At 44.5% G+C, this 144,179-nt stretch overlaps 1 protein-coding gene across 2 annotated transcripts; it reads left to right on the forward strand.

Moving 5' to 3' along the window:
• The first annotated feature begins 25,524 nt into the window (after positions 1 to 25,524).
• Positions 25,525 to 118,270, forward strand: PDZD7 (PDZ domain containing 7). 2 transcript variants are annotated; one of them, XM_073685293.1, is made up of 17 exons: positions 25,525 to 25,627; positions 31,327 to 31,735; positions 35,968 to 36,108; positions 50,338 to 50,512; positions 53,210 to 53,386; positions 55,197 to 55,344; positions 61,752 to 61,812; positions 68,003 to 68,500; positions 69,826 to 70,017; positions 91,455 to 91,496; positions 92,761 to 92,924; positions 95,007 to 95,098; positions 97,671 to 97,762; positions 103,208 to 103,279; positions 104,184 to 104,804; positions 114,311 to 114,411; positions 117,876 to 118,270. In XM_073685293.1, the coding sequence occupies exons 2-17, from the start codon at positions 31,543 to 31,545 to the stop codon at positions 118,023 to 118,025; spliced, it is 2,919 nt and encodes a 972-aa protein (XP_073541394.1). In that variant the 5' UTR covers positions 25,525 to 25,627; positions 31,327 to 31,542; the 3' UTR covers positions 118,026 to 118,270. The 2 variants fall into 2 exon arrangements, with proteins under 2 accessions (XP_073541394.1, XP_073541395.1); XM_073685294.1 differs by lacking the exon at positions 91,455 to 91,496.
• Positions 118,271 to 144,179: the final 25,909 nt, after the last annotated feature.

Genomic DNA, 144,179 nt, shown 5'->3' on the forward strand with positions numbered 1-144,179 from the left:
CACACTTTCTCCTTCATCATCCTCAGCATCAGCATCATTTTCATCAACTTCTTCTTCACCTTCTTCATCTTCTTCTTCTTCACCTTCTTCGTATTATTCTTTTTTTTACATTCTTCATATTTTTCTTATTCAACTATTATTCTTCTTCATATTCTACTTCTTCATCTTCTTCATATTCTTCTTCATATTCTTATTTGTGACAGGCATTCCTGTAGTTATCTATAGAAGTTTGAACATTACACCTTTCGTTCTGCCCGTCACAAAAGATTTACAACAGGATTTGTCCGCGTTCAGTTTGGCCTGCAGCAGCAGGTCTTTTCCAGGGGCACCACGCGGAGGAACGGACTCACCCCCATACACTGCTTAGTCTTCTTCTGCTTATAATTAAGATAATATCTTTTGCTCTGATTTTTAGTCATATGCTTAATGTTCTTCCGCTTTTTGTTCTGCAGCTTCTTGTTCTTCTGCTTCTTGGTTTTCTGTCTCTTGTTCTTCTGTATCTTGGTCGTTGTCTTCTTGTTCTTTGTCCTCTTGGTCATCTTCTTCAGGGTCATCTTCTTGGTCTTCTTCGGGGTGGTCTTCAGGGTTATCATCTTCAGGGTCGTCGTCTTTGGGGTCCTCGTCTTCTTCGGGGTGGTCTTCAGGGTCGTCAGGGAGATCCAGAATGATTACCAAGAACCATTTCAAAAAGCTTGAACTTGGAAATGTAGCAGAAGGTACAAGAAGGCTGAGGAACTGCCGAGAACCAGCTGACGGTACTGGAACCCGGATGGGTAGCAGAAGGTACAAGAGCCAATGGAACTACCGAGGACCAACTGACGGTACTGGAACCCGGTTACTAAGCAGGAGGTACCTGTGCCAGAAAGCACTACCAAGGACCAGCAGACGTTGGTGGAACTTGGATACCGACAAGGAGGCACCTAAGCCAAAGGCACTGCCGAGAACCAGCTGACGGTACTGGAACCCGGATGGGTAGCAGAAGGTACAAGAGCCAATGGAAGTACCGAGGACCAGCTGACGGTACTGGAACTCGGTTACTAAGCAGGAGGTACCTGTGCCAGAAAGCACTACCAAGGACCAGCAGACATTGGTGGAACTTGAATACCGAGAAGGAGGCACCTAAGCCAAAGGCACTGCCGAGAACCAGCAGACGGTACTGGAACCCGGATGGGTAGCAGAAGGTACGAGAGCCAATGGAACTACCGAGGACCAGCTGACGGTACTGGAACTCGGTTACTAAGCAGGAGGTACCTGTGCCAGAAAGCACTACCAAGGACCAGCAGACGTTGGTGGAACTTGGATACCGAGAAGGAGGCACCTAAGCCAAAGGCACTGCCGAGAACCAGCTGACGGTACTGGAACCCGGATGGGTAGCAGAAGGTACAAGAGCCAATGGAACTACCGAGGACCAGCTGACGGTACTGGAACTCGGTTACTAAGCAGGAGGTACCTGTGCCAGAAAGGACTACCAAGGACCAGCAGACGTTGGTGGAACTTGGATACCGAGAAGGAGGCACCTAAACCAAAGGCACTGCCGAGAACCAGCTGACGGTACTGGAACCTGGATGGGTAGCAGAAGGTACAAGAGCCAATGGAACTACCGAGGACCAGCTGACAGTACTGGAACCCGGTTACTAAGCAGGAGGTACCTGTGCCAGAAAGCACTACCAAGGACCAGCAGACGTTGGTGGAACTTGGATACCGAGAAGGAGGCACCTAAGCCAAAGGCACTGCCGAGAACCAGCTGACTATACTGGAACCCGGATGGGTAGCAGAAGGTACAAGAGCCAATGGAACTACCGAGGACCAGCTGACGGTACTGGAACTCGGTTACTAAGCAGGAGGTACCTGTGCCAGAAAACACTACCAAGGACCAGCAGACGTTGGTGGAACTTGGATACCGAGAAGGAGGCATCTAAGCCAAAGGCACTGCCGAGAACCAGCTGATGGTACTGGAACTCGGATGGGTAGCAGAAGGTACCCATGAAAAAAAAAGTTGCAAGGCCGCGAGCCGGCCGCAGTTACCTAAACCCACAGTCCTACAGGGGGTGCTTGTCCTATTGGCACTATGGAACCAGCCTTCATTGCCAGATCCCGCAGCCCACATAGGATTCACCTAAACTGCAGGCACCATAGAGTCGGCTAACCCAACCACAACACGACAGGACAACGTATTGGAGGCAAAGTGACGTTGACACTACCTGGAAACAGCTGGCGTGCTGGAACCAGGCTGGGCAGGAGGGAGTACCCATGCCAAAGACACTGCCGGGAAACAGCTGACAGTACTGGAACCCGGATGGGTAGCAGAAGGTACCCATGAAAAAAAAAGTTGCAAGGCCGCGAGCCGGCCGCAGTTACCGAAACCCACAGTCCTACAGGGGGTGCTTGTCCTATTGGCACTATGGAACCAGCCTTCATTGCCGGATCCCGCAGCCCACATAGGAGTCACCTAAACTGCAGGCACCATAGAGTCGGCTAACCCGACCACAACATGACAGGACAACGTATTGGAGGCAAAGTGACGTTGACACTACCCGGAAACAGCTGGCGTGCTGGAACCAGGCTGGGCAGGAGGGAGTACCCGTGCCAAAGAAACTGCCGAGAACCAGCTGACGGTACTGGAACCCGGATGGGTAGCAGAAGGTACAAGAGCCAATGGAACTACCGAGGACCAGCTGACGGTACTGGAACCCGGTTACTAAGCAGGAGGTACCTGTGCCAGAAAGCACTACCAAGGACCAGCAGACGTTGGTGGAACTCGGATACCGAGAAGGAGGCACCTAAGCCAAAGGCACTGCCGAGGATCAGCTGACATTACTGAACCCCAATAACACTGGACCAAGTGTTAACTGTGCAGACAGCACTTCTGAGCAGCAACTGGCGGTGTTGGAGCTCAGGGTAAATACTGAAAAAAGAGTGGAGCCAGAGGTGTAATTGGAGCAAGTTTTAAATCTGTAGTACAGTGGATGTGGACAGAGCAGGAGAATTTGCCATACACACAGCAGGGGATCAGCTGACGTTACTGAACCCCAATAACACGGCAGCAAGTGTTGACTGTGCAGACGGCACTTCTGAGCAGCCATTAGCGGTGTTGGAGCCCAGGGTAAATACTGAAAACAGAGGAGCCAGAGGTCTAATTGGAGCAACTTTAAAATCTGTAGTAGTGAGAATGTGGACAGAGCAGGAGAAATTGCCGTACACACAGCAGGGGAACAGCTGACGTTACTGAACCCCAATAACACTGGAGCAAGCGTTGACTGTGCAGACAGCACTTCTGAGCAGCAACTAGCGGTGTTGGAGCCCAGGGTAAATACTGAAAACAGAGGAGCCAGAGGTGTAATTGGAGCAAGTTTTAAATTAGTAGTAGAGTGGATGTGGACAGAGCAGGAGAATTTGCCGGACACACAGCAGGGGATCAGCTGACGCTACTGAACCCCAATAACACGGCAGCAAGTGTTGATTGTGCAGACGGCACTTCTGAGCAGCAACTAGCGGTGTTGGAGCCCAGGGTAAATACTGAAAACAGAGGAGCCAGAGGTCTAATTGGAGCAACTTTAAAATCTGTAGTAGTGAGAATGTGGACAGAGCAGGAGAAATTGCCGTACACACAGCAGGGAACAGCTGACGTTACTGAACCACAATAACACGGCAGCAAGTGTTGACTGGGCCGACAGCACTTCTGAGCAGGAACTAGCGGTGTTGGAGCCCAGGGTAAATACTGAAAACAGAGGAGCCAGAGGTCTAATTGGAGCAACTTTAAAATCTGTAGTAGTGAGAAGGTGGACAGAGCAGGAGAAATTGCCGCACACACAGCAGGGGAACAGCTGACGTTACTGAACCCCAATAACACGGCAGCAAGTGTTGACTGTGCAGATGGCACTTCTGAGCAGCAACTGGCGGTGTTGGAGCCCAGGGTAAATGCTGAAAACTGAGGAGCCAGAGGCCTAATTGGAGCAACTTTAAAATCTGTAGTAGTGTGAATGTGGACAGAGCAGGAGAAATTGCCGTACACACAGCAGGGGAACAGCTGACATTACTGAACCCCAATAACACTGGAGCAAGCATTGACTGTGCAGACGGAACTTCTGAGCAGCAACTAGCAGTGTTGGAGCTCAGGGTAAATACTGAAAACAGAGGAGACAGAGGCCTAATTGGAGCAACTTTAAAATCTGTAGTAGTGTGAATGTGGACAGAGCAGGAGAAATTGCCGTACACACAGCAGGGGAACAGCTGACGTTACTGAACCCCAATAACACGGCAGCAAGCGTTGACTGTGCAGACGGCACTTCTGAGCAGCAACTAGCAGTGTTGGAGCTCAGGGTAAATACTGAAAACAGAGGAGCCAAAGGCCTAATTGGAGCAACTTTAAAATCTGTAGTAGTGTGAATGTGGACAGAGAAGGAGAAATTGCCGTACACACAGCAGGGGAACAGCTGACGTTACTGAACCCCAATAATGCTGGAGCAAGCATTGACTGTGCAGACGGCACTTCTGAGCAGCAACTAGCAGTGTTGGAGCTCAGGGTAAATACTGAAAACAGAGGAGCCAAAGGCCTAATTGGACCAACTTTACAATCTGTAGTAGTGTGAATGTGGACAGAGCAGGAGAAATTGCCGTACACACAGCAGGGGAACAGCTGACGTTACTGAACCCCAATAACACTGGAGCAAGCGTTGACTGTGCAGACGGCACTTCTGAGCAGCAACTAGCTGTGTTGGAGCCCAGGGTACATACTGAAAACAGAGGAGCCAGAGGTGTAATTGGAGCAAGTTTAAAATCTGTAGTAGTGAGAATGTGGACAGAGCAGGAGATATTGCCGTACACACAGCAGGGGAACAGCTGACGTTACTGAACCCCAATAGCACGGCAGCAAGTGTTGACTGTGCAGACGGCACTTCTGAGCAGCAACTAGCAGTGTTGGAGCTCAGGGTAAATACTGAAAACAGAGGAGCCAGAGGCCTAATTGGAGCAACTTTAAAATCTGTAGTAGTGAGAATGTGGACAGAGCAGGAGAAATTGCCGTACACACAGCAGGGGAACAGCTGATGTTACTGAACCCCAATAATGCTGGAGCAAGCGTTGACTGTGCAGACGGCACTTCTGAGCAGCAGCTAGCAGTGTTGGAGCTCAGGGTAAATACTGAAAACAGTGGAGCCAGAGGCCTAATTGGAGCAACTTTAAAATCTGTAGTAGTGTGAATGTGGACAGAGCAGGAGAAATTGCCGTACACACAGCAGGGGAACAGCTGACGTTACTGAACCCCAATAACACTGGAGCAAGCGTTGACTGTGCAGATGGCACTTCTGAGCAGCAACTAGCAGTGATGGAGCCCAGGGTAAATACTGAAAACAGAGGAGCCAGAGGTGTAATTGGAGCAAGTTTTAAATTAGTAGTAAAGTGGATGTGGACAGAGCAGGAGAATTTGCCGGACACACAGCAGGGGATCAGCTGACGTTACTGAACCCCAATAACACGGCAGCAAGTGTTGACTGTGCAGACGGCACTTCTGAGCAGCAACTAGCGGTGTTGGAGCCCAGGGTAAATACTGAAAACAGAGGAGCCAGAGGTCTAATTGGAGCAACTTTAAAATCTGTAGTAGTGAGAATGTGGACAGAGCAGGAGAAATTGCCGTACACACAGCAGGGGAACAGCTGATGTTACTGAACCCCAATAACACTGGAGCAAGCGTTGACTGTGCAGACAGGAACTTCTGAGCAGCAACTAGCAGTGTTGGAGCTCAGGGTAAATACTGAAAACAGAGGAGCCAGAGGCCTAATTGGAGCAACTTTAAAATCTGTAGTAGTGTGAATGTGGACAGAGCAGGAGAAATTGCCGTTCACACAGCAGGGGAACTGCTGACGTTACTGAACCCCAATAACACTGGAGCAAGCGTTGACTGTGCAGACGGCACTTCTGAGCAGCAACTAGCAGTGTTGGAGCTCAGGGTAAATACTGAAAACAGAGGAGCCAGAGGTCTAACTGGAGCAACTTTAAAATCTGTAGTAGTGAGAATGTGGACAGAGCAGGAGAAATTCCCGTACACACAGCAGGGGAACAGCGGACGTTACTGAACCCCAATAACACGGCAGCAAGCGTTGACTGTGCAGACGGCACTTCTGAGCAGCAACTAGCAGTGTTGGAGCTCAAGATAAATACTGAAAACAGAGGAGCCAGAGGCCTAATTGGAGCAACTTTAAAATCTGTAGTAGTGTGAATGTGGACAGAGCAGGAGAAATTGCCTTACACACAGCAGGGGAACAGCTGACGTTACTGAACCCCAATAACACTGGAGCAAGCGTTGACTGTGCAGACAGCACTTCGGAGCAGCAAATAGCAGTGTTGGAGCTCAGGGTAAATACTGAAAACAGAGGAGCCAGAGGCCTAATTGGAGCAACTTTAAAATCTGTAGTAGTGAGAATGTGGACAGAGCAGGAGAAATTGCCGTACACACAGCAGGGGAACAGCTGACGTTACTGAACCCCAATAACACTGGAGCAAGCATTGACTGTGCAGACGGCACTTCTGAGCAGCAACTAGCTGTGTTGGAGCTCAGGGTAAATACTGAAAACAGAGGAGCCAGAGGTCTAATTGGAGCAACTTTAAAATCTGTAGTAGTGAGAATGTGGACAGAGCATGAGAAATTGCCGTACACACAGCAGGGGAACAGCTGACGTTACTGAACCCCAATAACATGGCAGCAAGCATTGACTGTGCAGACGGCACTTCTGAGCAGCAACTGGCGGTGTTGGAGCTCAGGGATTACAGTTCAGGTGGTAGAAACATGAACACAACAGGAGACCTGGATACTGTTGCCAACCAATTATTTATTCTGGAAGAGGACTGGCAAATTCATGCGAGATCCAGGCCTTGTTCATTTTCAGAAAAGTAAGCCAGTCAACGTTATCGGAGGATAGGCGCATGCGACGGTCTGTTAGTACACCACCTGTGGCACTAAAGACGTGTTAAATAGTTACATAGTTTATAAGGCCGAAAAAAGACAAGCGTCCATCCAGTTCAGCCTATTTCTTGTGCACTGCAGCTATTCCGCAGCGTTGATCCAGGGGAAGGCAACAAAAAACCATGCGGTATAGGCCAATTTACATCATTGAGGAAAAATTCACTTCCCGACACCAACCTGGCAGTCAGATTAAATCCCTGGATTAATTAACTAAGCATAAGATGTAATTTTATTGTTCTCAAGAAAGGCGTCCAGGCCTCTCTTGAACTCTTTAAGTGAGTTGGACATCACCACTTCCTCTCCCAGAGAGTTCCAGAGTCTCACGGCTCTGACCGTAAAGAATCCCCTTCTATGCTGGTGCAGGAACCTCCTTTCCTCCAGACGCATAGTGTGCCCCCTCGTCTTTGTCACCATCCTTGGTATAAACAGGTCATGGGAGAGATCTCTGTACTGCCCCCTGATGTATTTATACATGTTTATGAGGTCTCCCCTAAGCCTTCTCTTTTCCAACGTAAATAGGCCTAATTTTGACAACCTCTCTGGGTATTCTAGTCCCTCCATTCCCTTTATTACCTTAGTCGCCCTCCTTTGTACCCTCTCTAGCTCCAATATGTCTTTCCTGAGCACCGGAGCCCAGAACTGTGCACAATATTCTAAGTGCGGCCTTACCAGCGCTTTATACAGAGGAAGAACAATGTTCTCATCATATGCCCCTATTCCTCTTCTGATGCATGCCATGACTCTATTTGCCTTCGCAGCTGCTGCCTGACACTGGGCACTCCAATTTAATTTGCTATTAACCATGACGCCCAGGTCCTTCTCCATGTCAGATTTCCCCAACGGTTTCCCATTTAATATGTATGGGTGACTGCTGTTTTTCTTTCCCATGTGCATGACCTTACATTTATCGGCATTGAACCCCATTTGCCATTTTTTGGCCCAACTCCCCAATTTATCTAAATCCTCCTGTAGCTGTGCCCTATCCTCATCTGTATTAACTACTTTACAAAGTTTAGTATCATCTGCAAATATTGCTATTTTACTATGCAACCCTTCCACTAGATCATTAATAAATATATTAAATAATATAGGGCCCAAGACAGACCCTTGAGGCACCCCGCTAGTAACCCTGACACCCCCTGAGCTTACTCCATTGATAACCACCCTCTGCTTTCTATCACTCAGCCAGCTATTTACCCACTTGCACACATTATCCCCCAGACCAAGCATTCTCATTTTATATACCAACCTTTTGTGTGGCACGGTATCAAACGCTTTGGAGAAGTCAAGGTATACAACATCCACTGACTCTTCCCGGTCCAGCTGTGAGCTCACCTCCTCGTAGAAGGCGATCAGGTTTGTTTGGCAGGAGCGATCCCTCATGAATCCATGTTGATATGGAGTTAGACAGTTATTATCATTAAGATATTCTACAATAGCATCTCTAAGAAATCCTTCAAACAATTTACCCACAACAGACGTTAAGCTGACTGGTCTATAGTTCCCAGGGTCACTTTTAGACCCCTTTTTGAATATTGGTGGTACATTTGCTTGGCCCCAGTCTAGTGGGACAGTCCCTGTCCATAAAGAGTGCTTGAATATAAGATACAGCGGTCTGTCTATCACATTACTTAATTCTTTTAGTACCCGGGGGTGTATGTCATCTGGGCCTGGTGACTTGTCTATTTTGATATTATTTAGGCGTTTCTGAACTTCCTCCTGGGTTAGGTGGGTGATATTTAGCGGAGGGTTTACTTTATCACTCTGCATTTCCTCCGATAAATAGTTTTCTTTTGTGAAAACAGTGGAGAAGAAGCTATTGAGTAGGTTTGCTTTACCCTCATCGCCCTCTATGATTTTACCCAGGTTATTTTTCAATGGGCCAACTCCATCAGTTTTAATCCTTTTACTGTTTATATAGTTAAAGAACAGTTTGGGATTCATTTTACTTTCCTTGGCGATTAGTCTCTCTGTCTCCTCTTTTGCTATTCTTATTTGTTTCTTACAGATTTTGTTTTTTTTCCCTATAAGATATTAGCGCTTCCTCGCTGCCTTCTTGTTTAAGTTTACCGAAAGCCCTTTTTTTGTTTTTCATTGCCCTCTTGACTTCCTTATTTAGCCACATTGGCTTCCTCCTATTCCTAGCCCTTTTATTCCCATAAGGTATGTACCTTCTACAGTGACTATGTAGGACTGTTTTGAAAATTTCCCATTTTCTATCCGTGCTCCTATTACTAAAGATACTATCCCAGTCTATAAGGAGAAGGGCATCTCTTAACTGATCAAACTTTGCCCTCCTTAAGTTCAGTGTTTTTGTGACTCCCTTGCTGGGCACCCTACTGAAGCACATGTGGAATTGTATAATGTTGTGGTCACTATTTCCCAGGTGCCCCCCGACCTGCACCTCAGTAATTCTGTCTGGCCTGTTAGTTAATATTAAGTCTAAAAGGGCCGTCCCTCTAGTTGGTTCCTGCACAAGTTGTGACAAATAATTGTCTTTGATAATTGACAGAAACCTGTTTCCTTTCTGAGATCTACAGCTTTCGGCTTCCCAGTCTATATCGGGGTAGTTGAAGTCCCCCATAATAATCACCTCGTTATTTTTTGCTACTTCGTCTATTTGTCTCATTAATAGACTTTCCGTGGCTTCTGCTATATTTGGTGGTTTATAACAGACTCCTATGATAATTTTATTATTGTTTTTTGCCCCATGTATCTCCACCCATAAGGACTCGACCTCCTCATTGCCCTCCCATACATCCTCCCGTATTGTAGGCTTTAGACACGTCTTTACATATAGACAGACTCCACCCCCTTTCCGACTTCTTCGATCCCTTCTAAACAGACTGTAACCCTGTAAGTTAACCGCCCAGTCATAGCTTTCATCTAACCATGTCTCGGTTATTCCCACTATGTCATAGTTACCTGTAGATATTTCTGCTTCCAGTTCATCCATCTTGTTTGTCAGGCTCCTGGCATTTGCTAGCACGCAGTTTACACGATTTTGTTTTGTTCCAATCTTCTCCCTGTGGATTGTATTAGAAATTTTCTTACCTCCCTTCCAAGTATCTTGTCTTGGACCTTCTTTGTCGCACTTCATATCTTTCATTAGTATGTTCTCTGGTTGCATGTTCGTGTCCGGCGTTTTTCTTCCCATCCCCTCTTCTTCTAGTTTAACGCCCTCCTGATGAGTGTTGCGAGTCTCCTGGCGAATGTGTGTTTCCCGGGTTTGTTGAGGTGTAGTCCGTCTCTGGCAAGGAGTCCGTCATAGAGGTAATTAACACCGTGGTCCAGGAATCCAAATCCTTGTTGTCTGCACCATCGTCTCAGCCAGTTGTTCACATCAAGGATCCTGTTCCATCTCCTGACGCCATGCCCGTCTACTGGAAGGATAGAAGAAAAAACTACCTGCTCTGATAATACACTAGCAGCAGGGCAAGCCAGCACCTCCAATGCATACTGGCTAAGCTCTGGCCATGTATACAGCTTAGAGACCCAAAACTTGAAGGGGGAAGAGCCGTCTGGGAGTACACTGAGAGGGCAAGACATGCAGTCTGTCACCATCTGACGGAAACGTTGCCTCCTGCTGACTGGAGCCATCTGTGATGGTGTAGACATTTGTGGCAGCGGGAACACAAAACTTTGCCACATTTGGGCCATACTGGTCTTGCCTTGTGCTGAGGCGCTGCTTCTGCTCCCTCTTTGTGCAGAGCTTCCTCCACTGCCTCGACGCACTTAGCTGCTTTGTAAAGCACTAGCAGCACTGCTCTCGGTTGGAATGCAGAACATGATGGAATGCACCAGTGCGTCTTGGGACTCCCGCATTTTACGCTCCCGGTTCAACGGTGTTATGAGGCTTTGTAAGTTGTCCCGGTAGTGAGGATCTAGGAGGGTGTACACCCAATAATCAGCCGTGTTGAGAATGTGGGCGATGCGGCGGTCGTTTCTCAGGCACTGCAGCATGAAATCAACCATGTGCTGCAGACTGCCAACTGGCCAAGAAACGCTGTCCCCTGCTTGAGGCGTGATCTCTGTCTGCTCTGCATCACCCCACCCTCGCTCTAGATACTGACTACTAGAGCATTGTGTAGCTCCCTCCTCTGGACAGATGTCTTCCTCGTCCATTGACTCCTCCTCATCCTCCTCACAAAGTGTCCCCTGCCTAGGCCTTTGTGAGGAACCACGTTGCGCAGACTGTACAGAAGCAGATGGCATTTGTGACTCCTCATCCTCCACCTCTTCCAAAACCTCCTCCCTTAGTGCTTGCAGTGTTTTTTCAAGCAGGCACATAAGGGGGATAGTCATGCTGACTAGTGCATCATCTGCACTCGCCATCCGCGTGGAATAATCGAAGGCACGCAAAACGTGGCAAATGTCCTTCATAGAGGCCCACTCAGTGGTGGTGAAGTGTGAACGGCACGCACTGCGACTTGTTTGCGCCTGCTGCAGCTGGTACTCCATTACTGCTGCCTGCTGCTCACACAACCATCCAACATGTGTAACGTTGAATTCCACCTGGTGGGTAGGTCACATATGATGCGATGTTCCGGAAGACGTAATCGGAGCTGCAGAGCTGCAATGCGCGACCTTGCGTTGCTGGAACGCCGCAAGTGAGCGCACTCTATGCGGACCTTGTGCAGCAGTGCATCAAGATCAGGATAGTCCCTCAAAAAACTCTGCACGACCAAGTTGAGCACATGTGCCAGAGATGGGATGTGAGTGAGGTTGCCTAGGCCCAGAGCTGCCACCAGATTTCGGCCATTGTCACACACTACCATACCTGGCTGGAGATTCGCTGGCACAAACCACACGTCGCTCTGCTGCTTGATGACATTCCAGAGCTCCTGCGCTGTGTGGCTTCGATTCTCCAAAGAAATTAATTTTAATATGGCCTGTTGACGTTTGGCAATGGCTGTGCTAATATCGGTCATCATAACAGGTAACCCGTTCACGGGTCGATGTGGAGGTAGACCGTGACGGCTCCTGCAGCGCTGATTCAGAGGAACTGGAGTATGAGGAGAAGTCAATGTGTACAGACTGGATTCCTGCAATCCTTGGAGTTGGCAGGACACGTACAGCGCCACTTTCAAGATCTGTACCCGGCTCCACAACATTTACCCAATGGGCAGTGAGGGAAAGGTATCGTCCCTGTCCATGCTTACAGGTCCACGCATCGGTGGTCAGGTGGACCTTACTACTGCATTTTGTAGCGCATGTTTAATTTTTCCCTCCACATGCTGTTGCAGGGCAGGGATGGCTTGCCTGCTGAAATAAAAGCGGCTGGGCACGTTGTATTGTGGGACTGCCAATGCCATAAAGTTACGGAAGGTGTCAGTCTCCACCAGCCTGAATGATAGCATTTCAAGGGCCAGTAGTTTTGCAATGCCAGCATTCAGAGCCTGTGCTCGGGGGTGGTTTGCCGAGTATGGGCGCCTTTTCTCCCATGCCTGTGCTAAAGATGGCTGTAGACTGGCCTGGGAGTGTGAGGATGACAGGGAACGTGGTGCTGTGGGTGGAATTACAGTGTGTCTTTGTACAACAGTGCCAGAGGTTCTTCCATGGCGATCCTGTGAGGAAGCCGAACCAGTTGTGTGTGAGCTGGAGGAAGAGGCTACAACATGAGCTGAAGAGGTGGTAGGTGGCGCTGTAGGTTGGCCTAGGTCTTCAGTTTGTTTTTGTAACTCCACCACGTGCTTGGTCCGCACATGTTTCCACATATTTGTTGTATTGAGGTTGCTGACACTTTTCCCTCTTTTCGCCTTCTGATTACACAGCTTGCATTTGACAAAGCAAATGTCATCTGCAACTGTGTCAAAAAAGGACCAGGCACTGCAAGTCTTGGGAACACCCGCTTTGGATTTTGGAAGAGCCATGCTCCTAATTGGTGCCGAAGTGGAGGCTACAGGCAACCAAGTCTGCCCCCTCCTTCTCCCTCCTTTTTGGGCCGTTCGGGGAATCTCTTCCTCAGAGCTTCTCCCACCACCTTCCTGTCCCTAACGCCATGATGGGTCAAGGACCTCATCATGTACACCACCCTCTTCAAACAACTGCTTCTCCTGGGTAGTCTCGACAGCACAGTACGCACCAGAAAGTGGCACCTGAGTCTCATCATCAGATGCGTACTGAGGTGTGCTGCTGGCCATAGGCACTGGCCCACCCGCCTCTTCAGATTCAGAGAGACAAAACGGTTGCGCATCACTGCATACTACCTCTTCTTCAAATTCTCGAATTCTGCTTGGCTGGCCCCCTCTTTCCAAGCCAAGAGATTCAGAGAACAGAAGTAGAGATGGCTCCTGTCCAGGGCTCTCTGACTGCCTGGGCAATTTGGCAGGTGGTGAAGAGACAGATGGGTGCTCTTCAGTGCTCAGGACCTGAGAGGATCTGGAACTAATTGAAGTTGATGCGTTAGCTGCCATCCATCCGACAACGGCTTCAATTTGCTCCTCCCGCAGCAGTGGGGTACAGCTAGCTTCTACAAAGCTGCGCATAAAGGACTGTTCCCTGGTAAAACTGGGGGATGCTGAGTCACTGGTGCCCGCAGCAGGCACAGAATCCCCACGTCCTCTCCCTGCAGGCACAGAATCCTCACGTCCTCTCCCTGCAGAAACTCCACACCCACGCCCATGACCACGACCACATGCCTTACTCCCTGCCTTCTTCATCTTGGTAGACTGATAAAGATAGGCAGAAAAGTACTAAGGGCTTAGTGTGCTTATTCCTGAACAGCTGCTAACAGGTATAAGAAACACTAATTTTATAAAGTGTGGACTAGACTTTAATATGAGCTAATGTGGCCTACACAACTGTAAAGTGGAGTGTTCGGTGAACTTTATTTAGGTTTTTTTTGTCACAAAAAGACACTGGATGTGCCCAAAGATGTAATACCGATAGTGTCACAAACTTTTTGTAGCTATTACAATGTAGGAAGGTAACCTACAATGCAATAGATGAGGCTACAAAAAATAGGCTAATACTAATCTGGCTGGGGCTGCAGGGCACAAGGCTGCAGAAAGGCTCCTCTATCTACTCCTATATAGTGTGTTTGGAACCAATTTAGCTGAATACGGATGGAACCACCACACTAATAGGAGAAATCAGGAAAAATGATCAATTAGCAAAAAAGGACAATGTATGAGGCAGTGACGCACGCTGAGCGCACTACAACCAGACGTGGCTGAAGCACACACTACAGCGTGAGCTGCACTCACACACAGAGACCTTGTAGACAGCCATGAACAGTGCAGATGCAGAGCACTGTGCACTAGTGCTGCAAGACAAAATAAAACTTCTCTATATACTCCTATATAGTGTGTTTGGAACCAATGTAGCTGGATACGGATGGAACCACCACACTAATAGGAGAAATCAGTAAAAATGATCAATTATCAAAAAAGGACAATGTATGAGGCAGTGACGCACGCTGAGCGCACTACGACCAGACTTGGCTGAAGCACACACTACAGCGTGAGCTTCACTCACACACAGAGACCTTGCAGACAGCGGTGAACAGCGCAGAGAACTGTGCACTAGCGCTGCAAGGCACAGCTATTTATAAAGTAGCTTGGGTAAAGCAGAATAGAGCAAATAGGTAGCTAAAACTGTCCCTCAGAACAACAGCGTCCTATCCCTAACTGAATTCACAGCAGAGTGAGCTCAAAATGGCGGCAGCAGCTTTTATAGTGCATCATGACATCATTTCAGCAGCCAATCACAGCCATGCCATTAGTTAACATGCCTACATGCCTAACAGGATGTGCCCACACTTCTAAGGATCCTCATTGGCTGAATAAAATGAAACTGGCTCATTGCATTATGGGAACTTCCGATTCCAGTATCCGATATTCTAAAAGTATCGGAATTAAGTATCGGAATTCCGATACCACGAATATCGGCCGATACCCGATATTTCAGTATCGGAATGCTCAACACTAGTGCACTTCCATTAGGGTTCCATAAAAAGAGAGTTTTGACTGGTGGGCACATACGAATTGGACAATATGTGAGATAAGTACTTACTATAAGTATAGTCTATGAAGCAGTAATGCAGTTGAAAATTCATATATTAGATGTATGGAGCCAGTGGCGTAACTAGAGTCTGATGGGCCCCAGTGCAAGATTTGGACTGGGGTCCCGGTATCCTCAATAAATTTATATATATATATATATATATATATATATATATATATATATATATTAGTATACCCATATATGCGCCCTACATCCTGGTATTTATGCGTCCTCCATTCTGGTATATACAGTATGTCCCTTATCCTGGGTCCCATCCTGGTATATATATCCCCCATCCTTATATACATGTCCCTTATCCTGGGCCCCATCCTGGTATATACAGTACAGACCAAAAGTTTGGACACACCTTCTCATTTAAAGATTTTTCTGTATTTTCATGACTATGAAAATTGTATATTCACACTGAAGGCATCAAAACTATGAATTAACACATGTGGAATTATATACTTAACAAAAAAGTGTGAAACAACTGAAAATATGTCTCATATTCTAGGTTCTTCAAAGTAGCCACCTTTTGCTTTAATGACTGCTTTGCGCACTCTTGGCATTCACTTGATGAGCTTCAAGTGGTAGTCACCGGAAATGGTTTTCACTTCACAGGTGTGCCCTGTCAGGTTTAATAAGTGGGATTTCTTGCCTTATAAATGGGGTTGAGACCATCAGTTGTGTTGTGCAGAAGTCTGGTGGATACACAGCTGATAGTCCTACTGAATAGACTGTTAGAATTTGTATTATGGCAAGAAAAAAGCAGCTAAGTAAAGAAAAACGAGTGGCCATCATTACTTTAAGAAATGAAGGTCAGTCAGTCCGAAAAATGGGGAAAACTTTGAAAGTGTCCCCAAGTGCAGTTGCAAAAACCATCAAGCACTACAAAGAAACTGGCTCACATGAGGACCGCCCCAGGAAAGGAAGACTGAGAGTCACCTCTGCTTCTGAGGATAAGTTTATCCGAGTCACCAGCGTCAGAAATCGCAGGTTAACCACAGCTCAGATTAGAGACCAGGTCAATGCCACACAGAGTTCTACCAGCAGACACATCTCTTCAACAACTGTTAAGAGGAGACTTTGTGCAGCAGGCCTTCATGGTAAAATAGCTGCTAGGAAACCACTGCTAAGGACAGGCAACAAGCAGAAGAGACTTGTTTGGGCTAAAGAACACAAGGAATGGACGTTAGACCAGTGGAAATCTGTGCTTTGGTCTGATGAGTCCAAATTTGAGATCTTTGGTTCCAAACACCGTGTCTTTGTGCGACGCAGAAAAGGTGAACGGATGGACTCTACATGCCTGGTTCCCACCGTGAAGCATGGAGGAGGAGGTGTGATGGTGTGGGGGTGCCTTGCTGGTGACACTGTTGGGGATTTATTCAAAATTGAAGGCATACTGAACCAGCATGGCTACCACAGCATCTTGCAGCGGCATGCTATTCCATCCGGTTTGCGTTTAGTTGGACCATCATTTATTTTTCAACAGGACAATGACCCCAAACACACTTCCAGGCTGTGTAAGGTCTATTTGACCAAGAGGGAGAGTGATGGGGTGCTACGTCAGATGACCTGACCTCCACAGTCACCAGAACTGAACCCAATCGAGATGGTTTGGAGTGAGCTGGACCGCAGAGAGAAAGCAAAAGGGCCAACAAGTGCTAAGCATCTCTGGGAACTCCTTCAAGATGGTTGGAAGACCATTTCCGGTGACTACCTCTTGAAGCTCATCAAGAGAATGCCAAGAGTGTGCAAAGCAGTCATCAAAGCAAAAGGTGGCTACTTTGAAGAACCTAGAATATAAGACATATTTTCAGTTGTTTCACACTTTTTTGTTAAGTATATAATTCCACATGTGTTAATTCATAGTTTTGATGCCTTCAGTGTGAATGTACAATTTTCATAGTCATGAAAATACAGAAAAATGTTTAAATGAGAAGGTGTGTCCAAACTTTTGGTCTGTACTGTATCCCATTCTGGTATATGTCCCCGGTTTTGCCGCTGTTCTTTAATGTATAGAAAATAATAAACCATTATACTCACCAGGGCCGTACATTGAAGTCATGGTGCTCCATAGCAGAAGTATAATGCACCCCCTCCCCATAGTCCTCCATATAGTATAATGCACAGCCAATATCCTTCATATAATATAATGCACAGCCTATTGTCCTCCATATAGTATAATGCACAGTCCATAGTCATCCATGTACTATAAAACACCCCCATAATCATCTATAAATTATAATGCACCTCATAGTCATTCATAAAGAATAATGCACAACCCATAGTCAGCCATGTACTAGTATGGCCACTGATTTAGAAAAAATACTCACCTTCCCTTCACTCCCACTCCGCGCGCGTCCTCCTGTGAAGCCGGCTGCTGACTTTGGTGTGCGACGGAAGCTTATGACGTCACAGGCCTCTGAGGATGTACATCCAGTTGAAGTCTCCCCTGGCGTCTGTGGGCCCCTAATCCGCCGGGCATGGTCACAGAGGAGACCGCAGTCGTTACGCCCCTGTATACAGCTATCTCGGCACACACAGTGCCAGCTGCACTTTTCATAGTCATATTACAGTATCAGCAAAGTGAATCTTGACAGAATTCAAGAGAAAATATGTATGTGTGTTTTAAATCTGCAACCTATCTATTTATGCTGCTGATATTCACTGCACATTTTATATTTTTCAATATATTGGATAAAATATGCTGCAAATCTGCTACAAGTCAAAAAAGTCAAATCAGTACAATTTTTGCAAATTTTTTTTATCTCAATTTATGTTCTTCTGTATGGGCATACCCAAAGGCCTCCTTCATTCATACCTTATTTTTTAGCAATTTAACAATCTTGCAATAAACACCATTCATTTTACAATTTTTTTGTATGTAAATTTAGTTCCATTTTTTTATTTTTAATGTGTTGCATTTTTACACCTGCAATTTCCAGATGTTTCTTAAAGGGAACCTCACAGGTTCAATAACATTGTTAACCTGCAGGTTTATTTATTACTAGATGGTGGCCCGATTCTAACGCATCGGGTATTCTAGAATATGTATGCTGCTGACCGGGCGCAATCAGCAGAGCGTTGTTTAAATTTGGCGGCAAAATCGCTGATTGGTCGCTGCCGGCGACCGCGACCAATCAGCGAACCGTGTTAGTGAGGACCGGAGAGCGTGTTTAAATTTGGCTCAACAATCGCTGATTGGTTGCGGCCGGCGACCGCGACCAAACAGCAAAGCGGTGTTTAAATTTGGCAGCAATATCGCTGATTGGTCGCATCCGGCGGCCGCGACCAATCAGCGAACCGTGTTAGTGACGACCGGAGAGCGTGTTTAAATTTGGCGCCAAAATCGCTGATTAGTCGCGGCCGGTGACCGCGACCAATCAGCAAAGCAGTGTTTAAATTTGGCGCCAATATCGCTGATTGGTCGCGGCCGGCGGCCGCGACCAATCAGCGAATCGTATTAGTGAGGACCGGGGAGCGGCGCTGCCTGTGCGGGTACTTCCGCTGCGAGCAGCTGGGAGATGACCGGCTGCTCGCAGCAGAAGTATCCCGACCGGCGGCGCTGCTTCCCGGTCCTCCCTTCACACTTGCCGTCGAGAGATCAGTGGCCCTAGCCACTGATCTCCCGACGGTAGCCGCATGGAGGGCAGCAGCGCCGCCGGTCGGGGTCCATCTGCTGCGAGCAGCCGGGAGATGACCGGCTAGCGCCGGTCATCTCCTGGCTGCATCGCCGCTGACCTCCATGCGGCAGATGAGCCGTTAACGGCCGCCATCTTTTTCTGAAATCCCGCGTCGCTGATTGGCCGCGACCGGACCAATCAGCGGCGCGGGATTTCCTGGACAGAAGGACAGACAGACGGGATAAGACGATTATATATATTAGATGATTATTTATATACAGTTGCTTCTCACTAAATTAGAATATCATCAAATAGTTAATTTATTTCAGTTCTTCAATTAAAAAAGTGAAACTCATATATTATATAGAGTCATTACAAACAAAGTGATCTATTTCAAGTGTTTATTTCTGTTAATGTTGATGATTATGGCTTACAGCCAATGAAAACGCAACAGTCATTATTCCTGATCCTAAACAGAGCTACGTCTAGATGCTCTCAATCTGCAAGGTGGTGTCACCTGGTACAGTATAGCCCTGATGTAGCAGTACAACAAAATAAGTACAACCCAATCCTGTTAAGAAGGTAGAGGAAAAGAAATCAGTGTAAACAAAATAATCACTAATTTGTTGAATTGCTACGTCAGGGCTATACGGTACCAGGCATAGGCGGATTATAATGAGGGCAATCAGGGCTACCGCCCAGGGCCTCAGGCCTCCAGGGGGCCCGGGGCTCTGGGGTGTCTATGGCTAGATTGCCCTCATTATATGTGTGGTGCTGCGGCACCTACTGGCAGACAGTGGCGGGGGGGCCCCCGGACCTCTCCCCCAGCAGCGGCGCACGGACACTGCTTCTTCTCCGGCCGGGCCAGCACTGCAGCTGTTAACTTCCCTGTGCAGGCCCGCCCGCGTCACTGCTAGGAGACACGGCCCTGTGCGCGGCCGTGTCTCCTAGCTGTGACATCACGCAGTGCGCGCCCGGCCTGCAGTGCTGCACCAGAGAGGAGCAAGAGGGCTAGAGCCGAGCCGGGGGATGGTGAGTCTGTGTGTGTCTGTGTGTGAGAGTGTGTGTGTGTGTGAGAGTGTGTGTGTGTGTGAGAGAGTGTGTGTGTGAGAGAGTGTGTGTATGAGAGAGTGTGTGTATGAGAGAGTGTGTGTATGAGAGAGTGTGTGTATGAGAGAGTGTGTGTGTGTGAGAGAGAGTGTGTATGTGTGAGAGTGAGTGTGTGCATGTGTGATTGAGTGAGTGTGTGTGTGTGTGTGTGTGTGCAGGCAGATATCATTGTGTGATGTCTGTTTATATGTATTTTTGTGTTTCAAATGTGTTTATGCGTGTATGTACTGTATATGTCTGTATATGTTTGTGTGTGCGTGACTGCGTGCGGCCTCCCGCTGTCTCTGAGGGGGCGCCGTGCGGCCTCCCACTGTGTATAGATGGCGCTGTGCGGCCTCCTGCTGTGTATAGATGGTGCTGTGCGGCCTCCTGCTGTGTATAGATGGCTCTGTGCGGCCTCCTGCTGTGTATAGATGGCGCTGTGCGGCCTCCCGCTGTATATAGATGGCGCTGTGCGGCCTCCTGCTGTGTATAGATGGCGCTGTGCAGCATCCTGCTGTGTATAGATGGCGCTGTGCGCCTCCTGCTGTGTATAGATGGCTACGTGCAGCCTCCCGCTGTGCATAGATGGCACCGTGCGGCCTCCTGCTGTGTATAGATGGCTACATGCGGCCTCCTGCTGTGTATAGATGGCTACATGCGGCCTCCCGCTGTGTGTAGATGGCGCCGTGCGGCCTCCCGCTGTGTATAGATGGCTACGTGCGGCCTCCCGCTGTATATAGATGGCTACGTGCGGCCTCCCGCTGTGTATAGATGGCGCCGTGCGGCCTCCTGCTGTATATAGATGGTGCCGTGCGGCCTCCTGCTGTGTATAGATGGTGCCGTGCGGCCTTCCGCTGTGTATAGATGGCACCGTGTGGCCTCCCGCTGGGTATAGATAGCGCCGTTCGCCCTCCCGCTGTGTATAGATGGCTATGTGCGGCCTCCCGCTGTGTATACATGGCTACGTGCGGCCTCCCGCTGTGTATACATGGCTACGTGCGGCCTCCTGCTGTGTATAGATGGCTACGTGCGGCATCCCGCTGTGTATAGATGGCGCCGTGCGGCCTCCTGCTGTGTATAGATGGCTACGTGTGGCCTCCTGCTGTGTATAGATGGCTAAGTGCGGCCTCCTGCTGTGTATAGATGGCTACGTGCGGCCTCCTGCTGTGTATAGATGGTCACGTCCGGCCTCCCGCTGTGTATAGATGGCTACGTGCGGCGTCCCACTGTATATAGATGGCTACGTGCGGCCTCCCGCTGTGTATAGATGGCTGCGTGCGGCCTCCTGCTGTGTATAGATGGCTACGTGTGGCCTCCTGCTGTGTATAGATGGCTACGTGTGGCCTCCTGCTGTGTATAGATGGCGTGCGGCCTCCTGCTGTGTATAGATGGCTACGTGCGGCCTCCCGCTGTATATAGATGGCTACGTGTGGCCTCCTGCTGTGTGTAGATGGCGCCGTGCGGCCTCCTGCTGTGTATAGATGGCGCCGTGCGGCCTCCCGCTGTGTATAAATGGCGCCGTGCGGCCTCCCGCTCTGTATAGATGGCGCCGTGTGGCCTCCCGCCGTGTATAGATGGCTACGTGTGCTCAATATTGAGTCATACAATTAATGTAAGGCTATGTGCCCACGATGCAGAAATGCTCCGGATTTTTTTTGAGCGTTTCTGCATCTCCCTGGCAGAAAAAACGCATGCGTTTTTCTTTCCAGGGACAAGCAGAATTGAAGCGTTCTTCACGTGCATTTCTGCATGCGGGTTGACAAGCGCTTTTCCAAGCGATTTTAGCATCACTTGGAAAGTGCTTGACAACTTGGTCACACTATATAAATCCATGCAACCGGCATGGATTTATATAGTGTGACCGTAAAAGAATGGTAAAAAATAAAAAATAAATATATAATTACCTTCTGATGGCCTGCCAACGTCAGAGGTCGCGTGACCCGTCACATGACTAAATAACGTCACGGCAGGTCCTTTTCAGACCATTGGGGGCCATCAGAAGGTAAGTATGATATTTATTTTTTATTTTATTCTTTTTTTTTACAGGTACTATGGTACCCGGGTCCGGGGGAGAGTCTCCTCTTCTCCAAACCCGGGTACCATCCACACATTGAAACACATGGAATCCGCATGTACAGATCCAGTGATGCGGATTACATGTGTTCCAATGTAAGTCAATGGCGGCGAAAACGCCGAGCTTCCGCAAAATAATTGGTAGTGCTGCGTTTTTTTCCACAATGATAATACGCAGTGGAAATTTCCGCATCATGTGCACAGCACATGCGGATTATCATTGGGGACCATGGCAGACCTTCTACCATGCGTTTTTTAAGCGTTTCTGCAGCGGAATTGCTTAAAAAACGCATAGTGGGCACACAGCCTAAAAAAAATTATTATAATTAATATTGTGTCAAATTAATTTCACGTGAACTATCACATGATCTATCACAGGGGATCATGTGACATGTGATACATCAGGTGTGTGTGTGGGTGTGTGTGGGGGGGGGGGGCGCCTTCTAAACTGCCCGGGGCCCTTGCTACTCTTAATCCACCCCTGGTACCAGGTGACACCACCTTGCAGATTGAGAGCATCTAGACGTAGCTCTGTTTACTATTTCTGTGTTTATGCATGTTTGTCCTATGCACTTTAGTCCATTACATTGGATTTTTATATTCTGTGACATTTTTAAGAATATTTATTAAAAGCTAGATTTTAATTTACCACATTTGCTATTACCAGTTGAACTTGGTGGTAATTATTCTTGACCCGTTGCTATTGAAAATTCACAGCATCAAAAACTCAACAAAATCTCACTGTGGGCTCACAACCTCAGACCACATCCACATGTTCAGTATTTGGTCAGCTTTTCACATCAGTATTTGTAAGCCAAAATCAGTAGTGGAACAATCAGAGGAAAAGTACACTGCTCAAAAAAATAAAGGGAACACTCAAATAACACATCCTAGATCTGAATGAATGAAATATTCTCATTGAATACTTTGTTCTGTACAAAGTTGAATGAGCTGACAACAAAATCACACAAAAATCATCAATGGAAATCAAATTTATTAACCAATGGAGGCATGGATTTGGAGTCACCCCGAAAATTAAAGTGGAAAAACACACCACAGGCTGATCCAACTTTGATGTATTGTCCTTAAAACAAGTCAAAATGAGGCTCAGTATTGTGTGTGGCCTCCACGTGCCTGTATGACCTCCCTACAACGCCTGGGCATGCTACTGATGAGGTTGCGGATGGTCTCCTGTGGGATCTCCTCCCAGACCTACCTGGACTAAAGCATCCGCCAACTCCTGGACAGTCTGTGGTGCAACGTGATGTTGGTGGATGGAGCGAGACATGATGTCCCAGATGTGCTCAATCGGATTCAGGTCAGGGGTACGGGCGGGCCAGTCCATAGCTTCAATGCCTTCATCTTGCAGGAACTGCTGACACACTCCAGCCACATGAGGTCTGGCATTGTCCTGCATTAGGAGGAACCCAGGGCCAACCGCACCAGCATATGGTCTCACAAGGGGTCTGAGGATCTCATCTCGGTACCTAATGGCAGTCAGGCTACCTCTGTCGAGCACATGGAGGGCTGTGCGGCCCTCCAAAGAAATGCCACCCCACACCATTACTGACCCACTGCCAGACCGGTCATGCTGAAGGATGTTGCAGGCAGCAGATCACTCTCCATGGCGTCTCCAGACTCTGTCACGTCTGTCACATGTGCTCAGTGTGAACCTGCTTTCATCTGTGAAGAGCACAGGGCGCCAGTGGCGACTTTGCCAATCCTGGTGTTCTGTGGCAAATGCCAAGCGTCCTGCACAGTGTTGGGCTGTGAGCACAACCCCCATCTGTGGACGTCGGGCCCTCATACCACCCTCATGGAGTCGGTTTCTAACCGTTTGTGCAGACACATGCACATTTGTGGCCTGCTGGAGGTCATTTTGCAGGGCTCTGGCAGTGCTCCTCCTGTTCCTCCTTGCACAAAGGTGGAGGTAGCGGTCCTGCTGCTGGGATGTTACCCTCCTACGACCCCCTCCACGTCTCATGGTGTACTGGCCTGTCTCCTGGTAGCGCCTCCAGCCTCTGGACACTACGCTGACAGACACAGCAAACCTTCTTGCCACAGCTCGCACTGATGTGCCATCCTGGATGAGCTGCACTACCTGAGCAACTTCTGTGGGTTGTAGAGTCCATTTAATGCTACCATGAGTGTAAAAGCACAACCAACATTCAAAAGTGACCAAAACATCAGTCAGAAAGCATTGGTACTGAGATGTGGTCTGTGGTCCCCACCTGCAGAACCACTCCTATATTGAGGGTGTCTTGATAATTGCCAATAATTTCCATCTATTGTCTATTCCATTTGCACAACAGCATGTGAAATTGATTGTCAATTAGTGTTGCTTCCTAAGTGGACAGTTGGATTTCACAGAAGTCTGATTTACTTGGAGATATATTCTGTTGTTTAAGGCTATGTGCCCACGATGCAGAAATGAAGCAGAAAATTTCTGCAGCATTTCTGCATCTCCCTGGCAGAAAAAACGCATGCAGATTATGCATGCATTTTTCATGCAGAATGCATGCGGATTCACATGCATACCCACATGCATTAACGCATGTGTTTCTGCATGCGGCCTGACAAGCACTTTCCAAGCGATAGCATCACTTGGAAAGTGCTTGACAACTAGGTCACACTATATAAATCCATGCAAAAGGCAGTGTGACCGTAAAAATAAAAAAATAAAGCTATACTCACCCCCGATCCCCCGCCGCGTGTGCTGTCGTGCTCGTCCTGGCTTCTTCCGGGTTGCCGGCATCTCGCAAGACAGCCTGCGGTCACATGACCGCGACGTCATCTCAGGTCCTGGAAGATAAGCGCTGCAGGGGCCGCCGGACAGGTGAATATAAACTTTATTTGCTATTTTATTCTTTTTTTCACAGGTACAATGGTACCCAGGTCTGGATGAGAGTCTCCTCTCGTCCAGAACTGGGTACCATCTGCAAATGTACAGATACGGATTCTATGCGTCTCAATGCAAGTCAATGGCGGCCATTCCGCTGCGCTTCCGCAAAATTAATGAACATTCTGCAGATTTATTTGCGCTGCAGAAACGCTGCGGAAAAATCCGCAGCATGTGCATTGACATTGCGGAATGCCATTGGGGACCATGGGGTGCGGATTACCATGCGTTTTTGATGCCTTTCCACTGCGGAAATTCCGCAGCATAAACGCATGAAAAACGCATCGTGTGCACGCAGCCTAAGTGTTCCCTTTATTTTTTTGAGCAGTGTATAATAGAAACACGTCACCACTTCTGTATTTTTCACTCACTCCTGGTTTTGGCTTACAAATACTGATGTAAAATACTGACCAAATACTGAATGTGTGAACGAGGCCTTCAGGGTAGAACCAGAGTTACTTCAACTGAGCGCTGCTGTGACACCAGATACAACCCATCTGGAATAAATCAGCCATGCTTTTCTAAACCTTCGTTGCCCCCTTAACTTTTCCATTCATTTGATATGCTTTTCAGTACAACGTTATCTAATTTTTAGAGCATGCTTATTTCTACACAATATATAACTTTGTATTTTAAAGAAGTGCACATTGATGGGATATTTGTAACCAATTCTAAAATGATATCCAGACTCTAATAAACCTTGAGGGATTCACCTTCAACGCTACTAATTGATTTTTTCATTGCAAACTTGTCTGCAATAAAGTGCATTGTCTATATACAACTAGTGTATACAATGTGACTACATGTTACCCTGTTGGTAAAAAGCTCCTCCTATTGGTTGAGTAGAGCCACTAGAGGGCGCTGGAGCTGAGCTGTCTTGTTACACTTATACTGTGTAGGCTGGTGATGTAACACAACATTCAGAGGAAGCAGCACAGCATCAGATTATCCATCTGCAGCAACAAATATAAAGTAAGTAAATGCTCTGCATGTGATAACTTTGTCCTCTTCGAGGATTATTTGTAATTTGGCTGAGAAATAGTTCTTTGAGCTTCACAAGCTGCATGCCTTTTGCTGGTGCTACAAGCCTGTCCCCAGATCCCTAAAGGATAATGTTGTCCTTGAGCCTCTTTGTAAATGTCTTAACATGCAATAGTGAAAGTTTTGTAATGTACTTGCAACAGACATTACTACACTGAGCATGTTCACTTTAGTTATTGCTAAACATTATTTTATTTATGTGAATTTTGCATGTGATTAATGTACATTTTATTCTATTTATTGCACTTGTACAAAGTAAAAAAATAACATTCAGCATCATAAACAAGCCCAGAAAGGTCAAGAAGTGCTGTCAGATCTTAGTGCTTTGTTGCTTATTCTTTCCTGCAAAGAAAGTTCTCGCTCCTGATCTGGAAGATGACTCCAGGAGTTCATACAAGGATATACTATATATGAATCTAAAAATGCAAGAAATCATCTAAAAGTTTAGTTTTTCAAGAAATAAAGTCCAAATGCAGACTGAATGCATGCATAGTTCAAGACAATGGAAAAGGTATATTATTTCAATGGGGTAATTCATGCTGTTTTGATACAAAGACAGATGGTGTAGCCCAAGGCAATGTGTGTGAATAGATCTAGAATGAAGTATTGTGCCTCCTATTATCCAACTACAATTTTTCCTATTATCAAGGTGAAATACAGGTATTAAGATCAAGTAACGACACATAGTAAAACAGCTACGGACACTCACAGCTCAGATTTGATATTCCGTGCTTGGATAATTGTGAATTCTTATTTATTGAGATACCAATACAAAAAAAAAGATTGATAAAAGATGAATATATGCACAGTGCTCAGCATAAATGAGTACACCCCCTTTGAAAAGTAAGATTTCAATCAATATCCCACTGAACAAGACTGAGCTTTTTAGAACATTTTTGAGCATAACATGAAAGTAAGGTTAATAATATAACTTTCATTACAGAACCTTCAGTTTTAGTCAATGAAAATTGGACTGCTTTTGGATGGCATCTGAGAGCTGTCCGATTTTTTTCATGGACTCATAGACTAGCATTGCAGATTTTGATCCAAAATTCTGATCAAAATCAGACATGTTGCTGCAATTTTGCACAGACCACTCAGTCCACAAAAAAACATGTGTATGGCTCCATTCACTATTGTAGATATGAGTGCTATCTATTCATGGAAGGAACAAGTTGTCGACATATTCCAACAACTGTCTTTTTCCATTTTTCAAGAATGACCTCTTTTAGAGCCTGGACGCTGAATGGAGAGTGAAGCTCAAGTTGTCTCCCCATAGGTGTTCGATTGGGTTCCGATCAAGAGACACTGAGGCTGTGTGCCCACGTAGCATTTTTCAAGCGTTTTTGATGCGGAATTTCCGCAGCGTAAACGCTTGAAAAACGCTTGGTAACCCGCACCCCATGGTCCCCAATGGGATTCCGCAAGTTCTATGCACATGCTGCGGATTTTTCCGCAGCGTTTATGCTGCGTTCAAAAATCCGCAGCATGTCATTTAATTTTGCGTTTCCGCAAGCAGAATTGCCTTTGTTCAATGCATAAAAAACGCAAGGCAATTCCGCATGTGGAAAACGCGTGATAAACGCGCGAAAAAAGCGCGATAAACGCGTGCGGAATTCCGCATGCGTTTTTCCGGGAGAGGACTTGCATTTATGCAGCAGAAATTTTCTGCTTCATAAATGCAACGTGGGCACATAGCCTTAACCACTTTCACCCTTCTTCAGAAATGTAACACGTGTGTTTTGGATCATTATCATGTTGGGAAAGTGCATGTCTACCAAGGCCAAGGAGTGATGTATCATCTTCTCAGTTAATATAGGGCAATGCATCTGTGAATTCATGATCCCAGCAATGAAATGTAGCTCCCCGACACCAGCAGCGATCATGCAGCCCCAAATAAGGACACTGCCACCACCATGTTTCACTGTAGGCATCGTGCATTTAGAAAAATACATTTAGAAAAATTTTCAGTTTCCTGAAGGGGTTTGCTCTTGAAAAATTATTTGGTTTTGAACAACTTGAAAAACTCTTCTTCTCACTATGAACAGCTTACTTTGAAAATATCAGTGGAGTATTTTCATATCGACGAAATGGAGAGGAATAGGTTAAATAGCTTCCATCCTTTGTATTTGTTATACAGTGCTATGAAGTGTAACAGCAACCTGTCATATGATCCAGGGCTGTCGTCCTGCAGAGCTGGGGTTTTCGCAGCGCACAAAGCTGTTACTGCAACATATTCAGTTCTATGTAGGCACGTGTGTCATGCGCATTGCAATAAAATGCTATCTGAATTGTTTTATTCTACTAGAATAATTATATCATTAATCTATTTTGTGATTATTTTATGGATGGAGTTGTTTCTTTCCTTCTTCTATTTGTATCTTTTATATTACCCTTATTTGTTCGCATATGTTTATATGACGTTACGGTACAGATGAGTCACGATGATGCACATTTTGGAAACAAATAGGCATCTAATCCTCAGCTCTCCTTACTCTCGCAGCACAGAAGCCAGAATCTCCTGTTAATTATTCATGTAGCTAGGTATATCTTCCAGAAGTGCCGCATGTACAGGTGACCGGGGGTTACTTTCAGAGCTGCACTCTACTGCACCTCGCATCCAATACTTCCTGTGCCTACACTGATTAGATCATTTGCAAATTAAATGTTACTAGATAAAAAGGCAGTTTTGCTTTAGTTTTCACTTCACCCTATAAGTACGAGGCAGCAAGAGTCTCCATGCTAAGTACCTGCCAGGTAGTTCCCCAGTCGGAGGACCTCAGGGTGCCCAGTTCATCATCCAAAAAGTGTCCCCGTAGGCAGATCCCTAGTGACGACTTAACTCACCACATCCCTGCGGGATCTTGGAGAAAGTGATATTTGAACTATAGCCTGTGCAGGGGTAACAGTCGCACCCGGGTCCTGGCGCCTATGGGGGCCCAAAAAGGTCCCTATGGCACATATGCTATTAACTAGAGATGAGCGCATCCGGACTTAAAAGTTCGGGGTTCGTCCTGGACAGTTAGTATCTGGTGCTAAACACCGACCACACTTGCAATGGTCGAAGTCCCGGTGGAAGTTCATTAGAGAGAGAAAAAAAATATAAATATATTTTCCAGCTCAAAAGTTCGGGTCCTCATTGTTTTCAATGGGGTTCGGGGTCTGGTTGAAGTTCAGGTAAAGTTCTGGTACCAGAACCAAATTTTGGTATAAAGTTTGGGTAGGGCACCAGAACTTGAACTTCCATTTGTCCGCTCATCCCTACTATTAACCCTTTAAGAAAGCAGCCAGTTTTCATTTTTGCACTTTTTCATTTTTTTTCTTTCTTTTCTTCCAAAAGTCAGAACTTTTTTTTAATTTTTTGTCATAGTTACAGTACAGACCAAATGTTTGGACACACCTTCTCATTTAAAGATTTTTCTGTATTTTCATGACTATGAAAATTGTACATTCACACTGAAGGCATCAAAACTATGAATTAACACATGTGGAATTATATACTTAACAAAAAAGTGTGAAACAACTGAAAATATGTCTTATATTCTAGGTTCTTCAAAGTAGCCACCTTTTGCTTTGATGACTTCTTTGCACACTCTTGGCATTCTCTTGATGAGCTTCAAGAGGTAGTCACCGGAAATGGTCTTCCAACCATCTTGAAGGAGTTCCCAGAGATGCTTAGCACTTGTTGGCCCTTTTGCCTTCACTCTGCGGTCCAGCTCACCTCAAACCATCTCAATTGGGTTCAGGTCTGGTGACTGTGGAGGCCAGGTCATCTGGCGCAGCACCCCATCACTCTCCTTCTTGGTCAAATAGCCCTTACACAGCCTGGAGGTGTGTTTGGGGTCATTGTCCTGTTGAAAAATAAATGATGGTCCAACTAAACGCAAACCGGATAGAATAGCAAACCGCTGCAAGATACTGTGGTAGCCATGCTGGTTCAGTATGCCTTCAATTTTGAATAAATCCCCAACAGTGTCACCAGCAAAGCACCCCCACACCATCACACCTCCTCCTCCATGCTTCACGGTGGGAACCAGGCATGTAGAGTCCATCCGTTCACCTTTTTTGCGTCGCACAAAGACACGGTGGTTGGAACCAAAGATCTCAAATTTGGACTCATCAGACCAAAGCACAGATTTCCACTGGTCTAATGTCCATTCCTTGTGTTCTTTAGCCCAAACAAGTCTCTTCTGCTTGTTGCCTGTCCTTAGCAGTGGTTTCCTAGCAGCTATTTTACCATGAAGGCCTGCTGCACAAAGTCTCCTCTTAACAGTTGTTGTAGAGATGTGTCTGCTGCTAGAACTCTGTGTGGCATTGACCTGGTCTCTAATCTGAGCTGCTGTTAACCTGCGATTTCTGAGGTTGGTGACTCGGATAAACTTATCCTCAGAAGCAGAGGTGACTCTTGGTCTTCCTTTCCTGGGGCGGTCCTCATGTGAGCCAGTTTCTTTGTAGCGCTTGATGGTTTTTGCAACTGCACTTGGGGACACTTTCAAAGTTTTCCCAATTTTTCGCACTGACTGACCTTCATTTCTTAAAGTAATGATGGCCATTCGTTTTTCTTTACTTGGAATTTGTATTATGGCAAGAAAAAAGCAGCTAACAGTCTATTCAGTAGGACTATCAGCTGTGTATCCACCAGACTTCTGCACAACACAACTGATGGTCCCAACCCCATTTATAAGGCAAGAAATCCCACTTATTAAATCTGACAGGGCACACATGCAAAGTGAAAACCATTTCCGGTGACTACCTCTTGAAGCTCATCAAGAGAATGCCAAGAGTGTGCAAAGCAGTCATCAAAGCAAAAGGTGGCTACTTTGAAGAACCTAGAATATAAGACATATTTTCAGTTGTTTCACACTTTTTTGTTAAGTATATAATTCCACATAATTCATAGTTTTGATGCCTTCAGTGTGAATGTACAATTTTCAAAGTCATGAAAATACAGAAAAATCTTTAAATGAGAAGGTGTGTCCAAACTTTTGGTCTGTACTGTATATAAGGGCTAATTTTCAAGAAATGTGATTATTTGTTCAGGTCTATATTTTAAAATAGTAAAAAGGTGGATATTCCCAATTTTATAAAAAAAAATATGGACTTTTTTTAACTTTATTTTTAGTCCCCATTTTCGTCTTGAAGGAACGTGATCATTCAATCGCTTGTACTATATATTGCAATACTTTAGTATACTTTTTTATACTAAAGTAGTGCAGTACATAGGACAAATCACTATCTCACGTAAAGTACTGCTTGTGGAGAGTGTGGGTTGAGCTCATCATCTGAGCTCACCTCAAACGCCCGTACCCACTCCATAATGGATCTATAAGAAATGGAGCAAGAAGTGGTCAAAAACTTGTGATAATTTGGGGCACTGTTGGAGACTTTGCACAGGAGCCCCCAAGCTTCAGGTTACCCCAATGGCTGTCTCTGTGTATGAGCAGGGGAAGCAGGACTTGTTACATTAAAATAATGAATCAAATTGAACTAATATATCCCTGGGCTCAGCATCTCCCCCTGTATCTTATGCTGCACTCACACGTGGTGGACCAAGAGACATAACAGAGCTGCAATAATAAAATGTAAAATGCACCGAAATTAACAAAAATGTTTTCTGTTCTCCGCTTTAGGTCATGGTCATTTCTGGAATGGTATTTACAATGGCAAATACAGAACTTCCATTCATGGCCTGAAGACATGCTTCTTCTCACTATGTTCAGCATATATCTCTTCTGGTGGGAGATGACATGAGGGAATTTCTTATTTGCAAAAACACAGGAATTTCTTCACCCACAGCATCTTTCAGACTCTAGGATCCCTATGACTTGCCCTCACTTTCCGCCGCCATGGCACACGCTATTGAAATGGATGACAGTGAGATGACCAATGATGACTTCCCCAGTACCTCCAGGAGAGACTCCTCAATTAAGGCTCGGCATTTATTTCGAAAGTTGAACAGACCAGGAAATGGTCACCCTAAAGGCCTGCGAGCCACCTCTCCCATGGGAAGGGTGATTTTGATAAATTCTCCCTTAGAAGGTAAGTCATTGGTTCTTTTCATCTATGCCAGTTAGTGTCCTATCCATCATGTGCCTATTTCAAGAATATAATTTTGGAACATAGATGTTACCTAAAGTTAGTGACGATGTTAGCTATGGAGAGGTATACAAGATATATCTGATTTATAGACTCACTTATTGGAAACAACACGTTATAATACCCCATGTAGCTTGCTGCAGGGGAGATGTCATAGTGGAGAAAATTTCCCTTTGGAATTGCGGATGATTTCTGTGGGTGGGAGGGTCAGAAGTCACACCTCCATGACAGCTGTTATTAGCGAAAGGGTCTGTCTTCATGAGATACCCTAACAAATGTGAGACAGTTGGTTTAAAAAAAAACCAATATCACCAATTAGACGTTTGCTTTCTTATGGCATAAAGACATCACAGAGGGGGACATCTGATGGACCCAATGTCATATGTTTGTATTTGAATTTCAGCCATGTAATGCTACATTTCTCCATGCAGAAGTACTATAAGTCTGGTGAAGCTAATGGGTGAGACGAAACCACTTCAAGGCACTTGGTTCATATGGTTCATATGGAAGAAGGATAATCATACATGCTCTTCCCATTGACAATCATCTTGTGTACTAGGCTTCTTAGTGCCTTTTCCAGTAAATTTTTGGCATGACGACATCTTCCTCTACAGGGATCAAGGGGCTATTACCAACATTTAAAGTTATCCCTTATATTTATAAGTTATCTGTTGATATTTTGCTGATCAGTGTGGTTTTACTGGTCCTAAGACTGGGTGTTTGAAATGTCTTTGTGGAATCTTGTCACCAGTCCATTCATTGTCTGTGGGACTGCCAGAGATATCAAAGTACAGAGCTTGGCTATCTATGGCAGTCCTATAGAATGAATAGAGGGTCAGTTTTCTTGAGTGATGACCAGGCTTACTTGTGATCTAGACCTTGGACCTTCTCGGACCTCGGTGGCTTGACCAGGCTTTCTTGTGATCTAGACAGCAGACCTTCTCGGACCTCGGTGCCTTGACCAGGCTTTCTTGTAATCTAGACCTCAGACCTTCTCGGACCTCGGTGCCTTGACCAGGCTTTCTTGTGATCTAGACCTCAGACCTTCTCGGACCTCGGTGCCTTGACCAGGCTTTCTTGTGATCTAGACCTCAGACCTTCTCGGACCTCGGTGCCTTGACCAGGCTTTCTTGTGATCTAGACCTCAGACCTTCTCGGACCTCGGTGCCTTGACCAGACTTTCTTGTGATCTAGACCTCAGACCTTCTCGGACCTCGGTGCCTTGACCAGGCTTTCTTGTGATCTAGACCTCGGACCTTCTCTGCTCTTCCCTGTATACTACGGAGCATTTGTCTCCAAGTCTTGATACACCTAGGTTTTTGACAAGCTAAGACCTTATATTCTCTTGCAGTGCAGTCAAAACCTCATCCTGCTAATCAACAGTCCTGTACTGTCTATCTTGGCATGACCGCTGAGCCTAGTGATTGGCTACAGCCGTCATGTGCTGTAGAAGTGACATCAATGCTTCAGCCATATCTGCAAAGACTGGGGGAGCAATGGAGAGGCAGTGCTAGAGCGGCAGTATGTATTTAAGGCTAATTTTGGTATTTCAAAACTGGTCAGGCCAGGTAAGAGAAGGATATGCTTGGATAGATAGAATCATGCTCTGATTCATGTTGCTCTTAGTTTGGACAGCATGAATTTAATGACAGGTTCCCTTTGAAGGGGTTGTCTCTTCTGAATAGAAGGGCACCACACCTTAGCCTACTGGCTTGCTTTTTCCTGGGGCAATGTGCTCTTGTTGGGTTCTCACAGGACAGACAAGTAGTATTGTTGTGTGACTAGCCAAAACAGTGCTTACAAGCTTTTTACAGTGATATGAAAAAGTTTGGGCACCCCTATTAATCTTAAGCTTAATGTTTTATAAAAATTGGTGTTTTTGCAACAGCTATTTCAGTTTGATATATGTAATAACTGTTGGACACAGTAATGTTTCTGCCTTGAAATTAGGTTTATTGTACTAACAGAAAATGTGCAATCTGCATTCAAACAAAATTTGACAGGTGCATAAGTATGGGCACCTCACCAGAAAAGTGACATTAATATTCAGTAGATCCTCCTTTTGCAAAAATAACAGCCTCTAGTCGCTTCCTGTAGCTTTTAATGAGTTCCTGGATCCTGGATGAAGGTATTTTTGACCATTCCTCTTTACAAAACAATTACTGTTCAGTTAAGTTTGATTGTCGCCGAGCATGGACAGCCCTCTTCAAATGATCCCACAGATGTTCAATGATATTCAGGTCGGGGGACTGGGATGGCCATTCCAGAACATTGTAATTGTTCCTCTGCATGAATGCCTGAGTAGATTTGGAGCGGTGTTTTGGATCATTGTCTTGCTGAAAGATCCATCCCCTGCGTAACTTCAACTTTATCACTGATTCTTGAACATTATTGTCAAGAATCTGCTGATACTGAGTGGAATCCATGCGTCCCTCAACTTTAACAAGATTCCCGGTGCCAGCATTGGCCACACAGCCCCAAAGCATGATGGAACCTCCACCAAATTTTACTGTGGGTAGCAAGTGTTTTTCTTGGAATGCTGTGTTTTTTTGCCGCCATGCATAATGCCTTTTTGTATGACCAAACAACTCAATCTTGGTTTCATCAGTCCACAGGACCTTCTTCCAAAAAGAAATTGGCTTCTCCAAATGTGCTTTTGCATACCTCAGCCGACTCTGTTTGTGGCGTGCTTGCAGAAACGGCTTCTTTCGCATCACTCTCCCATACAGCTTCTCCTTGTACAAAGTGCGTTGTATAGTTGACCGATGCACAGTGACACCATCTGCAGCAAGTTGATGCTGCAGCTCTCTGGAGGTGGTCTGAGGATTGTCCTTGACTGATCTCACCATTCTTCTTCTCTGCCTTTCTGATGTTTTTCTTGGCCTGCCACTTCTGGCCTTAGCAAGAACTGTCCCTGTGTTCTTCCATTTCCTTACTATGTTCCTCACAGTGGAAACTGACAGGTTAAATCTCTGAGACAGCTTTTTGTATTCTTCCCCTGAACAACTATGTTGAATAATCTTTGTTTTCAGATCATTTGACAGTTGTTTTGAGGAGCCCATGATGCCACTCTTCAGAGGAGATTCAAACAGGAGAACAACTTGCAAGTGGCCACTTTAAGTAGCTTTTCTCATGATTGCATACACCTGGCTATGAAGTTCAAAGCTCAATGAGGTTACGAAACCAAAAAAAGTGCTTTAGTAAGTCAGTAAAAAGTAGGTAGGAGTATTTAAAACCAGAAAATGATAAGGGTGCCCATACTTATGCACCTGCCAAATTTTGTTTGAATGCAAATTGCACATTTTCTGTTAGTACAATAAACCTCATTTCAAGGCAGAAACATTACTGTGTCCAACAGTTATTACATATATCAAACTGAAATAGCTGTTGCAAAAACACCAATTTTTATAAAACATTTAGCTTAAGATTAATAGGGGTGCCCAAACTTTTTCATATAACTGTACATTAGATCTTGTAAGCGTTGCTCTGAAGCTGGCTGGATCGGGAACTAACAGTGCGATCCAGCCAGCTTGAGAGCAACGCTTACAAGATCTAATGTTAATAGCTTGTAAGCACTGTACATGTTAAGCTACCACTGCTTTAGTGTGGTGGCTGGTAATCTAGACAACAAGCTGCAATCAATAAAATTAAAAATTCTTGAACGAAGGAATGGAGAGGATTTTTAATAACAAGTAAATTGCAAAGAAATTTGTTTTTACAAGCACTTTGCAATTTTAGCTACTGAAGTTGATGAATCTAACCCTTTAAGCTAGCATACCTATTAAATGAAAGTCAATAGACCCACTGATTTTGGCAAAAGATCTTAGGGGAAAGAAGAATCATTGGAAGAAAATTGGATTACAACAGTCCTGATCCTTTTTTCCTGCAGGTGACAAGCCTGTGTAAGAGGGACCTCGAATTAGCTCATTCTCTCCCAATTTAGAAAAGCAAGCACTCAGCTGAGATGAGCAAGTTAATAGTGAAGCCTGACAGCTGTATCTTTGTATTGTCAGTTTTAGACTTTGTGTAGATTGCGATAATGGAAGCTTGTTTGCTTATATACTCCTTTTCGTTTTCTTTTTGTTTTTCTTCTATGCTTTTCTCGGCTGTGTAACATTATGCAAAAATCTTAACTTAAACAAGTAATCAAAATAACACTATCAATCTCTTTGCAGCCAACAGTGATGAAAGTGATGCAATCCTCGCTATCACAGTGGATAAAACTCCGGATGGAAGATTGGGCTTCAGCGTCCGAGGTGGTTCAGAGCACGGGCTGGGGATATTTGTCAGTAAAGTGGAAGAAGGAAGCAGTGCTGGTAAGATACATGTATACCCCATGTGCACATCGTACGTGTCTAATAGTGTTATAGGTTTTAAAGAGACTACTACCAGATTTGACATATATATATATATATATATATATATATATATATATATATATATATATGTGTGTATATATTTTTATATATATATAATCTTTAAATGAGAAGGTGTGTCCAAACTTTTGGTCTGTACTATATATATATATATATATATATATATATATATATATATATATATATATAGTACAGACCAAAAGTTTGGACACACCTTCTCATTTAAAGATTTTTCTGTATTTTCATGACTATGAAAATTGTACATTCACACAGAAGGCATCAAAACTATGAATTAACACATGTGGAATTATATACTTAACAAAAAAGTGTGAAACAACTGAAAATATGTCTTATATTCTAGGTTCTTCAAAGTAGCCACCTTTTGCTTTGATGACTGCTTTGCACACTCTTGGCATTCTCTTGATGAGAATCAAGAGGTTGTCACCGGAAATGGTTTTCACTTCACAGGTGTGCCCTGTCAGGTTTAATAAGTAGGATTTCTTGCCTTATAAATAGGGTTGGGACCATCAGTTGTGTTGTGCAGAAGTCAGGTGGATACACAGCTGATAGTCCTACTGAATAGACTGTTAGAATTTGTATTATGGCAAGAAAAAAGCAGCTAAGTAAAGAAAAACGAGTGGCCATCATTACTTTAAGAAATGAAGGTCAGTCAGTCCGAAAAATTGGGAAACTTTGAAAGTGTCCCCAAGTGCAGTTGCAAAAACCATCAAGCACTACAAAGAAACTGGCTCACATGAGGACCGCCCCAGGAAAGGAAGACCAAGAGTCACCTCTGCTTCTGAGGATAAGTTTATCCAAGTCACCAGCCTCAGAAATCGCAGGTTAACAGCAGCTCAGATTAGAGACCAGGTCAATGCCACACAGAGTTCTAGCAGCAGACACATCTCTTCAACAACTGTTAAGAGGAGACTTTGTGCAGCAGGCCTTCATGGTAAAATAGCTGCTAGGAAACCACTGCTAAGGACAGGCAACAAGCAGAAGAGACTTGTTTGGGCTAAAGAACACAAGGAATGGACATTAGACCAGTGGAAATCTGTGCTTTGGTCTGAAGGAGTCCAAATTTGAGATCTTTGGTTCCAACCACCGCAGAAAAGGTGAACGGATGGACTCTACATGCCTGGTTCCCACCGTGAAGCATGGAGGAGGAGGTGTGATGGTGTGGGGGTGCTTTGCTGATGACACTGTTGGGGATTTATTCAAAATTGAAGGCATACTGAACCAGCATGGCTACCACAGCATCTTGCAGCGGCATGCTATTCCATCCGGTTTGCGCTTAGTTGGACCATCATTTATTTTTCAACAGGACAATGACCCCAAACACACCTCCAGGCTGTGTAAGGGCTATTTGACCAAGAGGGAGAGTGATGGGGTGCTACGCCAGATGACCTGGCCTCCACAGTCACCAGACCTGAACCAAATCAAGATGGTTTGGGGTGAGCTGGACCGCAGAGTGAAGGTAAAAGGGCCATCAAGTGCTAAGCATCTCTGTAAACTCCTTCAAGATTGTTGGAAGACCATTTCCGGTGACTACCTCTTGAAGCTCATCAAGAGAATGCCAAGAGTGTGCAAAGCAGTCATCCAAGCAAAAGGTGGCTACTTTGAAGAACCTAGAATATAAGACATATTTTCAGTTGTTTCACACTTTTTTGTTAAGTATATAATTCCACATGTGTTAATTCATAGTTTTGATGCCTTCAGTGTGAATGTACAATTTTCATAGTCATGAAAATACAGAAAAATCTTTAAATGAGAAGGTGTGTCCAAACTTTTGCTCTGTACTGTATATATATCTATATATATATATAGATATCTAATATATATAATCGTCTTATCCCGTCTGTGTCTGTCCAGGAAATCCAGCGTCGCTGATTGGTCCGGCCGCGGCCAATCAGCGACGCTGGATTTCAGAAAAAGATGGCGGCCGTTAGCGGCTCATCTGCCGCACGAAGGTCAGCGGCGATGCAGCCGGGAGATGACCGGCGCTATCTGGTCATCTCCCGGCTGCTCGCAGCAGAAGGACCCCGACCGGCGGCGCCGCTGACCTCCATGCAGCTACCATCGGGAGATCAGCTGCCCGCTGATCTCCCGACGGCAAGTTTGAAGGGAGGACCGGGGAGCGGTGCCGCCGGTCGGGATACTTCTGCTGCGAGCAGCCGGTCATCTCTCGGCTGCTCGCAGCTGAAGTACCCGCACAGGCAGCGCCGCTCCCCGGTCCTCACTAATACGATTCGCTGATTGGTCGCGGTCGCCGGCCGCGACCAATCAGCGATTTTGGCGCCAAATTTAAACACGCTCTCCGGTCCTCACGAACACGGTTTGCTGATTGGTCGCGGTCGCCGGGTGGTCCAAAAGTAGGTGGACGGAAAATAGTAACATTTATTTTGATTTATATATAAAATTATATTTACGAACACAAGCTTAACATTGACAATTAAATTTTATTCTGAACAATAATACAAAAGCCCTTCAATTTTATCAGCGCAGGTGCTCAAACTGTTTTCCATTACAATTTGCACAGCTTTGAAGTCGCCTCTTACGCTTCGACAAACTTTTTTTGCACAAGTCTCTTTGGGTATTAATTTCTTGAAATGCATCTCTTTTGTAATTTTTCAAATCACTGACACTTTTTGATTTTCGACAATAAACTTTGTCCTTGAGTACTCCCCAAAAGAAAAAATCCATTGGGGTCAAGTCTGGTGAACGTGGCGGCCAATCAAGTAGGCCTCTTCGGCCAATCCATTTATTAGGAAATGTTTCATCAAGATACTCGTGGACTACTCTTGAATAATGTGGAGGGGCCCCACCTTGTTGGAAATAAAGGTCATTTGAATTAGGCTGTTGCTGTAAAGCCCCCGTCACACTAAGCGAGATCGCTGCTGAGTCACAAGTTCTGGGGAACAACTTGATTCATTAGAATTTCGAGATACTTATCTCCTGTGATTGTTCCATCAAAAAATATTCGTCCTAAAACACCAAAACTTGAAATACCACCCCAAACATTGACACCAGACTCATTTAGTTGTTGCTCTAATGTTAAAAGCATGTTCTCATTATACCAGTAAATACAATTATGTCTGTTAATATGGCCGGATAATTTGAAAGAAGCTTCATCACTCCACATAATGTTATCTGAAATTACTGGATTTTGTTTGATAAATCTTCCCCTTCATAACCTTATTACACTTTCTGTCCATCTACTTTTGGACCACCCTGTATATATATATATGTATATATATATAAAATCATGTTTATGTATATATAACAGTAAAATTGCAACACCAAGAAGGGAAATCATGGAATTCTGGAAATCACAGGATAAATAGACATGTTAATGTAGCACCCTGAGGATTCGGCTGCTACAGGGGTATTGCACCTCAACCCAGAGGTGTGATATTCCACTCCCGGGTAAGGAAGGAGTGTGGAACTGAGCTCGGTAGGCTGCATGCACTACACACATCCCATTTCCGAGGAGCAGACCGACGGTACTCCCACTTAGAAATGTGCAGGTACGACCGAGTCTGTTCCTGGCTGGAGTGGGAGGGGGGTGGTACATCCCAAGTAGTGTAGGGGCAGATAGGGGGAGCAGCCTGGGTAAAGATAGGAGCTCATTGGGTGCTGGTCACCTGAGCTCACACATAGAGGGTGTATATAAGGTGGGCACCAACTAAGATCAGGGTGAGATGCAGAGAACAAGTCAGATGCAGAGAACAAGTCAGATGCAGAGAGTCAGTCTGCTGCAGAGAACAAGTCAGGAGCAGAGGAGAGAAGAAAGACAAAGACCCAGAGTGAGAGAGGAGAAAAGAGAGAGACCCAGAGCACAGAAGAGAAGGACTCTGAGATCCCAACTAAAAGCACCGGGTGAAGAGTTGGCATCAGGGTACCGGAACCCAAGCTGGTGGGGGTAAAAACATTCCCCAGCCAGAGACCGGAGACCGTGGGCAGCGTTTGCCACGGTCACCCATCACATCCACCCCGAAGGCACACCACATGAAGGGTCAGGGAACCCAGGGCCAAGGGTGTCCCAACAGAAGGCCCGAGGGAGCTGGACCTAGGTGGATCACTGGTGGGGACGGCCAGAGAACGGGACAGAAAGAGAGCTCAGGGCCACGCTCCAGACTTGTTTGGGGGTTGGCTGGATCCAGGACCTGGTGGACGCAGCACGGCTCGGGTGGTCACTCGCAGCTGGAGTGACCAGTACAACATCTGCAGTAAGTAAACACCCTTAACTGCACAACCCGACTCTGTCTTCACTGCCGTCTGCACTACACCACCACAACCCCCATCCTCTGCACCTGTCCCCTCTGAGGCTATACCCCTCCCGTTGGGGGTTATCCCACCAAGCTGCGCATCCACCATCAGCCTCAGCGGAACCTGCTGCAGCGGCGGCCACAGTGACCGCATCACAACGGGTGGCGTAGTCGACACAAAAGAACTCTTAATAACATCTGTAGGACTGCCACATCACACCGAGCTTGACGCCCTGGGCACGGGCCGGGTCACAGCCGCTCGGAGACTACAACCCCCCATCTGATCCGGTGCCGGGTATTCCCCTCAAAAAGGAATATGTCCCAGGGGGCGCGTCAACTTTGGCGTAGTCGGCAGGATTACGTGCCCACAACAACTGGGTACTGCGTGCCTGAAGAAAAGTGCAAGTTTACCTCAGAAAGAAGTCTCCCGCCGGTTCCGGAGGGTCCACGCCATCGGACCCCATCACAGGTCGTTTCCCGCCGATTGTCCGCCATTTCCAGCTTGTTCCCGCCATCTGCAGAGTTTCCCGCCACTGGGCGACGCTTCCCGCCAAATCCGCAGATTTCCCGCCTTGGAAGAACAGCGGACGCCATTATGGGCGTGCCAAAGGAGGGCAAGAGGCCGCCTCCCATCGTGGGCCAGGACAGAAAATGGCGCCAAAAGTGGAAACCGCCCCCACCAACAGAGACTGTGATGCTGGAGGTGTCTGTCAGCGTGAAAGAACTACCCCTGGAGCTGACAGTCACCGAGTTGCCCCGGGACCGCCCTCGAAGTGGGAGGAGACGAAAGAAAAGAACGAAGATGGGTGCCGCCTGGAGCAGTCTGGAGCGAGCGCACCCGGAGGCAAGAAGACTAACAAGGAGTAGCAGAGAAGCTCACCCGGAGATGTCCAGAGAGCAGAGCAGCACCGGCCCGCTGGCCAGGAGCCTGCTGGAAGAAGAGCAGAGCAGCACCGACCCGTTGGTCAGGAGCCTGCTGGACACCACGACCCCACTAGGCCTAGTGGAGGTCCTTGCACAGCTCCCCCGAGACCGGGAGTGTGCACAGACTGCCCTGGAGGGCCTCGCACGGAGGATGGCCCGGGTACAGCGCGAGATATTGGCGGAATGGAGCCGGGAGATGGCCCAGCAAACTAAGACCCGGAGCACGCCAGCCGAGATGAGGAAGGAGTCCGCCTCTGAGGATGGCGCGGGAGGACCCAAGGCCGGAGACGGCGCCGAGGAGGGAGCCGAACGCATGGAGGCAGGTAAAGGGGACGCCTATACCCCAAGCCGTGACACCGCTTACCTGCCCCAGCTCCCCGTCGCAGAGCCCGAAAGTCCCCCTGCTGTGCCCGAAAACGCCATGTCACCGACGCAGACTAGGCCCCAACCGGAAGCCGCCGCCGCGACCCCTGTGACGTCACACGCCTCGACCCCGGGCGTGACCAAGCAGGAAGTACCACCAGCCTGGTCGCAGGGCCTAGAATTCCCGGGCGCCGCATCACCAACAGCGCCCCCTACCTCCGCGGAGCCTCCGGCCTGGTCGCAAGGCCAGGTAGCCCAGGGCGCCGCCGTATTAACGGTGCCCTTCACCTTCCAGGTGCCCCAGGCCTGGCCGCAAGGCCTGGGAAACCCGGGCGCCACCACCACCGCGCCCGCACCCGTAAAACCAAGGGTGCCGCGTCTGGGAGAGGACTTGTTTGCCCAGCACACGTGGCCGGACGGGCAGCCTTTCATCTGGCCCCAGAAGTATTACGAACTGGAGCACCAGAGGAGGGTTGGGGCCATGTGTGCACCCCTGATTCCGGCTCCGAAGCCCGTAATAAGGATCTCGCCCCCGCTAGCGGAAGCGCAGTTTGAGTGGGACCCCACCGGAGAAGATCTAATGGGGTTCACTCAGGAAACCAGGGCAGCTGCAGCGGAGCGTGCTGAGTGCTGCCGCCAACAGCTCGAGGAGTTTGCGAGGGAGCGGAGAGAGAGGCGGGTCCGGGAACAACAGGCCCAAATAAGGAGCGCCGAGCAAAAGAGCCGGACCAGGAGGGACCCCCGTGCAGCGCACAGTCCCCGTACCACCGGGACTGTAATAAAGTTCAACCAGCAGCATGGGTGGGGCTTCATTAGAGACAACAACACCCCCGGCGACGTCTTTGTCACGCGCAGAGACGTGGAGTCCCATCTGCCGGAGGGGCACAGAGGTCGTGACCTCTACATCGGAGACGAGATCACCTTCACCCGGCACAAGTGTGCCAAAGGACCTTACGCCCTCCACGTACACCGCCTGACGGAGGAGGAGTTGCAGTGCGGGGAGGAGGAGCAAGAGGACCCGGACGGGTCTGAAGTAACAACCAGCTATAAGCAAAGAGCAGGAGGAAGACGCCGTTGAGTGCGGCAGAGCGGTGATGTAAATAGTTACCCGATCGGGGTATAAAGAAACTGTTGCTACATATATATAGTCCCCGTTGGGACCAGCTGAGTGAACTATTTACCCGTTAACCCCTTCATCCCACAGGCTGAGGACTGTGAGCAGCCATTCCCTTCCCTCTACCTGGCCGAGGACTGAGAGCGGCCAACTTCCCCTGTATATAGTTGCGCTTCCTAAAGCGCCCCCTACCGGTTTTATAGGAAAACCAGTTTTTCTAAGAGACTGTCGCACTTTTCCCGGACACACGTTGCACAGTGTCCGGAGGAGGAACCTGAAACAAGAGACGACGAGAATGTTTATATGAAAAGTTTTATATATATAATGTTTTATATGTTTTATTATGTTTATGAAAAAAAAAAAAAAAATGTATGTTTTGGTGTTATTTATGTCTTACAGCCCGAGGACGTGCTGTGATTTACCAGGGGGGAATGTAGCACCCTGAGGATTCGGCTGCTACAGGGGTATTGCACCTCAACCCAGAGGTGTGATATTCCACTCCCGGGTAAGGAAGGAGTGTGGAACTGAGCTCGGTAGGCTGCATGCACTACACACATCCCATTTCCGAGGAGCAGACCGACGGTACTCCCACTTAGAAATGTGCAGGTACGACCGAGTCTGTTCCTGGCTGGAGTGGGAGGGGGGTGGTACATCCCAAGTAGTGTAGGGGCAGATAGGGGGAGCAGCCTGGGTAAAGATAGGAGCTCATTGGGTGCTGGTCACCTGAGCTCACACATAGAGGGTGTATATAAGGTGGGCACCAACTAAGATCAGGGTGAGATGCAGAGAACAAGTCAGATGCAGAGAACAAGTCAGATGCAGAGAGTCAGTCTGCTGCAGAGAACAAGTCAGGAGCAGAGGAGAGAAGAAAGACAAAGACCCAGAGTGAGAGAGGAGAAAAGAGAGAGACCCAGAGCACAGAAGAGAAGGACTCTGAGATCCCAACTAAAAGCACCGGGTGAAGAGTCGGCATCAGGGTACCGGAACCCAAGCTGGTGGGGGTAAAAACATTCCCCAGCCAGAGACCGGAGACCGTGGGCAGCGTTTGCCACGGTCACCCATCACATCCACCCCGAAGGCACACCACATGAAGGGTCAGGGAACCCAGGGCCAAGGGTGTCCCAACAGAAGGCCCGAGGGAGCTGGACCTAGGTGGATCACTGGTGGGGACGGCCAGAGAACGGGACAGAAAGAGAGCTCAGGGCCACGCTCCGGACTTGTTTGGGGGTTGGCTGGATCCAGGACCTGGTGGACGCAGCACGGCTCGGGTGGTCACTCGCAGCTGGAGTGACCAGTACAACATCTGCAGTAAGTAAACACCCTTAACTGCACAACCCGACTCTGTCTTCACTGCCGTCTGCACTACACCACCACAACCCCCATCCTCTGCACCTGTCCCCTCTGAGGCTATACCCCTCCCGTTGGGGGTTATCCCACCAAGCTGCGCATCCACCATCAGCCTCAGCGGAACCTGCTGCAGCGGCGGCCACAGTGACCGCATCACAACGGGTGGCGTAGTCGACACAAAAGAACTCTTAATAACATCTGTAGGACTGCCACATCACACCGAGCTTGACGCCCTGGGCACGGGCCGGGTCACAGCCGCTCGGAGACTACAACCCCCCATCTGATCCGGTGCCGGGTATTCCCCTCAAAAAGGAATATGTCCCAGGGGGCGCGTCATTAATGATATGCAAATTATGACAAAATGGAAACAACATTTTCAAAACATCTCGATGTATTCATTATCGAATATGAGCGCCACATTCAGAAATACCCGCACTTACACGCCTTGGCAGCTATCAATGAAAATGTTAACGGTTGTCAAAAATGCCCTGCTACACTGAGTGCACTTGAGCAAATCATTAAGATCCACTACTGGCAGCTCCCTTTGCAATTTCCAACCAATAACATCCAAGAAGTGCTCGATGGGAGACAAGTCTGGAGAATCTGCAGGCCATGGTAACACACTTAGGCCACACAGGTTGCTCACAATAGCAATGGAATAGGAACATCCGATTTTGCGTTGTTGTGTTGAAAAAAAGGTTCCTGGGACTCTTTGACAAAATGGCAATTCTACTGGCTCTACAACCAAATCAATGTAATGTTGAGCTGTTAGTGTACCTGGAATGCAGATTAGACGGGTTCAGCTACAGTACATTATAATCCCTGGAGTAGTACCAGTGTGACATTGCCCCATGAAGGCCTCTTCATGAAGTCACCCATGCATTCAGAGTGGCTGAGCATTCCTCAGACAACAATTAATAATCTCTTTGATAGCAGCCAAGACGTCTAAGTGCTGGGATTTCTATGCATGGCACTCATATTAAGTACTGAATACATTGAGATATTTAGAAAAATTTCTTTCCAGTTTTTCATCATTTAGAAATTATTAACATGTCTAATGATCCTGTGATTTCCATGATTTTACGACTTTTATTATTGTTGTTCCTTTGGTGTTGCAGTTTCAATGTTGAGGTGTGTGTTGTTCATCTCTGGGACACAGAACCCGTCTCCTTCCTGAGCGGTATGATGACTGGACATTTCCATCTTGTTTGTACTTGCGTATAATTGTTTGTACAGATGAACGAGGCACCTTCAGGTATCTTGAAATTGTACCCAAGGATGAGCCAGACTTGTGCAAGTCCACAATTCTCTTCCTGATATCTTGGCTGATTTCTTTAGACTTTCCCATGATGCTTCACAAAGAAGCAGTGTGTTCTAGGTGTGCATTAAAACACGTCCACAGGTGTGTCTCTATTAACTCAGGTGTTGCCAAAAATCAGACGCTTCCAAACACATGACATCATCATATGGGCAGTCCAGAATTGTTTAAAGGCATAGTAATCTTAGTGTATGGAAACTTTTGACTTTACAGTAAGTAATAACAATGCCTTAAAACATGCTCTCTCTCTCGTTATTCTGATATATTAAAAATGATGGTAATCCTAATTGACCTAAAACTGGAAAGGTTTATTCTGATTTCATGTCAAATATTGAGAAAAACATGCATATGTGTATTTTCATATAGTGTATGTAAACTTGTGGTTTCAACTGTATATACACTGCTCAAAAAAATAAAGGGAACACTCAAATAACACATCCTAGATCTGAATGAATGAAATATTCTCATTGAATACTTTGTTCTGTACAAAGTTGAATGTGCTGACAACAAAATCACACAAAAATCATCAATGGAAATCAAATTTATTAACCAATGGAGGCCTGGATTTGTAGTCACCCCCAAAATTAAAGTGGAAAAACACACTACAGGCTGATCCAACTTTGATGTAATGTCCTTAAAACAAGTCAAAATGAGGCTCAGTATTGTGTGTGGCCTCCACGTGCCTGTATGACCTCCCTACAAAGCCTGGGCATGCTCCTGATGAGGTTGCAGATGGTCTCCTGTGGCATCTCCTCCCAGACCTGGACTAAAGCATCCGCCAACTCCTGGACAGTCTGTGGTGCAACTTGACGTTGGTGGATGGAGCGAGACATGATGTCCCAGATGTGCTCAATCGGATTCAGGTCTGGGGAACGGGCTGGCCAGTCCATAGCTTCAATGCCTTCATCTTGCAGGAACTGCTGACACACTCCAGCCACATGAGGTCTGGCATTGTCCTGCATTAGGAGGAACCCAGGGCCAACCGCACCAGCATATGATCTCACAATCTCACAAGGGGTCAGAGGATCTCATCTCGGTACCTAATGGCAGTCAGGCTACCTCTGTCGAGCACATGGAGGGCTGTGCGGCCCTCCAAAGAAATGCCACCCCACACTATTACTGACCCACTGCCAAACCGGTCATGCTGAAGGAAGTTGCAGGCAGCAGATCGCTCTCCACGACGTCTCCAGACTCTGTCACGTCTGTCACATGTGCTCAGTGTGAACCTGCTTTCATCTGTGAAGAGCACAGGGCGCCAGTGGCGACTTTGCCAATCCTGGTGTTCTGTGGCAAGTCCCAAGCGTCCTGCACGGTGTTGGGCTGTCAGCACAACCCCCATCTGTGGACGTCGGGCCCTCATACCACCCTCATGGAGTTGGTTTCTAACAGACACATGCACATTTGTGGTCTGCTGGAGGTCATTTTGCAGGACTCTGGCAGTGCTCCTCCTGTTCCTCCTTGCACAAAGGTGGAGGTAGCGGTCCTGCTGCTGGGTTGTTGCCCTCCTACGGCCCCCTCCACGTCTCCTGGTGTACTGGCCTGTCTCCTGGTAGCGCCTCCAGCCTCTGGACACTACTCTGACAGACACAGCAAATCTTCTTGCCACAGCTCGCATTGATGTGCCATCCTGGATGAGCTGCACTATCTGAGCAACTTCTGTGGGTTGTAGAGTCCGTCTCATGCTGCCATGAGTGTGAAAGCACAACCAACATTCAAAAGTGACCAAAACATCAGCCAGAAAGCATTGGTACTGAGATGTGATCTGTGGTCCCCACCTGCAGAACCACTCCTTTATTGAGGGTGTCTTGATAATTGCCAATAATATCCATTTATTGTCTATTCCATTTGCACAACAGCATGTCAAATTGATTGTCAATCAGTGTTGCTTCCTAAGTGGACAGTTTGATTTCACAGAAGTTTGATTTACTTGGAGTTATATTCTGTTGTTTAAGTGTTCCCTTTATTTTTTTGAGCAGTGTATATAATTATAAGGTGTATAGGTGTGTATATATTGTGACAAAGTCATTGGCAAAGTGCTGGAGGGAAGATGTGTTTCACTGAGGCTATTAGCTTTAGTGAGTTGAAGCCTAGAAGTTTGCTCCAGCACACTATGTGTTGAGAGGGTTAATCGGCCATTTTTAATGGGTTAGGTTTTATGTGAACAGCTGTACATATCTCCACCCCAGGGCCTGGGATATAATTAGCCAGCCTTTTGAATTATGTGGTGTTCAGTTTATCTGGAGAGGCTAGCTCCAGAGAGAAGAGCTTGTGTTTTTGTGCCAACCTGAACCATGTGTGTTTGCTAATTCTGAGTGGCCGGACCCCGGCAGGTGCAAGGACTGTGCCATACATTTTCTTTTACTTTGCCGTTATGACAGAAGGTCCTTGTTTACTTTAATGAACTATATATTGGTTTATGTCTTCTTTTTAATAAACCAACAATACATATACACATATATATATATATATATATATATATATATATATATATATATATATATATATATATATACAGTGGGGGAAAAAAGTATTTAGTCAGCCACCAATTGTGCAAGTTCTCTCACTTAAAAAGATGAGAGAGGCCTGTAATTGACATCGTAGGTAGACCTCAACTATGAGAGACAAAATGAGAAAACAAATCCTGGAAATCACATTGTCTGATATGGAAAGACATTTTTGTTCAAATTTTGTTGGAAAATAAGTATTTGGTCAATTACAAAAGTTCATCTCAATACTTTGTTATATATCCTTTGTTGGCAATGACAGAGGTCAAACGTTTTCTGCAAGTCTTCACAAGGTTGGCACACACTGTTGCTGGTATGTTGGCCCATTTCTCCAGGCAGATCTCCTCTAGAGCAGTAATGTTTTGGGGCTGTCGCTGGGCAACACGGACTTTCAACTCCCTCCAAGGGTTTAGATCTGGAGACTGGCTAGGCCACTCCAGGACCTTGAAATGCTTCTTACAAAGCCACTCCTTCGTTGCCATGGCTGTGTGCTTGGGATCATTGTCATGCTGAAAGACCCAGCCACGTTTCATCTTCAATGCCCTTGCTGATGGAAGGAGGTTTGCACTCAAAATCTCACGATACATGGCCCCATTCATTCTTTCATGTACATGGATCAGTCGTCCTTGTCCCTTGACAGAGAAACAGCCCTAAAGCATGATGTTGCCACCCCCATGCTTCACAGTAGGTATGGTGTTCTTTGGATGCAACTCAGCGTTCTTTCTCCTCCAAACATGACGAGTTGTGTTTCTACCAAACAGTTCTACTTTGGTTTCATCTGACCATATGACATTCACCCAATACTCTTCTGGATCATCCAAATGCTCTCTAGCAAACTTCAGATGGGCCCGTACATGTAATGGCTTAAGCAGGGGGACACGTCTGGCACTGCAGGATCTGAGTCCCTGGCGGCGTAGTGTGTTACTGATGGTAGCCTATGTAACATTGGTCCCAGCTCTCTGCAGGTCATTCACTAAGCCCCCCCGTGTGCTTCTGGGATTTTTGCTCACCGTTCTTGAGATCATTTTGACCCCATGGGGTGAGATCTTGTGTGGAGCCCCAGATCGAGGGAGATTATCAGTGGTCTTGTATGTCTTCCATTTTCTAATTATTGCTCCCACAGTTGATTTCTTAACACCAAGCTGCTTGCTTATTGCAGATTCAGTCTTCCCAGCCTGGTGCAGGGCTACAATTTTGTTTCTGGTGTCCTTCGACAGCTCTTTGGTCTTCCCCATAGTGGAGTTTGGAGTGTGACTGTTTGAGGTTGCGGACAGGTATCTTTTATACTGATAACAAGTTTAAACAGGTGCCAGTACTACAGGTAATGAGTGGAGGACAGAAGAGCCTCTTTAAGAAGAAGTTACAGGTCTGTGAGAGCCAGAAATCTTGCTTGATTGTAATTGACCAAATACTTATTTTCCACCAAAATTTGAAAAAAAATTCTTTCCAAATCAGACAATGTGATTTTCAGGATTTGTTTTCTCATTTTGTCTCTCATAGTTGAGGTCTACCTATGATGTTAATTACAGGCTTCTCTCATCTTTTTAAGTGGGAGAATTTGAACAATTGGTGGCTGACTAAATACTTTTTTTCCCTACTGTATATACATACATACATACAGCGGATGAAGTAAGTATTGAACACGTCACCAATTTTCTAAGTAAATATATTTCTAAAGGTGCTATTCACTTGAAATTCTCACCAGTTGTTGGCAACAACCCATCCAATTCACACAGGCTAAGAAATCAAACCTTAGATGTTCATAAATTAAGTTATGTGTAATAATGATACATGACAAAGGGAGAAAGTATTGAACACATGAAGTGATTAAAAGTAAGTAATTAGAAAGCAATCCTGCCACTTAGTGAACAGTAATAGTAGTTTAGAAATTCTTCTGTAACCAATGCCATCAGTATGTTTTCCAACAATAAGGTTGTGAAAGTCTTGAGACAGTTCACAGGCCATCAACTGCACCAGCTGATATTATTTTTCACTAAGTGACAGGATTGCTTTCTAATTACTGATAGATTTCAGCTGGTGTCATGACTTTCCATGGCTTTTTGCACCTCTCTTTCTTCATGAGTTCAATACTTTTTCCCTGTGTCATTTCTCATTATTACACCTAATTTAATTTATGAACATCTATGGTGATTTCTTTGCCTGTGTGGATTGGATGAGTTGTTACTGACATCTGGTGAGAATTAATTGTCAACAGCTCTTTTAGAAATCTATTTACTTAGAAAATTGGTGACCTGTCCAATACTTATTTTACCCGCTGTATGTGTCCCTGCAGTGCATAGGGTATAACACACTTTTATTTCATACTTGCAGATCTAGCCGGGCTCTGCGTTGGAGATAAGATTGCAGAGGTGAATGGTATCAGTTTAGAAAGTATAACCATGGGAAGCGCTGTCAAAGTTCTGACCGGGAACAACCGTCTACGTATGATGGTGAGACGGATGGGAAAAGTGCCAGGGATTAAGTTCTCCAGAGAAAAGACCACATGGTAAGCAGAGCCGTACTCTTCACTCACATCCTCCCGCTCATTGTCAGCCATTCTAGGTAACCAAAAATCACAATGTATCACCTCTATGGACCAAAGAGAGCGTGTCAAGTTCATTAGAGGATCACAGTATCTGGTTTCTGCAGTAAAAGGGCTTGTGCGAGCATGAACTCTGACCAGAAAACGTGCAAGCCAGAGGCGCCCCGCTAAGTCTATGGAAATCTAGTGAATGCCGATCTAACCTTTAAATGTGGGGTGTGCAGCAGGGCTATAACCCATAACATCCATTTCTATTTTCATTTTTTGATTAATGTAATACAATACTATTTCTAATATAACCTCTGTAAGTTCCTAGTTATGTGTAGGTGTAGACTCATTATACAATTACACAGCTGTGGTGATATTGAATGTGCAAAGAAAAAAATAGCTTTAAAGGGAATCTGTCAGCAGGTTGCTGATATGTAATCTGACAGCAGCATAATGTAGGGACTGAGACCCTGATGGCAGCGATGTATCACTTAGTTTACTGGGTGCAGCAGTTGTGATACAATCACAGTTCTCTCTGCTGCAGATCTAGCAGAGCTCAGAATGCTGAGCCCTGTATAACCCTGCCCCCACCACTGATTGGCAGCTTTCTGTGTACACTGTATATTGACAGAAAGCTGCTAATTAGGGCTGGGGGCAGGGTTGGACCAGGAGGCTCAAGACACCTAGTCCTGTAGTGATAATCTCCTGCTGATAAAACACTGATTTTATTGCAAGAGCAAAACACAGCCCAGTAAGTGACACATCGCTGGAATCAGGGTCTCAGCCCCTACATCATGCTGCTCTCAGATTACATAGCAAAAACCTGCTGACATATACCCTTTAAACATGCATATTTCTCTCCCTTCACTTCTATGGCAGTTAGCTGTGCAAGCATGCATGGCTACTTCTAGGGTTCACATAGACGTGAATGGAGAGAGCCATGCAGGTGCACAGCCACTTCCCATTCATTCTCCACTTGGATGGGGTGGACAGCAGTCAACTCCGCAGGCAGGACAGATTTCAGGAGATCTCTGTTTTGGAAACAGGTGTGGGTCCCATAAGTGGGATATGCATCTAACGAATATTTCCGATCTATTCTGTGGCTACGCCATAAGGCTGAGGCTACACAGGAACATGTTGCACAACAGCAGACAAGTCACGCGACCAAAAACATATATACAACTTGTCTGCGATTTGTTCTCACACAACTATTTTAGAGTTGTGATTTTCTTTAAAAAATGACTTAAAGGAGTATTCCCATTTACAATATCCTATCCCAATATCTAGTAGGTGTAATAATAATAATATTAGCGAATACCTCCAATTAGAAATGTAGTATAGTTTTTCTGATTCGCTACTAATCTTTTCATGTGCAGGCATTGCAGGACCTTAGATATCCATGGTTACGACCACTAAAATAGTGAAGTTAGTTAGCTAGTTGCTAGTGGTCGTAACCACGGATACCTAATGCCTGCACATGAGGAAAGAGACATAGCTAATCAGAAAACTATACTAGATTTCTAATTGGAGGTATTTGGTAATATTACTATTATTACACCTACCACATATTAGGATAGGATCTTGGAGATGGGAATACTCCTTTAATGGCAGATAAGTCGCACACAACTCGCTGTCACATGTGATTTGCACTGAAGTCTATGACAAATGAAAATAAAGTCAGATGGATATCACCCAAAATTAGATGAATGAACTTCAGGAGCAAAGAGCATTATTGCGTGTACGTCCACGTAAGAGCGATATATATAGCTGATCGTCCACCGTGAATTTGCACACAGAAAATCACTGTGTAATTCTGTACCAGCAAATTTTTTTTAGAGAGGTTAAGAAATATCTTTCACACTATGCCGAGATAATCAGCAGATTTGAATGTTTTATGGCAATTTATGCTGCAGATTTTCAATGGGGAGTTCACCCTTTGCAATACCATCGGTGATGTCTCTGGCTGGTCCACAGTATTTCTGCAATAAAATCCACAGTGCTTTTTTTATTTTCACAGCAGATTTTCCTGCAGCAAATCAGCAATACCTTGCTTTTCAGTTCTTGAAGGGCCCCAGGTCTACTGGGCTGCATAGCAATAATATACTATTTTATGATATCAATTAAATGTACAGTGGCACAAATACAGTAGAAGGTGCCCCATGGCAAAAAACAAAACAAAATGAGGTCCCTACTAGTGCTTGATCATGCTATCCCCTTCTCCACACTCTTCTTCTCTGTGGTAGCATTGCCATCAGTTTGTTTTATTTAGAGGGATCAGCAAAAACTGTGCCTCCATATCATGAAAAAGCAATTTTAGGTCTTGATTAGAAACCTCCAAATGTTTTATGTTTACAGCTCCCATGCACATCTATGTGATTTAGTGATTGCGTATTACAAACAAGTCATTGCCCACTCAGTTGTTTAGAAGTAGTAAGAGCAGATGGAAGGGAGTACGACTGCATGGCCCGACTACATAGTCTTGATTTGTAGTCTGTTACCATGGAGACACAGGTCTGTGTAGGAGTGGTATACACAAGATGAACAATATTTGAAAAATTGCTGTTTTTTTTATTTTATTTGAGATTCGCTATAGCGATAACTGGTTGGAAGAGTATACATATATGTTTTTACATCATTGTATTAGATGATATATCTCCCTATCTATAATTTCAGGGTAGACGTGCTGAATAAGAGACTCATAGTAGAGAAGGGAAGTTCGACACCATCAGACAGCAGCTCTGAAGATGGAATGAGAAGGATCGTCCATCTCTACACGTCCTCTGATGACACTTGCTGGGGGTTCAACATTAGAGGGGGGAAAGAATTTGGACTTGGGATCTTTGTTTCCAAGTAAGTGAAGAGTCCACGCACATACACTTATGTTTTAGTTCATAGATTGTCTTCTTTACTGCATTAATTTATCATACTTGTTGGGGGTATTTCTACGATCTGAGCAGTTGGGTAACTTTAGTGGGTTTCGTCACACTCGAACCCTGCAGCTTAGGGAAGTCAAAAGGTCCATTTGGCCCATATTAAAAAGACCAATTCAATTAAAGACTCATGATAGTTGAGGTCCCTGTTGGAGATTTTGCATTGGGGCCAACAAGCTTCAGGCTATTTCACTGCGTCCGTGCCCATCATGTTACGATTGTGAGAGCCAACTTTAAATATTCCTTGAAGTCAAAAATGTGACAAAAGTTGCATATAACATCCATCTTTTATCTATTCTATCAAATTACTTTTTACAACTTTGTGTTTCTCAGTACTTTTGCAGCTGTATTTTTCCAGATCGCACCCAATAATCTTGATTAAAATTAGACACTGTATATTTTTAATACTTCATTGATTTTGAGAAAAATTATATACATCATATAAGCTGAAGGCCCCTAAACATATAAGTGAAAAGTCATCCAAACATGGCCATTTCTGCAGGACTGTTCACCATTTAATGTGTATGGGAGCCTCCCAACACTCCCTCATTAAAAGATGTTGGTGGAGAGAAGTATCGGGCAGGTTAAATTTCAACACCCTATCCTTTTTTTCTCAGACCACCACCAGATCTGGTGTTTTGTTTTTTTGTTCAAACTTGTTTTATTGATTTTCAAGCAATAAAGATCAATCCAATTACATGTCACAAATTCTGTGTTGTTTCTTATTTTCAGATCTGGTGTTTATATGTATGGGGGAGATAGATGTCAGACAAAAGAGCAAATTTGAGAAAATTATCTACAGTGCAAGAGCAGTTAAAGAAGCACTCCCCCTCCTCCCATCACAGTTTTTATCCTCTATATATTGCAGTCATCATATTATATAGCACTGTGCTCATTTTGCTCTTCTACCCAATTAAAGAAGTTGGCCACTACTTTTTATGATTGCCCCAATTGATGGAACCTGTGCCCCTAAGTGTTTTTCTAATTACCTCCTGCTGTTCTTCTTGACTGCGAGCGGCACTATCACTGGCCACTCACAGGCACAGGGTCCATCGATTGAGGCAATCATAAAAAGTAGCGGCCAACTCCGTTAATTCTTCTCTTTTTTTCATTAGGTCTATGACATCAAGTGATTAAAAACTGACTATCTGACTAAGCTCTATGTAGGAACAGGAAATCTCTTTTCCCTTCATGAGTCATCATTAGAACTACAATTCTACATCACTGTAAACTCCCTGGCAGCCAAGCTCCAACCCCTCTTCAACTCCTGACCCAGCTGCTACGCTCCTACCCCCAGTCAGGGACTTTGCAGTGATGTAGATCCGATTTTCATCCAGACTAAGCTCTATGTAGAAACAGGAAGTCTCTTTCCCCTGCATGCGTCATCATTAGAACTACAATTCTACATCACTGTAAACTCCCTGGCAGCCCGGCTCCACCTTTTCGGCTCCTGACCCAGTTGCTCCGCTCCTACCCCCAGTCAGGGACTTTGCAGTGATGTAAATCCGATTTTAATCCATTTTTAATTCATGTGTCCATTGATACCATCATTATGGCATCACATATGAGGAAAAAAATTACATCTTGACATCTAAATAAGGACTGATCAGGGTACCTATAAAATGATGTAAAGTCATAAAACCTGTTGTGATCTTAAATCCCATATATCACTACATGTCTCCTACATCTTAGCTCTCATTTATTTTATCATATTTTTGTTTTGTTCTTAGAGTTGATTCAGGGGGAATAGCTGAAGAAAGAGGCATCAAAATTGGAGATCAAGTTCTTGCAGCCAACGGAATTAACTTTGAAGACATAAGCCATAGTAAAGCGGTCGAAGTGCTAAAGGGGTTAACTCACATCATGCTCACAATCAAGGTGAATCCAGAATGGTTTATTTCGAAATTGTAATGAACGGAAAAGATAAATTCTACTAAAAAAAAAGTCCAAGAAAAGTCACACAATATAGTAGAGTTGTGCACAGATAAGGAACTTAGCGTCAAAGATCCAGCAATCTAGTGGGTTCCTCTATTCTGGTGTTCCAAAATTCCTAACAAGTTGTACTTTTTACTTTTCATAAGGGAATAAATCTAGAAAACACAAGCCAAAAGCCCATAACAGTGAAATACTAAAACTACAAAGTTTCTTTCCACCAGGTACAGTGCCTTGAAAAAGTATTGATCCCCCATGAACTTTTCCACATATTCTTCACTTTACAACCACAAACTTAAATATATTTTATTAGGATTTTATGGCAAGTATCTGTAAAGTGTAAAGGAAATGATACATGGTTTTCTAAATATTTTAAATATATAAATCTGAAAATTGGACGTGCATTTGTATTCAGCCCCCTGTGAAATGACACCTCTAAATAAAAGCCTGAGTGATCAATTGCCTTCAGAAGTCACATAATTAGTAAATTAAGTCGCCGTGTATAATTTATTCTCTGTATAACTACAGCTGTTCTGTGAAAGCCTCAGAGATTTGTTTGAGAACATTAGAAATCAAACAGCATCACAAAACGCAAGGAACACAACAGACAGGTCAGGGATAAAGTTGTGGAGAAGAATAAAGCAGGGTTAGGTTATAAAAAAATAGCCCAAGCTCTGAACATCTCAAAGAGCACTGCTCAATCCATCATCCAAAATGTCAACAGGTTTTTGCTATTTATGTGAGAGCAGCATGATGTAGCGACAGAGAGCCTGGTTCCAAGGATGGGTCGTTTGTTAGGCTGCGTTGTGGTTTCAATGCCATCATTGTTTTATCAGCAGTTTATTATTACTAGTGAACAAGGTGTCACGTGCAAGTAAGTCAGGCAAGTAGCTTGCTGACAATCCGTGGTGGGTGGGATTATACACAGCTCAGCACTCAGCATTTGAGCACTGCTACATATACAGCAGATAAAACAGGGATTCTATCCAAACTACACCAACCAGTCCAGTAAGCGACACATCACTGGAATCAGGGTCTCTGCCCCCTTGATCATGCAGCACTACGCAGCAAAAGCCTGCTGACAGTTTTTCTTTAACAAAAGTTTCATTAAAAAACAACTTTAGAATGTACATAGGATGGGTGCAGTACTTCACTATTGTGAGCTTTTGGCTTGCGTTTTCAACACTTTCCATAGAACGATGAGAAGACGATGCTGAAATGATTCCCCTATAAGAAGTGCAACAAATGATAAAATAACTTGTTTGGAATTTTGGAACACCAGAATAGTGAATAAGCTTTAAGCAAAGTTCCTCATCTGTGCATTACATGATTATATTTTGTATTTGGAAATTGTGAATTGGATTCCAGTAGATGTTTCCCTTATGATTGCACAGGGCAAGGATTATAGATTGTTCTATCTGCTCCTACTTACCAAGCTTCTTCAAGGCAGGAATATTAGTAGAGGGTTATCCCGAAGTGCAAACATATTTCAGGGATTTCCATGTGGTAAGAAAATTGGGAATCACTGATATAGATAAACCAGTTTATCATGAACATTCCCACTATATCCGAAATGAGACTGGTTTCTTATATTATCCTGAGATTTAAAGAAGTTGTCCGCTACTTTTCCATTGATGCCCTATCCTATCCTGCACATCTGCCTCCTATTCAGTTCAATGGGAGGCGGATGTGTAGCAACCCGCGGTGGCCACTACAGCTAGATGGCCAAGCACCGCAAATAAGTACTTCCGGCCGGCGGCCACCGCCTGCACCGATAACAGTTGATCAGCGGGGGTGCCGGGTGCGGGACCCCGGCCGATCAAACATTGGGGCATCAATGGAAAAGTAGTGGACAACTTCTTTAAGTGGACAAAAAATAACATGAAGAAATACAGTGAAAATACAATATGCGGGATCCATTTCAGGGGGTACAATTTGTAAATTACAATCACAGTTCTGCCTGATAATGCTTTAGCTGTCAATATAAGATCTTCCATTTAAGCACCACTCCAGCGGTTTATTTATACTTATCAGCCGTCGTCTTCAGCAGTTCCTGGCGCCGCTCCGGGATCGTTCAGCCATCTTGTGACTGCAACTTCTGACTGAGTGGAAGTCAGAGGTAATGGTCACAAGCTCTTAGTATAAGTCTATGAGATCCTCATCCTGGCCTCCTTCCAGCTTTCATAGACTTACATTGAGTTGTGATTTACAAACACTGGAGCGATCCGGCAGGCTACAATCTGCAGAAGACCAACCTGAGCGGCGCCGATAAAAGATGAAGACCGAAGCTGGTAAGTATGATGCTAGGGGTAGGGAACTAAGATTAGTGTCACCACTCGACTGGTAAAATAAAAAATAAAAGAAATGCTGGAGTGGTGCTTGTGATGAAATGTTAGAGAGTTAGCGCTGACCGCTGCTTGTTTAACTCCTTAAATGTCGTAATAAGTTCCTCAAAAAACTGAAGATTAGAAAAAAATATATACTTAATAATATAAGAAAATGTTAAAACATAAAAGTTGCAATCACCTATTTTTACCCAACCAAAAATCAAGAAATTAACAAATAGCTTATTTGGTACTTCATTTCCGCGTTCATAAAAGTCTGATCTACCAAAATATAAAATTATTTAGTTCATAAGGTAAATAAAAATAAAATATTAACCACAGAATTGCTTTTTTTTTCGGTTGCTGTATCTCCCTCTGAAAATACAATACACAGAGATCAGGTGTACTCCTAAGTGTTACAAAAGAAACTATAGCTCACAACAAAAAAAACATTTCTAATTGAGGAAAAAATAAGGAAGTTTCGGGTCTCGGAAAAATGGCAACACGAACCAAATATTTTTTTCCAAACTTCAGAATTTTTTTTTATGCTATTAAAATAATAAAAACTATGGCCCCAATTCATAATTGTTCTTTCTCCTCTCATCTGGAGTAATTTGCTCATTTTTAGTGGCTCTAGTGCCTTATTGTCTATACCATTTTTCTAGTTCCTTCATTTTTAAGTCTTTTTTAATTTTTCCTCGACAACTTGGCTTATCCAAATGTTTTAGACAGATTCATGAAAAGCGACTTTTAGCAAATGTCAAATTTTTTTGGTACATCTCACTTCAGTCTCTGCCTGGAGTGAGGTTTCAGGAGGAGTTTTCAATTTGGTTCATTTTTAGACAAACGTGAAACTTTTTAAAGGATTTGCTACTTTTGGTGCTGGAAAATCATCAAAACGTTTAAAATAGAAAGGGTACACTGTGAGCCTTCCCCAGTTATCAGGAATGGGTCTGCTTACTCAGAGAGTGTCATAACTTGGTCTCAGTGGGCCACCTGGGCATTAAGGGGACTGGTTGTCTTTTGAGCAGAGCGTATTGATGGCCATCTTTGGGTAAGGATGCTGAAGCTTATGCGATATCTGTGCCATGAACAAGGTGCCTCGCGTCGCTCCGGCAGGGAAACTTCTCCCTTTGCCCATTCCTGTACGTCCTTGGTCCCACATATCCATGGACTTCATTACTGATCTCCCTGACTTTAAGGGTATGACTACAGTGTGTTATTGTGTACCGATTTTCTTAACAATGCTTTTTGGTTCCTTTGGCTCAGTTACCCAGTGCGCAGGACTTGGTAGATGTATGCTTGGTTCCGGTGGTAAGATTGCATAGGGCTTCTATGAATATTGTCTCCGACCGAGAGTCCCAGTTTATCTCCAGACTCTGGAGGGCTTTCTGTAAACGCCTCGGAATTCTCGTTTTCATCCTCGTACCATCCACAAACTAATGGGCAAACAGCGAACCAACCAGTGTCTTGAGTCCTATCTAAGATGTTTTTGTTCCCTTTATCAGCATGATTAGGGATCATACTTAGCTTTGGCAGAGTTCGCCCTAAACAATAGACACCACGAGGGCTTGGGAATCTCTCCTTTTTTCTGTAATCTAGGATTTCAATCTAGGTCTCCATGTTTTGAGGCAGGGTACGATGTACTTCCGACGGTCTCTGCAACTATCCATCACCCCTGGAAGGTCTGGGCGGAAGCCCGTATCCAGAGAAGGGCATGAAGAGGCAGGCCGATTGGCGTCATCAGCAAGGTTGCAAACTCAGAGTGGGGGACAGAGTTTGGGTGTCTACTAAGAATCTCAAGATTAAGGTACCATTGCCTAAGCTCATACACAGGTACAGGTTTATAGGATCATTTTCCATTATCAAGGTCGTCAATAAGGTGGCTTTTCGAGTACGTCTGCCGTCTTCTACGCGGGTTCCCAATGTTTTTCACAAGACATTATTAAAGAAGGTTGTTAGTTCGCTTGTGACCCAGTATCCTCTTTCTCCTATTCTAGTAGATAATACTGAAGAATTTGAGATAGAAAATATAATGGACTCCGGTAGAGTTCGGAACTCCATTTAGTATTTGATTCATTGTAAGGGGTACGGTCCTGAGGAGAGGTCCTGGGTCTCGAGAGGTAATATACATGCCATTCGTCTCATCGCTGAGCTCCATAAGAGGTTTCCGGACAATGTGGGTGGTGAGAGCCCGGAGGTCTATCCTAGGGAGGGGGATACTCTTAGGAATTGTGGTTCTGTGCTCCCACCTGGAAATGGATCGGGTCCAGTACTACGCTACTCCGGGCGCAAGTGCCGCCATTGTCCTGCTGGCCCTGAGAGGGTACACTGTCAGCTTTCCTCGGTTATCAGGAAGGGATCGGTTCACCCTGGAGGGGGAGCTACCACGCACGCAGGGACACCGTCCCAATCTTATTCCAATGATTAAAGATGCAGGTCTGAAACGCATTTGCTGATAACATATTCCGGTTGGTCAGTGACCTATGGTTATATTTTTACAATTTTTTATTCAATAAACTTGGACATTTTATCTGATTCTGATGCTGGAACACTACCTTTTTTTACTTCCATTCCTGCTGCACAGCCGATTCCTGGCATCGGACTGCATAGTTGGGGAGCTGACTAAAATTCTTTGTTCTTTCTATAATCTTATGGAGAGTTGCGTTTTGGAGTAGTAGGATGTGCGGGGACGCGGTATGCCGTATCCGGGGAACATGGGACGCTGTGTTCCCCGGTTGCCAGGCAACGCAGGACGCTGCTGTGTCTGGTACTAGGCAGAGGTGGGATTGTGTCCATTCTGCTGTGCAGGCTAGCAGGGAGTGGTTGTCTGGAGGTGATTGGGAGGTATTCAGCACCTGATCATTTCCTTCAGCATCAGGTGGGCTATTTAGCCCTTTACCCAGCTCAGGTATTGCAGTTCATATGAGTTGTGGTGGTGACTGGTGCTTGCAGTGTTGGTTGTTCTCTTTCTGGGTTGGTCTTAGGGTTCGCTTCTTTTTCTTTTTGTTCTACACTCCTAGGGTTTCTCACAGAGGTACCTACCTGTTATCGACTAGTCTCCGGCCACGTCACCAGACGCAACCTGCCTGGCAACAGCAGGGCTGGGAGGGGCTCTGCCAAAATCCCCCTCCTCCTTACTGGGAGCTGGGTGAAGAGTATCCCGGCCCTTTAAGGCTCGCCTAGCTGGGGCGGCTTGTGCCAAGTGCGTCTGTGGTGGTGCCTTTGCTCTTCTGGTGCCAGTCTTGCTGGGTCTCTCTATGATTACTCATAACAGTCAGGTCATTTTTCCCGCACAATGAATGCCATAAAAACAAAACCCAAAAAGCAATAGCAAAATTGTGTTGTTTTTTGTTTCACTAATTACACCTCACTTGGTTTGCTTTTTGCTGGATGAGTTGTAATTTTGAATAATACAATTTATGTTACCATATAATGTACTGAAAAAAGGAGAAAAAGTCCAAGTCCTCATATGGCTAAATTGACCGAAAAATAAAAATAAAAAAATATAGAAGAAGGGTCAGAAAATCTAAAACACAGAAATGGATATTTACTCCATCCTAAAGGGATTATAGCTAGGATTGGTGACCGGTTCAATCTCAGAGTCTGGATCAGCTACTTCTGTTAATATTCATGACCTAACTGGTTGATAAATTAGAAAAATATATAAACTGACATCATACACACATATTCTTAGAAGCATAATATTTGTCTGGAGAACAAAAAGCAAACTTTGAGTGACATGCCTGAACGTTAGAGTCATTAGTGAAAACCCGCGCCTGTTTCTGGGTAAGTGACTTACCACTAATTACCTCCTCCATAAAGGGAAGAGTATAATCAAGCATCGTGCAGGCTGCGTCTCAAGGCATTGCAGGGTCACTTACTTAAGGCTCTGTGTCTACGGTTTCATCTGTGAAGAGCAATGTATTATTCATCAAACAGGCCTATCAGGTTTTACTTTCTGCAGCTCATCTCATATTTGCAGGTCTATGTGTATTTTATTAGTGCGTAACTTGTTGTGTCTTACAGGAGATGGGGATGTACCCTGCGTACAAGGAGATGATTGCAGAGTATTGTTGGTTTAATCGATGTAAGTACTGAATAATAAAACAGGTTTGTCATGTTTGAAGGGAATCTTGGTGCAAGGAACTCCATTCGAGAATGTATACTGCTCTTATATAAGGTTTCCTGACATTGTAGAAAAGAACTGATGAATATTCATCCACTTTTTTTAAAGCCAGCATATACAAGTGCTTCTCACTAAATTAGAATATCATCAGAAGGTTAATTTATTTCAGTTCTTCAATACAAAAAGTGAAAGTCATATACAGTGCCTACAAGTAGTATTCAACCCCCTGCAGATTTAGCTGGTTGACACATGCGGAATTAACTTGGCATTGTGACATTTGTACTGTAGATCAGCCTGGAAGTGGGAAATGCACTGCAGCAAATTTTTTTTTTTTTTTTTTTTTAAAAACGTAAAAAGTTAATTCAGAGTGTCATTTATTATTCAACCCCTCAAACCACAAGAATTCTGTTTGGTCCCCCTAAAGTATTAAGAAGTAGTTCAGGCACCAAGAATAATGAGCTTCACATGTGTGGATTAAAGATCTCTTTTGCCAGCCTTTTCTGACTATTTAAGACCCTCCCCAAACTTGTGAACAGCACTCAGACATGGTCAACATGGGAAAGACAAAGGAGCATTCCAAGGCCATCAGAGACAAGATCGTGGAGGGTCACAAGGCTGGCAAGGGGTACAAAACCCTTTCCAAGGAGTTGGGCCTACCTGTCTCCACTGTTGGGAGCATCATCCGTAAGTGGAAGGCTTATGGAACTACTGTTAGCCTTCCACGGCCAGGACAGCCTTTGCAAGTGTCCTCCCTTGCTGAGGCCAGGCTTGTCCGAAGAGTCAAGGCTAACCCAAGGACAACAAGGAAGGAGCTCCGGGAAGATCTCATGGCAGTGGGGACATTGGTTTCAGTCAATACCATAAGTAACGTACTCCACCGCAATGGTCTCCGTTCCAGACGAGCCCGTAAGGTACCTTTACTTTCAAAGCGTCATGTCAAGGCTCGTCTACAGTTTGCTCATGATCACTTGGAGGACTCTGAGACAGACTGGTTCAAGGTTCTATGGTCTGATGAGACCAAGATCGAGATCTTTGGTGCCAACCACACACGTGACGTTTGGAGACTGGATGGCACTGCATACGACCCCAAGAATACCATCCCTACAGTCAAGCATGGTGGTGGCAGCATCATGCTGTGGGGCTGTTTCTCTGCCAAGGGGCCTGGCCATCTGGTCCGCATCCATGGGAAGATGGATAGCACGGCCTACCTGGAGATTTTGGCCAAGAACCTCCGCTCCTCCATCAAGGATCTTAAGATGGGTCGTAATTTCATCTTCCAACAAGACAACGACCCAAAGCACACAGCCAAGAAAACCAAGGCCTGGTTCAATAGGGAAAAAGTCAAGGTGTTGGAGTGGCCTAGTCAGTCTCCTGACCTTAACCCAATTGAAAACTTGTGGAAGGAGCTCAAGAATAAAGTCCACATGAGACACCCAAAGAACCTAGATAACTTGGAGAAGATCTGCATGGAGGAGTGGGCCAAGATAACTCCACAGACCTGTGCCGGCCTGATCAGGTCTTATAAAAGACGATTATTAGCTGTAATTGCAAACAAGGGTTATTCCACAAAATATTAAACATAGGGGTTGTATAATAATTGACCCACACTTTTATGTTTAAAATTTAATAAAATTCAACTGAGCAACATAACTTTTTGATTTGTAAGATTTATGCTTCTGTTCATAAAACCTACTCTCGTTTGCAGTTTGAAGGCTCTAACTTATTTGCATCTTATCAAACCAGCTAAATCTGCAGGGGGTTGAATACTACTTGTAGGCACTGTATTATATAGAATCATTACAAACAGAGTGATCTATTTCAAGTGTTTATTTCTGTTAATGTTGATGATTATGGCTTACAGCCAATGAAAACACAAAAATCATTATCTCAGTAAATTAGAATAATTAACAAAAAACACCTGCAAAGGCTTCCTAAGCGTTTAAAAAGGTCCCTTAGTCTGTTTCAGTAGGCTCCACAATCATGGGGAAGACTGCTGACTTGACAGATTTCAAGAAGGCAGTCATTGACACACTCCACAAGGAGTGTAAGTGACTCGCCCCCTGGGCCTAGTGTAGACGTGTGTGGGATACCCGGAGCCGGGTCTCTGGGGGTTGTAGAATCCGTGGCGGTGACCCGGTCCCGTGGCTCAGGGTGGTCAGGCCGATGGCGGTATTTTGTGGGGGTTTTAGGTTAATTGTCTGACTACGCCACCCGTGGATTGCGGTCAGCGCAGACTGCCGCTGCAGGGCAGACCGCTGGGGCTGATGGTGTGTGCAGCTGAGGTAGTGTGACTCCCCACGGGAAGAGTGGAGCCCCAGGGCAGTGTAGTTGATGGTGAGGGTGATAGTGCACGGGAGTCCCAGCACTAGTAGTGCTGGTGCGGCGATGAAGCAGGAACGACTCAGAGTCTTTGCAGTGCAGTTCAGGGTCTTTACTGGTGATATTAAGGCAGACCCTCCCGGGAGTACTGGCTAACATAAGGGGCCTGGTCAGTCTGCGAGCAAACAGGAGTTCCCTTGGCCAGGTGGAGTTGTAGGCCTCCCCGTCTATCTGCACTCTTTCTGGCTACCTTGCTGTAAGCGGGTAGAAGTAGCCCACGTCCCTGAGTATACCGTGTGGTGCTCACCCGTATGGCTGGTGACTTGGGGCCTTCTGTTAGCCTCCGCTCCTGGATGGCGGTGCTGGTCCCTTCCTTGTGACTGAGCCTCCGGGCTTCTATGGCTAGAAGACCTGGAATCCCCTGCCGGCTGGTTTCTGCTGCTGGGTGGATATCAGTCCCCACAGCCTCTGACTCCTGTGTCCGGTGCTTGGTTTCTTCTGCCAGGGCGAGCTCTGCTCAGCTCCAGCCCCTGGTCTTCAGCTACTGCTCCTACAGAGCTCCTGCTGTAACTCTCCCTGTGTCTGGAACTGTCTCCAGGCTCTGACTCTCTAATCCTGCCCCAGACCCAGTTTATAAGGGCAGATTCCTCCCCTCCCAGGTCTGGGCAGGAAGTGTTGCATGCTTAGGGCTCCTGACCAGAGAAACCTCCCACCTGCTCTCAGACGTAATATTTCTATTACTGTGGCAACCAGACCCCTGGGGTGCCACATTAGCCACAAAAGGTCACTGGTAGAGAACCTGGCTGTTCACAGAGTGCTGTATCCAAGCATATTAATGGAAAGTTGAGTGGAAGGAAAAAGTGTGGTAAAAAGGTAAAAAAAAAGGTGCACAAGCAACCAGGATAACCGCAGCCTTGAAAGGATTGTTAAGAAAAGACCATTCAAAAATTTGGGGGAGATTCACAAGGAGTGGACTGCTGCTGGAGTCATTGCTTCAAGAGCCACCACACACAGACGTATCCAGGACATGGGCTACAAGTGTCGCATTCCTTGTGTCAAGCCACTCATGACCAATAGACAACGCCAGAAGCGTCTTACCTGGGCCAAGGTGAAAAAGACCTAAACTGTTGCTCAGTGGTCCAAGGTTTCTTTTCAGATGAAAGTAAATTTTGCATTTCATTTGGAAATCAAGGTCCCAGAGTCTGGAGGAAGAGTGGAGAGGCCACAATCCAAGCTGCTTGAGGTCTAGTGTGAAGTTTCCACAATCAGTGATGGTTTGGGGAGCCATGTCATCTGCTGGTGTAGGTCCACTGTGTTTTATCAAGACCAAAGTCAGCGCAGCCATCTACCAGGAGATTTTAGAGCACTTCATGCTTCCCTCTGCCGACAAGCTTTTTAGAGATGGAAATTTCATTCTCCAGCAGTACTTGGCACCTGTCCACACTGCCAAAAGTACCAATACCTGGTTTACAAACAACAGTATCACTGTGCTTGATTGGCCAGAAAACTCGCCTGACCTTAACCCCATAGAGAATCTATGGGGTATTGTCAAGAGGAAGATGAGAGACACCAGACCCAACAATGCAGACGAGCTGAAGGCTGCTATCAAAGCAACCTGGGCTTCCATAACACCTCAGCAGTGCCACAGGCTGATCGCCTCCATGCCACGCCGCATTGATGCAGTAATTGATGCAAAAGGAGTCCCGACCAAGTATTGAGTGCATTTACTGAACATACATTTCAGTAGGAGAACATTTCGGATTTTAAAAACATTTTTCAAACTGTTGTTATAAAGTATTCTAATTTACTGAGATAATGACTTTTGTGTTTTCATTGGCTGTAAGCCATAATCATCAACATTAACAGAAATAAACACTTGAAATAGATCACTCTGTGTGTAATGACTCTATATAATATAGGAGTTTCACTTTTTGAATTGAAGAACTGAAATAAATTAACTTTTTGATGGTATTATAATTTAGTGAGAAGCACTTGTGTAAGAAGGATCTGATCTGTGCTGGAAAAAGGATTCTATTTGGAAGCTTCTTGTTCAAAAGTGATCTGGCAATTCAATTAAAAAGTATCTATCGTTTACCATTGAATACGTAATTTTTGTACTTGGTGAAAATGCTGCTGTTCTCTTGAATCCTATGTTGTATTTCTTATTTTCCTGCTCCTCTCTATTCCTGAGATATGGCTCTCTCTTTCCTGTATATAAATCTAGTCTTTTCTTTTAGCTAACTGGGCGTGGTTCCCAACTATTTTCTACTAGAGTCTTTTTTAGGACCATGCCCAGTTGGCTAAAACCTCTAGACTTATAAATAGAGAAGAAGGGGTCGTATTTCAGGAACGGAGGAGCGTAGAAACAAAAGAAAAACAACACTGGATTTAGGAGAACAGCGGCTTATAAAAATACATATTCATGGCAAGTGGCAGGTCTTCATTAAAGAGGGGTCTTGTTTAGAAAACTCTATCCCGAATACTTTCTTTGTTGCAGGGGGTTTCCTTGTTCTTTCGGTGGGCTCTGACACCTAGAACCCCTCGTGATCATCTGTATTTAGGGCCATGATTCTCACTGGTACCTTCACAGATTACCCAGACACATCGTTGTACATACATTTGTAGCTGTACTTGGTATTCTGTACAGCTCAGTTTCATCTACAGGGTGAGCCATTTATATGAATACACCTAAATAAAATGGGAATGGTTGGTGATATCAACTTCCTGTTTGTGGCACATTAGTATATGGGAGGGGGAATACTTTTCCAGATGGGTGGTGACCATGGCGGCCATTTTGAAGTCGGCCACTTTGGATCCAACTTTATTTTTTTCAATGGGAAGAGGGTCATGTGACACATCAAACTTATGAAGAATTTCATAAGAAAAACAATGGTGTGCTTGGTTTTAACGTAACTTTATTCTTTCATGAGTTATTTACAAGTTTATGACCACTTATAAAATGTATTCTAAGTGCTGCCCATTGTGTTGGATTGTCAATGCAACCCTCTTCTCCCACTCTTGACACACTGATAGCAACACCGCAGAAGAAATGCTAGCACAGGCTTCCAGTATCCGTTGTTTCAGATGCTGCACATCTCATATCTTCACAGCATAGACAATTGCCTTCAGATAACCCCAAAGATAAAAGTCTAAGGGGGTCAGATTGGGAGACCTTGGTGGCCATTCAGCTGGCCCACGCCGACCAATCCACTTTCCAGGAAACTGTTCATGTAGGAATGCTCGGACCTGACACCCATAATGTGGTGGTGCACCATCTTGTTGGAAAAACTCAAGGAACGTGCCATCTTCAGTGCATAAAGAGGGCAACACACCATCATGTAGCAATTTCAGATATCCAGTGGCTTTGAGGTTTCCATTGATGAAGAATGGCCCCACTATCTTTGTACCCAGGATGACCCAGATCGGCACACTGAATTTGCAGAATGGGCAAAACCAAAATTGGAACCGTACCGTCAGTTTACACAGAACATTATGTTCAGTGATGAGGCAAACTTTGTGAATGGTGAAGTTAACAAACAAAACCAACGCTATTGGTCTGACACTAACCCACAGTGGATAGATCCCTCCAAGACTGTTGGAACACAAAAATTTATGGTATGGTGTGGTATATGGAGTACAAAGATAGTCGGAAAATTTATTACATGTAGTGCAAGGACAGACCTTGCACTACATGTAATACATTTTCCCTGAAAAAAAAGCAGTAACAGCTGATCAGTAGGAGTTCGAGAAGCCAATTTCTTCCTACTTTTAATAAAAAAAGGACTTTTAGGGCCGTATAATACATTTTTTGTTTCTTTTTCCTTTTTATCAGTAACCAATGGCCAATTGCAGCAATTATCTCAAGCATCGGAAACCAGCTCTTCTATTTCTTCCTATTCCTCCGGACCTCCTCCAGGTTCTGTTAATGGATACCATCAAGCACTTATTTCCAGCCCAGCCTTGTATGAACCAGGAATGATTGATGTTGGCATTTCTACCGAAGCCTTACTTGAGACCAATTACTTGGACCGGTCAGAGACTGCCATACAAACAGATCCCAACACGTCATCATCAGGCCTCCTGGATCAAGAAGGGTCTCACAAGATGGGAATGGTCATTGGTGAAACCAAAAGGACTGTGCATCCTACTGTTCGTCTTAAAGACACTGCCATAAGATCAGAGAGTTTTCTTGAATCCCAGTTTAAGAAGAAACAGAGGAAATCATCAGGAGATTTTCCTAGCTCAGAATCTCCAAAAACAGCCTTGTTATTAGCTCTTAGCAAACCTCGAAAGCCCATCAAAAGAACTCAGAGTTACCTTACTCTGTGGGGTGAGTTTTTTGCTTAATTTATTTATTTTTTATAGATTTTATTCTTTTTCTATATATTTATTCTTCATGTAGAAATCCAAATATTTATTTTAGGCTTTCTTTACTACTATGTTTTCTATGCTTATTACTGACTTCCATTATCCCAATTATTATACTTTGTGGAAATGCTGAATAGTTGACTAAACTTTATTCAAAAGAAAATTAAAAGAAAAAGGTGTGAAATGTAAACTATCCAAAGGTTTACCTAAAGGAGTCTCTTATTAAAAAGTATGTTTTTTTGGGCTGCTACCTCTATCTATACAGCCCCATTTTGCGTCCCACCATTTGCACAATCATCTAAATAGCAATCCGTCTGATGAAGGTCTTAGTAATAGACCGAAACGTTACAAATACTGGATTGCAGTTGTAATAAACACAACTTTTTCTTCTTTGGATAATCATAAGTGCCAGATTCTCTTTTATGGAATACCGGGTAAAGTGGATTTTTTCTACACTACTGATTTTCAGTGCAATCCCAGAACCAAGATCTCAGGATAAAGTGGTTTATTTGTCAATGCTTTTCACAATCCAACTGACTCATTCCTCAGGACAACCACAGGTAAAACTTTTGCCTGTGGTTGTCCTGAGGAAGAAGTCAGTTGGACTCTGAAACACGTCATGTACTTGTCCTGAGAAAGGATTTAGTTGGACTCTGAAACGCGTTGACAAATAAACCACTTTATCCTGAGATCTTGATTCTTGAATTGCATTGAAAATCAACAGCTTAGAGTAAATCCACTTTCCCTGGTATTCTTTCAAAAACACTCATGGATGGTGCAGCAGGTGATATCTTTGCATTACCAATTGTTGTGTTACACACAACCTCTTTCTCATGCAGAATTGGCCAAATTGGTCCAAATGCTATCCGATAAAACATCGGATAGCCTTGGCCCAGTTATACGATGGTGTGAGCGAGCCCTTAGAGTAAAACGACAATCTGCTCACTAAGCTTTAGAAAGTTAGTCTTTAACTAGTCAAAAAAATTGTAGATTTTATACTCCATTAGGGTACTGGAGTACCTCTGCACAAAAATTTTACAACAATTTTGAAAAATCACAAATGATGCATTCAATTCTGGATAACCAAAACCACAATAACCATAATGCTGAATAAAAAAAAAAATCAGACATAGCCAAGTAAAGGCCATAAATGGAATAATGAATAAGGCGCATACAAAAATAAGTCACTGTTAGAACTACTTTTACTCCAGAATGAAGACACAAAAGCAATGCTGAATAAGCGCTTAAGTCTTCATTCATTCTATTTTTCTTAATATTTTTTTACAGAAGCCAGAAAGAATAAGAAAAAAGAGAAGCGTTCCACTCCTGAAAGTCCAGGCCTTCAACGGTCCAAGACGTTCATGAACCTATTTTTTAAGGGCGGACTAGGAAAACAAAATGGGACCAGCAGTAAGGAAACTTCTACTTCGGATTCTAAGAAAAGAAGCAAGTCCCCTTCACACGGTGATTCAGAGAAAGGTATTGTTGAGTTGAGTTTTGTTTCATTTCATTGTCCCTAAATCTAGCTTTCTAAATTACAGTTAGCATGGGGTCTATTGGTGCAAATCAGTTTTCCTTCAGATCAGAATGACTCTGAGCCTTTATAGCAACAATGGTCTCGTAGAAATGAGCAAAACGGTCAGCAATGACTATATACAGTATATGTGGGTGAGTGATGTTGTATTTGTGCTAGGATGTCTTGATTAGCTGGGAAAAATCATTACTCAACAATTGCTTATTGCTAATTGCTTTGTATTTTATATACATTTTGCTTTGTAATGCTATTTCACATTTTACCATTTGCTCATGACTATAGCTAGGAACAATATTGTGATTTCTTTGAAATTGAGCTCTCCTTAGAGAGGATGTCCACTGCAATCCCTTTTTGGAATTAGGTTCCCCCAGTCCTGCTGCTGAGACCCCCTTCTATCAGCTGTGATCTAAGGGGGAGCTTGCCAGCAAGTGGGCACATTAGGACCCTGATTCATTAAACTTTTCAAGTTCGAGTCATCATTAAAATTGTACATAACTTTTTGTTAAGTTTTTGGAGTTTGCAGCCTGTTTTTGATTTGTGCCACATTTTTTTTTAAACTCAAGGTTTTTTTTCAGTCCATTTTTATGTGTTCACTTGTTTTTTTTATGCTTGCCATAGAGGACAGGGCTTGGAGTTGCCAGATGTTTTAGGCTGATTCATCAATTGCGACTATTTAATAAGTCGCCAAATTTTTGTGCAAATTACTCCAGTTTCCCCTGGACTGATTTTATGTACACGTGAGCATTTTTAACAATTTTCTTTTTACATTTTAGTCGAACATGCAAAGTTTTGCTCTAACAAAATAGTGCAGAAAAGTAAAAAGACAAAAATAAGGAGCATTTTTTGTTTAGCACAAAATTTGTGAACCAAGTGAGCGAATTTTTTGGAGAATTTGGTAAATGCCACAAGAAAAAAAAAAAGGAAAGTGACTTAAAAAGACGCAAATGATTAATCGGACTCTTCTTTTTTTGTCTTGCAGTATTCGTTGCCATTTTTTAGCCTAATTCTCCAAAATGGCACAGTTGGAATGGAAAATTTTCCACAAAATCAAATATGCTCTTGTTTTTTTTGTCTTTTGTCTATTTTGAGCATTTTTAGAGCAAAATGTTGAATGATCTATTAAAATTTCGAAAGTTAGTTTACAACTGCGCACAAATAAAATCCAAAACCCCAATCTAAAGACCCTAAAATATAACTTTTATTAAACCGTATAAAAGAAAATCACTCTGTATATTAAAATTTGCAGAGGTCAGTATGGCCTGAGGATAACAGCTATATAGCCCTTTGTTCATTCTATTAATCCCTCAATCCTCATATATAGTTTATATAAACCTGGTATATATGTATCCAGAGGTAAGTATGGTGCGGCCGCTACCTATACTCTATTCTCATTATAATATCATGACTGTATGGGCACACTAACTAATGCTCTTAAAACATAGCACAAAACCTCCCCAACATGTTTCACCAGCAACCTAGCGTCATCAGGGGTTAGAGGCTATATAAGCCAGCACATGGGCAACCATCCTTTTTGAAACCTTTTGGATCTGACATCATACACTTGTACCCAATCCCAAAGGGCCAATCAAACACCAATAGTAATTCTCATGACACCAGAGACCATTGTCCAAGCGCTCTCTAGCCAATAAACTCATTTGTATATAAACAAGATCCTCTTTTATTTGTTGACCTTATTCTCAATCATTTCTGAATCCTAATCACATTGTGGTTCTATCATTGCCTCATTAACATTAACCTATTCCGCAGGTTCTTGCATTAACATAATTCTTATACTTACGCACCCCGGAAGTATATTGCGGACGTGCTAGGGATTTTACGGTCCCCGCTCTGGATTTAGGTAAGTATAAGGATTATGTTAATGCAAGACCCTGCGGGATAGGTTAATGAAAAGGGGTCGTAGCGTCTCCATATTGGGGTTCCCAAAAGGGGGCAGACACCCAAAAGAGGGGAACTAAAGCCACATCTGGACGGCGTCCTAGAGCCCAGGAGGGGTCTGAGTTGCTGCCAAAGGTCCCACCCAATAATATAGTATGTTGGAGATGTCACATCCCAGGTCACATAGCCGCCCGTTGCCCCATGACAAACGAGCCAATGGACTGCAGCACAGGATGGCGCTGCTCGTACTTCGCATATCCTGCCTGCAGTGCTGTCCCTCAACCAGACCAGAGACCACAGGCATGCCCCGTGTCAGTGACAGAGATCTGTCGGGGCAGTACAGAGATCTCTCCCATGACCTGTTTATACCAAGGATGGTGACAAAGACGAGGGGGCACACTATGCGTCTGGAGGAAAGGAGGTTCCTGCACCAGCATAGAAGGGGATTCTTTACGGTCAGAGCCGTGAGACTCTGGAACTCTCTGGGAGAGGAAGTGGTGATGTCCAACTCACTTAATGAGTTCAAGAGAGGCCTGGACGCCTTTCTTGAGAACAATAAAATTACATCTTATGCTTAGTTAATTAATCCAGGGATTTAATCTGACTGCCAGATTGGTGTCGGGAAGTGAATTTTTCCTCAGTGATGTAAATTGGCCTATACCGCATGGTTTTTTGTTGCCTTCCCCTGGATCAACGCTGCGGAATAGCTGCAGTGCACAAGAAATAGGCTGAACTGGATGGACGCTTGTCTTTTTTCGGCCTTATAAACTATGTAACTATGTAACTATATGTAACTATGAATGGAGTGCAAGTGACTGCTCTGTTAGACTCTAGTGAGGGTGACAATTCCTCATCGGCTGGTTCCGGTGAAAAAGGTCAGCGTCCGTTGTATCCATGGGGAAACTAAGGACTACCCTGTGGCCCAAGTGGTCATAGACACAAACTGTGGCGCCAAGTCCCATGAGGTGGGCGTAGTGAAGGACCTGTTGCACCCTGTTATAATAGGGCGGAACTTTGCCTTGTTTTGGGACTTGTGGGAGAAAGGGAGGAAGCCAGGTTGTCCGGACAACAACCAGGTCGCTCCCAAAGAAACCTCATCACAGGCCGCCGGGTTTACTTTTTGTGTACTTATTGGGGATGAGGATGAGGCAGCATCCCGGAGGCCAACATTCCTGAGCTGAAGGTGTCTGGGGGAAATTTGGAACCGCTCAGCTCAGAGACTTAACTCTAAAAGGTTTGTTTGATAATGTCACTGTTCTGAATGGTGTTGCTCAAGAACCGGGGGCTGACACCCGATATCCGTACTTTGCCATAAATGGGGAGCTAGTATATCGGGTCACCAAGCTCAGAGGAGAGGTAATAGAACAGTTACTAGTGCCAGGGCCGTACAGATGCAGGGTGTTAGATATGGCCCATGCACATGTCTTAGGTGGTCATCTGAGGGTAGAAAAAACTCAGGAAAGGATCCTCCAGAGGTTCTACTTGCCCGGGTGTCACCGAGAGATCGCAAATTATTGTAGGTCCTGTCCCACCTGTCAGCTGACCTCCCCAGTGGCTCACTTCCGCAGCCCTTTAGTGCCTCTGCCTATCATTGAGGTCCCGTTCAATCGCATCGCTATGGATCTAGTGGGACCCCTGGTTAAGTCCGCCAGAGGACATCAGTACATCCTGGTGGTACTCTACTCTGCTACACGGTATCCGAAGGCTGTACCACTACGAAACTCCTCCAAGTGTATAGCCCGGGAGTTGGTCTATATCTTTTCCAGGATGGGGTTGTCTAAAGAGATCTTAACGGACCAAGGGACTCCGTTTATTATGTCAAAGGTAATGAGGGAATTGTGCTAGATCCTGCAAATCACACAAATCAGGACCTCAGTCTACCACCCACAGACAGATCGCTTGGTGGAGTGGTTAGCACTGCATCTTTCCAGCACTGGGGTCCTGGGTTCAAATCACACCAAGCACAACATCTGCAAGGAGTTTGTATGTTCTCCCCGTGTTTGCGTGGGTTTCCTCTGGGTTCTCTGGTTTCCTCACACACTCCAAAGACATACAGATAGAGAATTTAGATTGTGAGCCCCAATGGAGACAGCGATGATAATGTATGTATAGCGCTGCGGAATATGTTGGCGCTATATAAGAAAAAAAGACAGAAATATTTAATAAAACCATGAAGGCCATGTTGAAGAAGGTCATAGAGGAAGACGGCCGGGACTGTCTACTGCCATACCTTCTGTTCTCCATCATAGAAGTTCTACAGGCCTCTACTGTATTCTCCCCTTTCGAGCTGTTGTATGGCCGATACCCTCGTGGACTCCTGAACGTGGCAAAGGAGACCTGGGAGGCGGAATATACACCCTACAGGAGTGTAATCGAACATGTGGCTCAGATGCAAGAGAGGATTGCAGAGGTAATGCACATTAGGAAAGAACACCTCCTCAAAGCACAAGAGGTGCAGTCGAGGGTGTACAATAGGTCGGCGAGGGTCAGACACTTCAACCCCAGGGACCAGGTACTGCTGCTGGTACCTACGGTGGAGAGAAAATTCCTGGCTAAGTGGCCGGGCCCCTATGAAGTAATGGAAAAGGTAGGCTATGTCAATTATAAAGTCCACCAACCAGGAAGAAGGAACCCCTACCAGGTGTACCATATCAACCTGATAAGGCCATGACGAGATAGGGAGCCTATAGAAGCTCATTTTTTGGTGGAGAAGTCGGAAGCCGACGTGGAAGCTGTCAAGGTGGCAGAGTCGCTGTCATGTGCCCAAAAGCAACAATGCTGCAGCAGAACAGGGACTTGTTCTCAGATCTACCGGGCTGTACTCAGGTCATAGAGCATGAAGTGCTTACAGAGCCTCATGTCCGAGTGATCAAGAAGCCATATCGGGATTCCTGAAGCCCGCCGAGAGGTAATCTCGAAGTAGGTGAAGCGCATGCTGAATCTAGTGGTCATCGAAGAGTCCAAGAGTCTTTGTGCCGAAACCAGATGGAGAATGGCGGTTCTGCAATGACTATAGGAAACTGAATGAGGTCTCTAAGTTTGATTCGTACCCAATGCCCAGGGTAGATGAACTAATTGAAAGGCTAGGGCTGGCCAGGTACATTACCACCCTTGACCTCACAAAGGGTATTGGCAGATTCTTATGTCCCAAGAGGCCAAGGAGAAGATGGCCTTTTCAACGCCAGATGGGTGTTTCCAATTAACCAGGATGCCGTTTGGGTTGCAAGGAGCACCAGCTACCTTCCAGAGAGCCATGGACCGGATCCTAGCGCCCCACAAGAAGTATACAGCGGCCTACCTGTATGATATCGTGATCTACAGCCAGAATTGGGGAAGCTATCTGAGCAAAGTAAAAGTGATATTCGATGCTCTATGGAAGGCAGGGTTTTCCATTAACCCGAAAAAATGTGCCATGGGCATGGAGGAGGCCAGATATTTGGGCTATGTCATAGGTAGGGGCGTGATAAAGCCCCAAATAAATAAAATTGACGCGATCCGGGGTTGGCCACAACCTCTCTCAGAAAAGCAGGTCAGAGCGTTCCTGGGCATCGTGGGCTACTACCGCCGGTTCATCCCTAACTTCGTCATGACAGCCACCCCTTTGACAGACCTCTAGAAAGGGCCAAAATATCATATCTCGGGTGTCACCGAGAGATCGTAAACATATCTCCACCCCAGGGCATGGTTTTTGGTAAATAAAATAGAGACCAAGTATCTCATTCAGGGTCTGTGGCTGGAGGTGTGGAGACCTCCAGCGTGTTTGTACTGAAGGACACTGACTGTGAGCGGGCGAACCTGCAGTACTTCATAGACTGTTTGTTTTGCTGTTTTGTTACACTGTGCCGGACAGTGTTTTGTTACTCATGTAGTCCAGAAATGGATACCTGAAAAACATAAAACAAGATAAATAAACTCAAGGGACAGTCCCTTGTTCACCAATTTATTTGTAAAATGTTCCCACAAAGCTCCGATGTCATCCACGTTCCCCAAATTCAGGTCTGGCAACTGTGAAAAGTAGTAACGCTTCTGCTATTCACAGGCGCCGGGTACTGATGACAACACTAATCAGAGCCGCCAGGTCTTGCTGAACAAAGCGTGAGTCAGCGTTGATGTGGGATTTTTTTGTTTGTTTTTTTCAATAAATTATAATTCTGCATTATATAATGACAATTGAAATCAGCTGATCCTCCATGTAATGGATGGATGTTCAGGATTCTACAGAGGAAGAAATTGCAATGACTAAACAATGATTGTTCTGGGTAGAGGACTCTCCTCTATTAAACCAAAATTCCCTATATTAATATAATATTTAACCTATTTATTTCTAATTGCTTTAATTATTCTGTAGCATTGAATCAAATCTACTAGTCGGTTAATTAAAAACTGGTTTTAAAAGCAATAAAAATATAGTTAAATTATTATTTCATACTAAATTAGATAACATACTAATAGATCCCTTGGTCGCCATTTCATCTCAATTCTGTACCACTGCTCTTCAGGTGCTGTTTTGCCTCAGATCATCTGAGCAATAAGTGAAGGGTGCTGGCTGACCGCTACTTTAAATGGCTAATCCAGCCCCTTTCCCTGGTACGTTGGCAGAGAAGGGGACTGACTTAGCTATTGAAATTAGCAATCAGCCTGCCCCCTTCAGTCGCAATTCTCAGATCATCTGTTGACATTGGACATGCACAAAGGCTGGGATCTGGACTGGAGCAGCGAACGGTGAATAGAGGATTTGAGTTAATACACCAAACTGACCATTTATAGATCATTTACCTGTATTTTGATAACCTGAAAAAACCCTTTATTTTAGAAAGTAATAAAAGTGGATAAACTATGCAAATCCAAAAAGGAAAAATGGTAAATTCATCCCAGCTACATCTATAATTACATGTTACTTTATGAATAGAATAAGTTTTGCGCATTTCTGGAATATATTTCTTGATACGATTGGCTACCGAACGTTGTTTTGCAGCAGCAGCCTTGTCACACATTATTGTCACTGTGACACCTTACTCCAAGGAAAGCCTGTCACCGCTAAGAAGGATTTAGTCACCAATCCAATTTATTCTTCTTGTAATCTGATCCTATATTTGAATGGTCCCCAAATCCTGTTGGGATTACCTTTAGTGAACCTGAGCTTCAGAAAGAAATCACCTATTGCTTCAGATTGTGCAGAATTTCCATTATTAGGTGGGTGTAATATTTGAGTAATAAATAATATTTTGCAGCATTTCACAGTATTAGGCCATCTATGTGTGATATGTGGTGATCCGCCTGGTGCTTGCCTGCTACCACCGTAATTGACACAATTTTGCTCTTAGTGGTTGTGTATGGTATTGCAGCTTGTGTCCTGCGTATAACTAACATCCTGTACTAGTCTAAACACCTCCCACAGAAGCCATCCACCATTGTAAAAAAAATTGGACGTACTGACATTGTATGCCAAAAATATATATTTATATATGTTTATATATGTGTATGTGCATGTATATACAATATATACTGTATACAGTACAGACCAAAAGTTTGGACACACCTTCTCATTTAAAGATTTTTCTGTATTTTCATGACTATGAAAATTGTCCATTCACACTGAAGGCATCAAAACTATGAATTAACACATATGGAATTATATACTTAACAAAAAAGTGTGAAACAACTAAAAATATGTCTTATATTCTAGGTTCTTCAAAGTAGCCACCTTTTGCTTTGATGACTGCTTTGCACACTCTTGGCATTCTCTTGATGAGCTTCAAGAGGTAGTCACCGGAAATTGTTTTCACTTCACAGGTGTGCCTTGTCAGGTTTAATAAGTAGGATTTCTTGCCTTATAAATGGGGTTGGGACCATCAGTTGTGTTGTGCAGAAGTCTGGTGGATACACAACTGATAGTCCTACTGAATAGACTGTTGGAATTTGTATTATGGCAAGAAAAAAGCAGCTAAGTAAAGAAAAACGAGTGGCCACCATTACTTTAAGAAATGAAGGTCAGTCAGTGCGAAAAATTGGGAAAACTTTGAAAGTGTCCCCAAGTGCAGTTGCAAAAACCATCAAGCGCTACAATGAAACTGGCTCACATGAGGACCGCCCCAGGAAAGGAAGACCAAGAGTCACCTCTGCTTCTGAGGATAAGTTTATCCGAGTCACCAGCCTCAGAAATCGCAGGTTAACAGCAGCTCAGATTAGAGACCAGGTCAATGCCACACAGAGTTCTAGCAACAGACACATCTCTTCAACAACTGTTAAGAGGAGACTTTGTGCAGCAGGCCTTCATGGTAAAATAGCTGCTAGGAAACCACTGCTAAGGACAGGCAACAAGCAGAAGAGACTTGTTTGGGCTAAAGAACACAAGGAATAGACATTAGACCAGTGGAAATCTGTGCTTTGGTCTGATGAGTCCAAATTTGAGATCTTTGGTTCCAACCACTGTGACTTTGTGTGATGCAGAAAAGATGAACGGATGGACTCTACATGCCTGGTTCCCACCGTGAAGCATGGAGGAGGAGGTGTGATGGTGTGGGGGTGCTTTACTGGTGACACTGTTGGGGATTTATTCAAAATTGAAGGCATACTGAACCAGCATGGCTACCACAGTATCTTGCAGTGGCATGCTATTCCATCTGGTTTGCGTTTAGTTGGACCATCATTTATTTTTCAACAGGACAATGACCCCAAACACACCTCCAGGCTGTGTAGGGGCTATTTGACCAAGAAGGAGAGTGATGGGGTGCTATGCCAGAGGACCTGGCCTCCACAGTCACCAGACCTGAACCCAATCGAGATGGTTTGGGGTGAGCTGAACTGCAGAGTGAAGGCAAAAGGGCCAACAAGTGCTAAGCATCTCTGGGAACTCCTTCAAAATTGTTGGAAGACCATTTCCGGTGACTACCTCTTGAAGCTCATCAAGAGAATGCCAAGAGCGTGCAAAGCAGTCATCAAAGCAAAAAGTGGCTACTTTGAAGAACCTAGAATATAAGACATATTTTCAGTTGTTTCACACTTTTTTGTTAAGTATATAATTCCACATGTGTTAATTCATAGTTTTGATGCCTTCAGAGTGAATGTACAATTTTCATAGTCATGAAAATACAGAAAAATCTTTAAATGAGAAGGTGTGTCCAAACTTTTGGTCTGTACTGTATATACATTATATATATCCACATAATATATACAGACTATATATGCTTACTATTTTATGCCTGTACTAAAGAGCCAGACCGCCACAGGGCTACACTACAATTTAAGGGCTCGCTCACACTGACGTATAAATTGGACGAGTGCAATGTGAGAAAACATCTCATTGCACTCTGACCAAAGTTAGTAAATGAGTCAGTGTCCATCTTTGAGTTTTTTCTCAGCTCGGATAGGACTGAGAAAAAAAATCGCAGCATGCTGTGATTATCTGCGATAGTCACATTGCACTCACCAATGCAAGTCAATGGGTGCGACCAAAAAATCACATGGCACACGGACCATGCGTGGTCCGTCTGATTTTTACACACACATCTCACATGATGCGGAAATTTCCGCACCGGATTATCATTGCGGCACAAACCACAGCATAACCAATTCTTGCGACATTCCACTGCGAATTAACGCCCATTGACTTGTATTGAATCGCAGCAAACCCGCATGTATAATATCTATACCTGCAGATTTGCTGCATTTCAATGAAAATCAATAGGCGCAAAATCGCACCGGAACCGCGCTGCGGCTGGTACCCGGGTCGGGAGAGGAGGCTGCTACTCCTCTCATCTGACCGCTGCTCTGGCTGATAACAGCGAGAGCAGCATGGATGGAAGGAGCAGCAGTCTGCTTTTTCCAGCCCGCGTGCCCGCAGTCGTTAAAAAATTCATAAAAAAGTAAAAATAAAAGAAAAAACCTGTATACTAACCAGTCCGGCGGCCCCCGGTATCCTCCTCGGCGATGCTTCCTCTTCAGCGGACAGTGGTACACTGAAGTGTACTTCCAGGACCTGTGGTGACATCACTGATCACCTGATGGTCACGCGACCGTCAGGTGATCAGTGATGTCACCGATCAGCTGATGGTCGCGTGACCATGAGCTGATCAGTGCCGGCACCATCAGCTGATTGATGACGCTGGTAATCAGCTGATCGGTCTCGTGACCGAACAGCTGATGCTTACCGTGGGGACATTCACAAGAATATTCCCACAGTCTCTAGCTCACCGGGGATCAACAGCTGATCTTCAGCTGATGAACCCCAGTGACCCCCTGCAGCATGTACACTGACAGGGGGTGATTTTACACTCCTGTCAGTATACAGTGCTGTATTCTACAGCAGTGACATCAGTGCTGTATTCTACAGCAGTGACATCAGTGATGGCTGATGTCACTGCTGTTGAAGTGACACAGATCATCGTGGGACACTTGGCGTTACGTGGACTGCGTTGTTGACGGTGGACAAGTTAGGAATATTGTTGTTTGTTTTTTTACATTTTTTCAGGAGATCGAGGGCTTCGCGGAGGCGTGTAATGAAAAAAATGTAGAACCATGTGTGTTTTATTTCATTAAAATACTTTATTCTGGTCGTGTCTTTTATTGGCACCGACGACTTTTCTACGCAGTTAGTAATGGGGGCTTATAGATGCCCTCCATTACTAACCTGGGCTTCACATCAGCTGCCAATACAAGCTGACGTCAACCCCAACCCCATTACCCCACTGCCACCGCTACAGGGCAGTGGGAAGAGCGAGGCTAAGCGCCAGATTTGGCAAATCTTATGGATGCGCCATTTCTGGGACTGCTGAGGGGTGATATTAATAGCCGCAGAGGGGGCTAGTATTCATGGCCCCTTCCATGGCTATTAATATCAGCCCACAGCTGTCTAGTTTAGCCTTTGCTGGTTAGATTTTATAGGGGGACCCCATGTTAATTTTTTTCTGGGGTCCCCCTGTAATCTAGCCAGTAAAGGCTAAACAGCTGTGGGCTGATATTAATAGCCATGGAACATTGTTGGCTAATGGCCCCTTCCGCAGCTACTAATATCAGCCCCCAGCGGTCAGCTTTCCCTCTGCTGTTTATAAAAATGACGCGGTAACCCACGCCATTTTTTTTTTACATTTTAGGCTCTGTGCCCATAATTCAGATATAGCTACACTTTGGACGCATATTTTTTCTGCGTCCAAAACATTGCATTCTATTGAACGCAGGTAAATCCACATGTGTTCACTGAACCATGCGGATTTCCCGCATTCAATACTTTGTAGTGGTCAAATTTCTGTTGTGCAGACTAGTGACTCCACAAGAGAATTTCACATGCTGCGGTCCTGAAAGACGCGCTGCATGTCAGTGCCCACGGGTGATCCGCAGCTTCAGATGCACACATAGTGGACATGGGATTTCTAGAGATCCCATCCACTATGCTGTAACATCTGGACGCTGTGGGTTTGACGCTGTATATACACGCAGCGTCAAACCTGCAGCGGCTCCTGATTGTGGCTACGTAGCCAACCTCTCCCACAGCGTATCAATTTCTGTAGCGGACACGCTTGTCTCCGCTGCAGATTTTGACCGATTGAAGTGTCATTATATGCGGTGGATTCACATGTACCGACAACAAAAGTGCGGCATTAGAACACTGCGTTTTGGACACAATGTGCTGCTGAGTGCTGATCGGGGGATGTAGTGGCTAACAAACCAGCTGTGAGATGTTATTTAATGGCCAGGGAAATGTTTGCCTAATGGCACCTTCCCAGGCTAAAAAAAACAGCTCACAGCAGTCACATAAATTACATGAATAGAAATGCTAATGAAGATAGGGTGAGTGAGACTAGCTGACACCCAGCTCTTTTGTTTGGTGATGTCAAGGTGTTAATCAGACCTTTTCATGACCAAACAAAGTAAAGAAATACACAAACACACAGACACAGTGTAAACACTTTATTAGAAATTCAACAGACCCATACTTTAATCGTTTAAATGAACCAATATATTCACCCCAGTTCTTGGTAATCCAAGGGTTTAAGCAATGTCCCACTAAATAACCTTATTTAGCTCCAAAAATCATTCATTGATGCTCAAAAACGCTTCAAAAAACGCATGTAAAACGCATCAAAAACGCATCAGAAACTCATGTAAATCCACATGCGTTTTAGTCTGCCAGGGAGAGGCAAAAATTTCTGCTTCTAATCCGCATCATATGCACATACCCTCAGAATAGAAAAGATAGAAAAGAGATATAGGCAGGATACATAGATAGAAATATATCAGTGAGATATATCATCAGTGCATTGCATTTGTAGTTTTCTGTACTTATATTTAGATAATAAACAAATGAATTTAAAAAAAATGACGTGGGGTCCACCTTATTTTTAATAACCAGTTATTGGCCGAAAAATAAAAAAGTTATGTCTCTGCCGTGAACGGGAGCAAAAAACGGAAACGCAAAAACGGAAAATTCCACGGTCATGAAAAGGTTAGTAACCTGTAAAGGCTAAGAAGACAGATTAATAGGCTTGGAAGCTCCATGGATATTGGTCCCTTCACAGATTAATAAAACCAGCTCACAACTGTCTGCTTTCCCTTAGCTGGTTATTAAAAATAGGGGGGACCCCACGCAATTTTTTTAATTATTTATTTAATTGTTCAAATATGAAAGGCATTAAAGGGTGCTAGTTTATTATATGCTTTTTAGTCTATCTATTCTATATATCTATTCTATCTATATCTGTATAGAAGATTGATTTATTAATTTGTAAACTAGCTTTAAATTACATACAAAATTAATGTATGTAAAAGCTGAAGTTAAAAACGCATTGCATACGGACTGCATACACATGTCATACAAATGTCATACGGATGCTAGTTGAGAAAAATTGCATTGTACTCGCATGACACTCTTATGACACTCGTCCTACTTTTCTGGATCAACATCAGACCGATTTCTTATATGCTAGTGTGAATCCAGCCTAAATTGCACAGTCCCAGTTGGAGATGAATCATTCAATTTCAGCCGATATTAGGGGATTAGAGTCGCTCATAAAAACCTTAGTGACCAAAGCCATTAACTAATATAAGTAGATCTTGCTCTGGAAGATACCTCCCATCTATATACATTCTTCACTGAAATTGCAACATAAAGAAAATCGTGAGATTATGGTGATCACTGGATGTTTAGACATGTTAATGATATGCAACTGATGAAAAAATGGAAAAAAAATGTTTTTAAATATTTTGATTTATTTAGTATTATGTATGAGTGCAAAAGTCCCCGAACTTCCAGTGGTATGAAAAAGCTTAAAAAGGCGGTTCATGCTCGGAAACCCTTCAATATGTCTGAATTACAACAATTTTGCAAAGATGAGTGGGCCAAAATTCCTCCAAAGAGTTGTAAGGCTCATTGCCAGTTAGCAAAAATGCTTGATTGCAGTTGTTACTGCTCAGGGTGTCCCAACCAGTTGTTAGGTTTAGGGGCAATCACTTTTTTTCACACAGGGCCCTAAAGGTTTGGATTTCTTTTTCCCTTAATAATAGAGACCTTCATTTAAAAACTGCATTTTGTGTTTACTTGTGTTATCCTTGTCTAATATTTAAATTTGTTTTGTGACCTGAAACATTTAAGTGTGACAAACATGGAAAAGAATAAGAAATCAGGAAGGGGACAAACACTTTTTCTCACCACTTTACACATCTTGGCTGCTATCAATGAGATTATTAATGGTTTTCTGAGGAATGTACTGCTGAGCTGATTTCATGTGGGCAAATCATCAAGATCCTCTGCTGGCAGCTCATCTCTTTGCAATTGCTGACCAATGACGTCCCAGATGTGCTCGATGGGAGACAAGTTCGGAGATGTGGCGCTTATGCTTGATACTGAATAAATAGAGATGTTTTGAAAATTTTGTTTCCATTTTTCATCATTTGCAGATCACTAACATGTCTATCTATCCTGATTTTCAATTCAGCGATTTTTCCTTCTTGTTGTTGCGGATTCAGTGTTGAGGAAGAAGCAATGTAATCGCAATTACGCCCATTATTGGCTTGTGTAAACATACCATCAATCATCCAACAAATGAGCATAACGCTGGTTCGTCGGGTGACTGGATCGTTCTTGCTATCATTAAAATCATTGTTATCGGCAGCACATCATCCTGCGTAAACAGATGTGCTGCCAATAACGAGCAAGGTAGATCAGAGGTTAGCACTGTTGCTTTACAGAGCTGGAGTCCTGGGTTCAAATCCCACCGAGGAGTTTGTATCTTCTCCCCATGTTTGTGTGGGTTTCCTCCGGGTTCTCTGGTTTTCTCCCACACTCCAAAGACATACTGATAGGGAATCTAGATTGTGATCCCCAATGGGGACAGTGATGATTATGTCTGTAAAGCACTGTGGAATTAACTGCGCACAGAACGATCTTATTAGAAATCGTTAAGGGTGCATAGAATTCTGGTCGCCCAATTTATTTCTTTATAGCCAGTCAGCAGTCATTTGAGGCCACAGTCTGCAAGTGTAAATGGACACTTATCCCCCTGCTCTTTTTGAGTTAAAAGTGTTTGTCTTGTTGATTGTTAGAATTTCAGAAATATCTATATATATGAATTAATTATTCATTTATAATAACTTATATAATGGTTGAAATAGAAGAAATTGACTCTTGAGAATCAGTGCACAGATTGCCATCCTTTACCAATGGGTTCCAGTTAGTGATGAGAGAGTATGTTTAGTTAACCCTTTCGCCGAGTATACTCGGGCGAGCGCCGAGTATTTACAGCGTGCTCGGGCTTTAAGTTTTCATCGCTCCGTAAACATGATTTGCAACTGTTTGACAGATTTAATACATGTGTTAGGATCATTCAGCCATGGAGGGTCCTTGTTGGAGTCGGGGTATCCCCGTAACAAGAAATACACAGACACGTAGTGTATAATCAAGTACTGGGAAGCCCCTGAGCGCGTCTGCCTCTATTGGAGCTGTCCCTTTTATTTATACTAATAATCTTAGTTTGTTGTCATACATGCGCAGTAAAATGCCTTTGTTCTACAAGCAGCGAAATAATGATTCATTACAGTGGAATGTTAATAAGAAAGTTTCATAAAAAGTGTTAATTCATAGCAGTAGAAGGTTACTGAGACAGCTAAAAACAGGTTACAATCTAGTTTCCGGGCGTCAGTCCAAATGTCCAGATAAGGAAAGAATTACTTCATCTGTGTCTTACATCGTAATCTTGCGTGAAGCATCACTCCCATCATCCTCTCAGTCCCCCCTTTGATTCTTCCTTATGGACTTTTGGTAGAAAACCTGGTCCGGGATTTCTTTTCTTTCATATTCTTGAGTCCGTGTTACAAAGCTTATTTATGCATATTAAAATAATTTTTAATCCTATTTTAAACACTACATATATGACTACTATAATTAGCACAATCTGTAATATACCTTGCAGAATTCCAGCCACCCAACCTCCAATACCCTTAAACCAGTTCTTTGGGTTGAGAAAGGAGAAGGTGTCTGACCACCAGCTATCTTTATTTTGGTCATTGTGTCTGTCATATTCATCCCACATCTGCATCAACATTGGATACACAAAAAAAGTGCTGAATATTTTATTAGGAATTCCCATTTGGACCACATGTGGCCTACCTGAAGGTCTAGGCGAGTTGTCGGCTGCTCTTTTGTATAGTGTGTGTTTAGGTACTGCTTGCATATCTACCTGCTGATTCTGAACTATAAATGTGGCCGGTGTTAAGCGTCCTAGAGTACATGTACCTTTTATTCCTACTGGGAGCCATTTGTATGCTCCATTTCCACAAATCCAGAAAGTTCCTTCAGGCAGATCCCATATTGCAGAGTGTTGGAGCACCAACCTATGTACCAAATCTAAAAATTTAGATACATTCTGAAGTATACACCAAGGGGGTTTTTGACCTAATGGACTACAGTATCCTGCATCTGGATTTTCACAAGTCGGTGTACCTGGGTCATATGCACTTGACTCATTACATAATATATTACCTGGTATCTTTGAACATGTATCATTGTTTCCATCGGGGAATAATTGTGAATATTTCCAACCATTATTGTGTATGTATTTTTCTACTATATCAGGTTTAAAAGGTTGAGAAGAAGATACTGTGCTACTAAAACTGAGTTGTATATTTTCTGTAGGAATTAACCCTAAGTCTGTTAGTCCCGTCTTATTTCTAGGAACCCATACACCTCCTTTAAACGCTAAATATTGTAAGTTGTTTATTTTTCCGGTCATATTACCTTGCCACCAGGGAAATCCCACCCACCCCACAACTGGGATGGCAACAGTGGTGTTCCATAATCTAGAATTAACGGTTTGGTTATTTGCTAATTTGTCTGAGCAATTAGTCCATGTAAACACTTCCTCAGGGGTCATGGGTACGGCCAGGAAGGGTATGCTCGTGGCTGATATCGGAGAATGCGTACAAATCCAACAGTCTGCTATTTTCTGTCCGCCATCGAGCAGCCCGTTTACCAATGTCTCATGATGTTTTATAAATTTACTACCTGCAGGTTTTGGGGAACTTAGTTTATCCCACAGGTCTCCCTGATCTATCGTTATAGCTAACACAAGTACAATCACCACTATTTCTTTTTGCAATGGCTTGCATGTACCCATGCTGATTTTCCTTCCAATTTTACTGCAGTTGGAGTTGTCAATAACACCTGATATGGACCCTCAAATCTGGGTTCTAGCGTTCTTCTGTTATGTCTTTTTACGTAAACTTCGTCTCCTGGTTGCAGCTTGTGCGTTCCCTCAATGGAATCAGGATCTGGAATGGAAGAGAACACTAAAGAGTGTATTTTAGACACATGCTTACATAAATTTTGTACATAAGCAGTTAAGCTTTCAGTTTCTAACATTAAAGTCTGTGGGAAATACAATCCTGTATTGGCAACTCTACCAAACAATATTTCATGGGGGGTGAGTTTGCTCTTTCCCTGGGGGGTGTTTCTGACTGAATACAATGCTATTGGGAGACACTCAGTCCATGGTTTCTGTGTTTCTGCCATGGCTTTCTGTATTTTTAACTTAAGTGTTCCATTCATTCTCTCAACCTTACCAGAACTCTGTGGGTGGTAAGGGGTGTGTAGTTCACTTTTTATACACAACATTTTCATTACATTCTGAAAGATCTCTCCAGTAAAATGTGTACCTCTATCTGACTCGATCACTTCTGGGATACCATAACGGGGTACCAGTTCATGTGCTATTTTTACTGCAGTGACTTTAGCCGTGGCTGTATGAACTGGATAAGCCTCTGGCCACCCCGAAAACATGTCCACACATACCAGTACATACTCATAGTGTCCATGCTTAGGCATCTGGATGTAATCGATCTGAAGTCTCTGGAACGGATATAGTGGTCTTACATGGTGCTTCTGGGGGGTCTTAACAGTCTGTCCTGGATTGTGGGCTAAACAGATTTCACAAGAACCACATTTTGCTCGAGCTACCTGGCCGAACCCTGGGGCTAACCACTTCTGTCTGACCCTCTGTATCATACCGTTTGCAGACACATGTGTAGGTCCGTGGGCTTCACTGACCACAACAGGGTACCATGCTCGGGGGAGACAAAGCTCATCTCCTTTTCTCCATAGTCCTTCTTTTTCTTCTGCCCCCTGTTTCTGCCACTCTTCTTTTTCTTCTCTACTCACCTGCTGGTGGGCTTCTTTGAGCCGTGTAATTAAGTCAAATTCTGATACTGCACTAATAGTGTGGTCAGTTGTCAGAGGTTTTACTGCAGCTCGCTTAGCAGCCTTGTCGGCTCGGTCATTACCCCTAGCTATCTCGGTGTCGAGTCTTACATGTGCAGGTACTTTTATTACTGCTACTTGTTTGGTTGAGGCAGCTGATTCTAGGATTTGTCTAATCATTTGTCCATGTTTTACTGGTTGACCTGAAGCTGTCATGTAACCTCTAGCTCTCCATATACATCCAAAATCATGTACAATACCATATGCATATCAGTAAAAAATATTAGCGGTTTTTTCTTTTGCTAACTGTAATGCTCGTATTAGAGCTAATAGTTCAGCTTCCTGGGCTGAACAGCTGGCCTGCATTGGCTCAGCTTCAATAACATCATAATCTGATACAATGGCATAACCTGTGTGAAAGTTACCAGTTTCATCTGCATACCTACTACCATCTATATACATATGTAGGTCTGGATTGTCAAGAGGGGTGTCCTGTACATTAGGTAGCCCTTGTGTTTCTTGTTCTATACACTGTAAGCAATCATGTATTATATTGTCTTGTTCGTGGTATTGTAAAAAAAATTTTCATCTTCGTCTTCCTGACCTCCTTCCACTCCCCCCTTTGTCTCTAGTGGTAACAGAGTGGCTAAATTTAGAGACAATATGCGGCGAAAAGTGAGGTTTGGTGGCATTAGTAAGGAGCATTGTAATCTAAGATGTCTAGCCATTGAAATGTGTTTTGGCAATACCTGATTCAGTATGCCATGTACATCATGTGTAGTTTGTACTATTAGGGCATGGTCTAGTACTATTTCTGAGGCTTTTTCTACCAAAAGAGAGACAGCTGCTACTACTCTGACACATGATGGTGCAGCTTTGGTAACATTATCTAATTGAGCAGAATAGTATGCGACAGGTCTTTGTTTATTTTCATGTTTCTGTGTTAGTACTCCTGTAGCATGATTAGACATTTCCGCAGCCATTAATTGGAATGGTTTGGCGTAGTCTGGGATTCCCAAGGCCGGGGCTGACATGAGACCTTTCTTGAGGTCTTGAAAGGCTATGAGTGCTGATTCAGTTAACTGGAAAGGTTCGATTTTTAAACAATCATATAGAGGTTGCATAAGCTGACTAGCATGTATAACCCATTGTCTGCAGTGTGATACTATTCCCAAAAATGCTCTTAATGTTTTGTAGTTCTTGGGAGGAACAAGATCTCTAATGATTTTTAGTCTGTCGGCGGTGAGGTGCCGAATACCTTGTGAAATGCAGTGTCCTAGAAATACTACCGTAGTCATACAAAGTTGTACTTTTTTCTTGTTAACTTTACAGCCCATGTCTGCTAGAAATATTAACAACCTTATTGTGTTGCTGTTTGCGGACTCTTGAGCAGGGGCACATAACAATAGGTCATCAACATATTGAAGAATTACAACCTCATCCGTAGGTTTGAAATTTTGAAGAACTGATCTCATAGCTTCTGAGTACAAGGTAGGTGAATGTATCATACCCTGTGGTAATCTTGTCCATGCTAATTGTCTATTCTTAAATGTAAATGCAAACAGTTTGTAACAGTCTGGGTGTAATGGTACTGAAAAAAATGCATTTGATAAGTCTATGACAGAAAATACTCGTGCTGTTGCTGGGATCTGTGATAGCAATGTGTGTGGATTTGGCACAACAGGAGTAATAGGTTCCAAAATTTTATTTATCTCTCTTAGATCATGTACCATCCGGTACCTAGCAGCTGACCCCTCAGTAGATTTCTTTTTTACGGGGTACAACGGTGTATTGGCTGGTGACTTTACTTCTATCAGTACTCCAGTTTTTAGATAATCTTTTATCTGTTCTCCTATGGCGTGTTCTTGTTGGGCACTAATAGGATACTGTCTCAATTGGGGTAGTGTCACACCTGGAACAGGAGTGACTTTTACAGGAGCTATTGGCATTAGTCCTACATCGGTGTCATGTTGTGCCCATAATTTTTCTGGTACCTCAGAAAGATCTAAAATAATTTGGGTAGGGGCAGGATCTTTCTCATCCTCTAAGGCTTGGACTTTTACAATGTTTTCTAGAGACTCTTGGTCATCAGGCACCAAAATTTGGACTCTACCATCCTTTGTCTCTTATCACTCCTGCTTTTCTAACCCGAATGTCCTCCCATAGTTTCCTGTTAAACCTGTCATGCCTTGCTACCTGAAAAGTTTTGCAAACTTTCCCTAAATTCTTAGTTGCTTCTACACCACACCTTTCTTTCACGATTGTATAGACATCTTGTTCATCATTTGTGGTCTTAGTCTGTTTGTTGCCCATTTTTCCTGACTATTCTTACCTTAGGAGGCTTTTTGGGTTAGATAAAATATATTCTATATTTTACCTTTCCTCGTTACCTATTCTGTCCTAAGGAGCCAGTATCTTGTTGCCCATTTTTCCTGACTATTCCTACCTTAGGAGGCTTTTTGGGTTAGATAAAATATATTCTATATTTTACCTTTCCTCGTTACCTATTCTGTCCTAAGGAGCCAGTATCTGAAACGGTTTATCTGGACCGTTTTGTCTGAAGTGTAGAGTAATTCTAACACACATATATATGGCAACAAGGGCAAGACCAACAATACATAAAATGAACCATACAGTCTCCATTACATATCGTGTCCCTGGAGTATTATCATTACTTCCATGGGCTCATTCTGTCAATCTCTTATCCGTCAAAAAGGAGGACAAAGGTTCGGGAGTTAAGCGTGAGCGAAGGTTTCCCCGAAAGGACACAACCTTATGACTCAGTTAGGCAATCTCCGTAATACTTATGTCATCTACCTTAGTGCGGCTTATGAGGCTATTCCCGACATCCACATCTCTTTCATACCATCCGTTTCATAACCTTCTCTGACCTCTCCTTCGGCAGATCCTACAGTATATACATGAATGACCCGAGCTATAGGTATCCTTCTCTACTAGTTCCTCAATCCCAACACAAGATATGCATGAAATTTACGGACTATCGCAGAGCAGATGTAAGAGAACTAACAGTGTCTCTTACCTGGCCAGGTTTGTCATCTGCTGTTCCGATGTCCCAATCTCAGCGGTTACTCGTGCCGGTCGATGAACTTGAAGGAATACGCAGACCTCGGGTCCCTGTTTCGGGCGCCAGGAAATGTTAGGATCATTCAGCCATGGAGGGTCCTTGTTGGAGTCGGGGTATCCCCGTAACAAGAAATACACAGACACGTAGTGTATAATCAAGTACTGGGAAGCCCCTGAGCGCGTCTGCCTCTATTGGAGCTGTCCCTTTTATTTATACTAATAATCTTAGTTTGTTGTCATACATGCGCAGTAAAATGCCTTTGTTCTACAAGCAGCGAAATAATGATTCATTACAGTGGAATGTTAATAAGAAAGTTTCATAAAAAGTGTTAATTCATAGCAGTAGAAGGTTACTGAGACAGCTAAAAACAGGTTACAATCTAGTTTCCGGGCGTCAGTCCAAATGTCCAGATAAGGAAAGAATTACTTCATCTGTGTCTTACATCGTAATCTTGCGTGAAGCATCACTCCCATCATCCTCTCACATGTGAGGAATGCCTGTTTTTCCAGCATTCCTCACATGTATTAAATCTGTCAAACAGTTGCAAATCATGTTCACGGAGCGATGAAAACTTAAAGCCCGTGCACGCTGTAAATACTCAGTGCTCGCCCGAGTATACTCGGCGAAAGGGTTAACAAAACATACTCGCTCATCACTAGTTCCAGTGAGTGGTTTATGTTCTGGCTGTAATATTGTTTTTTTTTATTTTTTTCTAGTAAATATTGTTCAGAAATTTATGATCAGAAGCCTGAAGAAGGGTAAATCCTAATGTAATGTGTGCAGAAGGTTTGTGGTGATCCTGCCGCAACCACATAAAGATGCAGAAACCTTTTTAAGAACCTACATTCTCATATTTTGTGGAAGATTTTGATTTTCAGCAAATTTACCATAATAATTTCTTCACTGTAGTCTGTGGAACAGCAAATGAGTTAGCCCATGTACTTGGTGTCTTCTGGCAGCCTTGCTCAGGACATTATCTGTTATCCTGAGTATCAACAATATGTATTTTTTTTTTTATATTTTTGGATACAATGATTTAAAATCGTTCCTTCTTTATGGTGATGCATCTTTGTATGTGTTGGGGCAGTTATGAGCATGCTTTCCTATTTTCTTATTCATCAGTGAATATCCTTTGATCAGGTGTCAAGAAGGTCCTGTCCAAATTCAGAATATCAGATATTCCACACAGTCAAAAGTTAAAATGCTCCTTAATTTACCAAGTTCTACAAGAAATCCTTGCAATTCCTAAATGACAGTCATGTAAGAGTTACTGTACTTTCTTTATAAAAGTGGCACAAACATTTTGATGGTTTCAAATCATACTGGGTGAGACAGAACAGTTTGTGGTTGGAGGTCACATTGGTTGCACAATGCACTTGAAGGTTACAGAATCTTAGCTTTGTGTCCAATTCTAAGCAGCGCTCGGTCCAGGGAACCTGTCACGGGGTGTCGTTTGACATTACAGAAACTTCTTTAAGCTGTCTCTCTAAGACCCAGCGGCTACCTTCCTCTGGCTAATTAACACCCTGGCCTGGGTGTATAAATACCTGTTGTGTGCCAGAGGGAGGAGCCAGCGATATTCACATTATCCCTTGTGAAGACTTGAGCAAGAGCCGTACTTCTACCTCTCTGGTGCTAGAGGACGTGTGCGCATTTGTCTTGTCAAATGGAGCAAAATTTTTAATGAAATCCAATGATTTTGAGCCCCAAATACATAAAATTCAGGAAGAGGGTCAGAGCGGAAATTTACTTTAAGGGTTCGCTCACATTAGCATATAAATCGGATGTGTGCAATGCGAGAAAAAATTGTTCATGACATACGGAATCACATATACACGACACTCGTCCAACTTTTCGGGATGAACGTCGGAGCGATTTTTAATGCGTTGATGTGAGCGAACCCTAAGGCTCAGTATTCTAATGGTGGTGATGATGGGTGTACAATATATATTCTTTAAGCGCCCTAATATTGACTATGGTTTCAGAATGCTAAATAAAAGAGACCCATCTGCTTTGTTCTAGGTAAAGATCGGACTCGTCCATTTTTCTTTGGTGCACAGCGGGATCTGAATGCTCTCTACAATGGAGATATGACTATGGAGGACCGACTGGCGGTCACTGAAGACATGGCCCGAAAGCTACTCAATGAGGATGAGGTGGCGGCAGTGCTGCGCCATTGTCGCAGGGTAAGGAAGTGATCATTTCACCTATATACAGGGTCAGTAATATAAAGGTTAGGGAAAGAGAACAACTTTTTGTTTTTATGAAGAAAGCAATACAGGAATCATACTATTTATTCACTCACTTCTTGTCTCAATATTGACCATGTGCACAGCCCTATGATGACAAGGGGTGATATATGTTATACTGCACTCAATGAAATTTATGGTTCCATACTTGGCCTCCATCTACTTACAACTGAGGTTTTCTCTTGGCCTCCACATACTTACAACTGAGGTTTTCGCTTGACCTCCATCTACTTACAACTGAGGTTTTCTCTTGGCCTCCATATACTTACAACTGAGGTTTTCTCTTGGCCTCCACATATTTACAACTGAGGTTTTCTCTTGGCCTCCATCTACTTACAACTGAGGTTTTCTCTTGGCCTCCACATACTTACAACTGAGGTTTTCGCTTGACCTCCATCTACTTACAACTGAGGTTTTCTCTTGGCCTCCATATACTTACAACTGAGGTTTTCTCTTGGCCTCCACATACTTACAACTGAGGTTTTCTCTTGGCCTCCATATACTTACAACTGAGGTTTTCTCTTGGTTTCCATATATTTACAACTGAGGTTTTCTCTTGGCCTCCATATACTTACAACTGAGGTTTTCTCTTGGCCTCCATATATTTACAACTGAAGTTTTCTCTTGGCCTCCATATACTTACAACTGAGGTTTTCTCTTGGCCTCCATATCGAAAAAATTTGCCTCGTTCCATCAGATGCCACTGTGCTTCTAGGGAAAAGTATCTCAGTAATTAACAAACCTAAAGTGCCAACGGCTTCACAATATGAAAATGCACTTTAAGGACTGGGGAGAGGTAGATCTGGAGAGCCACAAGTTGGAGAACCTGTTTGGATCACCTTACCACTGTAGCTCACTCGTCCACTCTCCTTCAGTCAGAAGACACCATGTGAATATATAATTTATTAGTCTCTCTTCACTCCTTCACTAATATTACCATACAGGAACAGAAATACTGAAAGAATGGCAGTGCCGGACCCCTGAAGGCTGGACAATTGGGGGGAACACAACAGACCGTGTTGACTTTATCGGGGTTGTGTTTGTGTCATGTCGACAGTCCTTTTACTGGAAGAAAAAGTCCAACGTACTGAGCTACAATATATACTAATGAGGCTGAATGTGTATTGGGGGTGGTGTGTAGTAATCCTCTTCATTACCCCCAGCCCAGGATCTCCTTTTTCTCCTTCAGTGACAGCTCCTCTCTTCGCTGGCCAAACACTAATGCAGCAGAGAGATGAGGTATCAATCAAGGAGAAAAGGGTTGCACATGGTGGGGAGTAATGAAACAGACTGAAGCACTTGCTATTTATCGGTCTGCCCCCATTGAACTTCCAGCCTCATTAGATATTAGTTTAGGGTATACAGGTATCTATTACCTTATATTCTCAAGACTTACACAGCCATTTATTCTGTTCAGGGGATCTAAAGTTATAGATTTCTTTTAAGTTAATTTGTGGTCTCTTGAAGAAGCCAAATATAACTATTCGGCCCTCGGGCCAATAAAGCGGTTATGCAACCCTCCTATAGTTTATTAAGTAAAGCATTCTTATCTTTGACCGTGGCGCCAGAAAACAGTCAAAAAATTATATTTTGCTGCTACTAATTGGTAGCTAGTATATACTTTCTTATAGAAATATTTTTAGGTGTGAGGATACGTCATAAAGATATACAAAATTTGCTACATATAGTGCTTTGAGTCTATGATGGTTATAGATCTAAATAAAAAGTATACATAAGTGCAAGAAAAAGGAGCCTACTCTACTATGTCCATGTGCCCTAATGAAACAATCCTCTTATGTTTAAGATATTTCTGTCTTGGACATTTGTGCATATTCACATGTCTAATAGATAAGTCCCACCTCTGGGACCCGCATCTATCTCGAGAACTGTGCATGAGCTCCTGAAAATTGCTGAGCAAGTAAAGCATATCATAAATGACAGATATGGACAGAATATTTTAACTGAAGTTATACAAGTTATGGGATGAAACTTTTACCCTAACATTACCTCTCCTACCAGTATATCCAGGAAGGAGGGATTGAAGATCTCGTCAGACCATTGCTTGCAATTTTGGACCGACCCGAGAAGCTTCTCCTTTTACGAGATGTAAGGTAGGATTTCTCTTCTGTAGAATCTGGTAGATGAAAATCATGGAAAGAAATCTATTTCTATCGAGCACATGTTGCCTTACAGAACAGGTCTGCTCAAGTCAGAGCTTTTGGGTCTGTTGGACTTCCAATGCTCTTTCTCATGGCTTTTCTTTGCAAAGTTCCTGCATTGATTCCTTAGTTGTAGGTGAATAAATTAGAGTTTCCTGATTTACTCTCCCCAACATCTTTTATTCCCCCACTATAGGGTGACCACTACATTACACTGAAACCTAAGTACTTAGATGGTGGTCACACTCCTGTCACGTAGGTTGGACCATTCACCAGCCCCTAAAAGTTTCTACCTTTATGAATGTATCAGCCTTCACCCAGAATTTTTGATCTCCAGATTCAACCAACTCTATATGCCATACTTACCAACTTTTCCAGACTGTATCCCTGAAGATACTTTGTTGCTCAAGAAATGTAGTGCCACTATTTTTTAGTTCCTCCTAGAGCAGTGGTCCCCAACCTTTTTTGCACCAGGGACCGGCTTGAAGCAAGATCATTTTTCCATGGCCCAGCAAGGAGGGGGTGGGGTGGGCGGGGCTTTGGTCATATGGGGGCGGGGTAATGGAGGGATTTGGAGTTTAGTGCATACTTATCATATAGTGTAGACCAGGTCCCCGCCAGGAGCTATGCCAGGAGCCCCACATAATGTGCTGTGCCAGGAGCCGCATCACTGAGGCCCCATCACGCCCTGCAGCAGGACAGGGCAGCTGTCCTGACAGCTGCTGTTCAGCTGCATTTACTTCATCCCAGGGGCGGACACAGACTGTAGTGGGCCCCTGTGCAAGAAATTTTTGGGGGCCCCCCCCGCCCTTCATAAGGCAACAAAGTTATGTAAACATAACCCCCCCATGTGCATCTCTCACCCCCCCATGTGCAGCTCACCCCCGTGCATCTCTCATCCCCCTCCGTGCATCTCTCATCCCCCTCCGTGCATCTCTCATCCACCCCCCGTGCATCTCTCATCCCCTCCGTGCATCTCTCATCCCCCCCGTGCATCTCTCACCCCCCCGTGCATCTCTCATCCACCCCCCGTGCATCTCTCATCCCCCCCGTGCATCTCTCACCCCCCCGTGCATCTCTCACCCCCCCGTGCATCTCTCATCTCTCCCCTCCCTCCCATGTGCATCTCTCATCTCTCCCCTCCCCCCATGTGCATCTCTCATCTCTCCCCTCCCCCCATGTGCATCTCTCATCTCTCCCCTCCCCCCATGTGGATCTCTCATCTCTCCCCTCCCCCATGTGCATCTCTCATCTCTCCCCTCCCCCCATGTGGATCTCTCATCTCTCCCCTCCCCCATGTGCATCTCTCATCTCTCCCCTCCCCCCCATGTGGATCTCTCATCTCTCCCCTCCCCCATGTGCATCTCTCATCTCTCCCCTCCCCCCATGTGCATCTCCCATTCCCCCCACTCCTAGTTAATTGTATTTAAAAAAAAATAAAACTTGTTATACTTACCCCCATGCGATCCCTGCAGAATCCTGGCGCTCGTCCAAATCGCTGACACCAGGTTCTCCTGACTTCTGGCCATGTGACGGCGCCGTCACATGACCGGAAGTCAGGGGAATCATGAAGGTGCTGCCGCAGCAGCGCAGCGCTAAGATGTCCCGGACCCGGCGCTTAGCATGCGGCCGGGGGCCCCATGAGGAGAGAGACGCACAAGAGGGGGGCTCCGAGGGGGCTCCTACCGGCCGGGCCCCATACTGGAGTCAGGGCAGTCATGCCCTGATGGCGGCCCTGCTGGAGGCTGGAGGGGCCCCCTCTCCCCGCGGACCGGCTGAAAAACCCCAACGGCCCGGTCCTGGTCCGCGGACCGGCGGTTGGGGACCTCTGTCCTAGAGGATACGCCCCTCCACAGTACTTCCATGCTCCAGCTCTAAATGTGTATTTGGATATGATGGCAAAAAAAAACTTCTGGAATCACTTGTTTCTGGAAAATATCAGGAGACTTTAGTGGCACTCGAAAAACTCACCAACTCTTCCAAGAGTCCGGGAGATTTCTCCATTTTACCAGGAGCCTCCTAGACGTCTAGTATGCTATATGCTATTAACCAAAAATTTGACACTTTCTTCAATATTTCTGTAACCACAATTCAATACCTCTGGCAGGTTGGTAGGAAAACAGAAGTTTTTCCCAGTCACTTACCCTCTTTAAAGAGGTCTATAGAACTAAATATGGCTTGCCTTTAAGATTGGCCATAAATCTTACCCCAAAGACTCCTGCCATTCATCATTGAATGGGTATGATCTGCAGGATCTGGAGCAGTCACATGTCTCAAAAACCTATGTGCCTGCATACACAAATTTAAAGGGGTGCTGCGCTCTCAGGTGATCGGAGGCGGTCATGTAAATTCACACAGACTCCTACTACCATATGCTATCATCCTGTGATAAAATCCAAATTTATAAAAGTGATAAGAATAGAAAGCATCATATCAAACAATATTTAAAGTTACTGAATCTGTGTGTCTCTTTAGTTTTGTCGTTATAATGGGAATTTATTGTGTTTTATATGTGATATAACAGAGGTTTGATTGCACTGACGGATCTTGGACGCTTCGACAGTATGGTTATCTCCCTGGAGATGGAAGCTTATGATGCCCTCAAGAGCCGATCAGGTAGATTAGCATTTGATTCTGATTTAATTTTTTGTTTAATTCTCTAAAACTGAAAAAGTGATAAAATAACAAAATAATTTATACTCACCTGATAAATCCTCCCCCGCTGCAACAATGATGACTTCCTCACCATGCAAACATGACAACTGCAGCTAAAGACTGTGCTCAGCAAGGTTGTGACGTACGTGCTGACATTATCACTGAGGACATTGATTAACTGCAGTCGTCATGTGCAGATGGTTGACCGGTAGGACCACAGGAGCAATGATGATGAAACAATGCGGCATTTACCAGTTGAGTAATACAATGACGAGCAAAAGGGTAACAATGTGTTGAACTTTTAACTTTCTGGCTCCATATTTCACCATCCCCTACTGCTTCGAACGTAAGACTACCAACATTTTATAGACAATCATCTTGGCTATGTCATATATAAATTTGACTTGCAACTATTCAACATATGATTAGTTATGCAGATTCTTGTCATGTCATTGCATTGTTACTGTTTTCCTTCTGGTGGTGGAAAAATATTTTTTTTTCCTGTAGACTACAAATTATAACCTGTTCTTCCATTCCCTAATAGCTCAGTGTATTATTAGGTTGATTCCCAAGTGAAAGGTCACTGTTTCAATCGAGGAGCAGCCATGAAGAAGATTTCCCAAGAAAAGAGAAACAGCATCATTCAACTCACCGATAGCGGTCTCTCGGCCAAGAAAATTGCCAAACTGCATGATGTGAGCGCCTTGACAGTTGGAAGAATGCGAAATGAAGTCCGTCCATCCATTCAAAACCCAAGAGGTGGATGTCCAGGCAAAATATGGGAGTCAACAAGTCGGCTCATCACAAGGTCTATCAACACGGCAGTGGAGGTAGCTCATATGCTTCATAATATTAACATCACAGAAGTCCATGCAAGCACAGTATGACGCACGTTACACAAGTCTGTAATGATGGCTTGAAAAAAGGTGAAGAAGCTTTGACTTCAATATCATGATAAGAAGCATCATTGTAAAAAAATACGAAAAGTGGATAGTAGAAGATTGGAAACCGGTGATTCGGAGCAATGAGATGAACATCAATAGACTAGGCTCTGATGGGTCTGGAAGTAACAAGGGAAAAAGTTGCTAACGGATTGAGAAATTGAAGGAACTGTCAAGTTCGTGGAGAAGCCTGATGTTATGGGGTTGTTTCACAGCCAAAGGCGTTGGATTCTTGACCAAGATCGATGGTGGTCTCACTGCTGAGCTATATGTGAGTGTCACTCAAGTACTATGGGTATAAATAGGAAGACATAGTGTTCCAGCAGGGCAACGACCCGAAGCATACATCGAGATTGGCAAAGAAATGGTTCAATGAAAATGAAATAGAGGTACTGGATTGGCTCCCACAGTCCCCAGACCTCAACAGAGTCGAACATTTGTGGGTAGAGTTGAAGAAAAAGCTGTATACATACCCAAGTGAGTCGTCCAGTATGCACCAACTTTGGGAACATGTAGAAGAGACCTGGGATCAGATTTCAGGCTAGACATGCTTGAATCTGATCGAGAGCATGCCCAGAAGGATTCAACAGTGTTGAAAGCCAAAGGTGAATTTACAAAATACTAACAAAATAATACAAATTAAAATTTTGGTTTTTAGGAGCAAAACAGTAATTATGCAGTGATATGACAAGAATCTGCATAACTAATCATATGCTAAATAGTTGCAAGTCAAAATTTATGTATGGGATAGCCAAGATGATTGTCAATAAAATGATAGTAGTCTCATGTTCCAAGCAATAGTGAATGGTGAGATATGGAGACTGAAAGTCAAAAGTTCAAAATATTGTTAACCTTTTGCTCTTCACTGTAATTTGTTATTTTATCACATTCCTACTTTGGGGCAATTTTCAACCTGTTCTTTTCCAGAAATGCAACAGATTTGTGTTTTGGATCATTGTCAAGTTGGAAAAGTGCGCGTCTTCTAAAGGCACGGAGAGCTGTGTGACATGCAGAAGTAGTGCTGTTGCAGAGTGTGACATGCGGAAGTAGTGCTGTTGCTTTAAAAGCATTCAGCTACTATTAGAAGTAACACAAGCACAGGAGACAGGAAGTGTTGTGCTCCAGAAACATCCAGCAACTAGAGGGGTTAACCCAGTCACAGGAAAAGGGGAGTGTTTTGGCAGAGCCCCAGGGGGATTGTGGGGAAGTGGTTTACCTTCTGGCTGGAGCCGAAGAGAAAGGTGGCGTGTGTGTTCTGTATCTCACAGAAGCGCCCCTGCAAGTGAAAAGGATTCAAGTCAGGAGTGAAGCTAAACACAGGTCAGGTAGGGTTCCTAAACTGGCAGTGCAGAGTCTTGTCAGGCAGAAAGATAAGGACTGGAAGAAATGGTGTCACGATGATACCGTCAATGAAATGTAGCTCCCTGACATCAGCAGCATTTATACAGCCCTACCTAAGGACACTGCCATCACCGTGTTTCACTGTAGGCACCATGTATTTTTGTAAATTCATTATTCTACATGCATGGTGCTAATAGTACTTTCTCCCAAGTGATTCAGTGGCCAAGTGTTTCCTGATCTGAACGCAATTGAACACCTATGAAGAATTCTGGAGAGACAGGTTGAGCATCACTTTGCATTCAGCATTCAGATTCTAAATGAGGTCGTTCTTGAAGAATGGAAAAAGATAGATGTTGCAATATGTTGCCAACTTGTTCACTCCATGCCTAGAAGACTTGGTGCTGTCTTTAAAATTCATGAACAAATACAAAATACCAGATGTAGCAGTTTTAGATGCGCAGTGTATTCGTTTTTGCTTCAACTAATTTGAGTAAGGCTGCGTGCCCATGATGCGGTTTTTATGTTTTTCCGCTGCGTTATTTCTGCTGCGGAAACACTTCAAAAATGCTCAGTGCAAGGTCTGTAATGTTTCCCAATTATAATCCGCATGTGCTATGCACATGCTGCGGATTATCATTGCGGAAAAATCCGCAGCACTACCATTAATTTTGCGGTATCACGGCGAAATCGCCGCCATTGACTTGCATTGAACCGCATAATATCCGATGCATACATGTATGCATGCGAATGTTATGCGGTTCAATGCGCGGATGGTACCCGGGTCTGGAGAAGAGGAGACTCTCATCCGACCTGGGTACCATTAAGAAAAAAAGAATTAAAATGTAAAAAATAAAAAAAAAACATTATACTTACCTCTCCTGTGGCGTCCTCTGTCCTCAGCATCCCGCGGTGTTCTGAAAGGACCTGCACTGACGTCATTTAGTCATGTGATGGTCACGCGATCACTGACGTTGGCGGTCGCGTGACCTGTCAGCTGACTAAATGACGTCAGCTCAGGTCCTTTCAGAACACAGCGGGATGCCGAGGACAGAGGAAGCAACCGGAGAAGGAGACCGGGGACCACCGGAGAGGTAAGTATAATGTTTTTTTTTATTTTTTACCTTTTAATTCTTTTTTTTTACTATTGATGCTGCATTTAAAGCAGCATAAGTTGGTCACACAATATAAATCCACGCCAGTTGCATGGATTTATATTGTGTGACCAACTTGTCAAGCACTTTTCCAAGTGATGCTCAAAATTGCTTGGAGAAGCGCTTGAAAAAAACGCATGCGGAAATGCATGCAAAAACGCTTGAAAAAACGCTTCTCCCTGGCAGAAAAACGCATGTAAAATCCGCATGCATTTTTTTCTGCCAGGGAGATGCAGAAACGCTCAGAAAATTTTCTGCTTCATTTCTGCATCGTGGGCACATAGCCTTAAACTGAAGATAAAGTAATGAAAGTTATATTATTAACCTTACTTTCATCTTCTGGGTTAAAAAATGTTCTTTGAAACTCAGTCTTGTCAAAATTTTGGAAATCGTTCCTATGTTCAGTGAGACATTAATTAAAATCTTACTTTTCAAAGGGAATGTTCTCATTTATGCTAAACACTGTATATATATATACTGTATATATATATATATAAGCAGTATAGGGAAGCCCACTCTCTGATGCTTCAGCATTGAGGGGAATGGTGTTGAGCATGCTTTTTTTGTGATCCTTGTGAATCAAATCTCAAAACGTTCAAATTTCCATGAAACCACAAATTTCAGGAAATTTGATTTGAAGTTGATCCTCTGCAGATCGATCCGCTCAACTCTAATGGTAACTTGCTAATCGGTCGGGACCAACCGTTATGACCACCACTGATCCCGAATATTGAGGTTTGCAAAAACCTTCTGAATGGAGCGGTGGCATGTGCACCATCACTCCACTCATTCTCTATGGGCTAAGGCTGCGTGCCCACGTAGTGTTTTTCAAGCATTTACGCTGCGGAATTTCCACAGCGGAAACGCTTGTTAAACGCTAGGTAATCCGCACCCCATGGTCCCCAAGGGGATTCCGCATGTTCTATGCCCACGCTGCGGACTTTTCCGCAGCGTTTATGCCGCGTTCAAAAATCCGCAGCATGTTCATTAATTTTGCGTTTCCGCAAGCGGAATTGCCTTGTGCAATGCATTAAAAACGCAAGGCAATTCCGCATGTGGTAAACGCGCGTTAAGCGCGCGATAAACGCGCAATAAACGCGTGCGGTATTCCGCATGCGTTTTTCTGGGAGAGGACATGCGGAAATGAAGCAGAAATTTTCTGCTTCATTTCCGCAACGTGGGCACATAGCCTTAAAGTGTTCAGCAGACCAAATAGTTATACTGGAGTGCACTACATACATTGTAACTGGCAATACCAACTTGTACAATATGCTCTTCTTATTAAATACTTAATTAGTCTCACTTAGAGTGTGAAAGGATAGGAATGAAGAACACCCACAAGACATTCCAGGACTAATGCTTCTCATTTAGGCAGAGGTACCGAAACACTCAGAGCTTCCCACCGTGACCTTTGCACAGCTGTCACTGGACCATTATAGTGAGATGGTAATATAATAATAATAATTTTATTTATATAGCACCAACATATTCCGCTGCACTTTACAATTGAGCGGTTATATGTACTGAGCATATTTTGTCACTGTCATAATTACTGGAGGTAACTATATCATTACTCTAAAATCAATTGTCCCCCTGCAGTTATTGGTCTGATGTTCACCTTGCCCCCATTGTTCTTTGGTTTCCTGGTCGAATGCTCAAATCACAGCAAATGGGGGGGAAATACATGCTCATCCAATCGCTGAGACAAGTCACTGTAGTGGCTAGTGATCGACCCAGTTGGCATTTCTACTCATTTCCTGTGTATAAAGGACAGGAGCCGGAAGCAGAGACCAGCGGGGATAAGGAGCATCAGAACAGAACCTGTGAGAGATTGAGTAGGGAGAGTATTATGTCTTTTAGAATTTTAAACAATTCTCTGAACAATTAAAAAAAAATCCCTGGAGACCCTTTAATTAGGGCGCTTCTATAATTCCAGTGTTTTTAACAGGTTTTATTTTGTGTATTTATTCTAGTGGCATCTCCTGCACTCCGGCCGGCCATGTCCAACACTCTTCCCAGGAAACATCTTGTTACACCTATTCCAGGTAAGTAATTATTATTATTTTTAGATCACCATTGATTCCGTAGTGCTGTACATGAGGAGGGGTTGCATACAAAATACAGATATCACTTACAGTAAACAAACTAACAATGCTAGACTGGTACGGAGGGAAGAGGACCCTGCCCTTGTGGGCATACAGTCTACAGGGTATTAGAGGAGGAGACAGTAGGTTCAGGGGGGTTGCGGAAGCTCCGCTGGTAGTGGGGTGGCAGCGCGGTCATTGCAGGCTGTAATCTTTCTTGAAGAGATGGGTTTCAAGCTCCGTCTGAAAGTTCTGAATATGATGGACAATGGGACGTGTTGAGGCATGAAATTCCAGAGAAAGGGGGATACTCCGGAAAAGTCTTGGAGGTGATTGAGTGAGGAATGTACGAGAGTGCAGGAAAGAAGGAGGTCTTGTTAGGACCGGAGATTATGTCTGGTAAGATATCGGGAGATTAGTTCGGAGATATATGGAGGAAACAGATTATGGTTGGCTTGTAGGTCATTGTTAGTCGTTTATGCTGGATTCGTTGGGGAATTGGGAGCCAATGAAGGGATTTGTAGAAGGGAGAAATGGAGGAGTAGCGAGGGGAAAGGTGGATTAATCATGTAGCAGAGTTAAGGATGGACTGGAGCGGTGCGAGAGTGTTAGCTGGAAGGCCACAGAGGAGGATATTGAAGTAGTCTTTTTGTGACAGATTTTCCCTGTCTGTTGTGTTTATTGGCCTGTAATTTCAGAGGACTACTCTGAAGGACCATTTTTTATTGGGTGTTCCTCTCAAGATGATTGACTGTATATTAGCAGACTTTTTATATACTATGCACCTTTAATACTATTAGTTTTATACTAAGTTCTTTGTTAGGAAATATATATTTAGTACTTTACTTACTTTTTTTAATCTCAGATCACAGAGGAGCCTTCGAGCTTAAGCCAGTAGAAGATCTAATGATACACAATGATAAACCGCTGATAGGGCGAATGAACAGATTACAGGTTTCGGATTCTACAAAAATAAAACGGACACAAAAAAACTTTACCCCACTTGAAGATGTGCCAGTCGATTCATATGATGCCCAAAACGTAACTTTTAGCAAGTCTTCCTCTAGCAAGGCAAAGCCAAATTGGCTTCTTGCAGAACCCACAAAGTCATCTTCTGATTTATCCCAAATGCCCTCATCTCTGTCCAGTGATAACAAGTCTTTGTCTACAAGGGGTAGAAAAGATCAAAAAGACTCAAGTGAGAACTCAAAAGCATCGAGGACTACCCGCAGCAGATCTAGAGAAAAAGACAATGCTTATACTGTGCTCAACAAACCCAAGAAATCCAGGCCAATCTTATCTCAGATATTCGGTGGAGTATCCCTGAGTCCTTCAAATCTTGATATCAAGCTGAAACCTGTGAAATTAGAGATGGAGACCAATCATGTAGAAGCTGATCTTGTGTCACAAAATGGCTTTGGTGAAGAGAAGGAGGAAGAGTATGAGCTTGTGACTGTGATGGTCTCCAAGATGAAGCAGTCTTTGGGTAAGTTGCACATCAAAGACGTATCCTAACTTTGATCTCAAATACAGTTGCCCGGCTTCCTTTAAAGAGTAACCATCATTTTATTTCATTTCATTTTTCCATAAATCAATAGTACACCTTAAAATAAGAAATTTTATAATATACCTTATCACAGAAATCTGCTTTTTTTCTCTCTTCTAGGACTGATCATTCATTCTCAAAATTCTCAAGTCAAAATCTGTATTCAGTGAATACCAACTTTCCTATTACTGAGATAGGAGATGACAGTTGGTACTCATAAAGTTCTATGGGGAACTGTAACTGTCATTCCAGGAGAACTTGCAACAGAATGTCTGTGTTTGTCTCTAGCTCCTGCCCTCTACATAGAACTTTATGAGCACCATCTCCTATCTCAGTAATTTTTATTAAATTTTTATTAAAATAAAGTAAAAATGCATTTGGACATACACATTTCCACTGAAAAATCATTTGACTGACAATCCTACAGTTAAAAAAAACTCAGAATAAAAGCCTGTCGAGGGGCGGACACATCATTGGTGCAACATGTGCAGCCGTACAGAGGTCCAAGAGGTAAAGGAGGCCACTTCTACCTCCAAATTAAGTGAAATTGTGCACTATGATGAGCTATTGGACTGTACAGGGCCCATATATTGTTCTGCTCCTAAGCCTGTCCATTCTTGATCGATGCGATACCCCTGGCACAGGTAATAGATCCTGCCCCCAACATGGAAAGTGAATAAAATACAAGACTGTATTAAATCGCATTAGTCAGTTTTTTAGTTGTAAAACACACACAGGATAAAAACAGTCATTAGAAGACATAAGACATAATGAGACCGCCATAGATTGCTGATTAGAGTAGTGCATACAGAAGGGGGCAGCGGGATACTGTAATAATACTCATACATCCAGTATATAGTAGTGAATGTGAGGAGCTCACTGGCCAAGACGCACAACAGCGACCCTAAACATCAGGGAAAATGAAATGCCTACGTGTGCGGTGTCTTCTGCTGCAAAAGGTTTCCGAGGTGTTTGTATACCTCTAGACCACACATGTCAAACTCTGGCCCGCGGGCCAAATCTGCTCCACAGAGTGATTATATTTGACTGTGACGCCAGCAGTGCTCCCCCTGCCGGGATTACACTTTGAACTGAAAGCAATACAATTGAAAGCAATGATAGAAGAGGGAGGACTATGTGGGGCCATTATTCTGTTTGGAGGACTATGTGAGGCCCATTATTCTGTATGGAGGACTATGTGGGGCCATTATTCTGTATGGAGGACTATGTGGGGCCATTATTCTGTATGGAGGACTATGTGGGGCCCATTATACTGTATGGAGGACTATGTGGGGCCATTATTCTGTATGGAGGACTATGTGGGGCCCATTATTCTGTATGGAGGACTGTGTGGGGCCCATTATTCTGTATGGAGGACTGTGTGTGGCCATTATTCAGTATGGAGGACTATGTGGGGCCATTATTCAGTATGGAGGACTATGTGGGGCCATTATTCTGTATGGAGGACTATGTGGGGCCCATTATACTGTATGGAGGACTATGTGGGGCCATTATTCTGTATGGAGGACTATGTGGGGCCCATTATTCTGTATGGAGGACTGTGTGGGGCCCATTATTCTATATGGAGGACTATGTGGGGCCATTATTCAGTATGGAGGACTATGTGGGACCCATTATTCTGTATGGAGAACTATGTGGGGCCCATTATACTGTATGGAGGACTATGTGGGGCCATTATTCTGTATGGAGGACTATGTGAGGCCCATTATTCTGTATGGAGGACTATGTGGGGCCCATTATTCTGTATGGAGGACTACGTGTGGCCATTATTCAGTATAGAGGACTATGTGGGGCCATTATTCTGTATGGAGGACTATGTGGGGCCCATTATACTGTATGGAGGACTATGTGGGGCCATTATTCTGTATGGAGGACTATGTGGGGCCCATTATTCTGTATGGAGGACTGTGTGGGGCCCATTATTCTATATGGAGGACTATGTGGGGCCATTATTCAGTATGGAGGACTATGTGGGGCCATTATTCTGTATGGAGGACTATGTGGGGCCCATTATACTGTATGGAGGACTATGTGGGGCCCATTATTCTGTATGGAGGACTATGTGGGCCCATTATTCTGTATGGAGGACTATGTGAGGCCCATTATTCTGTATGGAGGACTATGTGGGGCCCATTATTCTGTATGGAGGACTATGTGAGGCCCATTATTCTGTATGGAGGACTATGTGGGGCCCATTATTCTCTATGGAGGACTATGTGGTGCCTATCATTCTGTATGGAGGACTATGTGGGGCCCATTATTCTGTATGGAGGACTATGTGGTGCCTATTATTCTGTATAGAGGACTATGTGGGGCCCATTATACTGTATGGAGGACTATGTGAGACCCATTATATTGTATGGAGGACTATGTGGGACCCATTATACTGTATGGAGGACTCTGTGGGGCCCATTATACTGTATGGAGGACTATGTAGGGTCCAATATTCTGTATGGAGGACTATGTGGGGCCCATTATACTGTATGGAGGACTGTGTGGGGCCCATTATACTGTATGGAGGACTATGTGGGGCCAATTATTCTGTATGGAGGACTATGTGGGGCCCATTATACTGTATGGAGGACTGTGTGGGGCCCATTATACTGTATGGAGGACTATGTGATGCCCATTATTCTGTATGTAGGACTCTGTGGGGCCCATTATACTGTATGGAGGACTATGTGGGACCCATTATTCTGTATGAAGGACTATGTGGGACCCATTATACTGTATGGAGGTCTATGTGGGGCTCATTATACTGTATGAAGGACTATGTGGTGCCCATTATTCTGTATGGAGGACTATGTGGGGCCCATTATACTGTATGGAGGACTATGTAGGGCCCATTATTCTGTATGGAGGACTATGTGGGACCCATTATTCTGTATGGAGGACTATGTGAGGCTCATTATACTGTATGGAGGACTATGTGGTGCCCATTATACTGTATGGAGGACTATGTGGGATCCATTATTCTGTATGGAGGACTATGTGGGGCCATTATTCTGTATGGAGGACTATGTGAGGCCCATTATTCTGTATGGAGGACTATGTGGGGCCCATTATTCTGTATGGAGGACTATGTAGGGCCTATTATCCTGTATGGAGGACTATGTGGTGCCTATTATTCTGTATGGAGGACTATGTGGGGCCCATTATACTGTATGGAGGACGATGTGGGGCCCATTATTCTGTATGGAGGACTATGTGGGGCCCATCATTCTGTATGGAGGACTGTCTGGCCCATTTTACAGTATGGAGTACTATGTGGGGCCCATTATTCTGTATGGAGGACTATGTGGTGCCCATTATACTGTATGGAGGACTATGTGGTGCCCATTATTCTGTATGGAGGACTATGTGGGGCCCATTATACTGCATGGAGGACTATGTGGGGGCCATTATACTGCATGGAGGACTATGTGGGGCCCATTATACTGTATGGAGGACTTTGTGGGCCCATTATAATGTATGGAGGACTATGTGGGGATATTAAACTGAATGGAACACTATGTGGGGCCCATTATACTGTATGTAGGACTATGTGGGCCCATTATACTGTATGGAGGACTATGTGGGGCCATTATTCAGTATGGAGGACTATGTGGGGCCATTATTCAATATGGAGGACTATGTGGGGCCATTATTCTGTATGGAGGACTATGTGGGGCCCATTATACTGTATGGAGGACTATGTGGGGCCATTATTCTGTATGGAGGACTATGTGGGGCCCATTATTCTGTATGGAGGACTGTGTGGGGCCCATTATTCTATATGGAGGACTATGTGGGGCCATTATTCAGTATGGAGGACTATGTGGAACCCATTATTCTGTATGGAGGACTATGTGGGGCCCATTATACTGTATGTAGGACTATGTGGGGCCATTATTCTGTATGGAGGACTATGTGAGGCCCATTATTCTGTATGGAGGACTATGCGGGGCCCATTATTCTGTATGGAGGATTATGTGTGGCCATTATTCAGTATAGAGGACTATGTGGGGCCATTATTCTGTATGGAGGACTATGTGGGGCCCATTATACTGTATGGAGGACTATGTGGGGCCATTATTCTGTATGGAGGACTATGTGGGGCCCATTATTCTGTATGGAGGACTGTGTGGGGCCCATTATTCTATATGGAGGACTATGTGGGGCCATTATTCAGTATGGAGGACTATGTGGGGCCATTATTCTGTATGGAGGACTATGTGGGGCCCATTATATTGTATGGAAGACTATGTGAGGCCCATTATACTGTACGGAGGACTATGTGGGGCCCATTATTCTGTATGGAGGACTATGTGGGCCCATTATTCTGTATGGAGGACTATGTGAGGCCCATTATTCTGTATGGAGGACTATGTGGGGCCCATTATTCTGTGTGGAGGACTATGTGAGGCCCATTATTCTGTATGGAGGACTATGTGGGGCCCATTATTCTCTATGGAGGACTATGTGGTGCCTATCATTCTGTATGGAGGACTATGTGGGGCCCATTATTCTGTATGGAGGACTATGTGGGGCCTATTATTCTGTATAGAGGACTATGTGGGGCCCATTATACTGTATGGAGGACTATGTGAGACCCATTATATTGTATGGAGGACTATGTGGGACCCATTATACTGTAGGAAGGACTCTGTGGGGCCCATTATACTGTATGGAGGTCTATGTAGGGTCCAATATTCTGTATGGAGGACTATGTGGGGCCCATTATACTGTATGGAGGACTGTGTGGGGCCCATTATACTGTATGGAGGACTATGTGGGGCCAATTATTCTGTATGGAGGACTATGTGGGGCCCATTATACTGTATGGAGGACTGTGTGGGGCCCATTATACTGTATGGAGGACTATGTGATGCCCATTATTCTGTATGGAGGACTCTGTGGGGCCCATTTTACTATATGGAGGACTATGTGGGACCCATTATTCTGTATGAAGGACTATGTGGGACCCATTATACTGTATGGAGGTCTATGTGGGGCTCATTATACTGTATGAAGGACTATGTGGTGCCCATTATTCTGTATGGAGGACTATGTGGGGCCCATTATACTGTATGGAGGACTATGTAGGGCCCATTATTCTGTATGGAGGACTATGTGGGACCCATTATTCTGTATGGAGGACTATGTGGGGCTCATTATACTGTATGGAGGACTATGTGGTGCCCATTATACTGTATGGAGGACTATGTGGGATCCATTATTCTGTATGGAGGACTATGTGGGGCCATTATTCTGTATGGAGGACTATGTGAGGCCCATTATTCTGTATGGAGGACTATGTGGGGCCCATTATTCTGTATGGAGGACTATGTGGGGCCTATTATCCTGTATGGAGGACTATGTGGTGCCTCTTATTCTGTATGGAGGACTATGTGGGGCCCATTATACTGTATGGAGGACAATGTGGGGCCCATTATTCTGTATGGAGGACTATGTGGGGCCCATCATTCTGTATGGAGGTCTATGTCTGGCCCATTTTACAGTATGGAGTACTATGTGGGGCCCATTATACTGTATGGAGGACTATGTGGTGCCCATTATACTGTATGGAGGACTATGTGGTGCCCATTATTCTGTATGGAGGACTATGTGGGGCCCATTATACTGCATGGAGGACTATGTGGGGGCCATTATACTGCATGGAGGACTATGTGGGGCCCATTATACTGTATGGAGGACTTTGTGGGCCCATTATAATGTATGGAGGACTATGTGGGGATATTAAACTGAATGGAACACTATGTGGGGCCCATTATTCCGTATGGATGACTATGTGTGGCCCATTATTCTGTATGGAGGACTATGTGGGCCCATTATACTGTATGGAGGACTATGTAGGCCCATTATACGGTATGGAGGACTATGTGGGGCCATTATTCTCTATGGAGGACTATGTAGGCCCATTATTCTGTATGGAGGAATATGTGGGGCCATTATTCTCTATGGAGGTCTATGTGGGACGATTAGTCTTTATTGAGAACTATGTGGGGCCATTATACTATATGGAGGACTATGTGAGACCCATTATACTGTATGGAGGACTATATGGGGCCCATTATACTGTATGGAGGACTATGTGGGGACATTCTGTATGGAGGACTATGTGGGCCCATTATACTGTATGGAGGACTTTGTGGGCCCATTATACTGTATGGAGGACTATGTGGGCCCATTATACTATATGGAGGACTCTGTGGGACACATTATACTGTATGGAGGACTACGTGGGGCCCATTATACTGTATGGAGGACTATGTGGGGCCATTATACTATATGGAGGACTCTATGGAGCCCATTATGTATGGAGGGCTATGTGGGGCCCATTATACTGTACGGAGGACTATGCGGGTCCCATTATACTGTATGGAGGACTATGTGGGGCCCATTATACTGTATGGAGGACTATGTGGGGCCCATTATACTGTATGGAGGACTATGTGGGGCCATTATTCTGTATAGAAGACTATGTGGGGCCCATTATTCTGTATGGAGGATTATGTGGGGGCCATTCTGTATGGAGGACTATGTGGGGCCCATTATTCTGTATGGAGGACTGTCAGGCAAATTATACTGTATGGAGGACTATCTGGGGACATTATTCTGTATAGCCGACTATGTGGGGTCCATTATACTTCATGGAGGTCTGTGTAGGGATCACAGTTGGGGCATCATACTGTGTTGGGGTCACAGTAGAGCCATCATACCGTGCATGTGGAGGAATTCACTGTGGCGGTATCATACTGTGTTTGAGGGGCACTTTTGCTGGCATCATGCTTTATTATATGTATTAATTAAATGTTTTTATCCTTTGTTATTACATATTTAAATTAGGCCATTGGGCCATATTCTTTTTACTGTGTTTACATCGCTTATTATATTCCAGTATGCCCCTTTTGTGATTATGTGTTTTATTTTATTCTAAGATCTGTTAATTAAAATGTACTTTGTTCGTGGGACAAGTCCTTTAAGTTTCCTTCCAAATGAAAATGTTAATCGTTATATTTGATGATAAGAAAAGACTTCCTCAACTGCAGACATTTTTTTTAATAGATATCAAGGTTGGCCCTTGATTTTGTCCACGTTTTTAATTTTGTTCCTCTGTATATTTGAGCTTCACATCCCTGCTCTAGATGTTACAGATCTTGGAAACCCATAGTTGCAGAGACTTCAGATTGCAAAAAATAAACTTTTCTTTACTGTAGAATTGAAATAGCAGTATATACAGGTAATAGCCGGCACAGCTCTTATAGGTATAGTTGGTTTTCTAACAGAGGTATTAGTTGAGCGGTGGATGAGGTGGGTCGTCACTTGAGAATAGCAATACAACTTTATCACACAGCGTGTTTGGTCTCCGCAATCTCCCTTTGTATATCTTCTTTCCTATAGCGCAACTTCTGTCCGATGCCTCAGTGTCCGTCTGTAGTGTCCTAAGTCAACACCTGCTCACGGTCCCACCTCACTGTCTCTGGGGTCTTCTTCTGACCCATAGTGGTTCCTAGACTCTTCGGTGCTGAACTGTTCTCCCTCTTTCCATCACAATTCTGGAGGCATCCAATTAATGCTATCGTTGCGGGTGATACAGGATGACATACTCATCCATACTGGGAGACATAAGAGTTAACTGTTGTGCGCTTTAAGTGCCGCTGCAATTTATTTAAGATCCTGAGATCCTGCTGACCACTGCCAGTTATATTCTGACCTCCTTCTGTGTAACCTGCCTTGCTATTCTGTCCTGACTTTTGACTCCGGCTTGATTTTTGACTATTCTCATACTTTACGATTTTGTCCCCGCACCGACCTCCTGATTCTGACTACCCGCTTGCCTCCTGATTTTGTCGATGATGCGACTTGTCGGCTTTGACCCTGCTTGGCCACCTTTCCAGCCTCTGGACAGTAGCGCTTCCATGCTAGCTCTCCACTGGATCCCGTTGTCAAACCTGATCTCTATATAGGGGTAAATGGAATTGGGGTTTCTCTGGCTTATGCCAAGTCTGGCTGAGGTAGCCATTTAGAGCCTGGGGCCTCTGACAGACGTAACAGTATGGTGGGAACCTGGTACCTGAAAGCTTTCTTGTGTGTCCCTAGACAGGTACATATTTGATATTTTTACGTGCCCTAAGTATAGTGGAGTGATGTTTTAGGTAATATCTATGCCACTGCCCTTTACAGTTTTTTTGGTTTGCACATAGTGAGGAGCTTGTACCTCAGACATTTGCTTATCCGCACACATTGCTCCTACTTTTGGTACTCTTGGTGGTTAATCTCTAAAGCTATGTTCACACATGTTGGGTTTTTCAGCACTTTTTGCCGCAGATTTTTATGCAAATTTTCAGTTGCTTTTTGCAGTACCAGCAAAGTCTATGAGAAACCTGAATTCTTTGTTCACACATCATGGTTTTTTTTCTTGCTGCGTACTTTGTGCCTTGGTTGGATTTTTGGAAAATAAAGCGTGTCACTTCTTTCAGCGTTTTTTCACCCATAGGAAGTAATGGGTGGTGAAAAAAACGCATCAAAACGAACCAAAATTCGCATCAGCGTTTTTTCAGCGTTTTTGATGGCAAAATAGAATGGGGTTCTTTTTTTCACAGAACTGTATGTACATGCGTAAAAAGAGACAGAAGGACAGTGAGAAAAACACTGAAAAAATGCAGCAAAACCTGCATTTTTGAAGCAGCTGATTTCCTGCCAGAGATTAGGTTTTGCTGCACATTTGTGACGCTGAAAAACCCAACATGTGTGAACATAGCCTAAGTCATACGATTTATGTGCACTTTTATATACCTGCTGTATAGCTATTATTACTGTATTCTGCTGCCCCCTTGTGTATGCACGAGACAGTGCAGCAACCTAAGAAGAAATCCTCACTGTCCCACCTTCCCTTTTATTTAGTGACGGTTTAGAGCCATTTTGTGTTTTCATCTATAACTAACTTTTATGGAACGTAATAAAGTATTTATTCATTTTCAATGGGAAAGTGTTGTGGGCATGATCTATGACCTGTGCAGAGGTTATTATGCAGGGAGAGGGAAAGAGGCGATCTGCTGGGACCATCACCTAGGTGTTATCTGCTTTTAGATTTTTATTATGGGCATTACTATGACATTGTAATCCTTCCTGTAATGACATGGAGAAGACTGCTGAAATGTGATCTCTACAGAACAGGAAATATCAATGCTTTATGAGACCCAATGGCTCATGTGCAAGTATCGGGAATGTTTAAATATAAACCATGAAATTAGAAGAAACACTATTAACCAATTTTAAGACTGTCAATATGGTATTTTATTTATTTGTATGTACTCCTGATTGCAGAATACTTGCAATGGCTGTCATAGGAGATAAATTGTGCAATGTATAAAGTAGTGGGAATTGTAATTTTAAGATTTATGCATATTCATATTTTATAGGTATTAGCATTTCTGGGGGCATGGAATCTAAAATTCAACCAATGGTTAAAATAGAGAAGATCTTTCCAGGAGGAGCAGCTTTTGTCAGTGGAGATCTACAGGTAAAGATATCTTGATTTTCTGATCTTCCACCAATACCCTGCCATTATCATTTCACTTTAATAACTTCAAAATTCACAGATGAAACCTGAACTAAGTTTGGCATGGTCCAAAAGAGGTTATCCAACTCTACACTGTGTGCAGAATTATTAGGCAAATGCGTATTTTGATCACATGATACTTTTTATACATGTTGTCCTACTCCAAGCTGCATAGGCTAGAGAGACAACTACCAATTAAGTAAATCTGGTGATGTGCATCTCTGTAATGAGGAGGGGTGTTGACTAATGACATCAAAACCCTATATAAGGTGGGCTTAATTATTAAGCAACTTCCTTTCCTTTGGCAAAATGGGTCAGAAGAGAGATTTGACGGGCTCTGAAAAGTCCAAAATTGTGAGATGTCTAGCAGAGGGATGCAGCAGTCTTGAAATTTCCAAACTTTTGAAGCGTGATCACCGAACAATCAAGCGTTTCATGGCAAATAGCCAACAGGGTCGCAAGAAGCGTATTGGCCAAAAAAGGCACAAAATAACGGCCCATGAATTGAGGAAAATCAAGCGTGAAGCTGCCAAGATGCCATTCGCCACCAGTTTTGCCATATTTCAGAGCTGCAACATTACTGAAGTATCAAAAAGCACAAGGTGTGCGATACTCAGGGACATGGCCAAGGTAAGGAAGGCTGAAAAATGACCACCTTTGAACAAGAAACATAAGATAAAACGTCAAGAATGGGCCAAGAATTATCTTAAGACTGATTTTTCAAAGGTTTTATGGACTGATGAAATGAGAGTGACTCTTGATGGGCCAGATGGATGGGCCAGAGGCTGGATCAGTAAAGGGCAGAGAGCTCCACTCCGACTCAGACGCCAGCAAGGTGGAGGTGGGGTACTGGTATGGGCTGGTATCATCAAAGATGAACTTGTGGGACCTTTTCCGGTTGAGGATGGAGTGAAGCTCAACTCCCAGACCTACTGCCAGTTTCTGGAAGACAACTTCTTCAAGCTGTGGTACAGGAAGAAGTCGGTATCGTTCAAGAAAAACATGATTTTCATGCAGGACAATGCTCCATCACATGCATCCAACTACTCCACAGCGTGGCTGGCCAGTAAAGGTCTAAAAGAAGAAAAAATAATGACATGGCCCCCTTGTTCACCTGATCTGAACCCCATAGAGAACCTGTGGTCCATCATAAAATGTGAGATCTACAGGGAGGGAAAACAGTACACCTCTGGGAACAGTGTCTGGGAGGCTGTGGTGGCTGCTGCACGCAATGTTGATCGAAAACAGATCAAGCAACTGACAGAATCTATGGATGGAAGGCTGTTGAGTGTCATCATAAAGAAAGGTGGCTATATTGATCACTAATTTTTTTGTTTTTTGTTTTTGCATGTCCGAAATGTTTATTTCTAAATTTTGGACACTAATATTGGTTCACCTGGTGAAAATAAACAAGTGAGATGGGATTATATTTGGTTTTTATTAAGTTGCCTAATAATTCTGCACAGTAATAGTTACCTGCACAAACAGATATCCTGCTAAGATAGCCAAATCTAAAAAAAAAACACTCCAACTTCCAAAAATATTAAGCTTGGATATTTATGAGTCTTTTGGGTTGATTGAGAACATAGTTGTTGATCAATAATAAAAATAATCCTCTAAAATACAACTTGCCTAATAATTCTGCACACAGTGTATAAATGTCATCTCCATAGGTATACATTATCTGTACAACCAATTTTACAGAAATGCTCAGATGCTCACAAAGTCACTTAAGAAGTGGGAATGTTTTCTCTGCCTCGTATTAGGCATCATCTGGAATTGTGATAGATGAGGCAGGGATTATAAGATTCTAGGTAAAAAATCTGATATCTTAATCCATAGAGCTAGGCCCTTAAAAGGTTGGTTTGGCATCTAATAATGTGACTGGCCTGCACAAAGCTTCACTGACCACCTTCATCTGTAATTAATCTGGTGTGGATATCAAGCCCCAAATCCACTGGGGACAAAACTAAACTATTACATACCTCCCAAAATTTGCATTCCAACTCGTGGGGCATTTTTAAGTCCCGACCCCTGAGTCACGAAAGAACATGCAAATATGTGTAGGTACCAGCCACTTTGTGACTTGGCTGGGGCGTAGGCTAATGTTCCTGTTGCTCTGTTCCAAAGTTTAGTACGGGGCCTTCCTTAGTGGAGTCTGAACCGTTAAATCTGACATATTACATTACCTGACACCAGGTTACTTTATTTCTATTAGGGTAGGTTCACATGACTGATTTCTCCACACCCGAGAAAAACGGTTCGATTATTCTAATCAGCCTTTGATCAGAGTGGCATCATTTTTTCTCGTACGTGGAGAGAAAAAAAGTTTCTCCACCTTTTCCATTTTGTCAGTCCATAAAAATCATGACATCCGAGTGCGGTACAATTTTTTTTTTCACAGACCCCTAGACTTGCAGTGCCGATTTTGATCAAAATTGGACATCTCTCCGATTTTTTGTTTCCGCTGACCCCTCAGTCCGAGAAGAAAATCAAACATGTGCTCAGCCGCATAGGACATCATAGGTACGAGCGCTGTCCGTGAAAACCACAGATAGCACCTGTTTGAGAAAATCGGTCTTGTGCACAAGTCTTTACCTTGAGTATTCCATTTTTTTTTACCCTTAATCTGACATACGGTTCCAGAGATACGGGCTTTTTTATTTAGTGAGCCCAATATGTTAATTTTTATGCTCTTTTCCAAAAGGGCGTTGCTAACAGGGTAAATATGCAAAGCAGCCTGAAAACACGCCCCTTTTGTAAAGACCACCAAAAAATAGCATATTGCACTCAGTAAATTAAAAGGCCCATATCTCTGGAACCGTATGGCGGATTTTAAAAAATAAAAAAGTGGATTACTCCGGGGAGCCGAGGGAATAAAATATCAACAAAAAATGTCCACATTTTTACCTAGTGATATGTTCTCTTTAGGGGTACACTCACTCTAGTGTATAAAAAATTGGTCCCATTCTTATCCAGGAGAGTGGGAAGATTTTTTTCTCACTTGTCATCCATGTGCTGTCCATATACAATCCGATTTTTTTACTCAGCAACTATTAATCTTTTACAGGACCATTTGCAGTTTCCTATATTACAGAATTGTAATATATCAGTAAAAATCGGATGCTATACTGTGGCTCCGTACTTTCAAAGCGCTGCATGCTCTATTTATGATTTTCTTGGGCATTTATCCTATACATTTCTCTATAAGACTCACAGAATGCCAGACATAACTCTTGTTTTAGGTGTTACAAAATAATAATAATAAAAAAAAAAGAAAAAGGCTAAAATAAAAAATTGAAATAAAAAAGTGAAGGAGGTTTACAGGGAACATTATTTATTTTCCTTTTTTTTTAATAATAATTATTATAAAAACTGTTGAAAATAAATGAATAAACTGTAACACGTCTTAACCACATTTCCAGGCTGGCTATGAACTGGTATCGGTTGACGGGGAGACGCTGCAGAACGTGACGCACCAGCGGGCAGTAGACGTGATCCGCCAGTCCTACAGCAACAAACAGAGGGAGCCCATGGAGCTGGTTGTTAAAATTCCCAAGAAAACTGAACATTAATGACGTCTTTCTTCCCTCATATTGTCACTAAGCTTCCAGGAACGATTATCTGACAAACCCTTGTAGCCCCCGTAGGACCAGCACCATCTGTTATCACTGCAAGTGCCTAATGTGTTCCCGAGTCTTCCTGTGAATCCCTTGCACTTTCCCGGACTGTCCTATCCGAATCGGCACCAAAAGCTGCGCACGATTCCTTGTATATAGGGACAGAGCAGAACACAGACCACGCTGATCTTTATTATTAATAATTATGTACATACTTTTGTAGAATATAATAATAAAAAGTTTTTACGGCACCACCGGAAGACCGGTTCTGTCTGTTTCACAAGGTCACATAGAAAAAAGTCACTTTCTCCTCTCTTCCCCTTTATCATTGACCAAGGGGCATGTACAGTGGTCACAATGGGCCATACGGCCCAGAGCTCAGCTATGTGTACTGTGTCTTTATTATAGCGGACCTGTCCCTCTCCAGACATTTCTGTTTTAGTAAAAAAAACAAATGTGGAGCATTTCTTAGAATTCTGCATTGTTTTAGTTCCTCTATTATTCCTCCTGTAAATATATTCATAAATTGGTTACATTCTGGATGATCCAGAATTGTTATTTCATGAAAAAACAGGTACTTCTATGGTTAAAAGGGTTTTCCAGTTTTGGATTCAAGATTACAAACTGCGCTTTAATCATTCTCCCCAGGTCCAGCACTGAGGGGTTCTGAAATTGAAAAAAAACCTTTAAATTCATAATTTATATAGAAACATTTTTATTGTTGACTGATAAATATAATTGTAGATATCATTCAGAATTCAGACACCACTAGAGGGAGCTAGTGCTGCATAGATTTATAAAGTAAGTGCAAACTGTATCAATCTGTCCACAAGTGAAGGCAGCAGACAGAATAAAGGCACGATGAAGGCAATTCTGCAAGTATCCATATACCCTGTCTCTGGGGTCGCCATGTTACTACTGCCTTGAGATTGGTACATACCATAAAATTTACAATCCAGCCCGACCAAAGAAATTCTGGTAGCATGTATGGTGAGTGACTGTAGTGTTATCTGTAGTGTCATCTGGCGGATTCAACCATCGAGGAAGAGTCAAAGGCATATTTATTATATGCTAATTTCTATCAAAACTTTATTGCATAAAACAAAATGTTTTTGCACCAGGGCACCTGTTAAAGGGAATATGTCACTAGGCTTTTGCTACCCCATCTGAGAGCAGTATGATGTAGAGACAGAGACCCTGGTTCCAGTAAAGTGTCACTTACTGAGCTGCTTGCTGCCATTTTGATACAATCTCTGTTTTATCTGCTGCAGATCTAGCAGAGCTCGGAATGCTGAGCTCTGTATAACCCCGCCCACACCACTGATTGGCAGCTTTCTACTTTTGCACAGTGTACACAGAAAGCTACCAATCTTTGGTGGGGACAGGGTTACATATAGCTCACGAATACGGAGGACTACCTGACAGCAGGTTTACTAGTACTCTAATAATAATCTGTTGCTGATAAAACTGTGATTTTATCAGAACTGCAGCAAGCAACCCAGTAAGTGACACATTGCTGGAATCAGGGTCTCTGTCCCTACATAATGCTGCTCTCAGATTAAGTGGCAAAAACCTGGTGGCAGATTCCCTTTAAGGGATCATCTAGGCAAAAATAAATTAGTCTATAAGTTCTCATTGCAGTAATTCAGACCACGAGCCCTTTTGTACCTTATTATAGGTTACTAATTAATGCAAGTTATCCTGTTAAGTACAAGCTTTAACATTTACAAAACATGAGTAATTAAGGCCTTTTTGTGTATATATATATATATATATATATATATATATATATATATATATATATATATAAATATATATATATAGGGTGTTATTACATATAGTCACCTCCAGGTGTCACTATTGCTGCCGATAAAAAGCTTGGATTTCCTGCAAGCGTTACAATGGGATGGAGCATACACTGCTGTATATCCAGTGGAGCAAGCACAACACACTGGAGCAATATTCTTTACGAGTCCTGTTGTTTATGCTAATACCTTTCCCATATGACTTTTGTTTGGTTTAAATTGTACATGTAGATCTCATTGTGTTCACCTAGAGGAGGGTGTAGAAACTTTTCTGGTACAAGGGCCACCTTCTTGTTAATTTTCAAGAGCCATAACTTTTAAAAGAGATCTTTTTAAAGCTGGCTTCTTCCACTTGGAAACAACGTGGTTGCTGATTAGCAGCAGTGGTCCCTTAATTCTCCCCGCCAATGTTGATGCCTTAGGCTAAGTGCCCACGATGCAGAAATGCTGCGGATTTTTTCCACTTCTCCCTGGCAGAAAAAACGCATGCGGATTGTACATGCGTTTTTCCTGCCAGGTAGAAGCGTTTGTGAAGCGTTTTGATCATGCGATTTCGCATGTGGGTTTTCAAGCGCTTTTCCAAGCGATTGTAGCATCACTTGGAAAGTGCTTGACAACTTGGTCACACTATATAAATCCATGCCGGTGACCAAGTTACGATAATAATAATCTTTATTTTTATATAGCACTTTACATACATTATCGTCACTGTCCCCATCGGACAGTGTCTTTGGAGTGTGGGAGGAAACCAGAGTACCCAGAGGAAACCCACGCAAACACAGGGAGAACATACAAACTCCTTGCAGGTGTTGTCCTTGGTGGGATTTGAACCCAGGACCCCAGCACTAACCACTGCGCCACCATGCCGCCCTTATATGATGCTGCAAATGCAGCATCAATAGTAAAAAAAGAATAAAAATAATAAAAAAAGAAAAAACATTACACTCACCTTCCGATGGCCCCCGGTCTCCTTCTCCGGTGCGTCCGGTGTCTTTGACTGCTCGCAGTGGTGTAAAAGGACCTTCCATGACGTCATTTAGTCATGTGACAGGTCATGCAACCGCCAACGTCAGCGGTCGCGTGACCTGTCACATGACTAAATGACGTCATGGAAGGTCCTTTTACACCACCGCGAGCAGCCGAAGAGCCAGCAGCGCCGCCGGGAGCAGACAGGGGGCCATCAGAAGGTGAGTATATGGTTTTTGTTTTTTTTTTAATTCTTTTTAAGCTACAGGTACTATGGTACCCGGGTCTGGAGGAGAGTCTCCTCTTCTCCAGACCCGGGTACCATCCACGCATTGAATCGCATAACAAGTATGCATGCGGATGTTATGCGGTTCAATGCAAGTCAATGGCGGCGATTTCGCTGCGATTCCACAATATTAATGGACATGCTGTGGATTTTTCCGCAATGATAATCCGCAGCGGAAATTTCCGTAGCATGTGCACAGCACATGCGGATTATCATTGGGAAACATGGCAGACAACTTAACATGCATTTTTAATGCATTTTCGCGGCAGAAATGCAGCCGTGGAAACGCACTAAATCCACATCGTGGCGTGGGAAGCAGTTTTGAGAGCAGAGGAGGAGCACCAGTCCAGGATGTAAAAGTTTTCATTTATTTATTACAATGACTTTTAAAGTAGGGGACAACCTTCTTAATTTCTACATAGACGTAATCCCAAAAGGTCTTGTTTTATGTGGAATGTGTTGTATTTTTTATGCCATTATTTTAGGAGACATGAATACCATGAAGGATATGGATGTGCCGAACCATCTTATCAGCCTCATTAGGAGCCTTTACATTGACCAAGAAGCAACAATCCGAACAGAAGGCGGCGACATGGCACGGTTCAAAGTAGAGCGAACCGTCAGACAGGGCTGCATCCCGTCACCATTTCTCTTCAGCTTATAAGCAGAAGCTAATTTCAGGAAGTCTGGACTTCTCGAAAAAGAAGGAATCAAAATTGCTGGACGAATCATTAACAATCTTAAATACGCAAATGAACATTGATGGCAACAAGCGTAGATGGAATGTAGGATTTATTACAGAGTGTCAAGATGGAAAGTGTAGCATCGGCATCTCTGCGCCCTGCCAGGCGGAGACGCCGTCCCACTTATCGCCGCGGCCCTGCTCCAGCGTCTTCCGACCTCCCTGCTGCTGCTGCCGGTGCACGCAGCTACCCGGGCTCCGTGCTTAGGGCGCGAGCGCGCTCCCTCCCTCTTAAAGGGGCCACGCGCCATCCTAAGAAGTCCCCGGCCAATGGCCGGAGGACTTTCTCTATAAAAGGCACCTCCTCCAATATGGAGGTGCCCGTGCAAGGTTGTTGCTCTGTGATACTTACTTTGCTTCAGCCCTCTGGTCCTCTGCAAGTCAGTCCTGTCCACCAGTCGGATCTTCAGTCCAGTCCGCCAGTCTGAGTACTTTCCAGCCCAACAGTCTACCTACAGTCCAGTCCGCCAGTCTGTCTATGGGCTCTGCCCGTCTGCTTATCTGGAAGCACCCGCCTATTACCTGCCGTGCCCGCCAGCATGCTTACCTTGGAGCACCCGCCTGTTACCTGCCATGCCCTCCAGCCTGCTTACCTGGAAGCACCTGCCTGTTACCTGCCGTGCCTGCCAGCCTGCTTACCTGGAAGCACCTGCCTGTTACCTGCCGTGCCCGCTTGCCTGCTTACCTGGAAGCACCTGCCTGTTACCTGTTGTGTCCGCCAGCTTGCCTACCCAGAGCACCCGTCTGGCTATCAGCAGAATCAGCCTGTCTGTCTACTCGGACCACCCGTCAGCCTGCCTGCCCTGCTCATCCGCTGTACCGATCAGTTCCTGCCTTCTGACCCGTGGGAGTCACCTGCTCTCATGCAAGGTCGGTCCCAGAGTGGCACCTGGTCCCTCTGCTCGGTCCCTCCCTGGTTCACGGAGTCGACTGAGCCGCCGTGCGACCTTGGTCAGGCCGAGTAGATGCTTAGTCACGCCCCACTGGTCCCTCCTTGCACCGCAGCACAGAGGTTCCACCACCCGGATCCATAACAGTTTGCACGGGCCATGGAACCCGGTGGTCCCCAGGCTCCTTTGCTCTCTGACCTGTACCAGGAGGTTTCTCGTCAGAAATCCCAACAGGAAACTATCCTGACCTACATGCGGTCTGTCAACTCCTGCCTGGACACACTGCCCACCCCATCTGTGTCCATCTCGAGCCGAGCGGCACCCGCTCCGGTGGCGCCTCAGCCTGCTAGTGCCATGGCATCCAGCTCTGGACCCCGGCTCTCTGCACCTCCACGCTTTGGTGGTGACCCCGTCTTATGTCGGGGTTTTCTAAAATAGTGCACGCTGCACTTTGAACTCCTGGCACATCAGTTTCCCTCCGACTGGGCCAAGGTGGCGTTCATCATGTCTCACCTCACCGGGGAAGCATTGGCATGGCTAAACCCTCTATGGGAGAGAGGGGAGCCCCTGGTGTCCGATCTTCTGGCTTTCCTCACTGCCTTCCGGAAGGTCTTCGATGAGCCTGGACGAAAGACTTCTACTGCCTCCTCACTGCTCCGTCTCCGCCAAGGGAGTCTCACCGTGGGCCAGTATGCCATACAGTTCCATATCCTCACATCTGAGCTTGCCTGGAACAACGAGGCCCTGGTGTCCACCTTCTGGGAGGGTCTTTCCAGACGGATCAAGGATGAGCTAGCCAGTCGTGACATCCCTTCCACCCTGGATGACCTGGTGTCACTAACTACCCGGATTGACATCCGTTTTTTGGAACGAGCTAAGGAGACTTTCCGGGAGAGAAGATTTCCGCGTCTCGCTCCTGTATTCCAAAGGTCTGCCTCCCAAACAGCAATTCCCCGGGCACGCTCGCCTGAACCCATGCAAATTGACCAAACCAAGATGGTCAAGTCTCGCCAGGAGATGCGTCGAGCCGAAGGGAGTTGCTTCTACTGTGGCAGTAAGGAGCATCTGATCCGTTCTTGCCCGGTGAAGCTGGGAAACTCCAGTGTCTAGGACCGCTCGGAGAGGTCGTCCTAGGCAAGAGTAAAACCTCTCCGTCCTTGACTCTATCCGTTTCTATTTCCAGTGGTGAGACCCGCTTCTTTGAGACCACCCACCTGGATTCCGGAGCCGCTGGGAATCTCATTTCTCAGGCCCTTGTGGAGCGGTATCAGATAACTGCCAAACATCTGGCTGAACCATTGGCAGTCGCTTCCGTGGATAGGAGACTTCTTCCGGAGACCATCTTGCTCGTCACAGAGCCTGTTACCCTACAGGTGGGAATGCTGCACTCGGAGAGGATCTCCTTTCATGTGCTATCCGGTCTCTCTCACTCCCTTTTGCTAGGTCTACCCTGGCTACAAAGACATGAACCCATCCTGAATTGGCGATCTGGTGAGGTGCTCCGTTGGGGGCAGGATTGCCATGAGACCTGCCTGGTTCCGGTTCGTCCAGCTCGACCCCCGTCTACTCCGGCTAATCTACCTGGTGTTATGTTCTGCTACCAGAGCTAAGGAAAGAGAGGAGATCTGTCCCTACGATAGAACTCAGCTTAATCCCTACGATGTAACAGGGGACCTGATCCTGCGATCAGACCTGCTAAAGTCCTAAGCTAGTCTGTACGGAGACCTATAGATGTGGGGAAGGAATCCCTACAAGTACTAAGGACTGGGAGGAGTATGGGACACCTCCTAACAGAAATAGTAGCAGACAGACGAACAAACAAAATATATAGAACATAGAGGTCAGTAGACCAAGCAAACTAACAGAGCAAGACACAGAACACAGGCTAGCTAGAAAGTAGATATACAATGAAGTCCAGCAAAGCCAGAAGGGCGGAGCAGGATTAAATAGGCCAACAAGGTCATGTGACCAGCAAAGGAAAAAAAACCTAAGAGCAAGGTTCTAACACCTGGTCTGCCGGCACCCTACTGGTCCTATGCGGACGTCTTCGACATGAAGGAGGCTGAAACACTACCACCTCATAGGCCGTATGATTGCCCAATCGACCTGGTACCCGGTGCTTCTCCTCCCCGCGGGCGTATCTACCCCTTGTCACTGGCTGAGACCTGGGCCATGTCTGAGTACAATGAGGAGAATCTTGCTAGGGGATTCATTCAGAAGTCTACTTCCCCGGCTGGAGCAGGATTCTTCTTCGTTAAAAAGAAAGACGGCTCGCTACGGCCGTGTATCGACTACAGGGGTCTTAACCAGATTACCATCAAGAATAAGTACCCCCTGCCTCTCATCTCGGAGCTGTTTGACCACCTTAAACCTTAAAGGCGCGAGGATCTTCACCAAGCTCAATCTTCGTGGGGCGTACAATTTGGTCCGGATCTGCCAGGGAGACGAGTGGAAGACGGAATTAAACACCTGGGACGGTCACTATGAATACCGCGTGATGCCCTTTGGTCTCTGTAATGCCCCAGCCGTCTTCCAGGAGCTGGTTAACGACATCTTCCGTGATCTCCTATATTCTTGCGTGGTGGTGTACCTGGACGATATCTTGGTCTTCTCTCCGGATCTGCCCACGTACCGGAGGAATGTTCGTCAGGTTGTGCTAAGGCTCCGGCAGAATCGTCTCTACGCAAAATTTGAGAAATGTCTCTTCGAGCTGACTTCCCTTCTGTTCCTGGGATATATTATCTCCGAGACTGGTCTTCGGATGGACCCTGAGGTTTCTGCCGTCTTAAAATGGCCCTGACCGGAGGGGTTGAAGGCGATTAAGCGAATCCTGGACTTCGCAAATTATTACCGCCTCTTCATCCCTCATTTCTCCTCCCGGACCCCTCCCATTTCCGCGCTCACCCGTAAGGGAGCAAATCCCAAGGAATGGACTTCCGAAGCGGAGGAGGCCTTTGTCTCCCTAAAACAAGCTTTCTCCTCCGCCCCTGTGCTGCACCGTCCGGATTGCAACAAGCAGTTCTTCCTGGAGGTTGATGCTTCCTCCTCCGGAGCCGGAGCGGTGCTCACCCAGAAATCCCCGTCCGGGAGAATGGTAACCTGCGGCTTCTTCTCCAAGCTCTTCTCTTCATCCGAGCGCAACTACTCCATAGGAGATCGTGAGCTGTTTGCCATCAAATTGGCACTGGAAGAGTGGCGCTACCTGCTGGAAGGGGCTCTGCACCCGGTGATCATCTACACATACCACAAAAACCTGGCCTATTTACAAAACGCCAAAAGACTCAATCCACGTCAGGCCCGGTGGTCTCTGTTCTTTGCCCGATTCTGCTTTACTCTACATTACCGCCCTGCAGACAAGAACATTAAAGGCGACACTGTATCCTGCTCATTCCTGTCCTCCGACCAAGAGGAGGAGCCTCTGCATATCATCGACCCCTCCAGAGTAATGACTGTGGCCCCGTTTGACCTGTCTCGTCTTCCACCCGGTAAGACTTTTGTAGCAATTCAGGATCGTAAGAAGGTTCTTCTCTGGGGTCATTCGTCCAAACTAGCCGGCCATGCTGGCCAGAAGACCTGCCTGCTCATCGCCCGGCATTACTTGTGGCTTTCTCTACGCAAGGATGTTGCGGATTTTGTCACGGCTTGTTCCTCCTGTGCCCGTACCAAGGTTCCCAGGCATCTTCCCGCCGGCTGTCTCCTGCCTTTACCCATACCTTCCGCCCCGTGGCAACACATTGCTATGGACTTTATTAAGGATCTCCCTGTTTCTGCCGGTTGTACTGTCATTTGGGTGGTCGCTCACCGCTTTTCTAAAATGGCCCACTTCATCCCTCTGCCTGGTCTCCCGTCCGCATCCGTGCTGGCTAAGGACTTCATCAATCACATCTTTCGTCTCCACGGCCTACCCATCCACATTGTGTCTGATCGCGGGGTCCAGTTCACTTCACGCTTCTGGAGAGCTACGTGTAAGCTGTTGGATGTCACCCTGGATTTCTCCTCTGCTTATCATCCTCAGTCCAATGGTCAAGTGGAACGTATCAACCAGGTCCTTACCACTTTCTCCGGCATTTCGTCAATGCTCACCATAACGATTGGGTTGAGCTCCTACCATGGGCCGAGTTCTCCTATAACAACCATGAGAGTGAGTCTTCTTCCAAATCCCCGTTCTTTGTGGTCTACGGTCAACACCCCCGGATTCCTTTTCCCGTCTCCGCTTCTGTGGACAATCCTGCCGCGGAGTCTCTGGTCAGCGAAAATTTTCTACTATTTGGGAAGACACTAGATCCGCACTTCTTCAGTCCTCTGAGCGGATAAAGAGACATGCCGATAAGAGACATCTGGATCTGCCTCAGTTCCGTCCGGGAGACAGGGTCTGGCTTTTCTCCAAACATGTTCGGCTCAAAATACCATCGTATAAGTTGGGTCCGCGGTTCATCGGCCCGTTTGAGGTTCTCAATCAAATCAATCCCGTGGCTTACAAGCTAAAACTCCCGGCCACCTTACGGATTCCCAACTCCTTCCACGTATCTCTCCTCAAGCCAGTTGTTCTTAATTCTTTTTCTGACGATCCAGGTACCACTCTAGCCCCAGCCTCCGCTGAGGACGTCTATGAGGTAGAGATCATTTTGGCCACCAAAAGGGTAAGAGGAAAAACCTTTTTTCTAGTGGATTGGAAGGGGCTTGGCCCGGAGGAGATTTCTTGGGAACCCAGGGAGAACATCCATGCCCCTCTTCTTCTTAAAGAATTTCTTGCTGGCCTAAAAAAGAGGGGGCATAAAGGGGGGGTACTGTAGCATCGTCCCCCTTACTGCCGCGGCCCTGCTCCGGCGTCTTCCGACCTCCCTGCTGCTGCTGCCCGTGCACGCAGCTTCCCTTGCACTGTGCTTAGGGCATGCGCGCTCCCTCCCTCTTAAAGGGGCCGTGCGCGCCGTCCTAAAAAGTCCCCGGCCAATGGCCAGAGAACTTTCTCTATAAAAGACACCTCCTCCAATATGGAGGTGCCCGTGCAAGGTTGTTGCTCTGTGATACTTACTTTGCTTCAGCCCTCAGGTCCTCTGCAAGTCAGTCCTGTCCGCAATGTCTGATCTTCAGTCCAGTCCGCCAGTCTGACTACTTTCCAGCCCGACAGTCTACCTACAGTCCAGTCCGCCAGTCTGTCTATGGGCTCTGCCCGCTTGCTTACCTGGAAGCACTCGCCTGTTACCTGCCGTGTCCGCCAGCCTGCTTACCTGGAAGCACCTGCCTGTTACCTGCCGTGCCCTCTTGCCTGCTTACCTGGAAGCACCTGCCTGTTACCTGTTGTGTCCGCCAGCTTGCCTACCCAGAGCACCCGTCTGGCTATCAGTCAAATCAGCCTGTCTGTCTACCCGGACCACCTGTCAGCCTGCCTGCCATGCTCATCCGCTGTACCGGTCAGTTCCTGCCTTCTGACCTGTGGGAGTCACCTGCTCTCATACAAGGTCGGTCCCAGAGTGGCACCTGGTCCCTCTGCTCGGTCCCTCCCTGGTTCACGGAGTCGACTGAGCCGCCTTGCGACCTTGGTCAGACCGAGTAGATACTTAGTAACGCCCCTCTGGTCCCTCCTTGCACCGCAGCACAGACGTTCCACCACCCGGATCCGTAACAGAAAGTTTTAACATGGGACTCCTACTCAATACAAAGAAGACAAAGATATTGATTACTGCTAGGTATGTCAGGGACACATTTGAGATGGACGAAGACGAACTGGAAGTTGTAAAGGACTTCAAAGTACTTGATCAATGATCTCTCAAGATGCAGCGACGACAACGGAAGTCAATAGGAGAATAGCTACGGGCAAATCAACAATGAAGTCACTGGACAAGATCTTCAAATCGAGGAACATTTCACTGGTGACGAAGACACTGCTTGCACATAGTTAGGTCTTCTCTGTGGTAATACATGGATGCGAAACCAGGACGATAAAGAAACAAGACAGAAGGAGAATTGACGCCTTCGAAATGTGATGCTGAAGAAGGATGTTCTCAATACCATAGATGGCAAGAAGAACAAACAAATCAAGCCAGACATGTCACTTGAAGCAAGGATCACCAAGCTACCACTTGCCTACTTTGGACACATCATACGAGGAGAGCAATCACTGGAGAAGAACATCATGGTCGGAAGAATAGAAGGAAGAAGGCAAAAAGAAGACCAGCAACCTAATGGCTTGGTACTATCAAGATAACAGCGGAGAAGACTTTGGTGGACCTATCTAGGTTGGCACAAGGTTGATCATCCTACAAGAGCATTCATCCATGAAGTCGCCATGGCTGAAGATCAAGCCGAAGGTTGTTAAATAATAATAATAAAAATGTAAAAGATATATTACCTCTTACTGATTTTTTCAGGGGAGAAAATAAAAAAGTAATTCCACCAATGTTCTGGGGGGGCGTTATTTTTACAGCATTCATCGTCTGTAAGCTTCATTCTTTCTTAGTGGGATTAGAGTGATACCAATTTTATAGGGTTTTTTATTTTTTGTACATTTTGAAAAGACTTTCAAATTGTTTTCTGTGTCACTTTACTATTGGACAAATAAAATTTTTAGTCTTCGAGCAAGTCGTGCGTGGGCTGAACGAGGATAAGCTGAAGTTTTTATTGATGCTATTTTGGGGTGCATAGAACTTTTAGTTTATTATTTATCCTGATTTTTATGGGAGGGAGAATAAACATTAAAAAAACACAAATTCTGTTATTGTTTTGTTTGTTTGAATATATAGGATAAGCATAATATTTTACAGTTCCAGTATTTAAGGAAACAGTGGGTTTTTTGTTGATCCTTTTAAAACCTGACCAGACCATGTGATTATTAGGTGATTGACAGTTCTCTCACATAGGAAATACCTGTCAATTACATAGAGCAGTACTGGTAGAAGCCAGCCGGGGTGGTGCCGGACTAACTTCATTCATGGCTTGGGAACCCAGCCAGATCTTTAAATTATGTTTCCTCTAAAACTCTGGCACATTTCAGGGGAAACACATACCTGATTCCAAACCTTAGGTGTAACTATGATGGAGTTAACACTTTAAGGTTTGCATTGCATCTGAGACGTTTATGGCATACCAACAGCATTTTCTAGTCTGATACAGTCGGTGTAGGTTGTTTGAGGAGAAGCTGCAGATCCATGTAGTAGATCTCTCCATTGCTGAATGGGACCTCCATTTTCTTGATATGTGCTCCACCATAACTGTACGAGCCCCAGAACAGAGAGCAGAGGACAGAATTGTCTTTTCGCAAATATGTTTTTCTATACTATGAATACACATGCACGTATGTCTGCGTCCTCTTGGAGGCTGCACAGAACGGCATGGTGGACCATAAACAGCTTCCGAGTCGTGGGTTGTGCACTACTGGCCAAAGTGCTCCGGGTGCCAGACATTATATGAACCATTTTCCCCTTTATGCAAATAACTGTTAAACACCATTGTGGCGCCCTGCTGCGCATTGGTGCCACAGAACCCAAAAGGGTGCATGGATGGACTTCTCCACAAGAGGCCCTCACACATTCACACACCTCCACCCTACCACCTCAGACCACCAGAGGGAGCCCGTTAGGGACATATATATGGAGGGTGGAGCAAGGCAGCTCAGTTGATTTTAGTTAGTCTCTCAGTCTGTGAGCAAAGAGCGTGCTGACGCTCAGAGAGCAGCAAAGAGGCAGCATGCTGGCTGCTGTGCTTAGGCGAGCCAAGGCCTACAGCACGTGTGAAGGCCTAGTGAGGGCCTTGAGTGGGCCGAAGAGGAGAAGGAAGAAGTAGCAAGGGGGGCAGAGGAGCATACCAGGCTCACCCCGAGATGTATACTGGACACCGGGTCCGCGCCTACAGGGACTCTTTACACCCAGTAGGGACTACCGGAACCCCTGGAGGACTACAGGTCCCAGGTTTGCCAAATGCTGACTACAATACCAGGGCTAGGAGTCATGGAGGCCCCAGCATCCAGGGAGAGTGATCTCCAAAGAGAAGGCCCTACCACCAGGTCAGCAGGTGCAAGGGAGAGAGACAGTAACCAAGCTAGGCCTAGTTCCAGGCAGGCCAGAAGCTTAACGAGAAAAGCCACGGATCAGGAGGCCCTATACCCACTCACTGGAGAGAGTCCAAAAGTGCACCCTTCACCCGGAGTACCCTGGACCGTGCCTGCACCATCACCAGTAAAGGTACTGAAGCTTACCCCCGTGTGAGTGTCCGTCTTTCCTCCGGGACCGTCCTGCCGTCTCTCCCTAGCATCCACCATCTACCCCTACACTGCCCTGGAGCTAGCTCTACCTGTGGAGAGCCACACTATCCCTGCTACCGTAACACCAGCTCCAGAGGACTGCTCTGCAGCGACGGCACCCCTTTTGCCGCATTCCACAGGTGGCGTCACGAACTTTCCAAATCCCCTATAAATTCCCCCTTTTTACTGACCGCCACAGTGATATCCCCCACTAGCACACGCAGAGGCCCGGTTGCTGAGTGCTCCCACGGCCCGGGGTGCACGTCACCATCAAACCACATTGAGACTTTAGTCATAAAACGGAAGGCTGAGCCGATGAACAATGACAGACAGTCCTTCATTGGCAGACTAAAAAAAAGACCGCATCGGCCTTGTTACATTATTTTTGCCTGATGATATAGCTAGTTGGTCTTTTGAAGAATAATGAGTGAATAATGGTCATCCAAAGGTCCAAACAAAAAAATCATTCATTTCGCCAACAGTCATTCGTTCACTTCGGCAGACTTTTCTCTGATGTGTATGGGTGCTTGGCTAAATTTGGGACAAGGTTCCTTCAGGCAATGCCGCAGAAAGAGAATCAAGTATAGGCTAAGGGTCCGTTTACAAGGATAGACCGGCAGCACAATAAACTTTTATTGATGGTTGTTTAAATGCAGACCAAAGTATATGATGCACACTGCGTGATCTGTACTAGATAGGCTGCCATTGTTCTTGGTAGCGCAGGACTGGTTTTGACATTACGATACATTTTTTTTGTTCTGCACAAAAGATAATTTCTCCCGATGAATGAGCATTTCGCATGATCATCGGTGATTGGCAGCCTGTTTACACGGCAAGGTAATTGTGAAACGAGCGTTTTTAACATTTGCTCACGATTATCTTGCAGTGTATATGCCCCTTTAAGGCTGGGTGCCCACGTGGCGTTTTTCAAGCGTTTATGCTGCGGAATTTCCGCAGCATAAACGCTTGCGAAACGCTAGGTAATCCGCACCCCATGGTCCCCAAGGGGATTCCGCATGTTCTATGCACATGCTGCGGATTTTTCCGCAGCGTTTATGCTGCGTACAAAAATCCGCAGCATGTCATTTAATTTTGCGGAAGCGCAGCGGAACTCCCGCCATTGACTTGCATTGAGACGCATAGAAACCGTGTCTGTACATTTGTACAAGCGGCTTCTATGCGTCTCTATGTGCGGATGGTACCCAGGTCTGGAGGAGAGGAGACTCTCATCCAGACCTGGGTACCATTGTACCTGTAAAAAAAGAATAAAATAACAAATAAAGTTTATACTCACCTTTCCGAAGGCTTCTCTGCATGCCGGCATCGCTTGAGGACCTGCGGTGACGTCACAGTCATGTGACCGCAGGCCCTTCACCGCTCTGTCTCGCGATATGCCGGCAGCCGGGAACCAGACAGGAAGCATCGGGGGTGAGTATAGCTTTATTTGTTTTAATTTTTACGGTTCACACTGTATAAATCCATGCCGTTTGCATGGATTTATACAGTGTGACCTAGTTGTCAAGCACTTTCCAAGTGATGCTATCGCCTGGAAAGCGCTTGTCAATCTGCATGCGGAAACGCATGTGAATCCGCATATGGATCCGCATGTATTCTGCAGGAAAAACGCATGCACAATCTGCATGCGTTTTTTCTGCCAGGGAGATGCAGAAATGCTGCAGAAATTTTCTGCTTCATTTCTGCATCGTGGGCACATAGCCTAACTCTCTGTAGAAGGTGGATACAGATTAGACCTTTAGGCTATGTGCCCACTATGAAGAAATGCTGCATATTTTTTTGCTTCTCGTTTGTCAAGCGTCTTTGCATGCATTTCTGCATGCGGGTTATCAAGCGCTTTCCAAGCGATTTTAGCATCACTTGGAAAAGTGCTTGACAACTTGTTCACACTATATAAATCCATGCAACCGGCATGGATTTATAGTAGTGTGACCAAGTTAGTAAAAAATAAAAGAATAAGAATGGTAAAAAATTTAAAAAAAAGATTACACTTACCTCCCGGTGTTTGATCCGCTGCGTCCGGTGTCTTGGGCGGCTCGCGGTGGTGTGAAGGACCTGCGGTGACGTCATTGAGTCATGTGACAGGTCACATGACTCAATGACGTCATGGCAAGTCCTTCACAACACCGCGACCCATACAGCAGACCAGACGGAGGGGAGGAAAAACAGGGAGGACATCGGAAGGTGAGTATAATCTTTATTTTTTATTTTAAATTCTTTTTTTAACAGGTTCTATGGTACCCAGGTCTGGATGAGAGTCTCCTCTTCTCCAGACCCGGGTACCATCCACACATTGAACCATGTGATATCCGCATGTACAGATGTAGTCATGCGGATGTCACGCGGTCCAATGCAAGTCAATGGCTTCGATTACGCTGCGTGTCCGCAAAATTAATGGACATGCTGTGTATTTTTCCGCAATGATAATCCGCAGCGGAAATTTCCTCAGCATGTGCACAGCACATGCGGATTATCATTGGGGACCATGGGGCACGTATTTCCAAGCTTTTTTAAGCATTTTCGCTGCGGAAATTCGGCGGCAAAAACGCTTGAAAAACGCATAGTGGGCACGCAGCCTTAAAGACAGGTATCTGGTGTCTGGGAAAAAGGGTGCATGGTGGAGACTGTAAACAATGGAGGCAAAGGGGCCACTGTATGGCCTGTATACCCAATGGGCTCCTTACCGGTAGTTACACCACTGGTCTCTATACATCTTGATACCTCTTATTGACCTTTTATTTCTCCGGATATGAACAGCTCTCACCTCTCGGCTTGGATTCCAGACTTCATGTCTCTTATAAGAGTAAGCAGTGTAAGGAAGTTTATATAATGATGTGCCAGCTCTATAAAAAGCCTTGAATATTTATAAGCCTCTCCTAAATTTTCATAATTTACTTATACCAGTTTACATAGTCAGCTAACATAGCTAAATGTGGGCCTGACTGTTCACATTTCCCTCACATTAACTACCACACTGCACATTCAATAAGGAACTTTCCACAAGACGCACTTACATCTCAGCGAGCGTGTACCAGAGCTTCCAGAAATAGATCCATCAAGCCGTGGATAGAAGCTGCTCAGAGGATCTTGGGCGAGAAGCTCCAGTCACATGAATGCTCCTCTGCAAAATACACGTACTCGACAGGACATGACTGCGGTTTACAAGCCATCTGCATTTTAAACACTTTTTCTATAGCAAGGATTGATCAGCCATTTATCTGCTATGTGAATATTCTCTTAAACCATGTTTTCAGTGCTTAAAGGGGTTGTCCATCAAATAAAGAATATTTTTCAAGGAGCTGAAACTGGTTTAAATTTTTTTTTTTAAATAATAATACTCTCCCTCATCAATCCCCCACAGCTCTTCTTTCAATGCCTACAGGTTGCCTGCTCGTCTCTACTTCCTTGTCCACCCTCAAACTACCGGAAATGGCCAGAAATGCCTTCTCAGCCAATCATCAGCAACAGCAGGGATCCACCTCAGGCAGTGATTGGCTAAACAAGCATTTCAAAACTTTTTCGGTTTGTGAAGTACAGCAGCAGGAAGTAGAGGAAGCATGAGAACTTGAGTTATGGGAGATTGAGTATTAATTCTTTTATTTTTATAAACCAGTCTGAGGTTTTTGAAAAATGATTTTCATTTGCTGGACAAGGTATTTAATATTGTAAGAGGTTGACCAGGACGGTCATGCGCCTCTTCCCTTTTAATGCACATAACGCTGTGTTCTATGTTTATATATGAGCATTCGTATGACCTAATGTCTGATAGGTTACTTATAGGTTCAATATAGATTGTGCGGGTAGACTATTAGGTTAATAGAAGAGTAGTGCAGAGGTGGGCACTATAGCACACAGAGTATGCAGCTATAAGTTGGGAAAGAGTTAAGGGGTTTAGGAGCTGCTTCAGTGTAGGAGGAGCAGATTCAGGGAAGAACTGAGACACTTCCTGATTGCAGACAGTTCTAGTTGAGTCAGTGAGGGACAGTGACTAGTGAACACAACCTCAGGAGGACACAGGAGAAAGTACAGGAGAAGGGTGGGTGTGTGTAACAGTCTGGGAGTTTTTGAACAACCTTATCTGGAAGGTGAATCTGAACAGTCTAGACAGCGGGGACAACAGGAACAGATATACATGGAGAGGTCAATGTGGGAACTTCACCTTACGTGCCAAGACAGGACAGCCTCATCAAGGAGGTGGATCCAAGCAGGTCAGGCAGTGGGACAGAGAATGGAGTTGCCTGGAGAGCTGGAGCGCTCGGCGTTGGTCTTCATGTCCAAATCGGTGGCTGTGTCTTTCATCGCTGGTAAAGTGCCGCTGTATGTAAAGAAATCACAAAGAGACTGTATCACTTGTTACTCCCTGTATGTGACTGTGGCTGCAAGTAAAGAAGTTTTTACGTGTTTAAGCTGGTCTGGTTTTCTTCCTCTGAAGGTTAAAAGACTCAAAACTCGCGACGGCGGGTCAGAAGTGAGTATGGAGGTCTCCTCCACGGAAGCACCAAAACACACACACACACAGGAATTCTCCGAGTCCCCTTTTTCTGTAGCGGCCCAGGGTGAGGATTTAATCACTGAAACTGATGTGCCACTCGCCAACGACTGCCACCCTGCCCCCCGTTACATTTGGCGTAGTCAAAATGCAAAGTCCTCGCATCCAAACAGAGGGGTGAACAGGTCCTGTGGCAAGAGAGAGAAGATGCGGGATAAGGACCGCAACAAAAATGCCCCTGGCGCAGATGAGGCACCTGAGGATAAACAGATGAAACGAAAAGAATTGAAAAATGTACAAACCAAGATGGCGGACGAAAATGGAGATCTCAAGATGCCGGCCAGCAACGTGAGTCCCAAGATGGCAAATGATGGCCCGGAGGCTGGTGATAGCTCCGCCCATCGTGGGCGTCCTGAGTGCAAAATGGCGCGAAAAACTGTATGGCATGGACGCAGGGCCGGGCTGAGACTGCGGCCTCCTGTGAGCGGTGCCCGCCTGTGGTGTGCACGGCGAAGAAAGAAGAAACCCTGCCCACCTTTGAAGATCCCAGAACCAGAGTCAGAGTGGGAGGAATTGGTGGAGGCGGATGGGTGGGGCCTGGAAGGAGGATCCCTCGTGTCAAGCAGTGCGGCGCCATTGCTGAAGGAGATGGTGAAGCAGCAACAGCCTGAGACCTTGTCACATCATGGTGGCCTTGGACACATGGACTGGGAGTGGCGCAAGCAGCGCCAGGAGGAAGTGCCGGAACCAATCTGGGCGGCCGGAGGACCAATGGCAGCGGCGGTGCCTGCGGATGATGGAGATCCAGCTCCGGTGACCATGGCGGCAGTGAGTCTTGATCCAGTTCCTGCCCCTAGCCCATCGCCCCCCCGCAACAAGTACCCCTACAGAGGAGGCTGGCCCAGCACCTAGCCCAGCTGTACGCGAGAGGCCAGGAGAGAGAGTGGAGGCTCCTCGTCTTCTACAGGATCGTCAGGACAGTTGGTCCTAATCTTCAAGGACAATGGGGTGGTTAACTACAGCCACTATGTGGAAGCCGCTGACTAAACGGGCGGTGTGTGAACCGCCACCCAAGTTGTGCTAGTTACACTGTGAAACAAGCAAAAGGAACTGTTCTGCGTTTCTAGGGGCAGGAGTCCCTGTTCAGCCCGGTGACGACCGGAGGTGGCCAAGGATGTGGTCACCAATAGAGACTGTTCGGCGTCTCTAAAAAGGCAAGCAGCCCTGATAGCACCAGGAAGAATTGGTGCTGGCCGGACGGCCAGAAGATGACTTTATGTTTTTGTGTTTCCCCCTCTCCAAGTTCTGTTGCGAATGTTTGCGCATTCCCCTGCTGGATTACGGGACTGAACCCTGATAGGGTTAATTGAAGGACTGTGTGCAACTGCTCCATGCACTGTGCTCTTGTATAGGAGCTATTGAGCAGTACATGGTTCTTGAAGGGACCGTACTCAGCAAAAAGGAGGGAGGGGGAGAAACTGTCAGGACGACCCGAGGAACGTGCCGCGTCACTGCTCCAGGACTGTCAGAGCAGGATTTGTTGGCCAGCGGGCCTGTGATGGACATTGTTTTGTGAGTCCCAGGTGCAAGGGGACCGGGGTCAGAAGGACTCATATTCATAGGAACTTGAACTCTGTGTTCCAGGGTCCCATCCGAGAGGGACCGAGGTCAAGGTTGACCAGCTAGAAGAAGTGATTAAAGTGAATTAATCTATTGTGCATTTTAATGTAAACATATATGCTGAATGTTTTAAATGTGCATTGGTGTTTCTTTTTACAGGTGTTGTCATAGTCGGGACGACCATGTTTTAGGAGGGAGTTATGTAAGAGGGTGACCGGGACGGTCATGCGCCTCTTCCCTCTTAATGCACATAACGCTGTGTTCTATGTTTATATATGAGCATTCGTATGACCTAATGTCTGATGGGTCACTTATAGGTTCAATATAGGTTGGTGCGGGTAGACTATTGGATTAATAGAAGAGTAGTGCAGAGGTGGGCACTATAGCACACAGAGTATGCAGCTATAAGCTGGGAAAGAGTTAAGGGGTTTAGGAGCTGCTTCAGTGTGGGAGGAGCAGATTCAGTGAAGAACTGAGACACTTCCTGATTGCAGACAGTTCTAGTTGAGTCAGTGAGGGACAGTGACTAGTGAACACAACCTCAGGAGGACACAGGAGAAAGTACAGGAGAAGGGTGGGTGTGTGTAACAGTCTGGGAGTTTTTGGACAACCTTATCTGGAAGGTGAATCCGAACAGTCTAGACAGCGGGGACAACAGGAACAGATGTACATGGAGAGGTCAATGTGGGAACTTCACCTTACGTGCCAAGACAGGACAGCCTCATCAAGGAGGTGGATCCAAGCAGGTCAGGCAGTGGGACAGAGAATGGAGTTGCCTGGAGAGCTGGCTCGCTCGGCGTTGGTCTTCATGTCCAAATCAGTGGCTGTGTCTTTCATCGCTGGTAAAGTGCCGCTGTATGTAAAGAGATCACAAAGAGACTGTATCACTTGTTACTCCCTGTATGTGACTGTGGCTGCAAGTAAAGAAGTTTTTACGTGTTTAAGCTGGTCTGGTTTTCTTCCTCTGAAGGTTAAAAGACTCAAAACTCGCGACGGCGGGTCAGAAATGAGTATGGAGGTCTCCTCCACGGAAGCACCAAAACACACACACACCCAGGAATTCTCCGAGTCCCCTTTTTCAGTAGCGGGCCAGGGTGAGGATTTAATCACTGAAACTGACGTGCCACTCGCCAACGACTGCCACCCTGCCCCCCCTTACAATATGATATGTCATACAAGGGGTATTTTAACCCTAGAACGCATGACCATAAAAATCTACACTTTCACATACCTGGGGCCTTTTAGGCCCGTGTGCAAATAACATGGAATAACTCAAACAAAAATGACAAACAACTATATATAGTTACATAGTTACATAGTTTATAAGGCCGAAAAAAGACAAGCGTCCATCCAGTTCAGCCTATTTCTTGTGCACTGCAGCTATTCCGCAGCGTTGATCCAGGGGAAGGCAACAAAAAAACATGCGGTATAGGCCAATTTACATCACTGAGGAAAAATTCACTTCCCGACACCAATCTGGCAGTAAGATTAAATCCCTGGATTAATTAACTAAGCATAAAATGTAATTTTATTGTTCTCAAGAAAGGCGTCCAGGCCTCTCTTGAACTCTTTAAGTGAGTTGGACATCACCACTTCCTCTCCCAGAGAGTTCCAGAGTCTCACGGCTCTGACCATAAAGAATCCCCTTCTATGCTGGTGTAGGAACCTCCTTTCCTCCAGACGCATAGTGTGCCCCCTCGTCTTGGTCACCATCCTTGGTATAAACAGGTCATGGGAGAGATCTCTGTACTGCCCCCTGATGTATTTATACATGTTTATGAGGTCTCCCCTAAGCCTTCTCTTTTCCAATGTAAATAGGCCTAATTTTGACAACCTCTCTGGGTATTCTAGTCCCTCCATTCCCTTTATTACCTTAGTCGCCCTCCTTTGTACCCTCTCTAGCTCCAATATGTCTTTCCTGAGCACCGGAGCCCAGAACTGTGCACAATATTCTAAGTGCGGCCTTACCAGCGCTTTATACAGAGGAAGAACAATGTTCTCATCATATGCCCCTATTCCTCTTCTGATGCATGCCATGACTCTATTTGCCTTCGCAGCTGCTGCCTGACACTGGGCACTCCAATTTAATTTGCTGTTAACCAAGACGCCCAGGTCCTTCTCCATGTCAGATTTCCCCAACGGTTTCCCATTTAATATGTATGGGTGACTGCTGTTTTTCTTTCCCATGTGCATGACCTTACATTTATCGGCATTGAACCCCATTTGCCATTTTTTGGCCCAACTCCCCAATTTATCTAAATCCTCCTGTAGCTGTGCCCTGTCCTCATCTGTATTAACTACTTTACAAAGTTTAGTATCATCTGCAAATATTGCTATTTTACTATGCAACCCTTCCACTAGATCATTAATAAATATATTAAATAATATAGGGCCCAAGACAGACCCTTGAGGCACCCCGCTAGTAACCCTGACACACCCTGAGCTTACGCCATTGATAACCACCCTCTGCTTTCTATCACTCAGCCAGCTATTTACCCACTTGCACACATTATCCCCCAGACCAAGCATTCTCATTTTATATACCAACCTTTTGTGTGGCACGGTATCAAACGCTTTGGAGAAGTCAAGGTATACAACATCCACTGACTCTCCCCAGTCCAGCTGTGAGCTCACCTCCTCGTAGAAGGCGATCAGGTTTGTTTGGCAGGAGCGATCCCTCATGAATCCATGTTGATATGGAGTTAGACAGTTATTATCATTAAGATATTCTACAATAGCATCTCTAAGAAATCCTTCAAACAATTTACCCACAACAGACGTTAAGCTGACTGGTCTATAGTTCCCAGGGTCACTTTTAGACCCCTTTTTGAATATTGGTACCACATTTGCTTGGCGCCAGTCTAGTGGGACAGTCCCTGTCCATAAAGAGTGCTTGAATATAAGATACAGCGGCCTGTCTATCACATTACTTAATTCTTTTAGTACCCGGGGGTGTATGTCATCTGGGCCTGGTGACTTGTCTATTTTGATATTATTTAGGCGTTTCTGAACTTCCCCCTGGGTTAGGTGGGTGATATTTAGCGGAGGATTTACTTTATCACTCTGCATTTCCTCCGATAAATTGTTTTCTTTTGTGAAAACAGTGGAGAAGAAGCTATTGAGTAGGTTTGCTTTACCCTCATCGCCCTCTATGATTTTACCCAGGTTATTTTTCAATGGGCCAACTCCATCAGTTTTAATCCTTTTACTGTTTATATAGTTAAAGAACAGTTTGGGATTCGTTTTACTTTCCTTGGCAATTAGTCTCTCTGTCTCCTCTTTTGCTATTCTTATTTGTTTCTTACAGATTTTGTTTTTTTCCCTATAAGATATTAGCGCTTCCTCGCTGCCTTCTTGTTTAAGTTTACCGAAAGCCCTTTTTTTGTTTTTCATTGCCCTCTTGACTTCCTTATTTAGCCACATTGGCTTCCTCCTATTCCTAGCCCTTTTATTCCCATAAGGTATGTACCTTCTACAGTGACTATGTAGGACTGTTTTGAAAATGTCCCATTTTCTATCCGTGCTCCTATTACTAAAGATACTATCCCAGTCTATAAGGTGAAGGGCATCTCTTAGCTGATCAAACTTTACCTTCCTGAAGTTCAGTGTTTTTGTGACTCCCTTGCTGGGTACCCTACTGAAGCACATGTGGAATTGTATAATGTTGTGGTCACTATTTCCCAGGTGCCCCCCGACCTGCACTTCAGTTATTCTGTCTGGCCTGTTAGTTAATATTAAGTCTAAAAGGGCCGTCCCTCTAGTTGGTTCCTGCACAAGTTGTGACAAATAATTGTCTTTGATAATTGACAGAAACCTGTTTCCTTTCTGAGATCTACAGCTTTCGGCTTCCCAGTCTATATCGGGGTAGTTGAAGTCCCCCATAATAATCACCTCGTTATTTTTTGCTACTTCGTCTATTTGTCTCATTAATAGACTTTCCGTGGCTTCTGCTATATTTGGTGGTTTATAACAGACTCCTATGATAATTTTATTATTGTTTTTTGCCCCATGTATCTCCACCCATAAGGACTCGACCTCCTCATTTCCCTCCCATACATCCTCCCGTATTGTAGGCTTTAGACACGTCTTTACATATAGACAGACTCCACCCCCTTTCCGACTTCTTCGATCCATTCTAAACAGACTGTAACCCTGTAAGTTAACTGCCCAGTCATAGCTTTCATCTAACCATGTCTCGGTTATTCCCACTATGTCATAGTTACCTGTAGATATTTCTGCTTCCAGTTCATCCATCTTGTTTGTCAGGCTCCTGGCATTTGCTAGCACGCAGTTTACACGATTTTGTTTTGTTCCAATCTTCTCCCTGTGGATTGTATTAGAAATTTTCTTACCTCCCTTCCAAGTATCTTGTCTTGGACCTTCTTTGTCGCACTTCATATCTTTCATTAGTATGTTCTCTGGTTGCATGATCGTGTCCGGCGTTTTTCTTCCCATCCCCTCTTCTTCTAGTTTAACGCCCTCCTGATGAGTGTTGCGAGTCTCCTGGCGAATGTGTGTTTCCCGGGTTTGTTGAGGTGTAGTCCGTCTCTGGCAAGGAGTCCGTCATAGAGGTAATATACCTGAGGAATACCTAGAGTTTCAAAATTCTAACTAAAGTAATCTTGCAGAAAATAGAAAACAATTAACAGGGCTGGCCTGCGAGGCCCCAGGTATGCGTTCTAGGGTTAAGGTACTTTTTATCCTTTATACAAAGGAAAAATAGGAATTTATACCCACTTTCGGATAGACTCTCTAAAACTGCAGACCCTGTCCACAGAATATACACACATGTACAAAATTATTGGTACCCTTCCGTTAAAGTAAGAAAAACCCACAATGGTCACTGAAATAACTTGAAACTGACAAAAGTAGTTTTCAGACATCGCTTTTGAATTGTGAGAAAAAAAGCAATGAAAGTGGCCTGGACAAAAATGGCCTATAAAATATTAAAAATAATTTGACCATAGGAATATGTGAAACAAAGGTGTGTCTTGTAATTAGCATCACAGGTGTCTACAAGCTTATAATCAGTCAGTCTGCCTATTTGAAGGGTAAAAAGTAGTCATTGTGCTGTTTAGTATCATGGTGTGAACATGGACCAAAGTAAGCTAAAAAGAGATTTGTCTCAGGAGACTAGAAAGAAAATTTTAGACAAACATGTTAAAGGTGAAGACTATACAGTGGGGAAAAAAGTATTTAATCAGCCACCAATTGTGCAAGTTCTCCCACTTAAAAAGATGAGAGAGGCCTGTAATTAACATCATAGGTAGACCTCAACTATGAGAGACAAAATGAGAAAACAAATCCTGAAAATCACATTGTCTGATTTGGAAATACATTTTTTTTCAAATTTTGGTGGAAAATAAGTATTTGGTCAATTACAAACAAGCAAGATTTCTGGCTCTCACAGACCTGTAACTTCTTCTTTAAGAGGCTCCTCTGTCCTCCACTCATTACCTGTACTACTGGCACCTGTTTGAACTTGTTATCAGTATAAAAGACACCGCAACCTCAAACAGTCACACTCCAAACTCCACTATGGTGAAGACCAAAGAGCTGTCGAAGGACACCAGAAACAAAATTGTAGCCCTGCACCAGGCTGGGAAGCAGCTTGGTGTGAAGAAATCAACTGTGGGAGCAATAATTAGAAAATAGAAGACATACAAGCCCACTGATAACCTCCCTCAATCTGGGGCTCCACACAAGATCTCACCCCGTGGGGTCAAAATGATCTCAAGAACGGTGAGCAAAAATCCCAGAACCACACGGGGGCACCTAGTGAATGATCTGCAGAGAGCTGGGACCAATGTTACACAGGCTACCATCAGTAACACACTACGCCGCCAGAGACTTAGATCCTGCAGTGCCAGACGTGTCCCCCTGCTTAAGCCATTACATGTCCGGGCCCGTCTGAAGTTTGCTAGAGAGCATTTGGATGATCCAGATTGTGAGATTTTGAGTGCAAACCTCCTTCCATTAGCAAGGGCATTGAAGATGAAACGTGGCTGGGTCTTTCAGCATGACAATGATCCCAAGCACACAGCCAGGGCAATGAAGAAGTGGTTTTAAAAGAAGCATTTCAAGGTCCTGAAGTGGCCTAGCCAGTCTCCAGATCTAAAAAGTATAGAAAACCTTTGGAGGGAGTTGAAAGTCCTTGTTGCCCAGCGACAGCCCCAAAACATCACTGCTCTAGAGGAGATCTGCATCGAGGAATGGGCAACATACCAGCAACAGTGTGTGCCAACCTTGTGAAGACTTACAGAAAACATTTGACCTCTGTTATTGCCAACAAAGGATATATAACAAAGTATTGAGATTAACTTTTGTAATTGATCAAATACTTATTTTCCACCAAAATTTGAAAAAATTTGTTTCCAAATCAGACAATGTGATTTTCAGGATTTGTTTTCTCATTTTGTCTCTCATAGTTGAGGTCTACCTATGATGTCAATTACAGGCCTCTCTCATCTTTTTAAGTGGGAGAACTTGCACAATTGGTGGCTGACTAAATACTTTTTTTCCCCACTGTAAGACCATCTCCAAAAAAACTTAATGTTCCTGTTACCACAGTGGCGTGTATTATTCAGAAGTCTAAAGTATATGAGGCTGTCTCTGAACTTGGCCGCGGGAGGAAAATTGTTGACAAATTGAAGAGACGGATAATACGAATGGTAACCAGAGATTACACAACAACTTTCAAAGAGATTAGAGGTGAACTCCAAGGTCACATCAGTGTCATATCGCACCATCCATCGCTGTCTTGGCCATAGTGGATTTTATGGAAGATGACTGAGGAGGAAGCCACTGTTGAAAGCAAATCATAAAATAGTGAGACTAGAATTTGTCAAAATGCATATTGACAAGCCACAAAGCTTGTTGGAGAATGTCCCTTAGGACCAATGAGACAAAACTAGAGCTTTTTGGCAAGTTACACTAGTTCTATGTCCACAGACCAAAAATGAAACATTGTACCTACTGTGAGACATGGAGGAGGCTCAATTATCGTTGGGGATACTTTGCTGCATCTGGCACAGGGTGTCTTGAATCTTTACAATGAAAT

This window comes from Phyllobates terribilis, unplaced genomic scaffold (genome assembly GCF_046119375.1).
Source record: "Phyllobates terribilis strain yellow unplaced genomic scaffold, ASM4611937v1 Scaffold_5__5_contigs__length_657084704, whole genome shotgun sequence".
Taxonomy (NCBI): domain Eukaryota; kingdom Metazoa; phylum Chordata; class Amphibia; order Anura; family Dendrobatidae; genus Phyllobates; species Phyllobates terribilis.

Coding starts and splice junctions, on each gene's coding strand:
- PDZD7 (XM_073685293.1), top strand. CDS start 31,543: ATGGCACACGCTATTGAAATGGATGACAGTGAGATGACCAATGATGAC. Junction 68,501..69,825: donor GAGTTACCTTACTCTGTGGG/GTGAGTTTTTTG, acceptor ATTTTTTTACAG/AAGCCAGAAAGAATAAGAAA. Junction 95,099..97,670: donor CTCCTTTTACGAGATGTAAG/GTAGGATTTCTC, acceptor GTGATATAACAG/AGGTTTGATTGCACTGACGG.